The following is a 144179-nucleotide window of genomic DNA, read 5'->3' as shown; positions in this document are numbered from 1 at the left end:
GGTCGTTCACGTGATTGCTTACTGTTGTTAGAGGTCTATCATTCAGAATTTTGTTAACTTCTGTAGAAAAGTTAAGAGTTCCTCCTCGGTTAGCAGTTGATATTGATTTTAGACATCTTGATCGCCCCATCCAAGGTTTGTTTTACACAGGCTTTGTACAATGGCTGTTGCTTTGAGTGTAACTGGTGAAAGTAACACAATGGGTTGAATATAGAACTTACGACAGACAATAGTTCCCGTCTTGTAAATGGCTTATTTAATATTTTCTTTGAATTCGCTTTTTGTTTTTGTTTACATCCAGATAGTTCTTAAAGCTTTGTTTTCAGGTAATGTTTCATCGGGGTTAAGGTTCACAACCGATTAACTGTAATACATTTCTTCTATCGATGATCTGTTTCGTGAGTCGGAAACTCTCCTTTTCATATGTGTTTGTAGATAAGTAGCTAAGTTAATAGATTGGTCTTCGGATGATACTGATTTTAGACAATCGTTTACGTAGATCTTTCCACTTCTTCACTGAAAGACGAACAATTGTCTCTTGCAGCTTTTTTTTCAGGGCATACGTGGTGTAGCTAGGTGATGGTATAGCAATAGTTGTACAGCAGTGTTTTGGCGATTTATCAAAGTCTCCGTCAGGCTACCACAGGAATAGTAGATTGTCTTTATCTTTATTTGTAACACGAACCTGGTAAAACAGAGCTTCAATGTCTGCTGCTATTGCAATCCTTTCCTATCTTATTCGTAGTATGCCACCTACTAAACAATTCTTCAAATCTGCACCCTGTAGTAACTGGCTGTTAAGTGATATTCCTTTGCACCTTGCCGCATAGTAAAACACGACTCGGTTTGTTTGCGTTAACGACTTGGTAGTAAGGTTAGTGCTATACTTTTTTGACCCACAGTCGGATTCAGCCACTTCCTTTGCGTATCCGTTATCAAAGTAATTATTGACAATCTTGGTATACATGGTATGTAGTATGGTGTCACGAGACATTTTATGCTTGAGATGACCTAAACGAGCAAGGGCAACAACTGAGTTATTTGGTAACATTGATTCCATGTCGCGCCAGGAGAGTAGCCGTAGTTTATAATGTCCGTTCTTACGAACTCTTGTCTATTCCATTATTTCAACTGTTTTCTTGTACTCGACAGACGCACTTCTTACATTGTCACGAAGGGTATCTATTAACTCGGTTGTCCACAAATTATCAAGTCGTCTTTCTAATACCGTAGCTGATCATGAGCTTCGGTAGATATTCTTAATGCTGGCCTTTTCTTTTGTAGTTAGTTTTTTGATAGGAACTGCACCACGAACCTTCCGAGGTTTGTATTAAGTCCATATAGTTTACTATTTTCATTACATCAAAGTGGTAATAGAGCACCAGTAGAATCTGTACTGATTAGTAGCATTACATCTTTTGTGTCAATATCACTAGCTAAGTACGGAAATTCCCTTATATCAGGGTTTTGAGCGGCAGACCGGGTTGAGATAGGATGTTGTTTTATTGACTAGATCTGTCTCAATTGTACTGTTACAACTATCGACGTTATTTACTTCCAAATCAACTTCTTTATTGCACCACTGTTTGAAATACAGTAGATAATTGAATCGAAACGGGCTTGCTTACAACTTTCAACTTGTTCAGTAATCGCAAAGAGTTCGTTCCATCGTCTAATAATGTATATGTGTCACACGAGTTACCATTTTCACCTTTTACAACAACGGGAATTATTTCCAGACAATTGAGAAACAAAGGAACAGCTTTAAAAGTACAATGTGTATTGCAAATATGAAAACGATTTAGATTAAACTAAACACATTACATCTTTTTCGATTTACTTAAGATGTACTCTTATAGGGAGGTCATAATCATAATCAAGGATCCAGTTACAAATATATGTTCAATTTTCGTAATTGTTAATTCTTATAGGGTAGGTGTAACCAGAAAAAGTACAAGTCCCTGATCAGAATATTTTGTATGATCACACTTTGATGTCATTATTCGTTTTCATCAGTAAGCGATGAACATGACGATATCAAAACAACGACTTTTCAGGCTATTCTCAACATTACATAGAATAAGTCGTTCTCGGAACTTAGCAACGTTACACGTCATTCCGGAGAACCCACTTATAGATGACAAACTTACAATAACTTTAAATGGACTAAACCCAAACCAGAAAGTCACGATCGCAACATCTGTGTTAGAGAATAGGACATTCTTCGCCTCTTCTGCATACTTCATATCGGATCGAGAAGGAAATGTTTATGTTGACAAGCAACCTTCACTGGGAGGAACATATAAAGGTCCGTATTAATTTATATATTAACCAAATATAAACTTAGTTTGAAGGTTAGTATTGAAGAGAAAATACAGTTAAAATAAGGGATATCGCCTGTCTTCTGTAGAAGAAAAGTCTTCCATTGTTTTGAAAATATCGTTTTATCTGTATATCAAAGAATATCAGTTTACTTTTGTGATGTTTTTGTTAGTCTTCTTGGCAATTTGCGGTTACATTATGTATTTTTATTTTGAGATTAGGGTTTCTATGGCGTTCTCTTTTTGCCTAAAGCTTTAAAAAGTAGTACAACTACCGAAACGTCATGATGTACATGAATTCGAAACGCATGATTTTAAAACGAATATTGCTGTTACAGAGTAAAATCCTTAAAGAACCATTGCTATAGGGCCTTTTCCCCTCGACCATTTGCTGGTAGAATAAATATAAATCTATCCATCCATTGCTTCCATACGTTAAAAATCTTTAGTCGATTTCTAAGAGAAAAAATTGCTTAATAGTAGTCCTCCCACATGTATAGCACATTCAGTATGTCAGAAATATCTCACAAACAAAGAAGTTGGTCTCATACCACTTTTTTAAAATCAAAAATACATCTCGACTAGAATATAAGGTGGATTTTGCGTCCGTTTTTATCACTTTAGAAAGATTTATTATATCCCGTCCATGTCTCAATATTTAACTGGTTACAAAATACATTAACTCAATCGCTTTTAAATAATCAAGGATGTCATCAATATTATTTGGGCGATAAATAAGGATTCACTCTACAAAAATAATACTAAAAAAATGTCGATTTAAATCAAACAGTAACTACATAAATGACTGAAGCACCAAATAACCACTCCAGTAAAGTGACTACAGACAAACGGTTGGATTCTAATATTAATATAGACGTCGTTTAACCTTCTCTTCATAGACAGATTATTGACGGTTAGGATGTTTATCCAGCTGCATTACTTATTCCTAACTTCGAGTGCCCTCAGACGCATACAACTATCACTGATATGATTGAAGTTAACTTCCCAGGGAAACCGACACAAGGCTAGATTGGATTCTTACCATCCAATTATTTATCAAGGCCTTTGGTAAATATAAACAAATAATGTCGAGTGCATATCCGCAAAGACGGATTGAGCTAGCTGCTTATGAGGAAGACATCATGGACATAAGTAACTATAACAGCACTAAACTCTATGACTACCACAAATTATTTTCAGCCATAAATGTGTCATTTCGTCATTTAAAACTGAGAAGTAAAACTTATTCTTAAGCGGACGTCAACGTTAGAAATAATGATCGTAGCTAGGCAGAGTTAAGATGTTTCAAGACGTCAAATAACATTAATAGCAAAAGATGTTGTATAAAACGCACCTGTCCATTCCTAAATATTTCCTTAAAATGTTGTTCGTCAGGGAATGCACATTTCAAATGTAGTAAACGCCCCTCCGCAACCGTTTCAGTAATCAGATAATTAATCCGACAGAAAAAGAACTAAGTAAGTTGCCCCGAAAAAGATGACTACATAACTTCTCCTCACACGCCACAACCCCCGTAAATATTTCATCATGAGGAAGTGAACTGCAAGACCATTTTACTTTTTTTTCTGCTCTGGTTTGCGAACCGGTTTAATATAACACTTATAAAGACCTTTAAATGTAAAAGTAATTTTAATGCACACTGTCGGATCATAGAAAAAGAATAATGTAACGGTTTTGTGTATAAATCTTTCACAAATTAGATTATGATCAGTATAGAGTTAGCCCACTGGATATTCGCAAAAAGGCGATTAATCTTGGACTTGTCAACACCTCCTCATGATAAAAAATTAAGTATCAACGACCTCATGTGGAACTTGCCAAAACAGTAGGTTTTGTGTGGACGCATGCTATTGGTAAAAGAACTACAGCTTTGCATGAAATAAGTTTCACTTGTAAAGTGTCTTTTTTGCATGGTAATTCGAACATAATACATGATTTACCACCTATATTAGAAGACATGTTGATTTACTTTGTAGCACAGTCTTTGTAAGAATCATGCAAATTCTGTAAAATGTGATATACCTTAAATAGGCTAAATATTTTTTTTTAATTTTGTTATAAATTTGCTTTATAAGTCTATATGATGAAATGTATAATTATTTATTTCAATCTGTCTGCTCTTAGGAGATAATTCACATTGAAAATCCAACAGTTTCTTTTGTATTTTAGTGTGATTTACAGAGTTATCTCCCTTAATTTGGAATTAGACAGTCTTTTCTATATAATAATTATCCTAAGGACAAGGCTTATATGAAAAGTCATATGTTACCTACGGTTTACATATGAAAAGAAAAAAAAACCAAAATTTAGTGTACGATGATATTTTGTTCTTTAAAAAATGAATGGTTAAATTTTGGGACAATTAATGGGTCCACAATCCGTATGTCAGCAAGATGTAGTTTTGTGTTGAGATTTTATGACAGCTTTGTGTTATATATTACCCATACACTCAGTGCCAATTGGACTAGTAATATTACTACAAATATTTTGATTACATGATATACAATTAAAAATATAATTTGTGCTACAATTTATTTGATTGAAAATAAGAAACTTCCCTGGTATAACAAACATATCTCTGTAGGACTCTATGTCAGTATTAACTTCTATCTAAATGACCTGGTAACAGTTAGATCTTTGTACTTTAAAAAAATCAAAATGTAAAATCCAATAACCCAGTTAAATACGTCCTATACGACAGCTTCATATGACTGCAGGGTTGAACCTTGAAAAAGTGGGCGCTGCTGCGTGCAAGTACGCACATACTATTCAAGGTCGATACAGCTTTGAAACATGAATTTTACCAGAATTAATGTGGCCTTTTTGGACCTTATTTGGTTAAAATCAATCTGAACTTTTCTTCGCAGAAAAAGAATTTCACCAGAATCAATGTGGCCCTTTTTGGCCGTCATTATATTCAAATCAGTCAGAATTGTCAAATTATTATGTGATTGCTGAAGAAAAAAACACAATTAATCAAATTTTATTTAAATTGGTGGAAAAGATTTGAAGTAAATGTTTGTAGTATGAAAAAAAGTCAGGCCCCTGTCACTTAAAGAAAATATTCTGGTGGACCAAATAAAAGAGTAACCAGATTTCTAGCATTACCAGTTAAGTAATAGAGGCCATTCAGAGCTTTTTTTTGTAGATGCATGTACATAAAGGAAAATAATACATGTACTCTTCAAATGCTGGTATTAAGACCTACAAATCTGGGTCACTCAGTGACTTCTAATATATTGCACACATACATTTATGGGAAATTTCATGTGTAAAATTGACAAAAACAGCAAATATCAAAGCACCCCCTTTTTCTGAGGAAAGAAATTAAAAAAAAAAACACAAAAAAATATTGTAATCTGCTAATCGTTGTATTGAATATGGTATTAAGCTAGTCATGATCTTGGTTTCTTTTATACTTCTCCAAGACCTGTCCTTGATATTGAACCAATATGTAGAGAATCTTTGGTATTTTATGAATGCTGGTTTACAAAATAAATAACGGGGGATCACTTTTGTTAAAATTTGGTAGGAGGGTGCAGCTGTACAAACCATCACAATCATATATTTGTCTACAAGAAGTACATACAAATTCATGTATTCTACTACTGTGTACCAGGGACTTTATATTACACTCCATGTGTGTGTCTGTATCTTTTTGAATAATGAGTCCATTTAGGTCTGTAACAGGTTGCAGATAAGCTATAAGTCATACACTTAAATATTGAAAAAAAATGTAGAAAAAGCACCCATTGATACAGTATAGCTCAGAAATGACATTCAAAATAGAAAACAAATTATGACCAAATCATATATTTCAACTTTAGAAAAAAAAAACAGAACCATTCTTGCGGCACTTCTGTATATACTGGTATTTAGGAAGTGCCCCCCCCCTCCCGTATAAACATATCTACTTGATAGTGCATGCTTATTGTGTTGACGATATAGAAGAATATAAGCGTGAGAGTGAAAACGACATCTATCTAAATACATTTCATGGAAGACTGAAATATGACGTTATACATAGAATTCAAAAATGACGTAACGTAAGAGAGCGGTAACGCGTAAGAGCGCATGCATGAAGCCCGCATAAATTACTGAAGACCTTTCTCCTCGACATTTCTCCGGGGCGCGAAAAGAGAACCTTAACCTTGAAATTACATGCATTCAATAAGAATTGAATAAAACTTTGAACAGAAATAAAAAAAAAAAAAGAAAATCGTCTTCGCAATTGTCTCTTAGAGTAGAAACACTTTTATCAAAGAAATGAACAGTCTCTGAATATTACAGTCTTTGGTTTTGTATTCTAACATCTCCTAGGTATCTTCTCAGTTGCAGTTATCTCCTGTGGATACAACTTCACGATCGGTCGGTTCGCTATCCATGTTTTGTACGCATGTACGTTTAGTATAAACGATGATAACGTTGCACCAAACAAGACAGATTTAAAGCCGTATGTGGCGAAGGAACTCTTCGGATTCGATGGAACGCTTAGCCAGAAAAGGCGTGTAACATCACGGTCTGTTGGGTGCAAGACTACATGAAGAAAAGCCTTCTCGATATCAGTGGTTGCTGCATACTTTTCACTTATCTGTGGTTTCCGGTGAATATGAATGTATACAATCGTTGAGGCTTGGGCTATACTTGTTATGTTTAAAACTACAATCATAGACGATACGAATCGGCGTATTAGTGGAGTAGTAGGTAATAGGAATGTAGTAAATGCGTTTAGATTCATAGCCGTTTCCATGGCTGTTTACCTGTTCTATGAATCCTCTCTTCTCTTGCTCTTTGATTATACCTCCATAAACTTTCAGTAAGTTTTCTTTGCTTAGGTGTGCGACAACTTTTTCTGTTCTTCTTAATGTGATCGCTTCATTTGTTGGCAATTCTGCTGAGTGATCAATCCATGGTAACTTTGCAATGTAATTACCCTCATACATTATAGATGTTGACGCAGACGATTTCATGTTATCATGTTGCTTGTATGTCTTTTTTTTTCAATGATACCAAGTGATTCCAACTTCCAGAATCTCTCCAAGTCTTGATTTTAGTACCTATGATCGCCTATAATGTGCATCATGTGTGAGTTAGAATGTCTTGTGAGCGTTTCTGAGAGTAAGTAGCCTATACATGAGTTCAGATCCCCTTACTATTTCGTCCATGACGATATCCCAGTAGTGATTTGCTCCAATCAACATCGACATATCAGAGAGGTCATTTTCTGTAAAGAATGAGCTTACTTCAAACCTTTGAGATACTTCAAGTTTTGGGTACTGCAACGGCGGTTATCCTGTATTGAGATCGAAATCTTCCTTCCAATTTGATATTTAATTTGTCAGCAAGGTCTTGCGTTATGAAGAATCGCTGGACTCCTTCATCAAATATAATGTTAGCATCATGAAATATAGTGTGCGACCACACTGGGGCTACGGTGGTTTTCAAGTATATAGTAGAATTCTCCTGAATTGCAGACGTATGTTAAATAGGTGCATTGTTTTCACGTGACTCTGTGGTTGACGATGTAGCTTGAGATTCTTTACAAAGGTTGGTGTGGTGTTTTCTCTGGCATTTGCGGCATGTGTTCTTTGACTTGCACTCCGATATCTTGTGACTACACAAGCAGTTGAAACATACTTTTTTCTTCCTTGCGATTTCCCATCCAGCCTTGCTGTCTGTAACCTTTTTACACTCTATTGTAAAGTGTCTGCAAAATATACAGTTCTTGAATGATTCAGTGATCTTGAGTTTGTGAAGTTCCTTGCTTTCTTTGCTACTCCAACATGAAAGCTTGCAGATTCTAATCCTCAGATATATGCCTCGGACTTGTTATAAAAGCTACACATACTCTCAAGATTGTCACTTGGAGCTGGTAGATTAAGTAAAGCTTCATGTACGCATTTACTACTTTGTGTCGCTGCATCTCCTTCTAGTAGCGATAGTAAGTACCTAAACGTCTGTACGCCAGTTAGCGTGTGGTTATGGTGGATTGTTGTCTCAAAAGAGTCCCATCTAGGGTATCACCTGCGAAAGTAGGCAAGGAAAGCTTAGGCAAACGATAATTCTGGCTATATATTGTGATTGATGCGATAGGTATAAATTTATTGAAACTGTTAAAACCTGGTTGTGTAGCGGGAAGATTGTGACAATTTGAGGATGCGGCATTATGCGTAGTCATGGCGTTATATGTACCTTGTAACAATGGTACAGATGCAGAATTAAGGTGGACAGTCTTGAAACGCAGTGTTTCTTACATGGTCTAGAAACTCAGTGTTTCTTACGCTGTTTGGCGAGTTCCTTCAGTTTCTAGAAGGATTTAGGCTTTATTTCCTGCTCGGAAAGTCTTTATCGCTGCCGTTTCCGGCTGATCCGCCTCGCGATAAAGAAGAATATTAGAGTGAGAAGTAAGAAAGACGATTATCGATATACATTTAATGGAAGACTGAAGAATGACAATTTACATAAAATTCAATAATGACGTAACACGAGAGAGCAATAATGCTTTAGAGTGCACGCATGAAGCGCGCATAAATTACTGAAGTCCTTTTCTCCTCGACACTTATATTACATAGAATTATATCCTAGTAATGACTTAACTAACCATTTGTCTAGTGAAACCATGTGAGACGTAAATAAATTTTGAATAATAAAGTAACAGATGATTTTTCTGTAACATCTTTCTCATCTCAGGCAATCGTGACACTAACTTGTTGCGCAATATTTGGTTAGTCTAACATATAGGTGACCGATTCAAACGATTTAAAAAAATAAAGTTTGAAACTTACAATAATTGACAATCTAAACTCATTTGCAGTGTTCGTTGAACATTTTATTTTTAATTTAATCTTTAAATCATTTGTGAAATAATGATAAAAATAAAGAAATGAAACATACATAATCATCAATTTGATTGTAAGAAATGATAAACACCCTTTTAAAATTGTTTTAGACTCATCTATATTGATGCGGAGAAACTACACTCACAGCTAAACGTGTAAAATTGGAATATTCTAATATGCAGGTGTCCGAGGAACTATAGCTAGATTTATATATTTAAATTTATCAAATCTAGTATCTTTAAATCATACATCATACGAAATATAAGAAGATATAATACTAAAATTTTTAAAAAAATATATATTGATATAAATACACAACTTTCTTAAAAGACATTAACACAGAATGGAAATTAAATAACCCCTCCGCAGAATTGTTTTAACCGCTTCCAATTGAGATAAACAAGGATACCATGGGGTTTCAACTTTTCATTGAATAGGAGAAAATGTTGACTAATGTGTTGTAAATAGTACATAGATGTAAAACATTGAAAACTTGTCAACTACTCTTAAAGATATTATTCGCATTGAAGTCATGAATCAACTAAGATATTGAAACGCAATTATAAAAATATGGAAGTCACCTTTTATACCCCTTTTACTTGCAGAAGCTCTCTGCCGAGTATTGCTTTACAACATAGAGTGAGGGTACTGCGACGGTACATACAGTTCATCCATATTTTAATTTGCTACTGTGATCTTTATATCAGATTTCACTTACTTTTAAAAGTGCTGACATGTTTTTCATGAAAACTCGGCGGGTGTTTCTAGAAAAGCAGAGGACGCTTACCCTACCGGTGCACCTGGTCCATGCTCCCAGTTTTTAGTGGAGTCCGAGTTTGCTCATTTGCTTTTGTTGCTTTGTGTGTACTATTTTTGTTACTTTGTGTTTTTTGTTGTGTATGTCTGTTTTCCATGTCTGGTCTTTGTCCCTGGATTGCATTCTTTTGATTACCTTTACATCCTTGGTTCCCTTGATTACCTTTACATCCTTGGTTCCCTTGATTACTCTTTCAACTTAAGTGTTTTTTAAATACTATTTGCTACATTTTGAGACCCAGTTATTGTGTTTTTATACCAGTTCATAAGTTGTGTCCGCATGTTTCCCGCACACAAAATAATTATGTGTTCAAATGTACTCACAAGACAATATTCGTCCATGTCCAAACCTTCATGAAAACAACTAATCATAGGTACAGCAGTTCTGTGTATGAGAAATTAGTAACTTCAAGGGGCGCAGAAATACTACACTAAAATCATTAGAAATGTTCTAATAGATTATACCAGTTTCCGAAACACAGGACAAATAGACAAATTATGCACGTTGTTTTTGTAGCCAAACAAATGGAGAATTAAAAAAAAAACAAAACAAAACAAAGACAAACAAAGACAAACAAACAAACAAACAAACATTCCTGCAACCCCTTAATGAAAGATCAATAATATATTGAAAGTGATATAAAAAGAAAATAGGGGTTAGAAATATCTTGATCAATTTCAATCCAAATTAACATTAAGGGATTATAAATGCTACTTTTCATACCGGGTTTGATGTCTGCGGCGATTGTAAAATTGGTACAAAGTGGGATCTTTTTCTGGTAATACGTTCATTTAACATTGTATCTAATGTTATCATATTATTTTCTTATAAAATATGATTCCCTTTTTCATGTTCTTTTAAATATACTATACGTGATCGTATAATGGACTGTGTATCATGAATTGCTTCACCTGAAATCCGACTGCAACTAATTAAAAACAAGGATAATAACATGGTTCTGTCAGGAAGAGTCTGTAAACATGAGTAATTTTAGAGTATGTCAGATGGAGCACAACCATTGTCTTCCAAATTTTTCAGTAACTCTTTATATCATATCATAATTTTCATATTATATTTTATATTGGTAAATTGAATACAGGATTTGACAGAATGGGATTATTTCATAGCATGGTCCAGGTTCCATGGGACAACAAAAGAATGCGTTATATAAAGACTGACGTTACTACACCACAAACCGTTAAGATATTTGTGTTTAAGGACTATGTTGCATTGGAGAATTGTCATTCATCTAACATGGAACCCCTTATGTCAACAGAAATAAAACGATGGTTCTTGCATAGAAATGTTAGTAGGGTCGAAATCAGACATGACGGAATTCGGGGAACATTGTTTACACCAGAAGGCGAGTAAGCATAATAAAGGACATGGATATAAGTCACTACAACACTAAAAAACTTGAAAGAATGGTTTTTGAGTCATTTTTATGTTTGCTTTTTATCTTTATTATATTTATAAAAATAAAATACATTAATAATATAATACTCCAGATGATCATTCCAGACTTTTAACGATCGGGTTTAACAATTTACAATACGTTACTAAAGGAGAAAAAAATAAAATATTATTCAATTACGCTTTTGCCATAGGTGCGGGTCCGTTTCCAGGTGTCATTGATATGTATGGTGTTCCCGGGAATCTGATCGAATTTCGAGCAGCCATGCTGGCTTCTAGAGGTTTTGTCACGTTTGCTTTACCATACTTTAATTTCGAAGATTTGCCGAAGAAAATGGACGGTATAGATTTTGAATACCTGAAGATAGTGTAAGATTATGAGTTTATATTACTAAGTCCCTTAATTTGAATAATTGAACACATTAAGGTGGATTATTGCAATTGGATTAAAAGAAGGAGTAATCAATTAATTATAGAAAAAATGCATTTTTAAGTTTCAGTACTGATTTCAGTACAAATGATTTGTATAATAGATGTACTCAAATCGTAAACTATCAAGATAGGAAGGTTTTATCATTTGCAATAAAAAAGAATGAAGCCTCAGTGTTTAGGGTACTTTTAAATTTGTAATGCTGCATTTTTTTTTATAAAAATGATACACAAAGTCTGACATTCTTAGGAGTCAGACAGATCTGACAACTCGGCAGATGAATACATTCAAAGATCTTTGGTCTAAAACTATCAAATTATATTTATAAGCTTCACCTTCTTTTTCATTAAATTTTTATTGGTTATAATTGTTGTCTATATTTATGCCATTAAATTGCTTGTCCTAGTCTCATAGTTTATTTAAGAAATATATCTCAGAGTCTACATTCCATCATTGTTTTACTACGAGCTGGTGATTTACGTTGCATTGTTTTACCCCGAACGATACCGAGGGGTTAAATAACGACATTAAAGGGCAGCCCGAGGTAAAATGAAGATAAAATGGAGATTCCGTGCATTTTTTTATTCTTATAGGTCTAGTTTCTTCATAATTTTGAATAGACATAGCCTATATGTTGCACGACATGTTGGTCGTGTGTTTATCACTTTTTTTTACCATGGCTGTGAGCCACACACACACACACACGCACGCACAGAGTTATACTCAACTACTAGACAAACAGAAACAAAAGGTCAGCAATCAAGGTATAATTATATATAATATAGATTTAAGATTCAAATAAAGTTACAAATTTTTATAAACAAGGCAAGTATTTTGCAATTTTAAAAATCAGAGCAGCGTTTTGACTTTATTCCAATGTAGTATTTAAAAAAAACCCATTTTTTTCAAAGAATTCTGTGAAATGGTTTTCTGCTTTGAAAAAAGTGAAGAAGGAAGGTGTTGGAATAATTGGGTCGTCTAAAGGAGGTGAATTGGCTTTAATGCTGGCCATCGAGTGCAAGCAGGTGAAATCATTATCAGATTTTGAAAAGGAAACAAAGTGCTGTGACAATATATGACTATTTTGTCTGTTTTGTCCCCTGGAGTTACAATAACCATAAATACTAGTATCAAAGACGCCGAGAAAAGTGTATTAAAATAGCCATTCGATTACTGAAGTTTTTTTTTTTTAACTAATGTCCTGATGTCCTGTACTATCAATATTTTATTTTGTTCAATTACATATTTCCTTGTGAAAGGCACTGGGTACGCTAAGAACATATCTTCTGTTAAAGGTGAAGTCAGTTGTTAATATAAATGGAGGTCTGGCGAGTTCTATTGCACCAGTCGGCCCTTTCACTGATTATCTTAGGTAAGTGATACCAGTCTTGCATTGCATATCCCTGTACGGGTGTACGTCAAAACATGGAGGGCATAAAAATATTGTGCATTCAAGACTACTTTTCTGTCCGATCTTCGTGAACCCACCGTACTTTTTTGCGGGAAATTATTTTTTCACATGTCTTTTGAAATGTTACATATGGGAAAGTTTTATTGAATCAATTATCATTCTGTTTTTTAAATCCTGAAAATATGCCCTTCATTATACAAGTCTATGGGAATATGAATACAATACTGACATCAAGTGGTTGATAGAACAGTATGTTTATACGAATATTTTTAGAACCACAAGCTTGATGATATTCAGTAGCAAATCATCACTTTGACTTCTATGACCAATAATGCCAGGTTTGTTCCCTCCTTCGATATATTTGTTATTACCCTATACTTATAATGAGCAGTCGCTATTTTTTTTGCAATTATTCAAATCTTTTATTTCCTCGCAGTATTTAAAAAAAAAACTATATGATTGTAAACTGAAATTCAAGTCTGTCAAATATCTTTTCACCTGTAGGAACATTTTCTTTTGAAAAAAAATATGTGCGTAATTTTGCAATATTGCAATCTATTTGTAATGTCTAAATTCCTTAACTATTATATATTTGTTTGATCATTTCTTAACTTATTTTGCAAATTTTAAAACGATATCAGACTGAAAAACACAGACTAAGAGGAATAAACCAAGAAATGACAGGAATCCTACTTATACCGTGGAAGCAGGAATTTCGAAAAGATAAACAGCAGCAGTATAAACGTCATACACTCGGACTCCACTAAAAATTGGGAGTATGGACCAGGTGCACCAGTTGGGGAAGCGTCCTCTGCTTTACTAGAAACACCTACCGATTTGCTCATAAAATGTCAAGTCCGGGGTGACGAAAAAGAAAAGGAGAACTATGACACGTTGAACAAATCAGTTTTCATGGATACACCCTAAGGACCCACGAGTTTATGATGACGACCATAAAACAGTGATGACTTCAATCTTGTAGCAAAATAACCCTGTTACAAAAGCATAATTGTAAGAAAGTCTATCGTGATACAAAAAGTGTGTGTACTTACGGCAATTTGCTACATTTGTATGATTGGTATATATATATTTTTTTTTTTCAATGAAACATATGAATTGATTTTATTTTCATATAAATTATATCAGTTTGGATACTACCAAATACAGATATGAAGGAGACTCAGTTTACTTGCTCGATGCTTTTAGTTTGAATCTGAGACAAGAGCAAGTTCTGAAGGTAATACATGTAAAATGCATTTAATTGAAGCTATTCTGTATCCTAATACTTATGGTAACTGTACAGATGTAGGCCTAAGAACTAAACTAGTGGGTAATTAAATGAATTATGATTGATTTATAAAACATAAAAATCCCTCATCTAATTTAATTTTCAAAACGGCATGATAATTGTTTTCCAATTGAGTTACATGTGAATTCCGGGTGTTTTATTTTCAAGATATTTTGCTAGATCACCACAAAGAATCTAATGTAATCATTGTACTGACGTGTTTTATTTCCGACCTGGGAATCCAAAGCTAAGATTTTATACATTGTCGGTGAAGATGACCAAGCTGTCAATCCAAATTTTTCACAAATTTTACTTAATTACTACCCTCTGCATCTACGCCATAAATTACATATCAAGAAATATCCCGGCGCAGGTCATCTAATAGAGCCATGCTACACACCTGTTTGCAGAACATCATTTGACAATTTTTTGGGTGAGTACATATTTAGCTACCGCTATTAGTTGTAAGCTTGTAGAAAAATAAGAAATGATGCTTGCATGTTTTTTTATTGGTAACAAATAGGAAAAAGACAAAAAAATTATTGTTGTAATCAGTTTTTAGTTCTTCCTTTTTTTATTTAGGCAAAAACCGTGTTAATATATCAGAAATATAGTTGGTTTTAACCAGTTAATTAAGAGTCTCTGGATATAGATCAGTAAGAAATCAACCTTGCACCGCTAAGATTCAATTATTTCGTTCAAGGCGCTACAGTTGTTTGGGGAGGAAATATGGTTGATCACTCTAAAGCCCAGGAGGATTCGTGGCAAGTCTTACAGACTTTCTTCAGATCAACTTTATCCATATCGGACAGTTGACCATCAAATGTGAAGCTGATCTGTATTTGATACAAGATCAATGGATGATCTTAGTTAATTCATTTTTTACACCAGTCTGAGAAAGAAAAAAAATAAAATAAGATGTTATGAATAACGATGTCAGTTTTGAAATGACTATTTCATGCAAATTAAGTTTGCTGTTATGATGGTACCTGTCGATTGTATTGTATTCAAAAGGTCGGTATAACATTCCTTATAGATGAATTTTGGGTTGAAGCTACTTACCTCAGAAATTAATCATCTATGACATTCTTTTGTAAATTGACTAACACTGACAGATTCAAGTTTTATGCAGCTTGCCTCGGCAAGACGCTAATGAGTCTAATCAAAACAGTAAGAATGTTTTTTTTCTATATCAGAAACTAATACAAACAAAAATGTTTACCCAATGTTTTTCAGTTTATCAAAGGAAAAGTAGAAATACCACGGTACCAATAAACATGAGTTTCCAGTTCAAATCATAAAGTGACCAGGTGCTAACTTCAGATTTCTTTTGGTCAACACTGTCACATCTAGAAAGAGTAATCAAGGGAGCCAAGATTCTAGTGGAAATCAAAACAATGTAACCCAGGGACCAAAACCAGACAAGGAAATCAGACAAACACAACAAAGAACACCAAAGTAGCACAAACACGTAATAAAAATGTTTTAGAAACGTTTCCTTAAAAAGACCGAAAACATTTTTTAGAAATGTTTTTAAAACGTAAAAATGTATGGTTGCAGAAAAATTATAATAACGTTTTCGATAACTACTCAATATAATATTATTATAACGTTTCCTTAAAAAGACTGAAAACATTTTTTTTAGAAATGTTATTTTTAAACGTAAAAATGTATGGTTGTAGAAATATTATAATAACGTTTTCAACAACCAATCACTATAACGTTATTATAAAGTTTTTCAAAAAAAAAACCAAAAAACAAAAAACAAAAAATCAAAACAATCCAAATTATGAATATTGTAATGTAAAAATTGCATACACATAAAACAGATTTAACATGAGATAAGACATTTGTAGAGTTCTCTATATTTTGTAGATGTAGCAACAAACTAAACGGATTTTCAAAGATAGGTTTTGTCAGTTCACTTATTCATCTTCATGCATCTCAAGCAGTGTCCATTTCTGTTCTCCGGTTTCCTGAAAAAAAAATGCATATGATTAATGGTATATTCACGATATACATACCTACAGTAGTTATAATTAAATAATTAAAACTAAAGGGAAAATTATACATACTATCAATTACATATTACTTGATTTTTTGTTTGCAACAGATGTATGTGTCAATTATGGAAATACCTTTGTCTGCTAGATTAAAACTTTGCATCAATTTTAATGTGTTTTCTACAATTTATTACATGTAATTGGTTTAGACTTGTTGAAAGATATAAACCTTATCAACGTGTGACCGCACAATCGATCTGCCTTGTCATTCCAGCTTCCCTAAATTCAAGTACATTTAAATTCATAAGGATTAACTAAACCTATGTGGGTAAAACCATGTATGGACAGGGCTGACAAAGGAGGACCGCTTAATTCTAAGGCAGACAGGTAAAATTAAATCACTCTAAGATCAATGAAAATGATATGCCGGTTTCCTGCTACCCCTCCTAACCTAGTCTTTTCGTGCCTACCCAGAATATTTAATGGCCATTTTAGCTAAAGCAATGTTTTAATATATAAAGAGAAAAGATGTGGTGACTATGACAAAGAGACAACAACCCCACCGAAATGAAAAGAAATATCAGCTCAAAGCCACCTATGGGTCATCAATGAACGTAAAGAGGAAACCCTTACGCCACAGGTTAGGTTGAAGCTGGTCCCAGAACAACGAACAGGTACAGAGCAATAGTTGCTCCTATATACTACAGCAACATTAAAGAATACTGAAAGTGAAAACAAAATAATACATACAAAGGCCAAAAATTCCTGACTTAGGACAGGCGTAAAAATGCAGCGGGGTTAGAGTACTTTGGCGTGATTACAACCCTCCCTGTGGCCCCTGTGGAAAAATATAATACAATTAGAACACCTGACAATTAGTTCAAAAATATCTGAATTTTTCTGTCAGCAGAAATAAAGAAAACCCAAGTTTACTGACATACCAGCTCCAGACCAGTTTAAATCTACAAAAATAGTTATGTTCTCATCGTACAAGTGTAAGTTTAGATTGCTTCCCCATTGACTCAATGTAAAACGTTTTGAAACATAAAATAATTTCCCTACCTATCTATATGTACCCTATTTTTTTCTGTCCAGTGGCAGGAAACACGACTTTTTTGGCCTACACACTTCAATAGGCTTAATAAAGTAAAGAATTCGTAAGAGCTTCTTTAAATAAAGAAATACCTTGTTGGCATTACTTATTTTTTTTAAGCGTTAGGAAGATACTTTAGCATAAAGACTTCAATGACATTTTTGAAATCAATAAATGTTTTGTATGTTTGTCGTATCAGCAAACAAAGCCCAAAAAAGAAAGTATCAGAAGTAGACGTAGAAAACAATAGCATTATTAAAACTTGTACTGCTACCACACTAAGCAGTACAAAGAAGAGATAGTCGAAAATCATAAACCTGTGCTATCATGTTTTGGTCTATCTACAAAAGACGATGATTGTTATCTACCATCTATGTACTGGATTCCTAAACTCCACAAGGATCAATACAAACAACACTACATAGCTGGATCTACAACGCGTACCACAAAACCTCTTTCAAAACTTTTAACTTCTATACTCACAGCTGTCAAAGAGGGTCTCCAGTCCTACCATAACACTTGTTACTCCTGAAGTTGTATCATTGTTTCTAAAAAAAAAACAACAAAAACAAAAAAAAACAAAAAAAAACAAAAAAAAAATGCTGGAATTTTGGATAGAAAATATATTTGTCCTGTGTTGTGGACGCGTTTTTCAACAAACGTTCGGCATTCCTATGGGAATAAATGATGCTCCTCTCCTCGCTGGCCTATTCCTTCACTTTTACGAGGCTGACTTGATAGCTGATCTAATCTGAAAGAAAGAATGTCATTTAGCTATCCTTTAATCTCAGTTTCCGCTATATAAATGACGTATTATCGTTAAACAATCCTACTTTCAGGGATTTGATACATCACATCTACCCCAAAGAACTTGAGATAAAGGATACAACAGACGCTGTGAAGTAGCCTCATATTTTTACCAACACTTAGAGATCGATGGTAAAGATCACAACTCATACGTTATGCCAGAGCTTGCCGTAACTACGCAGACTTTTTGTATTGCACTAGACTACTTACAATTAGGCTTCTGGACCAAAGTTTTGTTGCTATAAATTTGAAGTCATCACTACAGAAGTTTTTTAGTCGTCATCATGAACTCGTGGACCTTTATTGTGAATCCATCTGCACCGTGAATATGATTTGTTGGAGTCCGAATTGCTAATTTACTTTTTTACTTTGTATTTATCATTTTAGTTACTTTATGTCTTTCGTTGTGTTTGTCTGTTTCCCATATATGGTCACTGTCCCTGGAATACATCATTCTTTTGATTTCCGCTATAATCTTGGTTCCCTTGATTACTCTTTTTAATCATTTCTATGTTTGAATTTTGATCAATGGCCCTGTGAAAAGAGACGTAAATAGACGTTTCACTTAGTCACAAAAATATTTATTCTCTATCCATTTTAAACACTGTATATTCGTTAATTTATACATTTTAACCCACCACCCACACACGCAACCGGTTGTACTTATGTTTTCTTGAAAAATGATATTGGTTTAAATTTTAAATAGTAGTAATATAAAAAATAACAAAGAAAGCCTCGAAACTTTAAAATAGATTGGAAATAACTCTTGGATTTTGTTCGCACCGAACACTAGTTAAGCCTTTTGGATAGAAAAAGAACTCTTTAGCGTGCAAATGGCAATCAAATGTAACAGGAAGATCCAAAAACATAGTAAACAAATATTTCTATCTGAAAAATCTCATAATAAAAATTGGTGTACATACATTTAACATTGATACTAATGTTATTATATTATTTTCTTAGAAAATATGATTCCCTTTTCCAGGTTCTTTTAAATCATATACTATACTTGATCATATAACGGACTGTTGTATCACGAATTGCTTCATCTGAACTCCGACCGCAACTAAAACAAGGACAATAACATGGTTCTGTCAGGAAGGGTCTGTAAATATAAGTAATTTTAGAATATGCCAGATGGAGCACAACCATTGTCTACCAAATTTATGAGTAACCCTTTATATCATATCATAATGTTCATATTATATCTTATATTGGTAAATTGAATGCAGGATTTGACAGAATGGGATTATTTCACAGCATGGTCCAGGTTCCAAGGGACAACAGAAGAATGCGTTATATAAAGACTGGCGTTACTACACCACAGACCGTTAAGATATCTGTGTTTAAGGACTATGTTGCATTGGAGAATTGTCATTCATCTAACATCGAACCCGTTATATCAACAGAAATAAAAGGATGGTTATTGCATGGAAATTTTAGTAGGGTCAAAATCAGACATGACAGAATCCCGGGAACATTGTTTATACCAGAAGGCGAGTCAAAATGAAGGACATGGAAATTATTCAATACAATTATTTGGGTAAACACAAAACAAAACACGAAAGAATGGTTTTTGAATTATTTTTTTTCTGTTTGTTCTTAATCTTTATTATATTTACAAAATGAATGGCATTGACATCATTATACATCAGATGTTCATTCCAGAATTTTGACGATCGGGTATAAAAATTTGAAATTCGTTACTAAATGAGGAAAATTTTTATTATTCAAATACTATTTTACCATAGGTCCTTTTCCAGGCATTACCCATATGTATGGAGTTCCGGGAATCTGATCGAATTTCGAGCAGCCATGCTGGCCTCTAGAGGTTTTGTTACGTTTGCTTTATCATACTTTAATTTCGACGATTTGCCTAAGAAAATGGATGGTATAGATTTTGAATACCTTAAGGTAATGTAAGCTAATAAACTTACATAATTAGTCCTTTAACTTGAATAATTGAATACATTAAGGTGGATTATGTCAATTGTTAAAAAGAAGGAATAATCAATTAATTACAAAAAAATGTAATACTGCAAATTTTGATAAAAATGATCAATAAAATTTGATATTATTCGGGGTCATACAAATCTGACAACTCGATAGATAAATACCTCAAGAGGTCTTTGGTCTAAAACTACCAAATCATATATTTAAAGAAGCTTTACCTTTTTTAAATTATCATATCATGTCTATATTGATGCCATTCATTTGCTTGTCTAAGTTTCATAGTTTATCTAAGATAATCAATCTCTCGGAGTCTCCATTTTATCGTTGTTTGACCACGGGTTGGCCATTTATGTCACATTGTTTTATCCCGAGCGGTAACGAGGGGTTAAATAATGACATAAATGGAAAGATCTGAAAAATTCCCAACGATGTTAGAACTGTCAAATTTGCGATGCAAATTTTTGGACGTTCCCTCCGCGGGACTCGAAATCGTACCGCTGTGACATCTATGGCATTATCGCCTGCACAAAGTCCAGCGCCCTAGACCACTCGGCCAGCTAGGCTATATAAAAATATAGCTTTCGCTGGCCGAATTATTCATCCTCGTAGAATTAATCTAGGGTTGTGACTTAGTACACGATGTATGGTACTACGGGACAATTCATTTAGTGTTATAATGTAGGATAGAGGATCAAATTAATGATGCATGTCATAACAAATCAATATTATACAAACGTCTCAGAATGTGACGACTCGCTACACTGACAAAGGTGCAGTATCTTCTGCATACAATATAATAAACAACTTCCAAAATAGTTGCACTTTTTCTTTACATAAAACAGATAAATCATTCATCAATCCACGTTATTTCCAGCAAAGAAAACCTCCAAGTCATTAAAAAAAACACTGCAAATAGAAAAAGGTGATACTTTTTCACTCTGTGTAACCCCAGCATGTGAAATAAAAAAATCAGAATAATAGACTTTGTGTATTCATTCAATATTTTATCATTGTCAAAAGCTTTCATATTTTTCAGACTTGAAACTACTTTTCTAACTTCCGAATCTGATATCGGGCTATTAAGATGGATTTCGGCTTCCTCACTTACGTTTTCTTTTACGATATTATTTTGTAAGTCAACATCGTTTTCTATGTCATCAGCTTGATTCAAATTTGTGAAGTGCTCATATAATATTTTAAGTGATATATTAGATTTTTCGTCTTTTTTCGTTTTATTTATATCATTTAAGATTTCCATAGTTCTTTTGGATCTTTTTCTGACGTATTACAAAGATCATCAACCGCTTTTTGTTGAAAATCAGCAAAAGCTTTGTTTAATGTTGCTGTATGTTCTTTACTTGCCTGTAAAATATCTACATTATTTGAGGAAATGCTGCCAGGAAATTCGATTTCAAAACATAAAAATATCATACAGTGAAATCCTGAATACAAAGGTATGAACTCCTAAATATCAAATTCAATTAAAAGTGGAAATAAAGTAGAAGATATAATTAAATAATCAACAACACTAGAATCTCTGCATGTCTTATTACCGACCCGACTCCAGAATTAGCAATACATAAATTGTTCTTTTTACAAATTTCCAAGAGTATTTCCGTAATTTTTTGGAGTACATGTACAGTTTGACACCCTTACTAATGGAACGTTATATTCAGCTAATTTATCAAAGTTATACAAGTCTTCTAGTGTATATTCATCATTATTCAGATTAAAAAAACAGTTTCATCAAGTATTACAAAATCAGATAATGACCCAGTTTTTGCATTGAAATCACCCATTAACGTTAAATAATTTTTTAATGGTGTATCCATCAGCACCATGAAAACTGATTTATTCAAAGGGTCATAGTTTTCCTTCCCTCGTTTGTATACCCCGGACTTGACTTTTTATGAGCAACTCGGCGGGTGTTTCTATAAAAGCAAAGGACGCTTACCCTACCGGTGCACCTGGTCCATGCTCCCAGTTTTTAGTGGAGTCCGAGTTGCTCATTTACTTTTGTTACTTTGTATGTATGATTTTAGTTACTTTATGTTCTTTGTTGTGTATGTCTGTTTTCCATGTCTGGTCTTTGTCCCTGGATTACATTCTTTTGATTACCGCTATAACCTTGGTTTCCTCGATTACTTTTTCAGAACTTGACAAAGTAATCAATTCGTTATCGAGTTCAACGAAAGCCTCAACATTTGAATATTTCGAATTTTCTGGTGGTATATAAACACAACCAAAAATCAGGTCTGATTTAAATGAAGGAATGTTTTTTTCTATATCTGAAATCAAAGAACAAGTTCACTTTCTGTTTTTTTTTTGAAATTTTAGATTCAAGTATTTTTTGAAAATTACAATTGTTTCTTCCGATGCTCTTTTGAATTTCTTTCGATTTTTTGTGTCGTACTCATAACCATCTGGTACGTTTATAACACCCTAATCTGTTAATTTTGTTTCTACAAAAATGCAAATATCATGTTTACAAGTTAAATTATTAAAATCTGGTGATAATAATCTATTCGTAATATCACAAACATTAAAAAACAAGCATTTCAGGTCATTAATAATATAATTATTTACAATCTTATTTTTTGGAAAATATTCATCTGGTTGTCCCTAAGTGCGTCCAGCTCTGCCCCCTGAGTGTTGAGGAGATGGTCCATGTCTATGTTGTTTGCTTGGTGGTGTATCACTAACGGACGTAGCATTTAGAAAAGGTCTGTTGATTTACATGGCTATTGTTCAGTGTGTCAGCTGTTGGTTCGTTAACTGTTTCATTCGGTACATACAATACATTGTCTATAAAGAGCTTGTCACGAACCATGACAACTTGCCTATTGTCTCTTTTGCCTGTTTCATGACCGGATACAGATCTTTTCGTCTTCGTTCAATTTCTTGTGGAAAATGTTCTTTTTATAACATATGGTTAACCTCTAAGTTTGTAGGCGCAAATAAGGACATATTCCAGATCTTTCCGATAGAGGAATATAGTCGCAATGGGAGGTCATCTTCTATCACCATGTGGAGCTCTGAATCGATGTACATTCCCAAATTCAAGATGGTATTTAATACCTTGCTCGTTATAGAGAAAACTACGTATTAAAGACTCAGTGTCCTCGTTTCTCTCGCGGTACAAAGCTGTAAATATCAAGTTGTATTTCATTGATCGACATTTCAGATCAAGTACATCAGCTTTCAGTTTCTTAATTTCTTCAGACTCAGCAGCAGGTTGTATGATTGGCTGGAAGACATGTTTCTTCTCTTTAATTCTAGTAACTTGATGGATCAAGGTACGAGTGTTCGTTTGAATCTGTAAGTCAGCATTTTTATTTGTTTCTCAGTTTTATCAAACAGATTGCTAACCCCTGATAGTTTGACTCACAATCAGAAATTTTCATTCGAAAGTCCGAAATAGTACTTTCTAGTGTTCGTACTCTTGCTGATACCGCTAAAAATTCCTGTATTAAGTACTTAATCTTTTGATCATTCTTGTTCAAACTCGACTCCATAATTGTCATTATACAGTTTTAACGATGTGAATAATTGGTATCTAGAACTCCCATTTCTTAAACAAAATCCAGTATAGAAAGTAAATAAATATAGTTATATTCCCGTATGAGAAAAATTAGTCCATAAATCACTTTATAACTATCCAAAATCCATAGTTTTTCAGAGAGCACACTTTCCAGTAATGTCACGTGACAATTTTTATGTGACTATAGATTTTATTATAATAAATACGTTACCATCATAAATTCTGAGTAAGTCTATCTGCGGAATACCCTATCTAAAAATATCATCCAATAGGATGACCTTATAGTGGCCATCTACCCTTTATTCATCCATTTAATTTCCGCCTGCTCAAAAAGACACATATGGTAAATTATATTGTGAATAATATTGAAATTTTGTAATATTAGAAATCCCTTTTATTGAGGAATTTTCTTTTATATATTTATTATTATTGTATATTGATACTTTATTATGGAGTTTAATGTTAAAAACCCATTTCAAGCCATTACTGGCAATGATGTTTTTGGGTGGGTCGTTACCTTACGATAGTCAGATGGTTACTCCAAATGTGTCCAGTCAATCAACCAACGTTTTAACTTCGGTGACTAACACTACTATTCCACAGACCCCGGTTGTAGGTTCTGTGCATAGTAATAGAGTAATCCCTACTATAGGCCTACTCTTACAGTATATAGGCCAGTAGACACCACGGATTCAGTTTCCTGTACCCCTAGTGTATCTATGGGTCTACATTTACCAGGTTCGAGGCCTTCAGTGTCTTACTGTGGTGTTACTTTGCCCTTCTCGGCTAATAACCCCATTTCTTGGTCAAGACATCCCTGGCCTCAGACATACCCTTATCCAAGTATTCCTGGTCAGGTTTTTCCAGGTTTCTGGCCTTCTGGTAACAACTTTGGGCTTATTGATCCTCAAAGTTTCATTCCTAGTTTGTCAACCCCTGCTCCTTCTGAAGCATTGCCTTCTAGTGGTGTTACTATACCTGCAACTGCACCTACCTCTTCTGTTAGGTGTCAGTCTAATCAGGTTACCAACTCTTCCCCTCATTAGATGGTTGTAAGAGTATCTTAGATGACTTTCGTCAATCCATACCTTCTGGGTTTGTTGCTTTCTCCAATCGCCCCAAAGCTTAGGAGAAAAATATCAACCAACCCGCACCAAGCTCCTCTATGACTCCACTTCCTACAGTTCACAACTCTGAAAGAGAACATGAGGATAGGGATGATGAGGAACGCTTTTCAGTGGCCCCAGGTAGTCAGGAAGGTAATCTTTCCTCTGGTGAAGAAGGTGAAATTAGGGATCAGGTTCTTCAGAATGGTTCTGTTTGTAATACTGCTCATTCTGTTATTGGTCGGTGTCCTACCAATTCCAACAAGGCTGCTAAAAGTGAGGATACTCCTTCTACTTTGAAGGATTTTAGAGATTCAGTTTACTCTATTATGAGAGACATCAATAAGGTGCCATTTCAGTGACCTCCCAAACCTAAGAGACTCACTTCAACTTTTGAAGTTTCTTGTGGTATGTCTAATGACCTACCTAAGTCTCATACTAATTTCCCAGAATCCAATCACATGTCCACTTCTCTTCAAATTATTAATGAATATATCATAGAGTCTCATTTTTCCAAGGTAAGTGGTTTTGATATCTTCCTTTAATGATCATTTCCGATCTAGGGATTATGATATTTTCCATTCCACGTTGGGTAAGTTGGTTCCTTCTTATGATAAAGCTTTTTCTTCTTCAATTAATTCAAGGCCTGTGGACGGACTGTGTCTTTCTCAGTCTGTCTGGTCTTAAACGGAGAATCTTCTTAGAAATGCTTCTCATGTATTAGGTACAACAGAACATTATTTGTCTGTTGTAGCCCCCTTATTGAAAGATATTGCTCTTCCTTCTGAAGTAAAACCATTTTTACTTCAGGTTGATAAAGCTCTAGGCTGTTCTCAGCTCTTACTTATGGGAAGTACTTATGGCAAATTTTACCTTATCCAAAAGATCCGAGATTCTGGATACAGCAAGAGTTTCAGACAGCCTGAAGGATTCTTTATTGAAATCTCCTTTGGACGACAAACCTTTTGTTCTTCCTATTGACGAGATTCAGAAAAAGCTTAGTCATACTCCAGCACCAGTAAAGGTGGACGTTTCTCTCTCGGGAAATAATTCTAAGAGAGGTGGTTCTTCTACTGGTTGTTCTTCCTTTCCTCCCACAGAAAAGAGAAGGAAGGTTTTCATTGAGGGCGGTACGAAAGGTGGTTCTAAGAAAACGGTTACTAAACGCCAAACAGGTAATTTTAAAGGCGGTAAGAGGTCTAATCGTTCCACCTTGGAAGTTGCGCTCCCGTACATTACTGATAAAACTCAATCATCCAGAGGTTTTTTTTTTTTTTTTTTACAAAACTCCTCTTTCTCAAATCCTAGTAGGGGGAGGTTAACTCATTTAATGTCAAATTGGAAAGACATTACATCAGAATGTTGGGTATTGTCAGTAATTCGGGGGGGGGGTACTCTAAAATTCATATATCTTCTGTCAGCAGAGATATAATGTCTTTTGAAAGCAATAGAGGAAGTTCCTGTATCATCTATAGATCCAGTGAATACAGAATTGGAACTTCTCCAGTCAGTATTTCAAGCAATAACTCTTCATTGGGGGTCTCCTCATGTAGACCTGTTTGCAACAAGTCTCAACTTCAAACTTCAGGTGTTCGTGTCTCCTGTCCCGGACCCAGAAGCTTATGCAGTAGACGCCATGAGTTTTCCTTGGGAAGGAATGTTCGGATATGCGTTCCCTCCATTCAGATTTCTGTCAGCAGTTCTTCTGAAAATTGCTTCGGAACAATGTCTGATCATTCTTATTCCTCCAGCTTGGCCCAAGCAAGCTTGGTATCCAAATCTTCTTCAACTGTCTTGCCCACTCTTACTACCGGTAAGACACAATCTTCCTTCCCAGATCAAGGGCAAGATTCAAATCCAGAGAATCTACATCTTTTCTTGTGGCTTCTCTCAGGGATAGTTTCAAAGAGAGCAGCCAGACATCTCTCCCGAGCAGTCAGAGACTCTACCAACATCGTATACGATGCTAAGTGGACAATATTTAGTAGTTGGTGTAGTGAGAAGGAAATTGATCCTCTCAAAAATACTGTTCAGCAGTTAGCGGAATTTCTTATCTACCTTTTTGAAGATAAAAAATTGTCTCCTTCCACTATTTCCAGAACTATCCACTTGTCTGGTGGCCCTGACTTTGGTAGTAATGAGTACATTTCTATTTTAGTTATGAACTTTACTCTTGAACATCCTAGACAGAAGGTTTTATCATCTTTAAAAACCTTTCCGTTTGAACCAGCTGAAGAAGAAGATGTCAAATTTTTGTCATATAAATGTTGTTTTCTACTGGCATTAGCTTCAGGTAGGAGAAGGAGTGAAATACGTGCTCTTTCTATTTCTGATTCATGTCTACGGTTCAATAGAGATAAATCTTCAGTCACTCTTTTAACTGATCCAGCTTTTTTAGCCAGAAATCAGATTCCTAGTAGAGGTTCAGAGCCAATAGTTATACCTTCATTGCGTATTGATACTACATGTAAACTACTTTGTCCTATCAGAATTTTACTCATTTATTTACAAAGAACATGTAATAATAGAGCTAAGGCTAATACTAGGCTATTTATTCCTGTTAAGAAAAATGTTAAAGATTTATCAGCAAAAACGTTATCTACCTGGATTTGTAAGACCATTCAGTTAGCTTAAATTCTTTTAGAGAAGAACATCTGCCTAGTCTGAACATTAAAGCCCACGATGTTAGAGCTATGTATACATCTTGGGCACTGTTTAATGATACTTCTTTATAGGAAGTTTTATCAGCATGTTTCTGGAGAACTGAAAATTTCTTCATTTCTCATTACCTAAAATCATTATCTTCCCAAGCTGAGGGCTTATTTTCATTGGGACTTTTGATAACGGCACAAAAATTGTTTTACCTCCTGCATCTTCTGATTCAGGGGATTCAGCTTTACGTTAGATTCTGTGTTTTTTTTTTATTAATTTTAAAATTTACTCAGAATTTATGATGGTAACGTATTTATTGTAATACAATTAAACATTTTTAAAGTAAAATGAGATATTATAAAATAAATACTTACCATCATCAATGAAAGGTCCCTCCAAGCCACCCCTTCATCCCCTGTTATTTTTTGTATAGCTTCTTGCTTACTTTTGAAAATTAAATGAATGAATAAAGGGTAGATGGCTACTATAAGGTCATCCCATTGGAAGATATTTTTAGATAGGAGATTCCGCCTGCTTGACTTGCGCAGATGGACTTACTCAGAATTTATGATGGTAAGTATTTATTTTATAAAATCCCATTTTTCTTCAAAAATATTAAATTTTCTCTTTTGATCTTTTGTTGTTATAGCAATTAATTGCCTAGTGCATATACACATGTACTCTCAGTTATCGTACAATTATTCACCTACATTTTATCTGTAATTAACAAATATAGGATAGGTGGTATTTTTTTTTATAAAATTAAGTCTAAAATAATATATTCTACGATTAGATGTCGATTTCGATATAATGTATAGTCACTGCTGTGAACATGCTGTCAAGTACATTGTACACGGATACACTAACTTTGAACGGCGTCAATGTCTCTTCACATGGATCCATTGTTGGTTTTAGTATCCGTAGAAATCGCCTTAGTTTTCTACTTTGTGATTTATTTTTGCGTTGACTGTGGTACAAAATTGAGAGGCTTCAAATAAGCAATAAGGATCTTCCAATTGATTTTATGGAGAGGGGGAGGGGGTGGTGGAGCTATGACCATAATTAAAATAAAAGGGTAGAATTGTAATTTTCAAGAAATAAAAAGGCAGGACAGCTGCTACGAAAAGAATATTTAATATTTTTCTTTGTCCTAATATTTTTTTTGTTATTATTATTTTTTTTCTATATTTAGGTAGTAGACCTGGGGTAAAGGAGATAATCCAAATTGAAAGGATTTTAGTCACTATTTTGAACGACTTCTAATATGCAAGCTTCAAGTGATACTGATGCTAAAGGGAAATAATTCCAAGAAAGGGTTCAACTTCTAGAACAAATATGCCAGCCCCAGTAATTCTGCTCTTTTGAAGTATTGACTAAATATTTCAAATGGGTACATTGAGGAATACATTTTTATACAATGGGAAAACGTTTGAAATGATACCTTCTACTGCAAACCAATATTTATTTAGATAAAATATTAAAACTGAAATATGAAATAATCTCTGTCATGACGACATGAAACAGTACGGCTAACCAATAACCTTCCCAGTTTTATAACTTCTTAACCTATTAGAGTTAAAAAAGTATACTTTTTTATAATTCCATGTAAGACTTCCAGCTTTCTGTTTTCACTTTGTTGCTTTGTTCTGCATATGATTCTATCCAATAGTGAACTATGTTTAGCATATAAGCCTGTCCCTGCAGAAAAATGAATATTCGTGTGACAATAATTTGCAACAGTAGTTGACTCAAACTGTGCCCGGCAATGCTATTTCATCAATATAAGTCATCATCCATTGACATATGATATAGCCGTATACCCTCCAGCTCTAGGCCCATTAAACTCGAAAACTAAAACACTTTTTGATACCTGTCCGAAGCACGAAATACGATCCGGCATGGTTGGAAACATTGTTTTAATATCAAGCGCAAAGTAAAGCTTGTAACTCTCCCGATCCTTATTTTAAATGTCAGAAAATCAAAAACTATTTTCTTTGTTTGCCTGGTATAAAAATCAATGTTCTGGGTTTTTTTTTAATGAAATGAATAAGAACCGTCCTATATATCTTACAACTGCCTTCTCTATCCAGAAAAATATGTAGAATGTATGTACATGTACAATGTACACATGTCAAACATGTACCTACGTTTATTCCATTTTGCAAAGTTTATATGCAAGATATAGCCTTCCTGTAATTAAAGTATTTGTCATGACAGTTGTAGTCTAACATTGGTACCAAGCAGGAGTCTGTATGTATGTCTGTCTGTCTGTCTGTCTGTCTGTCTGTCTTTCTGTCTGTCTATAATTAAACACAAGAAACGCCAGATATAGTCACTAATGCAGTGCTACCGTTGTATTTGAGGAAACAACGGTAAAACAATATAATTGTTTCATCTCTGTGGATTCCGTTTTCAGCGGAACACAATCTTGGCGACACCGAATTTTATATAAGTATGTTTTTAATTTTGTAAATACACTATTTTACGGAACGGCAGACCAAAATGATTTGTCGCTTTAAGCTTTTAATGCGTAGATGTAAAGGTACAAAAGCAAACATTCTTTACAGGAATAAGTACGTGACTTTACTAATGCGTGAATTCCCAACGATTTTTTCCTCACATTTACGTCAGGCTGTTAAAAGTAAACTTTATATCTTAATACCTCCTAAATTCGAAGCTTTAATGCTAAATTATATGCAGTCATTTATGCTACATATACATTTCTCTTACTCAATCCAAAATGATAAAATACATGCAATATTTTAACATTGTGAAAAGGTCATGAAAATCATATCACCTATATAATATTGTGTTTTCTATAACCTAATCATCAAACATACCAATGAAAAAACACAATAGATCCACACTAAAGAAACGAGAGAAAAAAATATCATACTTAAAATCCGCCACTGACCAGGTCTCGCCACTTATTATATATGTCTAACGAATAGCGTAAAACATTACACTAAGGTGTAGTTGTTTTTCTTTTTTAATTTTTTTTCAACATAAACAGATTGAACACGCATACAGCTTTGTTTATTTCTTTTACGCACGAAAATTAATTTTATTTTTAAATTTCGTTAAAAACAAAGACGAAAACATTTGTTTTAATATTAAAAGTGGAAACGTTTAAGTTTACTGAAGGGAGATAATTTTATTTCTTCTAGTAGGCGCTACAGAGCCTTATGTACCATCATCCTTTGAATGCCTTAAAGTTTAATACAAGCCACTTACGTTCCCTTCTCAGCCAGGCGTCTATTCTTTACTACAAAAGATCCAAAATCCTCAAATTTTATACATCAATTTGTAAAATGTCCTTCCTTTTCCAGAAAAATTTAGTTGTCTCCAATATTCCGATTTAGAAAAATTCATATATCCCATATAATTTTCAAACATGATAGAGAAAACGGTACAGATTGTCGGGTCAACTTGAATATACCACACCTATTTGCCTGACCTAGTGACTAGTTGTGTATAATTATGACGTCATTTTGTTTCAATTTTAACACCTGGTTTAACACCTAATAGATTCCTTTGGTGCTTGCACTGATCCTTTTATGCGATTGTTTTTGTGGATAAATTACTTATAAACTGACATTCGTATGTGTATATAGTTGTAATATTTGTAACAGTCATTTTCTAAAGTTAATGCGCCTACATATTTCAGATGTGTCATCATTACACTATTTATTGTACATGAATTTGTTCAGTATTCCAAATCTTATCGCCAACTCAACTATGCTAAGTTTTGTTTGGATAGATAATGCGTAATGATTTAGCGCAAGCTAGATTGCATATTAACAATTTCAAATGATGCCAAGATAATCTGTATTACAGAAAGCCATCTCGATGAAAATGTAAAAACACTGATTTGAAAATCCCTGGGTTCCATTCAGAAATTTTTAGAAACTGTTTCGGGGGAGGTTTTGCAGTTTTCATCAGTGATTCCTTGCATGCTAAGCGTAGGTCTGATCTAGAATTTCCAAACACTGAAATGATTTGGTTTGAAGTAATATTTTCCAATTTCAAAATATTAATTTGCACAATATATAGATTATCTGGCTCCTTACAGCAATATTGGGACAGTATCGAAGGGTCGTTTGAACGGGCATTTGATAAAAAAAAAACTCGCGAATCGTCATTAATGGGAATCTGAACGAAACCCTTTTAACTGCGTCGCCAAATTCTAGACTGATTAGAATCGCAAACAATTGTAACTTGACAAACGTTGTCACAGAGTCAACAAGAAACAACGCCTTACTCGACGAGTTTCGGTTTCAGATGAAGCGACCTGCATATTTTCCGAAGTAATTAATATTGACAGTTCGATAAGTGATCATGAGGCTACATGAATTACTATTACAATCCCATTTAAATTATTTTTTTCATTTCCGAGAGAAATGTGGCTTTATAAACAAGCTGACTTCCACGGATTTAACGATGCTATTGAGAATTACGACTGGGATACGTTCTTTTTAGACAAAGACGTAAATGAGTTGACCGAAAGTGTCACTAAAATGTACATTGGATTGGGAAAACGATACATTCTTAATAAAACAGACAAATAAAGCAGATACGACAAAAAGATAAACACTGGTATAACTCTCAGCTACGTAAAGAAATGCGGAAACGTGATCAATTACATAAACGATCAAGAAATAACATAACATTTTATCAAAGATATAATACACAAAGAAATAAGGTAAATAACATGGTTAAACATGATAAAGAGCATTTCTTTATAAATGCAAATGAATTGCTAAATACTGAAAATCAAAATCTAAAACGTATTAGAAATTAGTCATGATACTAATGGGCAAAGAAAATTTATCGTCAAATACCCCGCCTTTAATTAGCCTTGAAACAAACCAAATTGAATGTTACGACAAAGAAAAAAGCGAATATACTAAACAATTTCTTCTGTTCTATAAGAAGATATATTTACAAACGAACAGATCAAAATCTTGATGGAAATCTTCTAACTTATGCTAACTTATGAAGAAGTTAAAAATATTCTGGAAACATTACAAATCGGCAAGGCAGTGAGTTTTGATTTATTAGTCATCGTATGCTTGAATATACAGCAAATACTGTATGCAAACCCTTACGTACCATTTTTAATAGTCCACTACAAAAATCTGTTTATCCAACCACTTGGAAGTCGGCCATTAACATCGCGTTATATAAAAAAGGAGATAATCCAAATCCTTCTAATTATAGACCCATCTCACTTCTTAGTTGTGTTGGGAAAGTGTTTGAAAGTGTTATTTTTAAACAGATTCATAATCATCTATATGACAACCGACTGATTTACAAATACCAATTTGGATTCTTTCCTGATCATTCTACTGTTCCTCAGCTTTTAGAGATTTTTCCTAAAATATGTTTAGCTTTAGAAAACCGAGAAACGATGTGCGCATTTTTTTTTTGGTTGGGGGGGGACATTTCCAAGACATTTGATAAAGTTTGGCATTGAGGTTTACTTAAAAAAATTTCAAGCTTATGGCATTTCAGAAAAATTGTATAAATTGTTAAAAAATTATATCACAAATCGAAGACGAAGGGTAATGATAAAAAATGTCGTTTCTGATGGAGGTGTTATCAAAAGGGCGGGGTACCGCAAGGGTCTGTGTTGGGACCTTTATTATTCTTAATATACATAAACGATTAAATTGACGAACCGTAATAAACAGGGATCTTAACCGTGTTTTAGACTGATTAGACTGGTCTAAAAATTGGTTAGTTGATTTGAATCGTACAAAAACAGAAAGTATACTATTTACTACAAGAACTAATGTAAACAAACCCGAACTGAAATTTCATAATGTAAATATAAACTATGTTGATAATCACCGACATCGTGGCGTTTTTCTGTCTAGTAATTGTAAATGGAATTTTCATATTGAATCAATTATATACATGGTAATCAAAAAACTGTCTGTTTAAATTTACGTTAAATAAAGAACAATCTTGAAAAGATATATTTTTCGTATGTAAGACCAGTTTTAGAATATGGGTGTAAACTTTAGGATTGCTGTGGGCAAATGAATAAGTCAAAATTGGAACAAGTTAAAATTAATGCCACTAGGATAGCCACTTGATTGGCTAAATTTTGTAGTATTGAATCATTGTATTTTGAAATGGCTGGGAATCTTTGCAAGAGAGACGCAGAAATAGAAAACTTATAGCCTTCTATATAAAATTCGTAAAGGGGAGTCTCCTGCCTACTTAATAGATTGTCTTTATTTCGATCAAGTTGAAAATAACTACAACTTCAGAAATCAAAATGAATATAGGATACCGAATTCAAGGTTACAACTTTATTCAAACTCCTTTTTTTCTTCTACCATTAACTTATGAAATGGAACTCCAGTTCATATTTTCAAAAGGAATATCAAAATCACAGGAATATTATGGTTTGGGAAATAGATTCTTGATGTTGTATATACCCGTTTAAGACACAGGTGTAGTAATCTTAATGCAGATTTTTTCGGGTTCATTTGACCAATGATCCAAAATGCTTATGCTGATGAGTAATTGAGGATTCTATTCACCTTTGTTTTGGAATGCCTACTCTATAATCGTTTAAGACTTAATTAAAAAGAGAGTTTGTCTTTCCTTGAAAATAGAAACTCTTTTATTTGGTGACGATAACCTTGGAAAAGAATACAATAAACAAATTTTCAAATCTATACAATAATTAATAATGCAAACAAACTAGGCGTTTTTAATGAACTATTATAGCCAGCTGACATTGACTGGAATTTTCAGCCGGAAAAGGCACCTAACTGATGGATTTAACCAAAAGACTTGATTGAAAGTGTACCGGTCTCTATGAAATAGAACTGCAAGATTTCATAACATAAAAAGGAAGATTTTGTTGGAGCAAAAGAGTTATGGCCCTTGCATTTAAAGAATAAGAGGCCGAAAGAGAATGATAAATATACATTAACTTGAACTTTGTATCGATTTCTTTCATTTAAAATTATTATACTGTATCAAATATTAAATCACATTCCAAAGAGTTGCTTCCACATTGTTCAAATTTGAATATTTAAAACACTTGTCCTAACTGTTTAAGACTCTACATTGTATTTCAAGTTGCACTCTGTAAAGTACTACATTTTACTTTGTATCTATATAATACAAGCAGGGACTATTGAAAGGCTATCTACCTACATAGGTTTGCAAAATCACTTTAAGGAGGGAGGGTTTGTTAGACTTATTTGAATACTTGTAGGATTAAAGCCATATCATATACCTGACTGTGGTTTGGTAATGCAAGATGGAATTCACGATTTTTCTTCAGGTGCACTAAATTTTATATAACTTGCATTTATCCATGACGGCGAAATAAATATTGAACACATTCATTTTGATAACCATTTATTAACTCCTAGTCAAATCGTTACGGTACATCAATTGTTTATATTTTTGTATTTATCAGTTCTGTTAACCTGTTTTCAATTTAATCTGCTATTTCATGTCAATGTTGCCTTAAGAAAATTTTGAATCATATGCCAAGAATCTTCCTGCGCTGCTACATGCTCCTCCATTTTACCTCCCCAAACAATCATTTTCCCTGAAAAAAAGTTTTGTTGATTTAAATTATTAATATAGAAAATAACATCTATTTATATTATGAGGGTAAAAGACTATCTTCGGAAATTTTTTTTTTTGTTTTTTATTTGTTTCATTCACATGCAGCTATCAACCAATTATTCGGAATGTTAACGGTATTTATAGTAAGCATTATATGTATGTGATAGAAGGTTTTGTTTTATTAGTCCATTTTCCTGTTGACGGGGTGGAATAACCATATGATCATACGCCCGAAGGACGTAAATATTTAACGAATGTGCGAAATTTGTTCCATGTTCAAACGCTAAAAAACTTACAGAGCTAAACTTTAAAAAAAGATGAAGAAACGAGTTAGGTGAAAGCAAATTTATTGTAGGGCAGTTTAAAAGACTTGCTTCGGGGCAAGTACGTTGAACAACACACGCTTGACTGACAAAGTTTCGATTGAAATATGTGACCCGACCAGATCGATAAGGAATGATCAGTGTATCAAATGACAAAAGAAGTCTTAAGCAAAGATCAAAAGACATTCAATGAATGAATGAAACAAACCAAAGAGATTATGATATGAAGCACTGCAGAATGACGTATAACATGGTTCGATAAGATGACCTGTATTTGGATAACTTTTTACAATCAGTTTGTGTCGCTCGTTCTCTGGGTACAAATTATACAAAATCTTGGAAAACTTTGGATCAACGAACTGATCGTCCTCCCCGACAATGTATAGGACTTTCGCCGTAGTTTCCCATATCTGGAAGCAAGCACATAATATAGTTACACACACTTCATATCTTTTTAAATTTAATTGAAAGTATATATATAATTTTGTTAAATTTCACCTTAGTTGTATGAATAAAAATTACGAGAAAACAAATTTCAATGATAAAAAAGAAAGTTGAGGCAGGGTCCCCTGTTTTTATTTTCGTGCAGGCATCGACTGCAACGTAAGATCTTGGAATTAAAAAAAATAACAAAATGCAGTACAATGAGTTCTGTCATATTTAAATAATACATGCAAAGCATGTTGTCTCACTGAATGGGCTGACCTCAAACTGAGAGTATTTGTTATAAAGAAATTTGATCTGAAACAAGCTTTCCGATACGGAGGTTCTCTTTGACGAAATTAAAAAAAAAATCGCCCAAAGAGAATCTTTTATTGCCTAGTTTGGTGCTGTGACGTTACTAGCGCATTTAAATAATCCCAAATAAAATACTGCTTTAATTAAGAATCAATTCTGAGTCAATTCTGAGTCCTCTATATATTGAATCATAAGTAATATTTCTAATATTATAAACTTGTTATACGTTATAACCTAGTTTCGGTCAGTTTTTCTGTAAAATCGCAAACCAAGTTACTTCGTATAACCTGTATTCAACTCTCAATCATACCACATTTTGATATCACAATGTCAGCTTAACAGTAGTATTGAAATTGAATATTTTGCAAAAACAGCATGATAAAGTTATGCATTTTTACCTTCAAAACATGCTCTGGTTTGAATCTTTTTATAAATGCTGGAGAAACGTACATCCCACTCTCATCATATTTGTAATCAGTGGTATCCACCCTAAAAAAGTAGTTTGAAAATTTAACTTTTGTTTAAAAAGTTGGAATAGAAGAATTTGACTGGTCTCGAAACCCTTACTTCTACAATAAAATCATTCTAATTAAAATTAGACCTATCAATTGTTTCATTCAGTCACTGCATGTATGATCTAACAACACTCCATTGTACTTTCTGTTCAGATGACCTTTTCGGAATCCTGTTTTTTCCTTTGAATAACGCCGTCAAAATCATGACAGATGAATTTTGATTGGCTGATCAGGAAGGTCATCTGAGCAGAAATTAGAATGGAATGTTGTTAAAACTGAATGGAAAAACTGAGAGGTTTAATTTTAATTAGATTGACAATGGAAGTTGAACAAAATAAAAAAAAATTCTCGGGTAATTGGTCCTTTTATTATCAGCGCACAACAAATATTTATGTCAAATTATGAGAAACAAAATTAAAGTAAGTAAATCCCATCGAAAATTCAACTGTACCGTGCAGGTCCGGATGTCAAAAGAATAGGCCTGTAGCAGCGGTAAGCTTGTCGTGAAAGGCAACTAAATAGTGCTCAAGAACATAGCCGGGGGCTAGGCGTTCTGCCCCCAGAGCAACTGGGATGTGTGCCCAGGTGGTGGAAGGGGGTACCCCTGTCTGGGGTTGGCAGACTATGATACGGAAAACCTGACTGCAAACCATAGTGCACCGTGTTGTGAAAGATGCCACGTTCCTCGCACGTTAAAGAACCCTGCTGTGGTATTCGATAGGAGTAGGGACCTTTGCGCTCCGCCACAGGAGGCTAAATTGCCCGACCTTACCCATTCCTCCCTTTTTCTAGTGGCAATCAAAATTTGTCGACCCTATTACCCTTGTGTCCCTTCCCATTTTTCATTTCATCATTATTTTATGTTCATTTTATCATCCATTTCATGTTCATCGTCTAAATATAGTTGAAATATTGCTGCTCGGACGTTAAACTCCAACAATCAATCAATCAATCATAGAAATTCAACTTACAAAAAAGAATTAAGAAAGGCGATGGGATATACGGAAGAAACCATTTGATCGTGTATATAATGTATAAAAGTTGCAGAATAAAACAACTAAAGCTATCAATGGGGATCACGAATTTTACACTTTAAAAAAGGTTTATTGTGTAGAAATCCAGTAAATATTGTGTTAAAACGGAAATCAACATCGGCCAAATCGTTTGGAATTTAGCCGTTCTAGCAGCTTCATGGGTGTCCCAGATTATAAGGTAATTCCTAATCACTGTTGACAAACAAATTCAAACGGTTATTGAATAAAATACGAGATGCATTAACATATTTTAAGAAAGAGACATAAGCTCACGTTCACCGCCATGGTCATGCTATTAAAATCTCAAACAACTAAAAGACAATTTGAAAGTAAAAACGCCAGTGTTAGCGAGTATTTTTAGGTGGAGTATAGTCCATTTTTGAGTTTTATAAATCTTCGAAAAGATTCTTATAAAGTCATCTTTGGAAATAATTTAATTTTTCAACTGCATTTGGTTTTCTATAGTCCGTACGAATTCTGACAAATGTTTTCAAAATGTTTTTCGACAGACCTAAGAAATTCCCATTAGGCTTAATGCAATTTTGATTTTAAATATAAATATAGTTTTTTTTCTGCTTGAGTGTTGGAACAACTATTTGAATATTTGATGTAAATAAAAAAAAACAAAAAGCGATGTCGCCAGGCTTCATAACAAAGCTAGGTCCTGTAAGTAATTTGAATATCTATAGATATCAATGCAGGATTAAAAAGGATGTTTATGACGGTCAAATGTCACCTTTAGATATTCATATGAGTTGATGTCAATCTGAATATTCAAATAGCTCTTCCAATACTAGAGCATACAAAAATTATAAAAATGTATTAAAAACAATAAATTAACATTAAGCTTAATATGAAAATTTTTTGTTTGTCTGAAAACAGTTTCCAGGGTTCGCACGTACTATTGAAAATGATGTGCAGTAAAAACAAAAGTTAAAATATTTTGAAATTTTAAAGAAATTTTTTCGAAGATTCATAACTCAAAGGACTTTAAGAGCTCTTTTTTGTATGATGTATGATGGATTTAAATGGAATTCTAATTTTCATTCAATTGGTCTTAGTTTGATAAATTCATATGCCTAAATAAAGTATTTGTCTCAAAGGTAATATAAACATGTCTGGTCGAATGTATCTCTGTAAATGTGCGGCCTAGTGAGTAGAATCTTGTTTGGTAAATGCCACGTTTCAAGTCAAATTAATTGGTTTAGATTTTAACTAATCACAATCACATATTTATTAGAAATATCTGGATTTACATTGTATATGACTATATTTTAAATTCAATATTGTGACAATAAATGCATTTTCTACTTCTTCGTTAATGGCTCATTTTATTACTGTTTATTTTTTAAATTATTTTTGCTTGATTTTGATCACAATAGAAAATCACAATTCATTTGTTGGTGGTAAACATATTGTTCATAAATGCACACGTCCTTTAAGAACAATATGTATATAACTGCGAAAAAAAACCAGGCTTACCTAAGAAAATTTGTAAATGGTCCAAGTGGAGAGTAGGAACAGACAGGAGCTCCATTGATGGTTACCACTGACTTGATCTTTTAGAATACAAAAAATACCAATCATACAAATATTACAAATTTCGATATGCTATAAACCGTTTTCAAGGATAGATCTTTCATCAGCTGCATTAGACCAAATAGTTCAATATGATTTCAAGGAGTCACCTTTCATAAGCAGCAATATAAGTAAACACTTAGGAAATATTTATATGAAATAAAATTGTTATGACATAATGTCATTCTCTATAGAATAACCTTGCACAACTTGTGCTTTATTAGTCTTACTTTTGTGTTTTTCAGTTTGTAAGTTCAAATATTCCTAAACAATTTTTCATAGGAATATTTGTTTGTTGTGGGAACTAAATAAACTCAATTAATGATAATTTAGTTAGATGGTTCCAAAAGCAGAACCCTGACTGAAAATGACATTATAGTTAAGTTGATTAATCCTTATTACCATGCAATACTGCACAACATTTATGCATATAACTGTCGACATTTCATGAATGAATTTTGTCATAGTGATAAATATCAGACAACCGAGTGTATGGTAATTATTGCTTGTTGATGACTGCATGACTATTCCAGATAAATATTTTCGTTAGATGATGTATTTAGGTAATGTTTTGGTTAGATTTCAATCCAAATGTGTTAAGCGTTTGAAGTAATTAAAGTTTATGTACTAGGAGCTTTTTTCAAGTAGAATGTAAACAATATGACTTAGAATTTATGTTTTTCCATCGAAAACAAATGCTCTGACCAGCCTTTTTGTTATAGTGATATTTGATTAAACATCCAAAGAACTAATACCTGTGGACATTCGCAAGCCAGCATAAATGCTATTTCACCTCCTTTAGACACACCAACCATACCTATGCCAGTTTTATCCACCTTTTTAAGTCCACAAAACCATTTGACAGATTCCTAAATCAGATCTTAACATACATGAATAGTAAAGAGTAGCGATACTATATTACCATTTCCAAGGAAAATTTGGCATGTGCTAGTTTTGTAATTTGATGTTATCGTCAGACAAAGAAGATAATTATGATCGTTGCCAATATCTCCTTTACAGAACCCGACTTCATTGCGCCCATTATAAATGATTGTATTGAGTATAGGGAAATTACAGTAAGCTCAATTTGCTGCAAAGAAATATTTAGTACATGCATTTTCCCAAGGATCATATTGCATGGAGAAGAATGAATATACAGGCACAAACGAGTGGGTCTGAGCAAGTAAACAACCACTTGATTATGAAATGGAGGTAAATATATATATTGGTCAAGCCAGCATTGAAACATTTTTGAGTTTTATAAATCTTCGAAAAGATTCTTATAAAGTCATCTTTGGAAATAATTTAATTTTTCAACTGCATTTGGTTTTCTATAGTCCGTACGAATTCTGACAAATGTTTTCAAAATGTTTTTCGACAGACCTAAGAAATTCCCATTAGGCTTAATGCAATTTTGATTTTAAATATAAATATAGTTTTTTTTCTGCTTGAGTGTTGGAACAACTATTTGAATATTTGATGTAAATAAAAAAAAACAAAAAGCGATGTCGCCAGGCTTCATAACAAAGCTAGGTCCTGTAAGTAATTTGAATATCTATAGATATCAATGCAGGATTAAAAAGGATGTTTATGACGGTCAAATGTCACCTTTAGATATTCATATGAGTTGATGTCAATCTGAATATTCAAATAGCTCTTCCAATACTAGAGCATACAAAAATTATAAAAAATGTATTAAAAACAATAAATTAACATTAAGCTTAATATGAAAATTTTTTGTTTGTCTGAAAACAGTTTCCAGGGTTCGCACGTACTATTGAAAATGATGTGCAGTAAAAACAAAAGTTAAAATATTTTGAAATTTTAAAGAAATTTTTTCGAAGATTCATAACTCAAAGGACTTTAAGAGCTCTTTTTTGTATGATGTATGATGGATTTAAATGGAATTCTAATTTTCATTCAATTGGTCTTAGTTTGATAAATTCATATGCCTAAATAAAGTATTTGTCTCAAAGGTAATATAAACATGTCTGGTCGAATGTATCTCTGTAAATGTGCGGCCTAGTGAGTAGAATCTTGTTTGGTAAATGCCACGTTTCAAGTCAAATTAATTGGTTTAGATTTTAACTAATCACAATCACATATTTATTAGAAATATCTGGATTTACATTGTATATGACTATATTTTAAATTCAATATTGTGACAATAAATGCATTTTCTACTTCTTCGTTAATGGCTCATTTTATTACTGTTTATTTTTTAAATTATTTTTGCTTGATTTTGATCACAATAGAAAATCACAATTCATTTGTTGGTGGTAAACATATTGTTCATAAATGCACACGTCCTTTAAGAACAATATGTATATAACTGCGAAAAAAAACCAGGCTTACCTAAGAAAATTTGTAAATGGTCCAAGTGGAGAGTAGGAACAGACAGGAGCTCCATTGATGGTTACCACTGACTTGATCTTTTAGAATACAAAAAATACCAATCATACAAATATTACAAATTTCGATATGCTATAAACCGTTTTCAAGGATAGATCTTTCATCAGCTGCATTAGACCAAATAGTTCAATATGATTTCAAGGAGTCACCTTTCATAAGCAGCAATATAAGTAAACACTTAGGAAATATTTATATGAAATAAAATTGTTATGACATAATGTCATTCTCTATAGAATAACCTTGCACAACTTGTGCTTTATTAGTCTTACTTTTGTGTTTTTCAGTTTGTAAGTTCAAATATTCCTAAACAATTTTTCATAGGAATATTTGTTTGTTGTGGGAACTAAATAAACTCAATTAATGATAATTTAGTTAGATGGTTCCAAAAGCAGAACCCTGACTGAAAATGACATTATAGTTAAGTTGATTAATCCTTATTACCATGCAATACTGCACAACATTTATGCATATAACTGTCGACATTTCATGAATGAATTTTGTCATAGTGATAAATATCAGACAACCGAGTGTATGGTAATTATTGCTTGTTGATGACTGCATGACTATTCCAGATAAATATTTTCGTTAGATGATGTATTTAGGTAATGTTTTGGTTAGATTTCAATCCAAATGTGTTAAGCGTTTGAAGTAATTAAAGTTTATGTACTAGGAGCTTTTTTCAAGTAGAATGTAAACAATATGACTTAGAATTTATGTTTTTCCATCGAAAACAAATGCTCTGACCAGCCTTTTTGTTATAGTGATATTTGATTAAACATCCAAAGAACTAATACCTGTGGACATTCGCAAGCCAGCATAAATGCTATTTCACCTCCTTTAGACACACCAACCATACCTATGCCAGTTTTATCCACCTTTTTAAGTCCACAAAACCATTTGACAGATTCCTAAATCAGATCTTAACATACATGAATAGTAAAGAGTAGCGATACTATATTACCATTTCCAAGGAAAATTTGGCATGTGCTAGTTTTGTAATTTGATGTTATCGTCAGACAAAGAAGATAATTATGATCGTTGCCAATATCTCCTTTACAGAACCCGACTTCATTGCGCCCATTATAAATGATTGTATTGAGTATAGGGAAATTACAGTAAGCTCAATTTGCTGCAAAGAAATATTTAGTACATGCATTTTCCCAAGGATCATATTGCATGGAGAAGAATGAATATACAGGCACAAACGAGTGGGTCTGAGCAAGTAAACAACCACTTGATTATGAAATGGAGGTAAATATATATATTGGTCAAGCCAGCATTGAAAATGAAAAATAAAAACTTCTTGCTCCTCAGTTAATGAAATACGAAAATACAAATCAATATAAAACTTTGTATACAAACTTTCATTAGCATCATTTAAAAACTACAAAGGAAGATCGACATCCAAATAGAAATAGTCTACAAGAAGTACGTATAACCCAACAAATTATAATTGGAACGTAAATCCAGCACAAAGAAGGTTAACCATATTCAATACAAGAAGTAAAGCCTAGGTGTTTCAGAGGTTTTGATAATAATTATACTGTAATTTTCGATAAACAATCCATGATAAAATTCAAGTCAGAAAAGTCTGACGAAAGGGTCGGTGGATAACCTCTTTTTCCTTCTTCCTTGAAGCAAAATGCATGTATGAATAAAGATACGTTTCAACCGTCTAAAAACAATGTTTAAGAAAAAAAACGGGAGCCTGGAGTTCAAGCAATTAATATCAATTTTGTAAGTATTTGTATGAACCATTAAATAATTAAAATCTATATCTTTCAATTCTTTTGGCAAATCTTCCATGTTCAAATATGGGAGAGCATAAGTCACGAATCCTCTGGAAGCTAACATTGCTGCACGGAATTCTATCAGACTTCCAGCAGTACCAAACAAATCTATTACTCCTGGGAACGGCCCTGGTCCTACAGAGAAAGAAAAAAATGTTGCAACAAAATGAACTGGACAGTCAACATTCAGCTAAAATTCAGACAATAGTAATTCTCCTATTGTCGAACATTGGGAATATGACAATTTTGTTCACTTAATTTGAATCAATTTAGAAATTCAATCAAAATACATCTGCACCTGTTCAAAAATAAACTTACACTTGGCCCCGACTAAGTGCAAACTAATATAACGTTTTCTCAAGGGGAAACATATACCTGTTTGCTAATTTGCATACTAGTATTCATATTTGTATTTTAGCAAATTTGCACGTGTAAGCAAAGAGAAAGTGTTTTTAAGTCGCTAATATTGTTAGCAACCTCTTGCACTTGTAATTTAAGTACTTAATATTCGCATATGATTTACATAAATATGTCGTTATACGCCACGTAATGCTGCAGATACCCGCCATATTTACCGTCATAGTGTCATAGTTATAGCTTCATACGAGATAAAAGTATCATACACGTGTGTTCTACGTGTGTTTCTTACTTGAACGAGAACGGGAAGTTCACATGAAATGATCGGTTAGCTTTGAACATTACCCAGTTTCCGATTCAGGCACTGAGGCTCGTTACATGACTAAATAAGGTCATATACATTAGCCTGCCCTGATATTTATGAATAGTCATTGCCAGCTGCTTATTCTGGTTTCTAAACTGGTTCCCTGGTCAATATCATAGGCGACCAAAAGATCACTATAACGTACCTTTTTTTAAACATATCATAACATGTCCATGCGTGTTTTTGTTTGCATTAGGACGGGAAGTTTACATTAAAAGATAAAATGATCGATTTGCATTTAATTGATGTAATAATACCCAGTTTCCGATTCAAACACAGGCGTTCGTTACAATTGATTATATCAAGGTCATATATATTATAAGGACACCGATATCTATATACGGCCATTGCCAATTGTTTAAACTTGTTTTGGATGATTGAAAACATTCGGGTCATAACGGTAACGAAAGAGAACACCATAATAACAAGGGAACCAAAATTTTAGCGGAAGTCACCCGATTTCAAAGAATATCGCATTTATACCACTTCGACTATTTACAGTAAGCCAAAATCAGTGACATTGAATATTTGACGATTAACGACTTTGAAAACTTCAGCCTTTAATTTTTTTATGCATCTTTGAACTGGAATTTACTGAGTAGTTGTTTCATTTTTTACCGACCGGTGCGCCTGGTCCATGCTCCCAGTTTTTGATGGAGTTCGGGTTACTCATTTGCTTATGTTTCTTTGTGTTTGATATTTTGGTTATTTCATGTCCATTGTTGCGTGTATCTGTTCTCCCTGTCTGGTCTTTGTCCTTGAAGTGTATTATTTTAATTACCGTTTAAATCTTGGTTCCCTTGATTACCCATTAATGTTATTATATATCTCCTGACTAAATCATCTATGTTAACATGTATACATCGTTTATATATTAACTTCACACAAAAATAATCACTGTTTGTAATTCAGTCTTTTCATACATTAAAACCTGATATATTCTGGTCAGGTGGTGATGTAAGACGTGTCCTACATCCTGAATTTTTACAAACAAATACAAAATGTATTAACATGTTTTAACTTTTTTTACTTTTTTATCTAACTATAGCAAAATAATATATCTAAACTATTGTTCATGAGTTTTGGCTATATGACAAACATTTATTCATTATATCATTACTTGCCTACAGGGGTAAACATTGTTCCTCTCAGTTTTCCGTAGCGAATTTCTTCCCTTTGAACAGTTTTATCTAGGAACCATCGTTTTTTTTCAGCACACACAATTATTTTTGAGGTGGCATGATGACATTCATCCCATGTTATATGTCCATTAAAGACAGTAAAATTAACAATTTGTGGAGATGTTACGTCAAGCTTTATATACCTTTGTCCTCTACGATGCCCTGGATTCTGTATCATGGTAGTAAACAATCCCATACAGTTAACTCCTGCAATACCAAGTACTGTAAAGGCACGATTTTTTAAAAAGATTTACCAATTGACAAAATTAATTCAATGGATATGTTTAGTACAGTCAATAAAGTTACCCACTGGGTACATTTACAGTCTGGAATTGTAAGCATGCCCTGTCCCGTCAACAGCACCTTCCACATTGAAAGTGAGAAAAGTCCAGTCAGTGTCAGATTCAGTGATTTGTTAATCCAATATGACGTGAAATCTAACTGAAGATACCTTGTCTCATCTGTAAAATGGGAACTTCATATCGGCCAATCAAATTGTAACAAGAAAAGATTTTAGTAGCGGTGATATTAACAAAGGCTGAACATACCCCCTTAGAAGCTATATTGATAGTTTACCCTCTCTCTTCAAAGAAAGTTCATGAACACATCATAGGCACGACATTAACGGACCAACTGTGAAATGCATACTCTATAGGTTGTAGATGTTGGTATATTGTCACTAAGAAAGGGAAAGTTTACAATTCGATAGTCATAATTATCACGTTTGTCATGAAGTTTCGATTTCAAACGTCTTGTACTATCTTAGTATAATTTAAAATCTAAATATGAAGCAGAAACATGTTGTTAGTTGTCTAATCATTTCAAGTTCATTTGGGTAGATAAGATAAAAGTAATCATTGAACTCAATATTATTCAAAGATTATGTATTATCTATATATCTTTCTCTCAATGTATAGTCCAGATGACATCATTCCTAACCTCTCAAAAAACTGTCGTGGAACTGTCTGAAGAACAGATCTATTCTAGAGCCAGCTCTTCTGACAGTCTGACAGTTCTAGCAGAGCCGGCTCTTCTAGAGCGGGCTTTAGTGGTAGAATTATTTTGATAGAGCTGACTCAAGTAGTAGATAGTTATCGTAGAACAAGCTTTTCTGTCATCGTAGAGCAGGTTCTAAAAGAGCTGCATTTGTACTAGATTTGCAAAAGGGATAGAATTTAATTACATTAAATATTATTTTCAAAGGTTGTAACAATTTAGTTTCAATTTGATCACGTCGATAGCGGTGACATTTAAAAACGATTAAATACAATTATTTCATCCCGAGTGATCTAAATGAGTTTTTCAGTTTTCTGGACAAGATTTTTCTTTAAAAAAAATACCGCTTCAGATGTCGTCCGAGGAATACCCTCGTAAATATTTAGCGTTTCTTAACCAACATTGTATCAATCTCAAATTCTTTTAAAAAAATCAAAATACATGAGTGCATTTTATGCTTAGAAAACTTAAAGTTAATATATTCATATCTTCTATTTAGAAAAAAAAGTATAAAGAAGTGTCACAGTTTTAGCACAAATTTTTGATTTTTGGGTCAAAAGTATGCTACCGAACTAATACCTAGGGGAACTAAAACAGTAATAATTTACTTTTTATTCCCATATTTGACGGTTTCGAACAATCGGTCTTTAAAAATGCATTCATTTTATAGCATTTCATTAAGTATTGAGATTATCACAGAAAAGTCGTTTGCTCCAAGTCATCAATAATACAAAGAGTTGCTACATTTCTCTTTATCTGATACATAGTTTTTGAACATTTTATGATTAAAATTTACAAATATAGATCTTCTTACTTGGAAATTTTAAGCTGTTTCACAGTTTTAGCACTTATTATAGCTTTATATGTCAAACGTATTCTAACAAACTGAAACATAAAAGACAAACAAATAAACAAACAAGCAAAAAAACAAAAACCAAAAAAATTGAGGTTTTTTTTTAAAAAAAGGTAAGAGTTATAGCACTAGCAAATAGTAACAAAATAGATCTAAATGCACATTAATGTTACAGCCTTTCATCCGATTTTGAGGCTTTTGCAGGAAAGTAAAGTGCTCGCACTCATCAATGATACTCATAATTGCTATTATTTGAACATTTTATTGGTAATTTTCCATGTTTACATATTTAATCAGCGAAAAAAGAAATTTACATTTTTAGCACTTATTTCTTATTTTTGTGTCAAAAGTATGTTTAAAAGCTGATATACATGTAAAATGATAAAAAAAGAAGCGAACATTTACTTTTTTTCTCCATATTTGAAGTTTTTAAACTATGTTAGAGTTATCACATTAGCAAAAAGTAGCAAAAAATGTCTAAATGCATTCCTTTCTTAGTTAGAGGTTTAAATAAAAATAAGTGCTTGCAATCATTAACGATACTGAGAATTCCTATACTTCTCTTTGTTTGACATATTTTTCAAATATTTTATTGGTAATTTACCATTTTTACATATTTAACCAGCAAAAATTGAAGATATTTACAACTTTCAGCACTTATTTTTGCTTTTTATGTTAAAAATATCTTAACAAACTGAGCAAAGCAAAGAAACAGCGAAAATGGACTTTTTATCTCAATTATTTAAACAAATTTTGAGTTTCCACACAAGCAAAAGTAACAAAATAGGTCCAAATACAGGTCAAAACAATTTATCTAATTTTGAGGTTTTCGACGAAAATGTTTTGGTTGTCACATTGATCTAATTTGTACATAAGGTATGTCAGATTTAGTATAGACTATTATGAGTTCTTTTTATGCATCTTCGCTGTTAGAGGGACAGGCTTTTAGACCAAGGTTATAAGAAATACGTCTCCTCTGCCTTAAACAGATTGTTTAAAATAGTATGTTCCTGACTAACAGATTAGAGATGATGGGTTTTCACAATGTCACAAATTAATTGTCCGTAGCTTTTAATTATATATTATTATTTACATCTTGAACTTGACGCAACTACCCTAACAATGTTCAAGACATATTTTGAAGGTTGTGTTTTGGAATTACTTGATATTAATTTTAAGACTACCTGTATTACTGATTTTGATCGGTGACAATTTTATGCTGCCCGTTTGTGTTGAAATACACGAGAAATAATGAACCGTAATTTAGCGTTATAAAACCTGGTAATACCATCTTCCATATCAGGAATGTCTTTAAGACCATTGCAGGTGTTTAGGGTTTAAAGCGTCATATTGCCATTTGTAATACGAACGACTTTCCTTGCGACATTTATCAACATTTTTATCATATTGGTAATTTTGTTATTATCGTACATCTAGATCTATTAGTCTTTAATTTTTCATCAAATTAATAAAAAAAAATATGCCGGCTATAATAACGTTTTCCATCAATACATAGTGAAGGTTATTTCTTTCTAATGTAGAAGGCATTGCGATACATTTAGTGCCTTGGGAATTGATATTGCTTTCAACATTGATAATGTCATTGCCATCAGCTCAGGGCATTATCAAGGTTTTATGCGATATCTCTCCCGTGGGCTGTCAATTTATTATGATAATGCCTTTTAGATAAACTAAAGAATTTTAATGGTTTTATTATTCACGATTTATCTGATTTACTACTCCTTAATGGCACTTTTCTATTTACTGAAGCTGAAGATGATGTCATATAGTCATTTTTAGGTTCGATTTTATCATATAACAGTTGTGATAATATAAACTATTATATCAATCCATAAACTAAATCAAGTCATACCTTTATACGTTCCTCCGAATGACGGATATCTGTCGACTTTCACCAAACCGGCTCTATCTGCTATGAAGCAAGCCGATGAGGAAAACGAGTTTTTGCCTTCTGTCACAGATGCCATAACTGTAACTTTTTGTGTTTGACTCAAACCACTTATCGTTATTTTAAGTTTATCATCCACAAGTGGATATTCAAGATCGACATGAATCTTCGTTACATTGCGGCAAATGATGTAGTTTGTGTTGAACAGTTTAGAGTGATATGTAGGTTTAAAAAGTACTCTCATCATAATGAAACCTGACATATATAAAGAACAGAACTGTTCATATAAGTTATAAAAAACAAATGACATAACTATCCCAAATAGCTGATTTCATAATGAGGTCGTTACGTCAAGAACATAGAAAGGAAACTAATGTTTTCACGAAGCTTTAGTATGTTTTAAACAATTACATTAAAAAGTAAAATTCACTATTTTCATTTTTTTTACTTCACGATCTTAACAATTGTTGAGATTCAGTGGATGTTTTTGTATGTTTTGGGATAAGAATGTGGAAAAATCCAACAAGCTTTCTAGGAATAAGATATCAACATTACTTTCCTTTTCATTTCTCTCAAATAGTTGTCTATCCCCTTGTTACTAATTATTTAAACGACATATGTTTATCCTTTAAACGAAGCCCAAGCTTAAAGAAAGGAATTTCACAGATGGTATGTGTGACATTCTGAACGGACGGTCAGACGCATTTTTTGTTTTGTTTTGTTTTGTTTTTTGTTGTTTTGTTTTGTTTGTTTTGTTTGTTTTTTTTAACGCCGATTGCTTACATCCTTTGTATAAATAATGTGATTCATACTGGTATAATTTAGTTAGGGTATGGTTAAAAGTTAAGGGTCGAATAAGGGATTATATTGAACATAGACTTCTTTAAAGCTATACAAGTTTCAGTTAAATAGAACCTTGGCACCAAAATCATTCTTCATCATATCAGGGGCATCCGGTCATATAAAGCGACTGTGTCCCGATATGATAATAACTTATATTTTCGAACATTCAGTTCAGATTAAATCTATTATCATATCTTGCTTCTGATTCCATTTTTATGACTCATTTAAATGTTTAGCTTTTTTACTGTTTACAAAGAGACATTGTAGTTGTGCCATCGAACATTCTTGTTAGAGCTAATACATATAACAATATTAGCTGGATCATTTGCGTTATATAGCAGCAAATCCCTTCCTTTGGAATACATAATCAAATTTTTTACTAGTTTATCTTTTTTCCATATATTTGTTACAAAATATGGAAAAGAAATGGCATTAACCTGCTCATTTTTCTCTTTTGATAAATAATTAATGTCCTGATCTAGCCACAAGTTCAAATTTCAGCATTAATTTTCCCTTTTGAGGTAAGAAACTTAAAAATTCTTCATATATTCAGGAAAAGTATACAAATGTAGTTCAATTATTTGTTTGGTGCAAATTTAAAAAAAAAAGTCTAACCTTAATATAAACTAACGTGGTCTTCCGCAGCGAAATCAAGTCACATATTTATATCTGTTTTATCTAGATATTACAAATGACCTTATGACATATTTATCTGCTGATGCATAGGGGTGATAAGATATGCCAGACATTGCACATGTGTATGTATTTAAAATCGCCAGCGTCATCTTGCATTCGACTTATTACCAAAGACAGTTTTCCCATACAAGGTTTAAAGTATTTTAAAATAGTTTACATCATTATGAGAGCTATTACATACATCTATATGATTGTGTAAGATGACAGAAAACAATAGTATGTGTAATATGTTCGATCTGCTTTATGTACGTTATAATAATAAAATCCGTTTAAATGTAAATAAACGCAAGTTTATACTAAAGATGTTTCCTCGATAGTTGGTCAATAAAAAGAAATACTTTCATTTTGAAATAAAATAATAATAATAATAATAAAAACGTTGAAATTCCATTAAAAGATGTGGTTTATTTTTTCGTTTAAAAATGTGAGTTTTTTAATGAATACATTACTTGTTGATTGATTACAAATGTTTACTTGGTTTTTGGTGGTGGTATTATGCCAGAAACTTTACTATTTTATCAAGATAGAGAAAATAAAGTGACCTTCTAATCTTAATACCAACCTTTAAGAAACGAAAAACAAAGTTGACAGAAGAAAACAAGCGTAAACTGTGATGAACCGAAGATAAATGATTTTTTTTTAAATGCATTTTTTTTATTTTGCCGACCAATGCTATAAAAATTCCTCACAGTGTACAAGGTAATCCAACATTCCTTGCAGAAAATAAAACTATTTCTTGGCCGACGGGCAGTATAAAAGAGCAAATCGTCTTTTCCTACACGCTAGACAAATCTTACCTCTTGGTCGAGTTGGAAATAAGGAGAATGATTTTGTGAAATAGTATCAATCAGTCATGTCATCCGTTATTTAGTCATTATGGTAAAAACAAAAAGCTACGATGTTAAATCATTTTCATGTTTTTTTTAGAATTAGCTAGTTTGGTATGGAATCTAAGGTAAAGATTACTTTTGCAGAATGCTCACCGTCAAAAGCATTATTCAGTATTGATTTTTGGGAAATTTGTTATATTTTTTACAACTAATTATACAACAAAAAGCTTAACCGATAATAATTAACTGCCCAGCGCAATATTTGCAGCAACATATTCTGACACCCTCTTTCAGTTCCCAGAAGTGTGCTAAAAATAGTAACTGATCAAATGTACTGCCTTTATATAACAGATTATATATATGACAGAAATGCCAAATTAAAAGAATAATCGGAGTTAAAATTCTTAAATAAAAATCTACATCGTTTAGAAGTTAAGGACACACTCTCTGTGTGGATGAAAATTAGAGTGTTTTTTTTTAATTAGAAATCAATACTGAATCTACTGCCATTCTTATCTACACAGGTAATAAGTTAATATTAACATCGAGACTACAAGAATAAGGGAAACTCTGCAGAGAGGAATTGTAGACATTTAGAGCCTTCACTTGGTGAATTTCGCCTATCGTTTACCCCGATGGAGAACTTTTTGTCATAGATTTATTATGTATCCAAAAACCTTATTTCATGGTGTGTTTTATCATAAAACATTAATTTTTGTGAATAAATTCGACTTTAGATAATTTGTTCCAATGAATGCAATATTTATTCAAGAAAAACTAGGGTTTTCGAAACACTTCATGTGACAGTCTTGACTACTTGAAATTTGAAGTTAGCACTTGGCCTGGGTTTCATAAAATATCTAAACTAGAGGATTTCCTCAAGTCCTGTGTTTTTCCTCAAATTTTCAATTTTCAATTTAAAGTTATCTGATTGGTCAAAGTTTGAGTTGATGAAAGATTTGAGGATTTTTCATGAAACCGGACCATGGGCACTCTTTGACTATACAAGCTAGGAACCCCTCTTAATAGATACCGTGGTATTTCTAATTTTTCCTTATATAAATTATTACGAGGGATCGTTGTATAAAAAAATTTGTTTGTATTAGTTTCTCATATAGAAAAAAAAATTCTGTTTGAATTTGACTCATTAATGTCATGCCAAGGTAAGATAAGCTGCATAAAACTTGAGTCTGGCAGTGTTAATTTAATTCATAAGAGAATGTCATGGTGGTTATTTTCTTGGGTAATCTTAGCTTCAAACAAAATTCATCTATAGGGAATACTTTACCCACCTATCGATTAAATCACTCAATTGATTGATACCATCATACTCAGCAAACTTAATTTGCATGAAATAGTCATTTCAATACTGACATCGTGAAAAACAGTCATAACATTTTTTTTTATTTTTCGTTTTCTCAGGCTGGTGTAAAAAATACATTATGTAATATAAAGACCATCCCTTGATTTCGTATCAAATAGAGTAATGGTCAACTTCCCAATATGGATAATGTTGATCTGAAAAAAAGTCTGTATGAGTTGTCATGAGTCCTCCTGGGCTTTAGATAGTCAACCATATTTCCTCCCAAAGCAACTGTAGTGTATTGAACAAAACAATTGAATTTTAGCGGTGCCAAGTTGATTTATTAATGATCTTTATCCAGAGACTCTTATTTCATCGATAAAAACAATGTTTTTTTTCTGGTGTATTAACACGGTGTTTGGTTAACCTTGGTTCCCTTGATTACTCTTTTGCCTAAATAAATAAGCAAGAACTAACATCTGATTACCATAATCTCTGTCTCTTTCCTGTTTTGTGGTGATCTAGCAAAATATTTTGATAAAATACACCCCCGATGAATTAATACACATCGCTCTTGGTATACATAGGGGAAAGGAAAATTATGACACGTTGAACAAATCAGTTTTCATAGTGCAGATGGATACATTGTAACGATCCACGAGGTTATGATGACGATCATAAAACTTCTGTAGTGATGACTTCAATCTTGTAGCAACATAACCCTATTCCAAAGCCTAATTGTAAGAGTCTAGCTTGATATAAAAAGTCTGCGTAGTTACGGCAAGCTCTCTCATAACGTATGAGTTGTGATATGAAAACTCCATGCGCAGGCGCTGAAGGAATGCTACAACAGATGATAGGAAAGTTGACAATACTGAATGAAAAGTCATCATGTTTGACGTATAGTTTGGAAATAGTTTCCCATTACATTCGATCTTTAAGTGTAGGTTAAGATATGAGGCTGACGTCACAGTGTCTGTATATCCTTTTTCTCAAGTTCTTTGGGGTAGATACGATGTATCAAATTCCCGAAGCCAGGATTATTTAACAATAATACGTCATCTTTATAGCGGAAACTGAGATAAATGGATCTAGCTAAACGAAGTTCTGTTTTCGGATCACCTATGAAGTCAGCCTCATAAGAGTTATGGAATAGGTCAGGAGGAACAGGAGCACAATTTGTTCCAATTGGAATGCCGACCTGTTGTTGAAAATCGAGACCACCATACTGGATAAATATGCTGTCGATAAAAAATTCCTGCATTTTGAAAACATCTATCTAATGTTATGAATCGGGATTTTGACTGAGTATGGGGAATAAAAGTATAAAGAGTTGAAAAATCATAGGTTTTAAGTCCATTGTGTTCTGATAATAATCTTGAATTGAGGGTTTCTAGAAGACCTTTCGAATATTTCAGGATCCTCATTGAATTAATACCACTACGAGAGTAACAAGTGATGTGGTAGGCCTGGAGACCCTCTTTGACATCTGTGAGTATAGAAGTGAAAAATGTTAAAAAGTAGTTTTAATTTCAGATTTTGTACGGGATTGTTAAGGTACAAAGAAATGTATGTTGATAAATTACAGCAATGTAGCCCGAGATGTCCATTCACTGATTTATACGTAAAATACACCAATGCAATTATACTTCAGATATGGAATCGGACGTGTTCACTTAGGAAGAAAAGCATGGTTGCAAGATCGCGGACGGTTTCCTTGGCAGGTAAAAGGATGATCCATTCTTCGAACTTTTGAATTTACATTCAGGGTGAACGTATTAATTTTACCGATCGTATTGCTGGTATTTGTATTTGATAATTTATAAAATACTGTTAGTCCCCTTTTGAAAATAGTTTAAATTCTTTGTTTTACCTTATTACTTATCAATAAGGATACCAAGCGGAATGACAATTTTATTTTAAGAATCGCGTCTTATAAGATACTTTGTACAATCAACCAAAACAAAAATTCTGAAAAAAAAGTCTCTCTGAAAATTATATGAGAGTCGAATTTGAATTATTTAAATTTTCGTCCGAATAAATCGTAGCAGATATTGGTAGTATAAATAAATAATATAACACATTTTTATAGTTAAAAAGAAAAAAATGATCCTGAACTGAGTAACTGTACAAGACATGAGTTAACACCTGGCCACCGTTCTAATTACACCGAAACAAGTGGAGTAGATATATTGATTTAATAGTTTTAATACCATAAAATTCATTTTGCACTTTTATTTATTGATTTTGTACAATTTACATTTCGATTGTGGTGACCTTGATACATGTACACAAGCTGAAAATGCTTCATGGAAAAAGGATTTTGGAAAATTTCACAAATACAACAGCACAACACGCATCAAATCAACAAAGAAATATATTTTTTACATGTATACATGTCACTAGGAGTTTACAATTTAAAAATAAATCAAATGTGTGGTTGTTGTATGCAAAACGGTAAAGGAAAGCACACAATTTATAAATAAAACTTGATTTTTGTTCTGGTTGACCTTTTTTAAATAAATTTAATTATGTCGCCTTTACCTTTTGAATATGGCTACCTTTCACACAATTAAAAACAGACTATAGATTTTCTCCTTTGACCTTTTGTTGTGATAGCAATGAATTGCGTAGTGCATATACTCCCAGTTGTCCTACAAACTTTCAACTATATTTCATCTGTTATCAAACTAGGACAAGTGGGACGGCACCAAAGAATGACCATTTTTTATCAAATAATGTCTAAAACAATCTTTTCTTCGATCAGATGTCGATTTTGATACAATATATAGTTACTACTGGGAACATGCATGCATGTACATTGTTCGCGAATACACTAATTTTGAACCGCGTCACTGTCTTCATTTGAATTGTTGGTTTTAGTATCCGTAGAAATCTCCTTACTTTTCTACTTTGTGATTTATGTTTGTGTTGACCGTGGTACAAAAATGTGAAGCTTCAAAAAAGCTTGTGTAAGCATTAGGGATCTACCATTTGATTTTATGGGGAGCTATGATCATATCTAAAAGGGCAGAATTGAAATTTTCCAGAAATAATAAGGCAGAACAGCTGCTAAGAAAAAATATTTCATATTTTTCATTGTCCTAATGTTTCTTGTTATTATTTTTTTTTATCTATATTAAATAAGAAATTGCAAAAATTAAAAGGCATGATAGAAAATTTGATCCTATCCCCCTAAAAATCTAACGACTGGTCCCTTAGTGTATAGAAACAAATAGCATGCTATATAAAGATACTTTTGTTTGCAATAATTGTCGCATCGCCTTTTATTCCCTAATGCTATCCGGCTAAGTTGGAAATATTGTTTTAATATCAAGCGCAAATAAAGCTTGTGACTCTCTCCCGATCCTTATTTTAAATGTGGGAAAATCAAAAACTATTTTCTTTGTTTGCCTGGTATAAAAATCAAGGCTCTGGGTATTTTTCTAATGAAATGATTAAGAACAGTCCTATATATCTTACAATTATCATTCAAGACTGTCTTCTCTATCCAGAAAAAAATATGTATAATGCATGTGAATGTACAATGTACATATATAAAACATGTCCCTACGTTTATTCGACTTTGCAAAGTTTATATGCAAAATTTATGTTAAACCTTACGCATTTTTCCAAAATTTCGTTCGTATTTATTGTCACCTTTCTGAACATACGCGGAGAAAATTGTATACTCTGACCCTTAGTTACAAGATAAATTACTTCGCCGGTGCGCACGGTTCATGAGATACAAGGATGTACATTAAATTTTCAACGGTCATGTGTCAATAACTGTGCTCAATAGCCTTCTTGTAGTTTAAGTATTTGTCATGACAGTTCTAATCTAACATTGGTGCAAAGCAGGAGTCTGTCTGTCTGTCTGTCTGTCTGTCTGTCTGTGTTAAACACAAGAAACGCAAGTAATCTTGAAGATATAGTCACTCATGCAGTGCTACCATCTAGTTGGGGAAGTAACGATTAAAAATTATTTTATAATTGTCTCATCTCTGTAGATTCCGTTTTCAGCGGAACATACTCTTGACAAATCCGAATTTTATGTAAGTGTGCTTTTAATTTGTCAGTACTTGTTGAAAAAGCTTTTCAATGCGTAGGTAAAGGTACAAAAGCAAACATTCTTTACAGGAATAGGTACGTGACTTTACCAATGCGTGAATACCCTACGATTCTTTTTTCTTACATTTACGTCAGGCTGTTAAATGTAAACTTTATATCTTAATACCTCCTCAATTTGAAGCTTCAATGCTTAATTATACGCAGTCATTTATGCTACATAAAACATTTTTATGGCTCTATCCAAAATGATAAAAAAAAAAACATGCAATACTTTAACACTGTTATGTGGTAATGAAAATCATATGAACTATATACATGTAATATTGTGTTTTCTATAACCTAATCATCTAACATACCAATGAAAAAATAGATCCACACTAAAAAGAAGAGAAAAAATATCATACTTTATATCCGTCCCTAACCAGTTATCGCCACTTAATCTTATCATGTATGTCTAACGAATAGTGTAAAACATTTCACTAAGATGCAGCTGGTTTTTTTTAACATAAACAGGTTGAGTACGCATACAGCTTTTTTGATTTACTATTTTACCTATTTTACCACTTCAGAACAAAAAAAACCCAAAATGTTATATAGCTTTATTATTATTTTTATTATTTAAGAATTTCACATATCGATATATTGAAATAAACTATTAATAACCCTTAATTTTGAGAATGACTTCCATTTATTTATCCTGACCATTAAAATAAAGAGACTACGGACAAAGCTTCTTCGGTATCGTTTTCAGACCTTTAACTTGAAATTGCCGACAGTAATCATTTTAGTATAAGAATATATGTCATGTGGGACGATATAGATGTTAAAAGTATAGTGCAGTTGTATACCAGCTTGCCATGCATTATGGTTTTATATTTCTGATATGCTGCCTATGAGTTTTTTTCCCGATATCCAGATCTTATTGAAAAATATTTTATTTCTTACAAACATATTAAAGATCATGGATTTTCATAATATCAACAAAGTGATTTTCCGTACTTTCTGTTTAAATATTATTATTTTCATCTTTCACTTGACCAGTCTTCCACAATAAGTTCAAGACTTATTTTGAAGTTTGTGTCTTGGGTATACTTCATTCTTATTGTATTCAAATTATTTCACTTTTTATCGTTCATTGTGACAAAGTTGAAAAATAAAACAATGAGACACAATAACACAAAACACTTTACAAGATTCAGATTTGTGTCAATTTTACACCTTGACACATGTGTTACATCTTACGGAAATGTGCTATATTTGTATGATTGGTATATTTTTAATGAAACATATCAGTTGATTTTATTTTCATATGTATCAGTTTTGATACCACCAAATACAGATATGAAGAAGACTCAGTTTACTTGGCTGATGCTTTAAGTTTGAATCTGAGACAAGAGCAAGTTCTGAAGGTAATACATCTAAAATGATTTAATTGGTTACTCTTTACCGTAATGCTTATGGGGGTTGTGCAGATGTGGGTCTTAGAACTACAATGGTGACTAGAAAAATGTATTACGATTGATTTAAAACCTTTATCTACTTTAGCTGTTTTCAAAAGACATGATAACTGTATAGCAATAGCGATGCGTATTAATTCATCTGGGGTGTATTTTATCAAAATATTTTGCTAGATCACCACAAAGCAGCTCATGTAATCATTGTATTGGCGTGTTTTATTTCATACCTGGAAATCCAAAGCTAAGATTCTATACATTGTCGGTTAAGATGACCTAACTGTCAATCCAAAGCTTTCAAAAATCTTGCTTAATTACTATCCCCTACACCTACGTCAAAGATTACCGGCGCAGGTCATCTAATAGAGCCATGCTACACACCTGTTTGCAGAACATCATTTGACAATTTGTTGGGTGGGTACATATTTAAGCAGCCATTTTGTATGTAGACTTGTAGAAAATTAAGAAATAATGCGTGTATATTATTTATTGTTGACAAAAGGAAAGAGAGACAGACATAGATTATTGTAATCAGATGTTAGTTCTTGCTTACTTATTTAGGCAAAAACCGTGTTAATACATCAGAAAAAACATTGTTTTTATCGATGAAATAAGAGTATCTAGATATAGATCATTAAGAAATCAACTTGGCACCGCTTAGATTCAATTATTACGTTCAATGCACTATATGTGCTTGGGGAGGAAATATGGTAGACCATCTAAAGCCCAGGAGGATTCATGACAACTCATACAGACTTTCTTTAGATCAACATTATCCATATCGGGCAGTTGACCATCACTCTTGTAGATACGGGATCAAGGAATAATCTTTATGTTAGTTAATTCATTGTTTAACACCAGCCTGAGAAGGAACAATAAAAAATGCTATGACTATATTTGACGATGTCAGTTTTAAAATGACTATTTCATGCAAATTAAGTTTGCTGTGTATGATGGTATCAGTCACTTGTGTGATGTAATCGAAAGGTCGGTATAGTATTCCCTAAAGATCAATTTTGGTTAAGATTACCTCAGAAAATAATCACCTAGACAAAAAGTTCTCCATCGGCAGACCCAAATGATAAGCAAAATTCACCAACTGAAGGGTCATAATTTCTACAATTCCTCTCTGCAGAGTTTTCCTTGTAGTCTCGATGTTAACATTACCTGTGTAGATAAGGATGGTAGTAGATTCAATATTGTTTTCTTATTTAAAAAAAACACTGTAAATTTCATAAACACACAGAGAGTGTGTTCTTAACTTCTAAACGATGTAGATTTTAATTTTAAGAATTTTTACGAATTTTAACTGTTATATATAGGATGTACATTTTATCATTCATTATTTGTAGCACATTTCCGGGATCTAAAGGAGGGTGTGAGAATGTGTTGCTGCTAATAATGCGCCAGGTAAAGATGCTCTACTGAATGATGCTTTGACGGTGAGCATTCTGCATAAGTAATCTTTACTTTAGATTTCATACCAAACTAGCTAATTCTAAACTGCGCAAAAGCATAAAAATGATTTAACATCGCAGATTTTCGTTTTTACCATAATGACTAAATAACGGATGACATGATTGATTGTTACTATTTCGAAAAATGTCCTTATTTCCAACTCGACGAAAAGGTAAGATTTGCCTAGCGTGTAGAAATAGATGATTGTCTTTATTATACTGCCAATCGACCAAAATTAGTTACATTTTCTGCAAGGAATGATGAATTACCTTGTACACTGTGAGAAATTTTGTTAGCTTTGGTCGGAAAAATAAAAAAAAAAAAACATTTTAAAAAAATCATTTATCTTCGGTTCATCACAGTTTACGCCTGTTTTGTTTTGTCAACTTTGTTTTTCGTTTCTCAAAGGCTAGTATCAATATTAGATGGTCATTTCTATATCTTGATAAAAAAGAAAAGTCTCTGGTATAATACCACCACTTAATAATCAATCAACAAGTAATGTATTTATTTAACAAATCACATTTTTAAACGAACAAATAAACCACATCTTTAATGGAATTTCAACTTTTTTTTATTATCATTATTTCAAAAAGGAAGTAGGAGTGGGTATATCATACCATCAATAAAAAAACGAAAAAGAATGGGGTAAAAACAATAATTTTTTTAAATCACATTATAATTTACATTATAAGGCTATTTTTGTATTGACCAAATATCGAGGAAACATCTTTAGTATAAACTTGCGTTTATTTACATTTAAACGGATTTTATTAATATAACGTACATAGAGCAGATCAAGCATATTAAACAGACCATTATTTTTTCTGTCTCGTACACAATCATATAGATGTATGTAATAGCACTCATAATGATGTATAATATTTTATATTAAAATACTTTAAAACTTGTATGGGGAAACTGTCTTTGGTAATAAGTCGAATGCAAGATGACGCTGGCGATTTTAAATACATACACATGTGCAATGTCTAGCATATCTTACAACCCCTATTCATCAGCAGATAAGTAGGTCATAAGGTCATTTGTTATATCTCGATAAAACAAATGAATATGTGACCTATTTTCGCTACGGAAGACCACGCAAGTTTACTTTAAGGTTAGACTTTTTTAAAAGAGTAATCAAGGGAACCAAGGCTATAGCGGTAATCAAAAGAATGCAATCCAGGGACAAAGACCAGATATGGAAAACAGACATACGCAACAAAGAACACAAAGTAACTAAAATTATACACACAAAGCGACAAAAGTAAATGAGCAACTCGGAATCCACTAAAACTGGGAGCATGGACCAGGTGCACCGTTAGGGTAAGCGTCCACCTGCCGAGTTGCTCATAAAAAGTCAAGTCCGGGGTAGACGAAAGAGGAAAGGAAAATTATTACACGTTGAACAAATCAGTCTTCATGGTATTTGGTCCTATTATCATTAGTTATTAACATACTGGGACACAGTCGCTTTATATGACGGGATGCCCCTGATATGATGAAGACTGATTTTGGTACCATGGCTCTGTTTAATTGAAACTTGTATAGCTTTAAAGTAGTCTATTTTCAATAGGGAACGAAATAATGTTCAGGACGCTCTAGATATAAAGTCCAAAGTTCAATACTATCATAGAAATTGGCGACGAGTTGTGGCTCGATTTATTGGCAAAATCGAAAATTTCTATGATCGTATTGAACATTGGACTTCATATGTTGAACGTCTTGAACAATACAATCACTTATTCGATCTTTACCTTTTTTAACCATACCCTAATAAATTTTAACCGGTATGTGTCAAATAATTTATCCAAAGGATGTGAGCAATCGACAGGAAAACAGAAAAAAAAACGTGTGTCTTACCATCCGCTCAGAACGTCACACAAACCATCTTTGAAATTCCTTTCTATAAGCTTGAGCTTTGTTTCAAAGAATGAAAATATGTCGTTAAAATTAGTAACAAGAAGGGGATAGACAACTATTTGAGAGAAATAAAAGATAAGGTAATATTGATATCTTATTTCCAGAAAGCTTGTTGGATTTTTTCCACATTCCTATGCCAAAACATACAAAAACATCCATTGAATCTCAAAATTTGTAAGGATCGTGAATTAAAAAATTGAAGATAGTGAATTTCACTTTTTTAATGTATCATTGTTTAAAACTGTTCAGATAACGACATCATGGTACAATGGGTGAAATATCACGGAAAATATACTTAAGCTTGGTGAAAACATTTCTTTTTTTTTCTCATTAGCCCCTTTCTCTGTTCTTGGCGTAACGTCTCATTATCAATTAATTTGGGACAATTATGTCATTTTGTTTTTTTATAAGTTATATGAACAATTATGTTCTTTATGTATGTCAGGTTTCATCATTAAACCTACATATCACAGTAAACTGTTCAACACAAATACAGCGAAACGGCGAGGACATATTATTGCCGTATTGTAGATTGTCTGTTACAAGGGAATCCTTCATTCCAGCTACAATTAAGGGATGAAACAATTTCGACATTACAATAAGAAAAAATGATTCAGTATCTAAATTTAAGACGGTTTTAACTAGAAATATGGACAGATCCGTTGTACCAAATATTTTTCATAAGGGCCTAGAAAGCTAAATATACTGCTGACCAAACTAAGATGTTCTGTATCTTTTCTGAATTATGATCTGCATTGAGTAAATATCATTAAAGAAATTGAAGAGGGCATTATCGGAAGATAATGACCCAGGCAATATCACATGATAATGCCCTACTGACCTTGTAACGCACTATATTAAATACAACATGGCCATGTTTTAACCAATTATAATAGCTTATTTTTCTCTGATGTGAAATAATCCACAATAATAATCATAGTCATGTGTAATTCCCTTGTAACAGAAGTAATTTCTTCCGACTCTTACATGCATTATAACTGAAAAGAAAGAAATAACTTTCATTATGTATTGATGGAAAACGTTAGTATAGCCGGCATATTTTTTATTGATATGATGAAAAATTGAAGACAATCTAATAGATCTAGATACAGTATAATAACAAAATTAACAATATGATAAAAATGTAGACAAGGAAAGTCCGTATTACAAATGGCAATATCAAGCTTTAAACCCGAAAGTAGGAAACCACCGCAATGGTCTTAAAGACCATTATGAAAGGTGGCATAACCAGGTTTTATAGCGCTAAATTACGGTTCATTATTTCTGGTATATCTCAACACAAAACGGGCAGCATCAGAAAAACAGTTAGTCTTATAATTAAAATCAAGTAATTCCAAAACACAACCTTCAAAATAAGTCTTGAACTTTGTTAGGATAGTTGCGTCAAGTTCAAGATGTAAACAATAATATACAAGTAAAAGCTATAGACGATTAATTTGTTGACATTGTGAAAACCCATCATCTCTAATCTGTTAGTCAGGAACATACTATTTCTCAAAAGGTCTAGATATCGGAAATAAATCTGTTTAAGGCAGAGTATGAGACGTATTTCTTATAACCTTGGTCTAAAAGCCTGTCCCTCAGACAATAAAGATGCACAAAGAACTCATAATAGTCTATACTAGCTCTGACACACCTTAAATACAAATGAAATCAGTATTAAAAATAATATGTCTAACATAGAAATGTAGCTATTTTTAGTATCTTTGAATACTGCGAAAAGTTCTAAATTGGAGAAAAAGCTATAAAATGAAAATGCATTTATACCCATTTTGTTACTTCTTTCTGGTGCGATAACTCTTACAATATTTGAAAACCTCAATTATGGGAATAAAAAGTCAATATACATGTTTTTTTTTATTGTTTTTTTTTTTTTTTGTTCATGAAAATAGGGGCTTAAAGCTGTGAAAATCTTGAAATTTTGCGAGGAGAAAATTTAAGTCCTAAATAATAATATGTTTGAAAAATATATCAGAAAACAATTCTGAGAATCATTAATGAGTGGGAGTACTTTACTTTCCTGTAAAAACCTCAAAAGTGAATGGAAAGTTATACAATTAATGCATTTAGGCCTATTTTGTTACTATTTGCTAATGCTATAACTCTAGCCTTTTTTGAAAACCTCAAATATGGGGAAAAAAAGTAAATATTCACAAATTTTCTTTTCTTTTGTTTGTTTGTTTGTTTTTTATGTTTCAGTTTGTAGGAACAAAACTATAATAAGTGCTAACCTGTGAAACAGCTTAAAATTTCCAAGTTAGAAGGAGTAATCAAGGGAACCAAGGTTATAGCAGTATTCAAAAGAATGTAATCTAGGGACAAAGACCATACATGAAAAACAGACATACACAACAAAGAACATAAAGTAAAACAATTCATACATAACAAGTAACAAAATCAAATCAAATGAGCAACTCGGACTCCACTAAAAACTGGGAGCATGGACCAGGTACAACGGTAGGGTAAGCGTCCTCTGCTTTTCTAGAAACACCGGCCGAGTTGCTCATAAAAAGTCAAGTCCAGGGTAGACAGACGAGGAAAAGAAAACTATAATACGTTGAACAGATCAGTTTTCATGTCACAGATGGATACACCATAACGATCCAAGAGTTCATGATGACGACCATAAAACTTCTGTAGTGATGACTTCTATCTTGTAGCATCATAATCCTGTTCCAGAAGCCTATTTGTTAGAGTTCTAGCGCGATACAAAAAGTCTGCGTAGTTTCTGCGAACTCTAGCATAACGTATGAGTTGTGATATGAACACTCAATACGCAGGTGCTGAAGGGATGTTGCCAGAGATAAAAGGAAAGTTGACAATTCTGAATAAAGCAATCCAGTTTGGCCAATAGTTTTCCTTTACCATCGATTTCTAAGTGTAGGTAAAGATATGAGGCTAACTTCACAATGTCTGTAGTATCCTCTATCTCAAGTTTTTGAGGTAGATGCGATGTATCAAATCCCCCAAATTAGGTTTGTTTAAAGATAATACGTCATCTATATAGCGGAAATGTTGATTAAATGGGGAAGAAATTCCACTATGGATTGTCATAAGACAAATCATATATTGCATGGATGTGTTGAACTTGCTATGTCATGTAAACGATTGGCCATTACACTTTATATAGCTTGATAAAACGCTAGACCCTCAGTTTTTTTTTGTTTTTTTGTTTTTTGTTTTTGTTTTTGTTTTTTTTTTGTTTTTTTTTATTTTTTAGATTTTACAGAAACCGACAGTGTGGTATCTGTCAGTTACATGGATGGCCTTTAGTTCAAAATGGTAGGGGTCATAAACTTAAAATCAAATAATAGCATTTTGTTAGTAATTAGTAATATCATATCAAATTTCATAACAATTTTCAAATATTATAAATATTTTCAAAGACCCCGATGTAGCAAAAACATTGTCTATTATACATGACAAATATGTTGTCGTACCAGCAGACAAAGCCCAAAACAACGCTGTTTTTGTCTGCAAAACCATTTACATTCAATGTTTATTATCAGAGGTAGACGTAGAAAATAATAACATTGATAAGACCTATACTGCTTCCACACTCTCCAAAGAAGAAAACCATAAATCTGTGCTGTCCTCTTTTGCTCTCTCTACCAAGGACGTCTATGTACTGGATTCCTAAATGATTGATTGATTGATTGATTGATTGTTGGGGTTTAACGCCTGAGCAGCAATATTTCAGCTATATGCAGGCGATGAACATGAAATGGATGATAAAATGAAACAAAGGAAGGGACACAAGGACAATAGGGTCGACAAATTTTGGTTGCCAATAGAAAAAGCGGGGTTGGGTAGGGTCGGGCAATTTAGCCTCCTGTGGCGGAGCGCAAATGTTCCTATTCCTATCGAATACCACAGCAGGGTCCTTTAACGTGCGAGGAACGTGGCATCTTTCCCAACACGGTGCACCACTATGGTTTGCGGTCAGGTTTTCCGTATTATAGCCTGACAACCCCAGCGTGTAACACGCCAGGGGTACCCCATTCCACCACCTGGGGCACACATCCCAGTTGCTCTGTGGTCAGAGCGCCTAGCCCCCAGCTAGGTTTCTGAGCACTATTTAGTCGCCTTTTACGACATGCTTAACGCTGCTGCAGGCCTATTTTTTAGACACCCGGACCTGCACTGGGCCTGGATTCCTAAACTTCACACGAATCCATACAAACAACGTTTTATAGCTGGATCTGCAAAATGTACCATCAAACCTCTTCCAAAAAAATTTAAACTTCTATACACACAACTGTCAAAGAGGGTCTACAGTCCTACTACTATACTTGTTACTCCCGTAGTGGTATTAATTCAATGTGGATCCTAAACAATTCGAAAGATCTTTTGGAGACAATCACTTCAAGAGTGTTATCCGAATATAATAGCATTAAAACCTATGATTTTTCAAAACTGTATACTTCTATTCCCTAAACTCAGTTAAAATCCCAACTTAAAAACATTATACATCGTTGTTTTTCCAAAAAAGATGGTACACCGAGATACAAATATATAGTTCTTGGCAGAGATTCCTCATACTTTGTGAGAAATAATTCCATCTTATATATATCTTATACCTCAAATATACTTAGGAAGATGTTTACAAAATGCTGGAATTTTTAATCGACAACATATTTGTTCAGTGTGGTGGACGTGTTTTTCAACAAACATTCGGCATTCCAATGGTAACAAATTGTGCTCATTTACTTGCTAACCTTTTCCTTCACGCTTACGAGGCTGACTTTATAGCTGATCTGGTCCGAAAGAAAGAATATCGTTTAGTCAGATCCTTTAATCTCAGTTTCCACTATATAGATGACGTATTATCTTCGAACAATCCTAATTACGGGGATTTGATACATAGCATCTATCCCAAAGAACTTGAGATAAAGGATGCTACAGACACTGTGAGGTCGGCCTCATATCTTGACCTACACTTAGAAATCGATGGTAAAGGAAAACTACTGACCAAACTTTACGACAAACGTGATGACTTTTCATTCAAAATTGTCAACTTTCCTTTCATCTGTGGCAATATTCCTTCAGCACCTGTGAATGGAGTGTTCATATCACAACTCATACGTTATGCCAGAGCTTGCCGAAACTACGCAGACTTTTTGTATCGAACTAGAACTCTAACAAATAGGCTTCTGGAGGAGGGTTATGTTGCTACAAGATTGAAATCATCACTACAGAAGTTTTATGGTCGTCTTCATGAACTCTCGAATCGTTATGGTGTATCCATCTGCACCATGAAAACTGATTTATTCAACGAGTCATAGTTTTCTTTTCCTCGTTTGTCTACCCCTGACTTGACTATTTATGAGCAACTCGTCGGGTGTTTCTAGAAAAGCAGAGGATGCTTACCCTACCGGTGCACCTGGTCCATGCTCCCAGTTTTTAGTGGAGTCCGAGTTGCTCATTTGCTTTTGTTGCTTTGTATGTATGATTTTAGTTACTATACGTTCTTTGTTGTGTGTGTCTGTTTTCCGTGTGTGGTCTTTGTCCCTGGATTACATTTTTTTGATTACCGATATAACCTTGGTTCCCTTGATTACTCCTCTATATCTCAACCCAAGTCAGAAAATACCTTGCCAGACAACCTCTAGCACAGCTGGAGTAATAAATAGACTTTCCCTTTAGGCCTAAAATATGTTCCCGTTCACATACCGAACCTTCTTTAGACTACCTACCCAAATGTTTTTATTTGTGATATTGAAAAAAATTACGATAAAAAAGTCTGCCGATTGTCTTTCAGAAAAAAAGAAGAAAATAAAGCCAAAGATGTTTTTTTTTATACTAGACGGAAAAATAAAGAGTTAGAAGTACTGGTTGTATATAATTAGAATCGATTGTAAACAAACATAACGTGAGTGTGCTCTTGGTCGTGGATAATCACTTTTGGGATTCGGCACTTGAGATATTTTTTGTTTTGACCATCGCCATCAAAGCGAAAAATATCTCAAGCCCCGAATCCCAAAAGAGATTTGGCCATGGACTAAGCCTAAAATTATTGGATGTTTAGTCTTTGCATATTCGGTTTTCATTATATTCTGACTTTGGTGTGACTATGATGACTTATTTCACTTAAAAGGTTTTAAATAAAAATAAATCTGTACCTACCGACCCTACAAAATTTCAGAATGGTGATCGGAAACATAACTTTATTTTTTTTTTGCCTTGGAGATTTCTCATCAATTGACTGGCATGCACCAATAAATTGACTTACCTATCTGTCTTACATGCACTTGAAAGTGTTGATTTTATCCCGAAGAGTATTTTGCTGGGTCAAAGATTCAGCAAATGCTATATTGGATCAATAGGTCACGGATCGACATTAAATCACCTGGTAATGCAGTTAATGAATTGAATGAATGAACGTGGTCACATGACTACTATAATTTCCCCGAATACACTATGACCCACACTCATGGGTATGACTATGCCCGGGGACTGTTGAAACGCTTCGATGCTTTACAGCGTCCGTGATAGCCAAGGGCGTTAAGAAACCCCTCATTCCGTCATGAATTACAAATACCACATATGAGTGCAATGGGTCTGACAGTATTGAGTATATATGTTAGCACGAAAACAAAAATTAAACCAAGTATAGGAATAGTCAGATGATAGTATCCGTCTTTCATATAGTGCACATGATTGGCTAAAACTGTGAAAGATTTTAGGGAATTTTAGTGGTTCATATCCACAAAGACAGTCGAATTATCAATAATCTGCTAGAAACAACGATGTCCTAGCTTTATAATGCATGAAATGAAGGGTGCAACGGATATAGGGAAAGTGCTATCGTTTTCAACTTCATTGTTATAATGTAATTTAATCAGGATTTAGGACACCCCGTACATCACCACCAGAATATACCAGATTTTAATGTATAAAAACAACAAAGGGTATGAAATAACTAAAATATCACGCACAATGAAACATAAGCCAGTGAGTTTATGAGTTATGATTTTGGCTTGCTGTCAACAGCCAAAATGGTACACATGCGATATGCTTTAAAATTGGGTGACTTCCGCTAAAATCTTGGTTCCCTTGTTATTATGGCCTTCTCTTTCGTAACCGTTATGACCCGAATATCATCCAGAACAAGATTGAACAACTGGCAATGGCTATATACAGACATCGATATCCTGATAATATATGTGACCTTTACATAATCAATTGCAACGAACGCCTGTGTTTGAATCGGAAACTGGCTAATATTACATAAATTCAATGCTAACCGACCATTTTATCTTTTAATGTAAACTTCCCCTTCTAATACAAGCAAAGAGTAATCAATGGAACCAAGGTTATAGCGGTAATCAAAATCATGCAGGTTACACGAAAGAGGAAAGGAAAACTATGACCCGTTGAACAAATCAGTTTTAATGGCATAGATGGATACACCGTAACGATCCAAGAGTTCATGATGACGACCATAAAACTTCTGTAGTGATGACTTCAATCTCGTAGCATCATAACCCTCTTCCAGAAGCCTATTTGTTAGAGTTCTAGCGCGATACAAAAAGTCTGCGTAGTTTCGGCAAGCTCTGGTATAACGTATGAGTTGTGATATGAACATTCAATACGCAGGTGCTGAAGGGATGTTGCCACAGATGAAAGAAAAGTTGACAAGTCTAAATGAAAGGTCATCACGTTTGCCGTTAAGTTTGGTCAATAGTTTTCCTTTACCATCGATTTCTAAGTGTAGGTAAAGATATGAGGCTGACTTCACAATGTCTGTAATATCATTCATCTAAAGTTCTTAGGGATAGATGCGATGTATCAAATCCCCAAAATTGGGATTGTTTAAAGGTAATACGTCATCTATATAGCTTATGATATTGACCAGGGAACCAGTTTAGGAACCAGATTAAGCCGCTGGCAATGAATATTCATAAATATCAGAGCGTGCTAATGTATATGACATATTTAGTCTTGTAACGAGCCTCGGTCACTGAATCGGAAACTGGGTAACGTTCAAAGCTAACCGATCATTTCATTTAGACTTCCCGTTCTCGAACAAGCAAGAAACACACGTGTATTATACTTTAGAGGTACTTTTTTAAATCTCGTTTGAAGCTAGAACTATGGCGCTATGGCGGTAAATGCGGCGAGGATCTGCAGCATTACGTCGCGTATAACTACATATTTATACAAATCATATGCAAATATTCAGTACTTAAATTACAAGTGCAACAAGTCGCTAACAATATTAGCGATTTAAAAACACTTTCTCTTTGTTTAGACGTGCATTTTGTAAAAACATAAATATGAATACTAGTATGCAGTTTATCAAACGCTTGCACATTTTCCCTTGTGAACACATCTTATTTTAGTTTGTATTTAATCGGGGCCAAGTGTAAGTTTATTTTTGAACATGTGCAGATGTATTTTGGTTGAATTCGTAAATCGATTCAAATTAAGTGAACAGAATTGACATATTCCTAATGTTCGACAATGGAAAATTACAGCAACATTTGAGCCTATAGTCCAAAATTGTAGCTGTTGTGCATTGATTATGCAAAATGCAGCTGAAGAAAAAAAGAACACTTCTTAAAACTTTTGGTTTTTTTTACTATTATTTTTCTTTATGAAATGACGATGACAATGAAGCAACTCCACGTAACTATTTCACCTTTGTTTTAAATCAAGAAACCAAAATAAGTGTCATTCTGGTTTTCTCATACCTACCTTCAGTATTGAGACTTTTTCTTTAGATTCAGATATGTTGAGTGTCTAGTTCAGTTTTTTGCAATATGTTTTCTTTCTCTGTAGGACCAGGGCCATTCCCAGGAGTAGTAAAATTGTTTGGTACTGCTGGAAGTCTGATAGAATTCCGCGCAGCAATGTCAGTTTCCAGAGGATTGGCGACTTATGCTCCCCCATACATGAACATGGAAGACTTGCCAAAAGAATTGAAAGATATAGACTTCAATTATTTAATGATTCATATACATACTTACAAAATTGATATTAGTTGCTTGAACTCCAGGCTCCCGTATTTTTTTCTAGACTGTTCAAATGTATTTTTATTCATACATGCATTTTGCTTAACGGAAGAAGGAAAAAGAGATTGTCAGACTTTTCTGACGTGAATTTTAATATAGATTGTTTACCGAAAAATTACAGTATGATTATTATCAAAACCTCTGAAACACCAAGGCTTTCCTTCTTGCATTGAATATTGTTAACCTTCTTTGTGCTGGATTCAGCTTTCAATTCTAATTTGTTGGGTTATAAATACTTCTTGTAGACTATTAATGTTTGGATTTCGATCTTCCTTTGTATTTGTTTTTAAATGATGCTAATGAAAGTTTACGCCCTGAAAAGTTTGAATACACAATTTTATGTAGATTGGTATTTTTGTATTTCATTAACTGATGAACAAGAACTTTTTATTTTTCATTTTCAATGCTGCCTTGACCAAAATATATTTTTACCTCCACTTCAGAATCAAGTGGTTGTTTACTTGCTCAGACCCACTCGTTTGTGCCTGTATATTCCTTCTTTTCCATGCTATATGATCTTTGGGAAAATGCATGTACCAGATCTTTCTTTGCAGAAAAATGAGCTTACTGTAATATCCCTATACTCAATACTAACATTTATAAGAAGTGCAATGAAGTCGGATTCTGTAAAGGAGAAATTGACAACGATCATAATTATCTTCTTTGTCTGACGAGAACATCAAAATACATGGTAATATAGTATCGCTACTCTTTACTATTCATTAGTCTAACCCCGTCCTCCTTAAAGGGATTTTAGAGACCTATATAGGTTGATAGTTATTTACATTAGAAACATTTATCCGCCTGTTTGCCAGGTTTATCAAAAAAAAAGTGCAGTGTTGCCACTAAAACCGTGGTCTAAAATTATGATTCGAAGACATTTATGAGTATTCGGTTTGAAATAATTTGCTTCCATCCAAATAAAACAAATACTTCTTGTATATTAGAATGATACCATAAATTGTCTCGTGTTTGTTTGTATTTATAAACAATATTCGATTTTTAAATGTCCCAATACAATAAACCCTTTTCATATTTCAAGGAAATCACTGATACGCTTCTTCTAAAGAAACATAACGGAACTTAACTACAAAGAATGAATAGAACAAATCTGAAAATTCCTGTTATTCCCTCTTTTATCCCGAAGTTACCTATTGTAATGAAATATTTCTTTAGTTCACCTTGTAATTGTAATTTCATAACATATGCATCCCTTTGTGCTGATTGCAATACAGCCATGGAATTTTTAAGGACTTGTTATTAGTAGAAGAAAATTAAGAGTCAAGTTTCATAAGTTTCAATCCTATGTATTTCTAGCGTAATTATTCTATTCTTTATTTTACCAAATGCTATACAGCATATAGGTCAATTGACTTGACAGAAATAATATAGCAGACATGATTTTTTAACACATAAAAAATTGATTATGTACATATAAATGCGACATAATAAACTATCAAGTAGTGTAATTTATTAACAGTAGTACACAAGTAACAAATAACTCCTTTTTAAAGAAAGTCACTCCGAATTTTAAAAGCTCTATAAATAAGTTTTTCAAGTTTGCACAATTGTCTGACATTATATAAATTAAATAGCTGCAGTAATTTGTAAACAGACGGGTTTTTTTCCCAAAAAATACGGTTTAATAAACTCCTTTCTTAAATCTTCATAAAAAGGACATACAAATATAAAATGGAATTCGTCTTCAATATCATTAAAACAACATTGACAAATACTCAGGCTTCTATTGACATTGGTATATCTACCCCTTTCAATTGCAAGATTATGGGAAGATAATCTCATCTTGGTTAAGAACTTTTTATACATACATTGTAAAGGTTTACATAGATATGGTTGAAGACAAAAAGTAAAAGTCATATATTTATACAATGAACACTTGCTACCAGCTTTTCAGTCTGTTTTAAATTCTTGTAAACAAACATCAAATAATCTTTGCTTTATAATATGTATAAAATTAACACCACCTTGATTATTCACCTATATATCATTGCAGTGACTTTCCTACAACCATGACACTCTTTTGTTACCAATCTGCTGAACAATAGTTCAAATGTAACAAATTATATTTTGTTTTGTATTTTGTTGACAAGGTCGAAAACCATGATTTAGAATAGTATATTAAAGTACTTTTTTCATCTTAACTACATTGCACAAAAGTCTTAAATATTATTATAAAAATGAGACCTCAATCAGTATTTATTCCCTCCTTCATAAAACTGGAATAGGCCTACCAATGTTCCCTTTTAATGGAAAGTATATGATTCGTACTATAGTTAAGGAACAAGTGTTATACAAAATGCAGACAGTTTGAGTTTCACGTGAATAACATTTTTTTTAAATACACAGCTAAAATTATTTCATGTGATTTTTACGTGAATTTCACATGATTTTTACCTGAATTGAGCAAATAAACTAAGTGACAGAGTTCACGTGAAATTCGGGTGAATGGAGCCTTCACGTGAAATTCACACGAAATGTTCACATGAAATTCGTGTTTAGTGAATTTCTCATGAAAATCATGTTAATTTCATGTGAATTTCATGTGCAGCTCGATTAAAATGAATTTTACATGAAAAATATTTGTCTGTGTAGTGCTATGAGTTTATTTTATTCAATTTTGAGTATGAGTAAGCTTAAAAGTGAATTAAGTGCTTTATTAATTATGGAGATTTCCATTGGAATTATGATGTTCCGGATTAACTGCACTGGTTTTCATAGTTTGGGATTAAGTTTCATGTTAATAATAATTTTCATTTGTGTTATAGTTTGGGATTTAGTGCATTGAGTTTGACTGAAATATAATTTCGGATTATAAGTGCAATAATTTTCAATGAAATTTAAGATTTGGAATAAGTGTTATTTACGTTGAAACTTCTTTGGTTTAAGTGCAGTTCATTGAATGTATAGCTTTGGCTTTAAATTCTGTTTTTCTTGAAACTATTGTGGATTATTGAAGTGCAATGATTTTCATTACCGTAAAATGTAGTTTGGGATCTAGTGCAATGGTTATTTTTAAATTAAAGATTTGGATTAATTGGTTTTTTTTATTGGAAGTACAGCTTGAGATTACGTGCAATGATATACATGCTACTGGAATTATACGGAGAATACATCTTTCATTTTATCATTATCATTTTCATTCTGGATAAAGTGCTATGATTTACAGCTCTGATTTGAGTGTTTTATGTGAAAATAATTTTTTTGGAATTATACTTATGGCCGAAGTGCATTAAATTTCATCAGAACTATATATACATTTTGTACATGTATATTTTAAATAATATAAAAATGTGTGCAAGAAATTTATAAGAATCCAAACTATTGTTAAAGTAGATACTTTGAAAGAGTATATTTCAACGCATATATGTAAAAAACAGTATTCAATGGATTCAGCTTTGAGATGGGACAAATAAATAAATAGTAGCATAACATTGTAACTTCAAGTTATTATTCATTCCATGAAAGTGTTACTATTTTACTTTAATATTCCATTTCATATTTGCTATCCACTTGGAGACCTGTGGCTTTTTTTTGTTGGAAAAATACAAACAATATTCACAACCAATAGTTTTCCATATTAGTACTTTTCCTGTGTTAACAAGTACAAAAAAATACAAATTATGGAAAAACACATTAAATTCCCTCCAAACACATTGTGAGTAATATTCACAAGCTGAGAAAATTCCATATGATGAGAAACATAGCCACTACTGGCTGCCTTATACCTGACCAGGTAAATTTTCATGGGTGAGTGGCTACCTATTCATCAATTCTTACAATAGCAACTGGTCAGTTTAAATGTCCCAATAGCTTTGTCAATTCTTTGTATTGTTCAGCAGATTGGTAACAAAAGAGTGTCATGGTTGTAGGAAAGTCACTATAAGACACATAGCTCATTTCGTACTGAACACACCCATTGTTCTTATTAGGACACTTAAGCGCCTGTTCAAATCAATATTTATAGCAATTAGACAGAATACAATTGTTTGAGTTTAACAACTTCAATCAGTAATTTAAAGTACGCGCTTTTCTATACACGGATAATTGATATCTACCCAGCTCACAATAAACCACAACATTAGATGTCGTTGACTTTACATTCAAAATTTTTTTACAAAACTCTAAATGAATTTTTTCGACATCCTGTGTTTTGTGAAAATTCCATATGTCAGATCCATAGCACAATATACTATTCACATACGTATCAAACAATGATAACAGAGTTTTATGATTGAAGGAAAATTTATCAACATTTCTTAAAAGAGCAAACATACTTTGCCTACCTTGTTCAGCGGCATGTTCTTGAGCAATATAAAACTTTCCATTGTAATTAAGTATAACACCTTCCGCGCCGTTATAACACCATTTTTCATGATCTTAGGTTTTACCATCATTTCTAAAAACTACAATTTTCGTTTTGCTAACATTTACAGATATACATTCCATTTTCTGATATACTCATAAAAAACATTCAACATATTTTGCAAACCTTCTACACTTTCTGAAGAAATAAGCATATCGTCAGCATAAGTAAAAACAGATTCAACATGGTCATATTTTGGCAAAAATTCTGATTCACAGTCGTTTACATATATACCAAATAGGATAGGAGACAGAACTTCTCCTTTCATTAAACCAATATCATTGTCGAAAAAATCTGTATAAAAACCATTAACTAAAATACTTGTTTTAACATTTGCTTACATTGAGTTAATGACATTTAATAATTTACATTTGATTTCTATTTTTGACAATTTTAACCACAAATTCATTCTGTCCACCTTGTCAAAGGCTTTTGTATAATCGAAAAAACAACAATAAAGTATCTTCTTTCTTAGAAAGGGGTTTTGTAATCAAAGTTTGTAAGGCAAAAATACCATCAACACTTGATAGACTTTTTTCGGAATCCAAACTGCGCATCAGTTATAGTGTCATCATTACATGACCAACCGATTAGTCTATCATTAATAACATTAGTAAACAGTTTGGCTAAGCAAATCAGGAGACTGATGCATCGAAAGTTATTACAACCACTAGGATAACCTTCTTGTGAACAGGTACAAGAATGGCCAAGGACCAGTCTTTAGGGGAGAGTCCTGAAACAAAGATTCCATTGAACATTTTGCATAAGATTGGTACAAGCACATCTTTACATTCAATTAGGTATTTATTTAAGATACCATGACTTCTTTCACGTTTTAAATCAGCTATAGATTTTGCTTTCAGAATACAATTCTTCGTAAACAGGAATTTCACTGGATCCGGCATTAAGAACATCTTCATCACTAATGTATTCATCACTACATTCTGTTCCGTAATTCTGTAAGTGATTACAGAATAAGCCACTATGTAATTTTGGGTTTACTCTACTCTTTTTGCTGAAATTACGAAAACAAATTTCGGGTTTGTTCGTTTAAGAAATTCTAACGTGTTGCCTTCTTGGTTTTTATATGCTCGTTTAAGCCGCCGTTCTAAAATCTTATAGTTCCACTTTTCACAGACTAGTTGGTCGAGCTCTGGTTTTTGTCACGATTAAAGCAATTCAACGACGAAATGTACTTTCTATAAAGCGCCTTGCACTCACTGTTGAACCACGGTTTGTCGTCGTTATAATCGTAGAGCTGATTTTCGGTATTTATTTTGTCATCAACTGTTATAGTAGATTGCTGTTTGAGTCAAAGCAACGGCGCCCACTTGTTGCAAAGGAATTCGCTAAAAGTCCTGACAGATTCGTCCAAACTTTGTTGGCTTTCGAATCCGAAACAGCTGTTGATACATGTAGCATACAACTCACCGTAATGCACATATAATAAGTCCTTGCATCAAATCGATATTTCATTATACCAACGGTATATACATGAACCTCTGAAAGCAGCATAAAAATTTTATTCAATGACACTTAATCAAATTTGGTACATACGAAATCCTGAAAATGTATTGGGTGCCGCTGGCAAAGCACGACATGTTTACCATTACGGAGCACCTGCTATTTCACGGTTTTGTTTGTTTGTTTTTTGTTTGTTTGTTTGTTTGTATGTTTTTTTTTTTGTTTGTGTTTTTTTTTTTTTTTTTGGTTGCAGGAGTTCACATTGCAAGTGCTACATATTTTGTGTGTGGTGTTTTGTTTTCCTTATCCTCATGCAGTTTGATATGTAATTGGATTTTATTATGTTAACTACATATTGTGTATATAGATCGTCCCGGTTTTCTGTTTTCTCATTTTGGCCATGTACATGTACATGCATGGGATGTTTGTATAAATTTCTGATATACATATTCTGTCCTGCACTTTTCTATAGTATGTATTTATGAAAATGTCGCAGTGGAAAATAATAGGATTGGGTCTCGTAAATAAATATGGCCACTGCTAAAGATTGACCCGTAAAATGATATATAATTTTATTCTGAAAGTACATATTATGGTACTATATTTACAGTACTGAAATGCAAATAAATTCGAGCAAAGTTAATAAATTCTCAAACATAATAGATGTTAGTAACAATTCGTAACCTGGGATATTCAATAACATGTAATGCGCGTAACATGAATAATCAATATAAATTTTTTCCCGCAAAGTAAACTAACTCGGTAATTATGAATTAAGCAAATGTTCGAATTACAGTTCAATTCAATTTCCAAAGTTTAGAGCTTTCTATCCATCTAGGATAGAAAAAAAAACATCTTTGGCTTTATTTTCTTCTTGCTCTGAAAGACAATCGGCAGACTTTTCAGTGGCGGATCCAGAGATTTAGGTAAGGGGGAGGCAAAAAAGATTTCTCGGCAGGATTTTCTAGGGGGTTTTGGTGGCATGACCCCCAAGACAATTTTGAAATAAAACCCGGTATTCTTAGGGTATCTTGAACAATTTTTCAACAATTTTTAAAATTACAATTTTCTAAGGGGGTCCGGGCCCCCGTCCCCACCCTGGATCCACAACTGCTTTTTAATTATTATTTTTTCAATATCAAAAATAAAAAACTTTTGGGTAGGGGGTCTGAGGAAGGGTCGGTATGTGACCGGGAACATGTTTTAGGGCTAAATGGAGGTTGTCTGGCAAGCTATTTTCTTACTTGGGTTGGGGTATGGAGGAACAGAATTCCAACCTCTTACATTGTAGTAGTAGTATTCTATATATGTACAGATAATATGAGGTTTGGGTTTTATGTTTTCAAAAGCGGTTATGAAAGCGATTTTTTTTTATCAAATTGTTAAAAATTTTTCCAATGGAAAAATGCTCATAAAGCAGTTCAGGAGGTAGGTATAAATTCTTCAAATTGCATTTTTATTAAAAACACAAGTTGAATATGATCCATATTTCTTCACACTTTGCAAGAGAAAAAAACTTGGGTACCAAAGTTAAACAGGACCTTCCTTTTCCATAGCTTTTAACAGTTCATGTTCCATACACGCACGTGTATATCATGTATATGAACTTTTCGACGTTTTGTTGCAAAACACATGGCATTGAGGAATCTGTTAAGTTGGGGTAGTCCAATTAGCTGCCCATTACTGTAACATGAAGTTTCGGGATCTCTACATTATACATACAGAGGTTATGCGCACATTAAAGTACTGTGTACATGTAAGTACATTCCCGAGGAGCTAGCTCCAACGCTTTTTAGTTTTGCTATATAGGTATATGTCAGACTGTCTGTACAAACAACTATTAATATGATTTTTAATTTAACCATTTTTTGTTTATGACTTCGTGCAAATCAAGTTAAGTTGGTACATAAAAATATAATTTTAATCACCCTCACACTTAAACATTGTACGTGTAAATATTACCCTTTTTAAAGATGTTTGCCATATAAAATCTTTTTTAATTCTTAAAGTTTACTTATCATTTTTTGTTAAATTTCCGATTTATAGAAAATCGTAACATTATGACTTTATGTACATTTTATTGTGTGTAAATAAATTATGAACTGTGCAAGTACGATAGGTCCGTCAAGTCTACATTTGTTAAATCAAGTATGTTTTATACATGTACAAAAGTACATTAAGGGTAACCCGGTTAACTGGCTTTTGAAATCAAAACACTTGTATAAACATGAACAAAATCTTAACTTGATAAACTTTGTTCAAGTTTCTGTATATATATGTGCATGTATTTGCATCTCCCTCAGTATTATTTCTCCATTGCAATTGAGAATTGTAAAATTTGGTTTTCAACATTTGAGCTTTAGCATAATAAGCTGAGAAATAGTTTAGGAAATTGAAATGAGGCTGTAATTATAACCTCCTTTTCTGAGCTACTTTTATTATGATATTGTACACATAAGTGCATGCAAGTTAAAATACATTGCACATGCAATGTTATTAAAAAAATATTTTACAGTCATAGTGATGTCAGATGATGTTTTAGAATATTCAATAGACATTGATTTTGAATTACACAGTTAGATTTACTGTATATGATTATAGATGTAGAGTAACACCATACACTCAATCAAAAAAATGCAGGCATTGATATACAACTACGTGTATGTTAAAAAAGACATTTTTATTATTTTTGTAAAGTATTAAAGGATGAGGATTTTGTTTAGTGTCAAGACAATCATTATACTACACACGTAAAAATAACTAAATTTTATTAAATTGTGAAGATTTACAGGATTTAATAAATGAGAGATTCTTGAGAAGTCAATTACAGTGTTTTGAAATGCTGAATGTATATACACGTTACGTTGGTTCTGACACCAAACGATACTGGCAGTGCCTCTGGATATATTTTATACAGCTGCAAAACAAGTACTGTAGTATACAGTTTTTGTCCAAGGAAACATTTTCAGGCTACAAATGTATATAACTATTTAGAAGTTGATTAAAATTGTTTGATACAATATTTAGTTGATATATTGATTTTGAAGTGGTATCTGTGAGCCAGTATCTATGGATTTAGCCTTAAAGTCCTTCATATACCGGTGTTGTAATTTTGTTTCATAAGAATTTCGAATGTTATCTGTTGAGTACATGACTCATCATCATAATCATCATCATCATCATCATCACACTTTAGTTCCTCTTTTACAGAGATAAACATTCAACAATTATAAAGCAAAATACACTACATGACAAAATTAAACAGTTATGGAAAATAGAGAAGAAAAAATAAACATGAAAACGTTTGAAGCATTACTTGTTAGTTAAATCGGCTCAAAAAAGTTTTTTGAAACATTACTGATAAAATTTGCATAAAGGTTAGAGAATTCTTTTAAGGATTGTTCAATTTCTGGACATTTTTCAAGTATACCAGTAGTACGTGCCATCATAATATGGAAAAGTTCATCAGGAGTTTTGTTGTACAGTCCATCAAGAAAGAGGAAGGCCTGAATTCCATAATTGTTAAGTATTGTCGTCCAAAAGTGATCCCGTAATTCTAAATTGCATTCACAGAAAAGCGTAAAGTGTTCTATGGTGGCCTTGTATTCAGAGTTGCATTTTTCACAAATTTTTGAGTCCGTTTGTGGTATACGTGTCACAATTTTGGCTAAGAGGAAAGCGTTATGTAGCTCTGAGACACTTTTTGCCATCTTCCAGCCTCGGAAGCATGTCTGTTCTGGCTCACACACCTCGACAAAACGTTTAAAGTCATGACTGTTTTTCATTCGTATTGTTCGTTCGCCGGTGGCATAGTTCCAAACACTGTTCCGCACTTTTCTCTTCCATTCATGTTTATTTCGAAAAACTTTGAGACTAACATAGTTAACAAAGTATTCATCTAGTTCATATTTCATGAAAATCGCATGAATATCCGGTATATAACCATTCGTAGTCTTAATGTTACTGAGGAAAGTATATAGTCTATGCAAAAAGAAACAAGTTTTTGGAAAAATATCAGTTTCTTTATATTGATTTCGTGAGATATGTCAATGACTACAAGTAGTGTTTACACCATATCCAATCTGGTGTTTTGGCGGAGATGCTGTATGCGTTTCAGAGAGTAGTGTTGCATACCTTGCAACTTCTGCTCATCACGGGCTGTTAAAGAGGTCCATTGTTCACATCCATATAGAACTGACGTTAACACTACTGTTTTGTAAAGATGGAGGCTCGCTAATGGGTTAGTATCCATTTGTAAACCACATATTCCAAAGAGTCCGTGAAAAGCTTTACGTCTTTTCTCACACGCTACACCAATAGCTTCATTAGGCTTCAGCTGTGACGTCAGAGTTACACCTAAATGTGTCTTCACTGTAGTAATATCAATTTTGTGGTCACCCAGATTCCACTGAAACGGAAAGTCATTAAGCATGCGCCCCTGTTTGAAAATTACAACATCAGTTTTTATACTACTGGATTCAAACTTCCACTGTTTTGAATAGTCAACACATATATCAAGAAGGGACTGAAGAGCAACTGGACTTAGCGCTAGGAGTGCAAGATCGTCCGCAAAAGGTGGGTTTCCACAATCAATCTTATCAACAGCGACCGCATACTTAGATGATTCCAAATCACAGAGCAGCTGGTCAATGTACAGTTTATATAGAAAAGTCGACAACACTCCTCCTTGACGGACACCACGGGATACTTGAAGCCACTTAGAAAGTTCACTGTTTAAAAAAACGGCGCTATACATATCCGTACAGCTAACGTTGATAATCCTTAACATGTGTCTTTGTATACCAAGTTCCTGTAATTTAGTCATAAGTCCCACATGCTATACTGTGTCAAACGCGCGTTTAATGTACAAAAACGCTGAGAAAACAATACTTTTGTATTCTACCATCGACAAGATCGCTTCCGTGCAAGAGAATGATGTAGTCAGACAGCTTAATTTTTTTGGAAAACCCCTGCTGCTGTCGATTTGGAAATGGCACATCATATAAGTCAATCCAAGTTTGAATTCTGTTTGAAATTGTGAGTTCGAATAGTTTGTATAAAGCAGATAACAAGGCAATTAGTCTGTACGATTCATATGTATATGTTGGTTTATTACCTCCTTTGTGGATCGAGATTATCATAGCCTTTTTCCACACTGTAGGAATATATCCAACGGATAGCACCGCGTTAAACCGACGAGTGATAACAATAATACATTGTTGCCCAGTATATCTTAAGTGTTCGTTTTGTAAGTTGCCTATACCCGGGGCTTTTCCTAGTTTCATTGTCTTAATAGCTGAACTGATTTCTTCAAACATAAATTTGCCTTTTAAGATGCGAAGTACATTAACTCCTTTGCTCTCAATAAAGTGAGCGATACCGGACTGTGTTGACCGTTCGTCGATATTACCGATGTAATAACTAGCTGGTCGTTTCTGTTTGACCTCTCCGAAAAAAAAATGTCACTGTTACCGTTCGCCGTTTGAAGCTCCGATGTTACTCGGTCAATACAAACTGGTATTTTATAGTTCACAATATCTGGTGATTGTTCATTATCGTCTGAATTGACATGCTTACTGGTTTGAGTAGGTACCGACGGTAATTTATCGGGTTCTGAAATTGCGCGGTCAGTATTAATAGCCTCGCGCAGATGTGTATTGCGATCACTATTTGAAGTATCGCTTGGCTGGTCATCACTCTGTTTTGATTGAACACATTTTTTATTAATTAAATCACATCGTCGTCTACCGTCTAGACGGGTCGTTACACCTGATCCAGCAAATGAGTTATTCTCGGTTTGGTGTGTTAAGTCACCTGTAATTACTGACGCACCGTTACTTGGAGGTTCACTACAGGGTCTATCTTTTATAACATTCCTGCGAGACGAATGAGGGGATTTTTGAGCTTAGATTCTATTGCCGATATACGTTTTTCGTTTACGTCATTGTCAAATTCTCCGTCAGCCCTAAGCTTACCGTCTAACGTTTTCTTATGAGCTATAAGATTGGTTATTTTCGAACTTGTCTCACTAATGTACTGTTGTAACTGGTTTGACAATTCATCGATTGTAGAGTTTGCGTTCTTAAGGTCACAGGAAAGACGAAAAATTGTCCTTTTTTGGTCTTAAACTTTGTTTTCTAGAACCAATACTCGATCTATAACAGAATGAAGAAAAGCATACACGTCGCCATTCATAACAAAATCGGTAATCCCTTCGGGGACCCCGCTTGTGGACTGTGTGCACGTTTTACTGAATACTTCGTGTATTTCGGACGGGTCGCCTAATATGAACTGGTTAATAATAAGCAATCTCTAGCATACTTGTAGCTATAAGTACTCGCTTTGGTAGTTTTTCTTGGTCCTGTACCATGTCAACAAATTATCATCGGCATCTGTAAGGTCTAGTAAAGTTTCTATATAAGATTCTTTGGGCTTGTTTTGCAATTCAGTGTCAAGTTTTTTGGATAAAAGACTGGTTAGGGATCTGCGAGAGTTGCGTGTTAGGGCTGTGGTCACCTAAGTGTATTGTTTGTTGTCGTTGGGATGGGGTGTCGGACATTGTTCTACCTTGATCTGATCTTCCCGCTAGGGGGGTTTTCCTGTCTCGAGCACTTTCATTGTCTATAGAACTATGGAACAATTCCTGATCAACAGATCCAAACGAAATATCACTGAGTTGGTTATCATTTCCATTCATTATCACACGTCCACATGAGTGTGCCGCCATTTCTTTTTTTAGGCTACAAATGTATATAACTATTTAGAAGTTGATTAAAATTGTTTGATACAATATTTAGTTGAAATACTGATTTTGAACTGGTATCTGTGAGCCAGTATCGATGAATTTAGCCTTAAAGTCCTTCATTTACCGGTATTGTAATTTTGTTTCATAAGAATTTCGAATGTTATCAGTTGAGTACGTAAGTGGGAATTTTTTTCCATTATGCCGTTTTATTCTCTTTTCCTAGAGAACAGTTTAACTAGGACTAATGTAAAAACAGACCTTATAGACGTAAATTCTTATCAAATCACACACTACTAAGTTGGTCCTAAGGAAGAGTAATTGACAAGCTTTTTAGGGAATTGAAAATGGAGCATTCCCAAACCCCGAGTTTGCCTATATATATATGTGTGTGTGTGTGTGTGTGTGTGTGTGTGTGTGTGTTTAATATAATAGTGTCACCGCAAAACATTGTATATTGGTTTGGTGCTGACAGCAACATCACCGTCGGCGGCGTCCGTGTCGTCGTCCATATTCACTTAAATTGGTTTTCGTGCGATTACTTTATAGTTATGGTTGATCAATTGTTATGAAATTTTGATATGATTTTACTAACTCCTAAAGAAATGTTCTTATTTGATTTTGAGTTTATGGCCCCTACAATTTTAAAATAAAGGCCAGCCATGTAACTGACAGATACCATACTGTAGGTTTCTGTTAATCTATAAAAAAAACTGAGAGTCCAGAATTTTATCAAGCTAACCTATATAAAGTGAAATGGCCAATCCTTAACATGACATAGCAAATTCAACACATCCATGCAAGTACACCTTCAAGGAAGAAGCATTGTAATATGTAATCATGGTCAGAAAAGTGTTTGTAATTGCTTATTTTATTGGATATTTGCCCGGCATGCATAATCCGGAATAAGATTTAATAACACGTTAATTAATATTCAATGTTAATATTTTGTTCATTTTTTTTTATATCAAGAAATGATTTATGAACATGTTACTATAATTCTTCTATTTTCCTTTCGTCTGTGGCAACATCCCTTACCCTACCGGTGCACCTGGTCCATACTCCCAGTTTTTAGTGGAGTCCGAGTTGCTCATTTACTTTTGTTACTTTATAGGTATGACTTTAGTTACTTTATGTTCTTTGTTGTGAATGTCGGTTTTTCCATGTCTGGTCTTTGTCCCTGGATTACATTCTTTTGATTACCGCTATAACCTTGGTTCCCTTGATTACCCCTTCAGCACCTGCGTATTGAGTGTTCATATCACAACTCACACGGTATGCCAGAGCTTGCCGAAACTACGCAGACTTTTTGTATCGCACTAGAACTCTAACAAATAGGCTTCTGGAACAGGGTTATGTTGTTACAATAAGTCATCACTACAGAAGTTTTATGGTCATCATGAACTCGTGGATCGTTATGATGTATCCATCAGCACCATGAAAACTGATTTATTCAACGGGTCATAGTTTGCCTTTTCTCGTTTGTCTACCCCGGACTTGACTTTTTATGAGCAACTCGGCGGGTGTTTCTAGAAAAGCAGAGGATGCTTACCCTACCGGTGCACCTGGTCCATGCTCCCAGTTTTTAGTGGAGTCCGAGTTGCTCATTTACTTTTGTTACTTTGTATGTATGATTTTAGTTACTTTATGTCCTTTGTTGTGTGTGTCTGTTTTCCATGTCTGGTCTTTGTCACTGGATTACATTCTTTTGATTACCGCTATAATCGCGGCTCACTTGATTACTCTTTTATATCAATAAATCAATTGTGCACATGTTGATAATTATTTAATAACATGTTATTAAATATTTATTAGCATGTTGATAAATATTCATTAACATGTTATTATATATTTATTAATATCAATAAATGGGGAATAAATTCCACAACGGCTTGCCATGGAAAGGTTTTCTATACAATGCAAATACGTTCAAGACAAAACGTATGTCTGTTCAGATTTGCTCTTCGAGCAGTACCAGTCTGCGTCCATACTTACCCCTCGGGCATTACCAGTCTGTGTCCTCACTTGTACTATAAATAAGAATTCTCGCCAAATAGCATAATGAGCGGTCGTGCGAGATCCGCAAGGATAGTCAAGACCGTATAAACCGCCAATAGGTATAGCATAAATCCGGAGGTTTTGTCAATGCCCTACCATTACGGTCCTATTGTTACTTTTCTGGGGTCAAAGGTAATGAAATGTAAACAGATATGATTTTTCATAAGGCAGAAGCAGGCAATCATGTAGATCTACATTTTCTACTGGATTTTAAATTGCTTCATATATTTAAATAGCAGTTTATTATTATGTTTTGCACTTATTTTTAATCTTCAATTGCTTAGATTCTTAATATATTGAAGTTTAACATAATGTTATTTCAACGTGAGATTTTAACTGGCAGCGTAACTTGTGATGAACTGGATGTCTGTATACCCGTTTCTTGTTTTTTTTTCTTTCACTACCAAACATCTCTGCATGGATTTATATATAGCATAGTTAAGCTTTTTTGTTTCATTATGTTCATATCTGACTTTCTACACAAAAATGTAGTACTTGCAACTACCTGAAGACCATTCAAATTTCCTCTGATCCTGCAACTCTCCTCTTTTTTAATTAGTTATGAGTATGTTGAGTTGGGATATCCAAATAAAAAGAGGGTTGCAGTTTCAGAGGAAATTTGATCTAAGTTAAAGATTAATATTATTTTCAGAAAAAAAAACAGCCATATCTCTTTGCATTTTATAAAAACTATCAGTAATACATATACGTACTACCTCATATGAATGTATGGTTGATTCTTACAACTGAATACCAGTGTGGTTCTGTTGACTACATGTAAGTCCTAGATGAGGACATAAATTCCAAATTATACTCTTTGGTCTCAATAAAAGATATCTACATGTATTCACAGGTCTGAGTCCAAATTATCTCAAATATTTATACAACCCCAAAAATTGTTCACTCGCATATTGGTTTGGATTTGTTGTGGTCATCTGGAGACACTTGTGAAAATTTGAGTATTGCAAACTACAACAGTAAGGTTGGTATAGATTTTGGGGGTTAGAATAAGGGGCATAAATGGGTCCTAAAAGAAGAAATTCATTAAATTAACAATACAACTCTAATAAAAGTATAGCAATATATATGATATTGCTTCACAATACCACTGGGCCGGAATGACTTTGGGCCGGAACGACTTGGGCCAGAACAACTTTTGCCGGAACGACTTTGGGCCAGACAGGTTAGGGGCCGGAACGACTTGCATCCATCTCATTCGCATACGACCAAATCTTGCTTGCGTCACTCAAAGTTGGAAATCGAAAGTAAATGGCTGCTGACCCTGGGTTAAGGCTTTCAAACTTCTTTTTACCGAGATTTGATGACAAAAAGCTGATAAAACTTATATCAGCATAAAGAAAAATGAATCCCGAATCGAACTAGGTATGCATCACCTACACGACTTCAACATGAAAGTCGTAAGAAGCGCGTGAAGGGCGATATTCTGCGGTACCGCTGAATCTCAAACTTTTTGTATGGCACATCGTTCTGACTCCAACCCGACATATCAATATCCAAATAAAAAAGAGGAGGGTTGCAGGGTCAGATGAAATTCAGACTACAAAGCGCAATGCTGTCAATGGCTACAGCATAGATACACAAATAAATAACTCATTATACAGTATATACAGCGCTGGAGATATTTTTTGTTTTCAAAATGAAGAATATCTCCTGCGCCGAATCCCAAAAGGGAATAATCCAACTGGTGGTAAAAATATTAGGACTCCACTAAAAATTCAAAACAACAATTGATGGACATGTTTTGGTTTTATATGTACAAAATGTAGCCTGGATATTCTTCTAAATGGAGTAGGCACTGCCTATATCAGCAAGCACCGTGAGCTTGACCATATGTGTACCGTCTCTGCAAGTTTCATAATATTAATAAGGCAGAAACCATTTGATTTTTTTGGGCAGGGGGATAAGGGGACTATGGATTTTTTTCCTGAAACAAACATTTTTTTCCTTGAGCAAAAATAATTTTTTTCAGGGCCAATCAAAAACAAATATTTTTTTCACCATCTATTGTAAACAATCTTTTTGTCATCTCACTACTGCATCTCTCACGTAGCATGATTTATTTTATTGTCATTTTTTTTTTATCAAACTTTTTTTTTTCTCTCCAGTGATAAGTCAAATTATTTTTTTCCACATTTTCCAGAAACAAACTTTTTATCCGAAAAAAACTCAATGGTTTCAACCTCCAGCCCTGAAAAAAAATAATGTTTGCTGCCTAAAGGACATTACATAGGGTTGGGGTCGGATGAGGAATTTTGTTTCACAAGTGAGATATTTTTATTTATATTTCAAAATCTGCCTTGTTAAATAATGAATGAGTAAAAATATGTTTTTTTTTTCAAAATCCCAGCCCCATACCCCTTTCCCCCTCGCCTTCAAAATGGTCGATAACTTTGCAGCACTTCACCATACTTTACAATTTTTAACCCTTAAGGGCATATATAGCAACATCCTTTTCCATTTAGCGGGTCAAATTAATTTGTACAGATACCCAGAATATAATAGTTCTCCACAGATGGTGGGAATGTTTTACACATACTTGTACATGTATCATGTGATGAAAACAAAATTTAAAAAAAAACATTGCATGCCTTTCCTATTTTCGAAAAGATATGTTATAATTTGGTTAATACAATTGGAGTTATATTTTTTTAGGCTGGTTTTGGTTCTTGACAACAGCAACAGTGGAATAGTGATATACCTACATACATACGCATTTTTCCCAAACTTTTTAAAAACACATCATATTTACTTCTTTTAACAAGTAAAAAAAATTAAAAAGACTAAAAAACTCAGAAATCAGGAAATTATTTTTACTGTAACGCAAAATTAACCTACATATTTTTATTTCTTTGATTTAAGGAAGCAGTGAATTTTCTCTATAAGAACAGTCACTTTTTGTTACTGCTGGGACATGACTTTTTTTCATTAGTATATTGGGGAACCTTAAGGGAAATTTAGATAGTACATGTAATAACCATAGAAACCAGCCCCACACAAACTTCTTTGTTATGAAAAATAAAAAATAATAATAAAAAGTATTTAAAAAATATTATGATTGTGACCTACTTAAGGAGTGGATGAAGAGGGTCGATGGCAACCATTTATTGTTTGTTTAACCTTGTTCCGATGCAAGGTGAAATTCTTGGTTTCGAGTTTAATTATTATCATCTTATTCTCCTACGTAGCTGACCATTACTCAGTTCTGTTTATTTTAGTGTAGATTAAAAATCAAAAATTTAAATATACATTGTAATATAACTCTAATTTTGAATGCGAATGCAAACACAGATTTTAGGGTGAACAGTAACTAATTATGAAAAGAATAATATTTGTGAAACATTGAGCTGATTTGAACATGTAAGTAAACAGCTCTTGAGCTGACCTTGATGAGGTATGATTTACACTCGCAGGCCCCAGTTCTTCATTACAAAAAAAGAATCTAAATTTGTGTTTGCACTGGAGTTAAACTTTAATGAAGTCTCTGATTTAGGTTATCAAGAAAATGTCAAATTATTTTTAAAAGGCAGTACTGTAGTTCTCGCTGGCAAGTAATTCTCACCTCAGGCAATGTTTTTGTTTCTCGAGAATCAGTACATTAACTCGAGTTTTTATTAGATGGTGGTATTAGGCTCTCCTTTGTAATACTTTAAATGAATGGGCCCAGAAACTGACGAAAAATTATATTTTTTATCAAATTAACGAATCCGACAGAAATGTTGGTTCTTGAGAAAAAAGGGGGTGGTCGAATTTTTTCGTCTCGCCTGTCAAACAAGTTCAAACTTTAATATAACATGTCTAACAGATTGCTCTTCAATTGTCTTTATTAAATATGAGCTTTTGATACATCATTTTCCTTGAGTCAGTTGAGAAATAAAATTGTGGTTAGCGAACCTGACCTGTTTTTGTTTCAGTGGGTTGTTTACCTATGTGTAACAGTAATTAATTTTGGCCCTGTAATACGATTTGACCTACTTAAAAGTGAGGGAAAATAGCTGGAGAGTTAAATTATTTTTAAAATGTTAAAAACAAAAACACCTTTTAAACCTGGTTGATTCTATCTATAATAGTAGCTCTTTCCAATTTTAAACCCTTAAACGTTTTTACAGCCTGTATATTGTTTCCTTGTGTTAAATGTTTAGTATGGATAACTCATTGGTAAAAGATGTTTTGTTATTATTTGACTGGAAAAAAAAATCAGCAAAAATAATTGAGTCCTCCAAACTAGACTTTGTCAAAAATGTTTTGTATGAAAGGTAATATACTGTCCTAATCTAAAAATAATAGTATTGAGCAGCAATTTGTTAAATTCACCCATTTTTTAATGATTGGTATGGGTAGATTTATCTATACATAGAAAAAAAAAGATAAAAATTGTCCATTCTGTAATGAGAGGCAAATTGAAAATAAAGAACATTTTTATAGTCCTTAAATACCATGACAGTCTAAAATTAAATGTTCTATATCATACAAGCATAATTAGTTCAACTTGTTAATAGAAATGGAAAACATTTTGTGATGGACTGTACAGCTGTCATATGACAGACACCTAACATCCTTTACCTCTATTATTTTAAAATCAATCAAAACTATAAATATGTATATTTTAGTATAATGTGTTTTGATTTAGAAAAAGATAATTAAGAATTGGCTATGATAAAAATTTTGTCTATTGAAAAATTACATAAATTTTCCATGTGCATTTTGTTTATTGTGCAAAGTGCAATAAACAAAATATGCACATGGAAAATTTATGCTATTTTTCAATAGACAAAATTTTTATCGTAGCAAATTCTTATAAATTAATTTTAAAACATATTTTTATCTTTAAACATGAGAAAAGTAGCTCTGAATTTAACTGAATAAGGGTGTGTCTATATTTTTTTATCCATGGAGATATAACAAAATTATTTTAACCAATCAGATATCATTATTTATCTCAAATTAATTTATTTGAATGTGGATATGAAGGGAATATATACTAAAAAATACCTGTATTTGATGGAGAACTGCTATTCTGATAGGACTATACAGTGCAGTGGACGGCTAAGGATTTTTAGGACTTAAATTGGCCAAGAGGGTATACAGCTATGGAAAGATAAACAAATGTAGTTTTTGAATATCATTCTATTCTAATTGAAAAGTTGTAAAGTTTTCTGCTATTTTGTATTTATTAGAGGAGGGGTCAAAGATCAATTGACTCCAATACACTTTGATAAGTAATGAATGAAATCAAGTGTGTTGTAGGTATCAGAACTCAGTGACATGTAATGATCGCATGTATAGAATTTCAAAAGTGTACTACTTAGTCACTGAACTAAATTGCCTCTTAAGATGGTTGCATTTTAGTGCATTTTCAGTGAATAAGAGATAGTAAGACCCCAAAAAATATTATAATATATATTACAATGTATATCTTATGCCACATGTGCTAGTAATACAAAATTTTATTATTTCTTTTGTGAATCAGACATATTATTGACAGTAGCTTCATTTATTTGCAAAGTAAAAGCTACATTGAGGTTGCTGTTTTAATGTTGAATTACTCTTTAAAGGACATTGTCCTTTGTTCACTTTTTTCATGATTTATTTTTAAGGTTTTTTAGTGTAAATGGCATGCAATGTTCAAATCCTTCTCGACACCCAAACTTTTTTTAAAAGTGTAAGACTGTGTAGAGTAAAACTCACACGGAGTATAATGGAAATCAAGGTGTACTCTGAAGACCCTTTGATAGATGAAAAACTTGAGATAATTATAACTGGACTAATTCCCAACCAGGAAGTAAGCATCAAGGCTACTGTCACAGAGGTCAAGTCTTCATTTTCATCGACAGGATGGTTTATATCTGACAGTGGTGGAAATGTTCATGTTGACAAACAGTCTTCGTTAGGAGGCACTTATAAAGGTACAGGTATTTTTTTCTAAAGTAAATGAAAATATTTTTCTTAAAGACTTTTATGTCCAACTGCTCTCCTTTAGGCAATTACTGATGATATTTTCTTTTATATTTTACACATGTATCCATCAAATGTCCATAATAAAAAGAACGGATGTAGTGAAATGTGACAAACACATCAGCGAATAATCTAAATACAAAATAGTTAATATGTCAGAATCAGTCTAGTCCTATAGTAGCAGTTATTAGTCAAATACATAAAAAGATATGGAGATTTCTTTTGATAATTAAAAGATGTTCTATACACCTAAAAATGTGCATATCAACTTTATACTGCAGATCAAATGTAGTGAAGAAAAATAAAAATTATTTTAATAATGGTTGAAATGTATAGCACGCTACATTCATATTTATTCCAATTTGTTGATATCTTCTACTTTTTATAATATATCTAATATAATATACAGTTTAAAAGACATCTTATAAATTTTGTAAGATTTCTCATAAACTTAATGAGATATCTTATACGTTTAATAAACTTTAACAGTACATTATGAAAGATATCTCACATCCCAGCTGCTCATGGACATTCCTAATTTTGTAATGTCGTTGCACATTCACAGTCTTGTCAGAAAAGATGATATTGATTTAAAGAGATTTTAAGAGTAATTTTAGAATGAACTTATCATATATTATGTACAATGTATTATGTTTAGCTTATAACAGAATATAAGAATTTTTATTTTGTGTTTACTTTTGTTCTTTATTTGGATTTTGAAAACATACATTTTCAGATTAAAAATGATCAGTATAAAAAAATGAAAACACAGTGTTTGCTCCAGCTAATCGTTTCTACTTTTTTTTAATGAACACGAGAAGTTAAGGTTTGATGTATAATCTGTCACAATAAATAATTCAAAAACAAAACCTTTTGTTACCAAAAACTTGTTAAAGCCAAATGTAAAACTGTCCTCCTTCTTATGTGCACTCATAGATTCAAAATGCTTTTTAATATTTACATGTGCTTTTGAAGGTACAGATAGTATGGGTTTATTTTGGAGTATGATACCTGATCCTGGACAACAGAAAGGCCGGTACTATAAACATAGTGTTTCTTCTCCACAGTCTGTTAATCTGTCAGTCTAATATGGCCATATATCATCAGATGATTATCCTAATACCAGTAGTGCTGTGATAATTTCTAAAGACCTCCAAAGAAGGTTTTTACATGAAACTGTCAATAGAGAAGAAATTAGAGAGGGGAACCTTAGAGGCACACTATTTACTCCACCAGGCAAGTGTTTTATGTGTCATCATTTTTAATTGTATATTAAACTTTTCATTGTCACGAAGAGAAATAAATCTGAATTTGTAAATCTCATTTTTAAGATCGACAGTTGTTCATTTTACATTTAACAGACATAGTTAACCGATTTTTTTTTCAAATGATGTGTATCACTGCTGCACAACATACATGACTTCATGTAGCACGTCGCCAAAAAATAGTCCCGAAAAGAAATTTTGCAGCACTTATAAAACTTACATATTTAAGTCAGGAAAATTGAAAATAAAAAAACTAATACCTTACAATTCAGCAAAACAGCAATAAACAAATTATTAAATATTTTTTCAACTCGCTGGAGTTTCTCATGCTCATCTTTTCTCACGACAAAGCCGCTCTACGAGATCAGCACGAGAAACTCCCTCTCACTGAAAAAATATTAAATAATCTAATAATCTCATCAAATTGCTGATATTACATTTAAAATTTCTTTCTATAAAAATTTATCAGAATGACACACTGTTTTGCTAAGTTAGGCATGAACTTGAGTTTTTCATTGTCATAAAGTATTTAGAAAATAGTGGTCAGTGATTGCTTTCTATTCTGACAATATCTAGTGACCACTTTCCTTTTATGACATTGAGAAAAGTTTCCTTACTGAGTTCAGCATAGTAATGTCCCTTTCTGTATAGCATTTTATAACAATGATGGTTTGTCAAGATATAGCATTTATTGCTATTGAAATACTTAATTTTACAAAATATATTGTTATTGAAAGGTGCAAATGAAAAGCTGTGATTTGGAAGTAACTCTTTAGTGGTAGTTCTCTTGGTATAATTAAGTACGAGTCCATATAAAATTCAGACACCACCTATGGTAAGGTGTTTCATGGTGTATAAAAACCCATGGATCAGACAATGTTTTTTTTGGTCTACATATGTTTTTTTTTTTTTTTTTTTAGATGACAATAGTCCTTTCTGTATTTAGATCTGTACTTTGAGAAAACTACACTTCCATCTCCCACTAAAGTCAACCAGATCAAACCAAATCAATACCGATAACTCTTCCAAAGTGCTAATTTCATGTACAATCTATATCAATTTTATGTCAAAAACGCAAACCCCAGATAACAAACTATGGCTGTTTATGTGATTTAAAATGGTTTCTGAACGAGAAATAAAACTGAATTCTGTGGGTTTTGGAGATGCATCTATAAAAGGAATATACATTTGAAATCAAAATTTGTATGTCCATTACAGGCATATTTTGTCAAATGTTAGAATTGGTTGATTAAGAATTTGCCTTATGTTTATTAAAGGAAATGCTTAAAGTGAAGTCTGCTCAAAGAAGAGTATGATGTCATGATTACATGTACATCACATGGTCTAATAATTAAAGAAGATTTTATTTTGTTGACAACTACTATCTTCTGTTGAGGAAAATATATTATTTTTTTATTTATAATCATCTAGGATTATTTTGATCTGTTTTATTTCGTCAATTTAAGTGACTTATATGAGCTATTTCAGGTGTTAATATCACTGGCAGGATTAACTATTTGATTTCAGTCGGGAACACAATAAACTAATTCCAACACATAATATATGATAAGTACTTTCAAATGTTATTTTACACACTACTTGTGTATCAGTGAAAAAAATATAAAACTTCAAATTTTGTTACAGGACCAGGGCCATTTCCAGGTGTAATTGATATGTTTGGGACTGCTGGTGGTAATGTAGAGTACCGTGCTGCTATGTTAGCATCTAGAGGATTCATCACATATACTTTACCGTATTTCAACTACGAAGACTTGCCAAAGAATTTGACTGAAATTAGTTATGAATATCTTAAGGTGAAATTTTTTAATGGTTTTTCCATTCGTTTGTTTTAATAGACTACAAAAATTATATAGTATATAAACGCTATAAGGCGACATTGTGGTTGACAATCATTAGCCTATAAGTGTACAAATTAATATATATGATGTACTTAAATATTCAAAATTGGAAGTGTTTTTAGTGGTAATGGCTTTTACCTGAGTTAAACATGTATTATATAGGTTTTGGGTAGTGTTTTGAGTAAACAAACAACTGTACAAGATATTTTTTTTACAAAAAGAAGATTTGGATTTTAAGAATAATGGCTCAAACCTCTGATGCATTTGGGGCAAAGTATAGGCATTTTCTGAATCTTTGTAATATCAAAGGAATTCATTAAGAATAAATTAATGCCTTATTTGGGCACTTTGATTGTCCTAATAAGTTTAGATTTAGAATTTAACTTTGATATTATAAAAAAAATATCAACTTTTAGGTTTTTTATCCTTCAAGATAAAAAAATCATATGTTACCTCACCGTGTATTGCCGATTCATCGTAGAATAGACTTCCCTACTATTTCTTAACACTGCACACAATATAGTCCAAAACTAATTCCTTCTGTTACATTCAAAACCTTCTTAAACCAGCAAATGAAATTTCAGTCAATTATTCAGCTTGCTTACGTTCTACTATTGCTGTAAATGAAATGAAGATCTACATGTAGTCCTCAAATCAAATGAAGATTTTAGTGACTCCTATTTGGCCTTACAATCTGTTTAGTAATAAATTTGCATTTAGGAAACTTAGTTTTTTTTTGCAGAATGTGTCAAGAAATATTAAATGTGTTAAGCATGTTCCATTAAATACACTTATTTGTCAAAATCCATATTAACAGGAAGGGAAGGGCAGTTAACCAAGTAAAATTTGCTGGAAAATTCTAATTGAAAAAGACTGTCTATTTTTGGAAAATTTTATGCACACTTGGAAAATTTGTTACATTCGAGCATAGATACAATGTAGGAATAAATGTTCTGCTGAAACAGTGTATAAATGTAATTACAAATTAATTTCTGGACAGGTTTAAAAAAAATTGAAAAAGGAGAAAAGAAACAAAATTTGTACATGTGTATGAAGTTGGAGGCTGTTTAACTATTGATCTGCATTATATATATATATATATATATACATGTATATCTAAATTCAGTATTTACCTGAGGATCAATGTTCCTTGGTTCAAACAAACAACATACTGGTGACACAATAACTGTTTTAAATTAACCAAAGTACCTGTTGTGTACAATAATGGTGAAAGCCACAATCTTGGCTGGAAGGGTGCCTTGTCAGAGCATTGCCATGGCAAAATTTTGACTTTGATCTCAATTTTCACAAATTTATAAAAGCCCCGGTCAATAATTGTTTACATATTCTGAAAGACACTTATATTAGACCTTTCTGAGTTGTTGTGTCCATAATGACACTTACAGTTTGCCTATGTTAAGTATGTCAAAATCTAATATTGTGTCCACACCTCAAGTGAAGAGAGTTTAACTGGCTGTGGTTGTATCGTGCTGCGTTTGATGAATGCTTTTTATTCCCAGATTGTGGAGTTTGAATCTCATGCAGTTTCTTTATGTATGCATGTACCTCCACAGTCAGGCGATATTTGCTTAATGAGTGTTATATCACCTCACTACTTAAACAGTTAAGTTGATTTAAATATTCAGAACTTAGAATTTTTGGTAATCTCTGTAAGTATTTACTAATTTTATAAAAGTTATATGATGGTGCATTTGTTGCGTTTCACCATATCTGTTCTATGGATTTGTTAAATCGTTAAATTTGTACTTATTATAGCAAATTTTTGAAAATTAAAAGGAAAACAAATATTTTGTGCATTAATTCTACCCATATCTGTCTGTATAAGGTGACCTTGCTCCACCATAGATAAATGTTAACTTTCATTTTCGGTTTTCAGATAAAGTCAGTTGTTAATATCAATGGAGCACCCTTTCCATCATATGCACCTATTGGTCCTTTTACTGATTTTGTAGAGTAAGTTAAATATATCAATATTAACAAACATTGTTAGATGTTCATGTTAAATGTACTTTAATTTTACATGCATTGAAGTGGAACAATATACCCCAATAACATTGGAAATAAAAGTCTCACATGAATTAAAAGTCATTTAATATGCTTAGTCTATCTTTGTATGTTGATCTTCGAAAATATCATTATGCGTAAATGTTCATTTTTATTATTTAAGTTCTATGGAAACCTTAACCAATCCTATGTCAGTATGTATAAAGTTTGAATGTATTTTCAGTAACCAACTGATCAGGGTTCAATCTCAGTGGCGTTTCAAGCTGCCCCCACTGAGCATTTGAAGTCCTCTTAACTACATGTTTATTCTGTAGAAATTGAACTTTTCACATTAGAAATTTCAATCTGCAGAATATGGGACAGCTCTTACCACAGCCATGTCGTCCGAAGTCTACTAGGACTGATGATGACACTCTATTTATTATTATTATAAGATAAGTGACATATCAATGGATTAGGCATCTCTAGATTGTAATTTCGTCCTCTCACATGTTACACCTGCCTTATCTTATTTCGTAAGCCAGTGAATTCTTGTGAATTTCTGCTAGCAATTATTCATTAAACTTTCAGAGCAGATACTTCTAAGTATAGATTTGAAGAAGATGGGGTGTGTATATATGAGGCTTTAAACGTTGATCTTAAAACAGAACATATTTTCAAGGTAAATTCAGTAGTTTATATATATATATACAACGTCTCAGAATGTGATGATTCTATTCGCTACACTGCTCCATCGGATCAAATTGATACAGGGAAGATATGTAAACGTATAGAAAGGTCTGAAAAATTCCCAACGATGTTAGAGTCGTCACATTCTGAGACGTTGTATATTATTGATTTGTTGTGACATGCATCATTAATTTGATCCTCTATACTACATAATAACGTCTAAATGAACTGTCCCGTACTACCATACATCGTGTACCAAGTTACAGCCCTAGATTAATCCTACAAGGAGGAATGACCCGGCCAGCGAAAGCTATATTTTTATATAGCCTAGCTGGCTGAGTGGTCTAGGGCGCTGGACTTTGTGCAAGTGGTGTTGCCATAGATGTCACAGCGGTATGAGTTCGAGTCCCGTGGAGGGACTTTTTCAGACCTTTCTATATATATATTTCTCCTATATTCTCTGTTTCAAATATTGTTGAATTCAGATCTCATGCAGTGTCTTTATATGTACCTGTACCTCCACAGTCAGGCAATATTTGCTTAATGTGTCTTAAGTTTATATCACTTCACTATTAAAATAACTAGAAGTTAGTTAACTGACTGGGTGTGGTGTTAGTTCTTTTAAAGTTCAATTATAAATCTGAAAACTATTTATTAAAATGTCTGCTTTAATTTAAAATCAAATCAAGCTGACTAAAGACAATTGTATATTCTCGAAATTTTTTGTGTGTAAAATATTAAAAGTTATATTCTTCTTTGTGTATGTTATGAGAATAGTAGGCAACTAAATATCAGATATCTCTTAACAAGTTTAAAATGGATGACGAAATATTTTCTCCCCTCTATCCCAAGAACTGCAAGATGTCACAAAGGTGCAGTATTTTAATTAAGGAATTAAATATGGTCTATATACTTATTTTTTAAGAATGTTAGAATAAATCCATAAAAAACAAGGATTTTAGTTTTTATACATCCAGGATTTTAGGATGAGTAACCTAAAATTTGCAAAACGTAACATAACCTTTGAAAGGTTGAAATTGAAATACTAAAGTATCTAGGGTTCCGGTGCTGGTGAACCGACCTATTCATGGTCGCCTCAACTCTAATGTGACAACTAATGAAATTACATCAATGAATTTCCCTTTTTGCACTAACATCTGTTCTGGTTCACAGTTATTTAACAGAAATCTTCATTTTATTTTAGACATGGGAGTCAAATGCTCAGATCATGTACATAGCTGGCGATGATGACAATGCTGTTGACCCTAAGTATTCTCAGATGTTATATGATCTGTACCCAAAAAACCAGCAACACAAACTCATTGTTAAGAGATATCCGAAAACCGGTCATCTTATCGAACCATGTTATACTCCTTTCTGTAGAGCTTCATACCATAAAGTATTTGGTAGGTACCTTGTGGTTTCTTGTACTCATTCTACTGAAATGATTCTGTACACATGATAATCCAAGTTTGTCGCCTTCTACTTGTGTTTTAAATGTATTATTTGAGTAAGAATTTCATATGTACATGGCTACTTTTGCTTAGATGTTGAGTTGTTCAAATCCGGTTACAGTACAGACATTAAAAAAAATTGTATCCCATTATTTACATTGACAAATTGGCTTGGATTTTGTAAACAAAGCCATCTCTAGTTACCTGTGTCTAATGATTTGACTGATTATTGTTGCTACCAAGATTTGTTTAATTTTGGAAATTCACATGTAAGTACAGAACTAAAAAGAAAAAATAGGATTATATATAAATTTGTCAACAATGTATTGATTAAGAATTACTATGGGAATCATAAAATTAATTGCTACACAGCCAAATAGCATCATGGAGCTGATGTCAATTTATAGTAATTGTTTAAACATATCATGTGAGAATTGTTTCATATTAACCAAGTAACAAACTGTTTAAATAAAACTTCCTCACATGTGTAATGTACCAATTCTCCACATTTTGGATGTTATTTTTTTGCAAGAAGATGAACTTTCGAAGATCTTGTTGATTGAAATGTTGTTAAACTGTCAGGAATTTATTGGTGTTAGTGTGGCACAGTCCTCTCCTTATATTTTTAAGTTAAAACATTGAAAAATCCACAGAATGTAAAATAGTTCAATAAATAATCATGCAAATTAGTTATTAAGCGACGTATTATTAGTACAATTGAATATGACGATTATTTTTCATTTTTTTCTCGAAAATAAAAATGGAGCCCTGGTTTTTACATACCTTGCTTCCCTTGATTACTTTTTCACATTTTTCTTTAGAAAAAAAGCGAGCCTTGGTTTTGAGCGTATATTTTTCATATCTTTCTTGACAAAAAAATTTCGAGCCTTGGTTTTGGCTCCCCTTTGAAAATATTTAGATTTACCTCTGTTCACCAATTTATTCACTTGATACTTTTACGGATTCTCTCATTTTTTTTAGGAATAAATTTTGTATGGGGAGGAGAAATGAAAGCACATGCAAAAGCTCAGGAAGATTCATGGCACTCTATTAAGGAATTCCTTAAATCAACTTTAGTACCAGATCGTTATAAACAGTTTAGAACAATGTGTATATCAAGTCAATTGTAGCTATTATTTCATGAAATTATTGTATTATTAACTCACCTGACTGGCGATGTGAGCTTGAGCAATTGCCATCACTTTGTGTCCGTCGTCGTCGTCATCCGTCATCATCATTAACAATTTTTCCAAACTCTTCTCCTCTGACACTACTTGACCAAATGGAAGCAAACTTAGTATGAATGTTTTTTTGGGGTATCCTGCATAGGACTGATGTGGGGATTTTTGATCTGTTGAAAAACATGGCCACTGTTGCAAAAATTGAACATAGGGGTCAGACAGTAGTTTTTCGCATATATCTCCAAAATTGTAAGGTTTAGCCAAATTCTGACACAAGTATAAGTGTTCAGCATGATAAGATCTATCTGGTCAAATTTTCGTTTTATTCCATTAAGCCATGTTGGAGGTATTACTTTTTCTCGATGTTTTTTTTTGTTATTGTAATTATACTTCTTTCAAAAATTTTCTCCTCTGACACTACTTGACCTTATAGAACCAAACTTGGTATGAATGTTCCTTGAGGTATCCTGGATAGAACTGATTTTGGGATTTTTGATCTGTCAAAAAACATGGCAGCTGTTATCAAAAATAGGGGTCAGACAGTAATATTTTGCATATATCTCCAAAACCTTTGTTTAAGCCAATATCTGACAGGGTAAAAGTGTTCAGCATGATTAGATCAATCTGTGGTCAAATTTTCATTTTAATCCATTAAGGTCTCACGAACCACTTCCGGGTCAAATTGCCCACCCCCTATGTAGTACCAAAAACACACTGAACCTTGACATATGCATTGTAAGTGCATTATTTGTGTGTATTATGATTAAAAGTAGCCAAAATAAAGCTGAGAATGTGTACTTTAAAATCATATATGTAATTAACTACAAAAGTGTATGAATATTGTTTACATGTGTGATTAATTTGCCTCCATGTTGTCAGTTAGCAGAACAGGTAAAAATGTGGATTTTCAGTATTATTTATTCAAGTAAATATTTTGTGAAGAATTTCTACTATCATCGTACCATTAGCATAATGAGTTTGGAAGCCGTACTTTCCATGCTTCGCAACGGTATGCAACTTTAAGATGTCATTTGTCCTGGGAATTCACAGTGAGACTTTAAAATTACTTTTTTAACATGTAAAGTAATGGAAACGTTAGAAGTGGTTAGTAAGACCTAACCTAAGGTCTCACTAACCACTTCCGGGTCAAATGGCCACCCCCCTATGTAGTACCAAAAACACACTGAACCTTGACATATGCATTGTCAGTGCATTATTTGTGTGTATTATGATTAAAAGTAGTCAAAATAAAGCTAAGAATGTGTACTTTAAAATCATATATGTAATTAATTACAAAAGTGTATGAATATTGTTTACATGTGTGAGTAATTTGCCTCCATGCTGTCAGTTAGCAGAACAGATAAAAATGTGGATTTTCAGTATTATTTATTCAAGTAAATTTTGTGAAGAATTTCTACTATCATCGTACCATTAGCATAATGATTTTGGAAGCCTTACTTTCCAAGCTTCGCAATGGTATGCAACTTTAAGATGTCATTTGTCCTGGGAATTCACAGTGAAACTTTGAAAATTACTTTTTTAACATGTAAAGTAATGGAAACGTTAGAAGTGGTTAGTGAGACCTAAGCCATGTTGGAGTTATTGCCTTTTTTTTATGTTTTTTTGCTATTTTTAATGTTATTTCATTCAAAAATCTTCTCCTCTGAAACTGCATGACCAATTGGAACCAAACTTTGAATGAATGTTCCTTGGGGTATCCTGCATATATTTGATGGGATTTTTTATCCATTGAAACTATGGGCACCGTTACTGAAAATAGAACATATGGGTCAGACAGTAGTTTTTCGCATAAATCTCCAAAACATTAGGTTTAGCCAAATTAGGCCTACAAAAGTCTTCAGAGCAAAAAGTTGTCAGATGACTCTTTGTAAGAGTTATTGCCCTAGAAAGGAGAAAATGTTGTTTTTTTTCAGCCAATATCTTGAAAACCATGATAGATATGAAGAAAATTGCAATTAGTGAAGTGATCCTTATGATAAGTCCTACCAAAGTCTTCTTGGGTCAAAATTATTGGACTACTTCTTGTAAAATGTTTTGCCCTTGAAAGGCAAAATTAAACCAGGTGAGCGATTCAGGTTCCTGGGAAGCTCTTCTTTTGATATTATTTTCATGTTGCCTTTGGTTTAAAAGCTGAAATCTGATTTGTAATTGTAATAGAAAATTCAGCTTCACTTCAAAGTCGCAGAAAGAGCTATAATTGTCTATATACAATAAACAAAAGAATAAGTTAAGAAAGTTAAGATGTTCTAGTATTCGATGCAGGCTGCCGTGTAAGTCATTACAGCTAACACTGCTCTGAAGAAACAAATCATTTCAATTTTGAATTAATGTTCAGACATGCCAAAGAAAACATAAGTGTTCTTTAAGGGACTATGTGTTTTATGTCCTTTTAATGAAAATCGTAAGTGTAAAATTAGCTACGTCATCGTAGTAGACCAAAGTGTTGTGATATCATAACTTATGACTTATTTTACTCTTATGATTTTTTTGTGAAAAGGACCACTGAGTTATTGTCAGTTTTATGGTATTCCAATGTCTGTCTGTTGGTCCAATTGACGTTTAGATCTGATTTGATATTTCAGGCATCCCAATATATGTCTGTCGGGTCAAACTTGGTATATATCTGACTTTTTGGCATTCCAATGGGAACAACTTGTGCTCCTCTACTTGCTGACCTATACCTTTACTCTTATGAGGATGACTTTAAAGCTGATCTGATCCGAAAGAAAGAACTTCGTTTATCTAGATTCTTTAATCTCAGTTTCCGCTTATAGATGACATATTATCGTTAAACAATCCTAGTTTCAGGGATTTGATACATCACATCTACTCCAAAGAATTTGAGATAAAGGATACTACAGACACTGTGAAGTCAGCCTCATATCTTGCCTTGGTAAAGGAAAACTATTCACCAAACATTACGACAAAAATGATGACATTTTATTCAGAATTGCCAACTTTCCTTTCATCTGTAGCAACATCCCTTTAGCACCAGTATGTGGAGTTTTCATATCACAACTCCAACGTTTTGCCAGAGCTTGCTGTAACTACGCAGACTTTCTGTATCGTGCTAGACTTCTTACAATTAGGCTTCTGGAACAGGGTTATGTTGCTACAAGGTTGGTCATCACTACAGAAGCTTTATGGTCGTCGTCATGACCATTTGGATCGTTACGGTGTATCCATCTGCACCATGAAAACTGATTTGTTCAACGTGTCATAGTTTTCCTGTCCTCTTTCGTCTACCCCGGACTTAACTTTTTATGGGCAACTAGGCGGATGTTACTAGAAAAGATACTTACCCTACCGGTGCACCTGGTCCATTCCTCTAGTTTTCAGTGGAGTCCGACTGGCTCATTTACTTTTGTTACCTATTCATGGTCGCCTCAACTCTAATGTGACAACTAATGAAATCACATCAATGAATTTCCCTTTTTGCACTAACATCTGTTCTGGTTCACAGTTATTTAACAGAAATCTTCATTTTATTTTAGACATGGGAGTCAAATGCTCAGATCATGTACATAGCTGGCGATGACTGGCTCATTTACTTTTGTTACTTCGTAGGTATTATATTAGTTACTTTATTTTCTTTGTTGTGTTTGTTTGTTTTCCATATCTGGTATTTATCCCTGGATTACATTGTTTTGATTTCCGCTAAAATCTTGGTTCCCTTGATTACTCTTACTACCATTGCTGCAAATTTATTAAAGATTTAGTCTTTAAATCAAATGAAGATTTTAGGAACTTCCTTTTGGCCTTATTGTGTTAATAATAAATTTTGTATATAGATATTGAAAAATGTGTCAAGAAGCATTAAATGTGTCAAGCATGTTCTATTTAACATATGTACAGTCGTCAGTCAACATTTTCATCCTTTCACCAATATTTTAAACTTGATAAATCTGAAGAGTAATTTTAACCAAGTAAAATGGCGGAAAAAACTCAAATTTATAAAAAAAACATCTGTTTTATTTTTAAATCTTATGTGCTTCTAGGAAATTATTTACTTAAGCAGAGTCATTGAATAGAGTTGCAAAATAATTTTTTTGGGTTTATAAAAAATTGTTAAATGGGTGAAATGAAATTGATCTACAGATCATACCTGTTAATCTTTCCACAGAATCGATGAAAAATTTAGAATTTTTCACATTTAAATGTAAGATTTGTGGGATATCATTCAATGTCTCATTAGTTGCCATATTTTTTATTGTCGTTGCTATACATAGCGTTACTTAATATAAAATAGAAAATCTTAAGGACACAGAACTTTGTATAAGCTTATTTAGCTTGTTTCCTAATGTGTTTTTTGACTGTTACATGTCATACTTGTAATATGTGTAAATTTATATGAATACTTATGTTCAAACTAAATAGAAAATTTAGGATCTCATCAATAAAATGAAAAAATCAACAAGAATTTCCATTTCAATTACTGAAAATGATACATCTTTGATTTCGAATAGCAACCCCTTATTTAGGTGAATACACAAACAAATGTCAAGCTGTGTTTAATTAGAAATGTTTTTAAAGGATCTAGTCGCGGCTTCTCTATGTCATATAGTTCTTGATGTTTAGTTATTTTGCAGCTAGCACAAAAACGTTATAAAAATGTTTTAGAAACGTTTCCTGAAAAACACTGATCACATTTTTAGAAATGTTTTTTAAACGTAAAAATGTATGGTTGCAGAAATGTTATGATAACGTTTTTAATAATCATTCACTATAAAGTTATTATAACGTTTCCTTAAAAAGACTGAAAACATTTTTTGAACAGAGTTATGTTGCTACAAGATTTAAGTAATCACTACATAAGTTTTATGGTCGTCATCATGAACTCGTGGATCGTTATGGTGTATCCATCAGCACCATGAAAACTGATGTATTCAACGGGTCATAGTTTTCCTTTCCTCGTTTGTCTTCCCCGGACTTGACTTTTTAATCAAAAGAATGTAATCCAGGGACAAAGACCAGACATGGAAAACAGACACACAAAACAAAGAACATAAAGTAACTAAAATCATACATACAAAGTAACAAAAGTAAATGAGCAACTCGGACTCCACTAAAAACTGAAGAATGTGTATTAAAGATCAAAGGACTATTGATGGTAATTGATTATTTGTATTGTTTTCGTAAATTACCTATCAACAAAGTCTGATAATTTCCCCCTACGTTGTTTTCGCTTGGGTACATGTCACATTAATTGACAGTTAGAAGATCGTAAAGATCGTACTATTAAATGACCCCGGTTGTCTGACGTGGGTACACACCAATTAACAGCCAACCAGTGACCAAATGTAATGTCTGGATTAATTTTGTTGTTTGAAGTATTGTCCTCTTCAATTATCATCTGTCCACTGATGAAATGCAAACCGGACAGTGAATGTTTTATTAATTACGTAATATTACGTAATCATTTACAGTTTTGTTGGCACATTTATTACAGGTGAACAAAAACTGGGCGGCCGGAATTGAGAGAGGTTGTTTTTATTTGAAATATGTAACTAAAACTGTGAAAAACCGGCCGATGTACGGTGTTAAGGGGTGGCTGGTCTATTTAAGGCAAAACACAGGTTTTATGGTATATCGGCCGGGACTTTTGAAAACGGCCGGTTTGAAGGGAAGACGACTGGTTTTCTGAGGGTCCGGTTTGGAGAAGTTGCACTGTACAGACAATCTAAATCACGAATATTTTAATGCAAAAATCGCATACACATACAACAGGTTTAACATGGGATAAGAAATTAGCCGAGTTCTCTATATTTTGTAGATGTAGCAACCAACTAAACGAAATTTCAAAGATTGGCTTTGCTAGTTTAAATATTCATCTTCGGGCATCTCCAGCAGCGTCCATTTCCGTTCTTCGGTTACCTGGAAAAAAATGTACAGGATTAATGGTATAGTCACGCTATACATACCTACAGTAGAATTTAAATACTGCGGGAAAAAATTATACATACTATCAATTACATATAACTTATTTTTTTGCAAAACAAAATGTGTCAATCATTGAAATATTATTGTCTGCTAGATTAAAACATGATGTTTTGTATCAAGAATTTATTTGCACTTTGAAAAACCATGAATGGGGTTTTTAAGCTGAAATTGTGGTGGGCAGAGCTATGTACACCTTTAAAATGTATGTCCTCTTTAAACAGCAAGTGGATATCCATGGAACCAAACTTCATACATGTGTTCTATAATTAAAACTTTATTGAAGTTCAGCAAAAACACAGGTGGGTCCAAGAGGGGCGCAGGGTCCCCCTCATAATTAAAAAAAAAATAATTCGATTCTATAGAAATTAATGATACCACCAATAGTGAGTCCCCTCAAAGGCGATATTCCCCCACCTTTTGGAGTTTCTGGATCCGCTACTGATTTATGCAAAACAGTTATTGCATATTTCGGTCAAATGAATGAACAGACACACGAAAAGACTAACAAACGCCATGATCACTTGTCTTGGTCCAATCAAATTCTCCTCACTATATAAGACTTGCCTTGAAAAAAAAATAATCATCGTGGTTTATTGGGAACATTAAATCATTAGTTATGAGCTTCTTTTGTAATCCTTAGTCCCTGCAAAAGAGAGACCATGTGTATTTCTTATAAAGAAATAAATTAAGAATGACAAGCATTATATAATCAACACTGTGAACTTTATTATCTCGATCCAAACACCGGTAGAGGGTAAAAACCTACAATAAACAAAAAACCCAATTTTACAAACATGAATATGCAAAACAAGTAACAGAAAATATTCAATATTTTGAACCGAGTTTTAACAATATGTGTAGCGTAAATGTTTTAAAGTTTCTGTCAATTTGTTTTTCCATACATGTACATGCAGTACATGGAGTAATGTTCCAAATTCTGAAAATAGCTTGCAAAGTTTGAAAATAAATGTTCTTGTCAGATTCAATGCAAAATATCAGCTTACGTATTCATAAACATAATCACAATATTTATACAACTATCATGACACTGAAAAATGGTTTAAACATACATCTATAATGCAAAAGTTTTGGAAAATACACACTTCAAAATGTTCGTAAATTGTTGACAACAAACGTTTATATTCATTCAGAAGACAGTTGTTCTCCTTAATACATACCTTAAAAGTACCAAGTTTGGTCAGGAATTAGTGTTAAGTTTGAATGTAAATATTGGCGAAACTAGTGACCGGGTTAATATCTAGGACGTTTTTGATACACGTCAAGATTCACCTATGTACACAAAGTTCGGCAATATAAACATATCAATTCACTGAGACACTTATCTATCATAAGAAAATAAAAGCTAAAAACTTACTCTGTGCGGGGTCAACACCTAATTGTTTGATATAAACTTTGACATGTTAACTTTTTCATTGTGTTCCGGACATGCAACTGAATCAGTATTATACACAGCCGGAAACGGAGAAACACGTAATTTTTCCGAAGCATTACAAAAAAAAATTTTAAAAATAAAAACAAAATCAGATATCACTTGACTGGTTTTTTTCACAGCGTGATGTTGTCTAGTTACTGGGAAATTGTAAAATGACTAATTGACCAGCTATGTTAAAATAAAACAAGGTCACACAGACTTGTGTATTAATTCAAAAGTACTTTGGAAAGCAGTTTTTAACTATTTAATTACAATGAATTGTACTTACATCTTGTTGGACAGATCCAGTTCTTTAAATCGTCTTTAAAATAGTGTGTGCTCCTTGCATACGTGTGTAAGATAATACGCACACTGATTAAGATTTGCTTTGACCTATTTTAATATCAGCACGTGACACACCATTTACACTATTATCTTATTATTTCTATGGAGATGCCATCATCTATATGTCATCGATGTGGGTTAATTGAAAGAAAGAACCAGTAAACTGGGATGAATCAGTTGTAAATCAAATATGCATAACAAATTAAGAAGACTAGTATTACATGTACATGTATAATGCATATGTATAATATTCTTGTTCGGTCATTTTTTTTAATTCTATAAATAATGATGTAATTATATAGAGCATTGATTTATCGTTACCTTCATCATATTCATTAACATATACATATTTTAATCATGTAAATGTGGAAAATACGCACAAAATCATCGATGCAATGTCCTCTGTAGGGGGGGGCATATCAATCAGTATCTCTACCTTAGTAAACTGTTTCCATAACATTTTCAGCTTAAGCATGATATATTTTGCAGAAATATTTTCAAATGATTGTCTCATATGTAATTTAAAATAGTTTAGAAACATTTTCTAAATTCGTTTTAAAAAGTTTAAAAAAATATATATATTAAAATATTTTTTCTTACAGTTCTACAACTATTTATTGCACATTTCAGAAAACTTTATTAAAACCATAATTATCTGGAAATGTTTTAACCTGTTTCAAAGGAATGTAATAAAAACATTATCAGAAAATATTTTTTCGCAACATATAAGAAACATTTTATAACATTTCCAAATAATGTTTTAAAAACAGATCCAACATGTTATTTAAACATTTCAAAAATATTTCAATAAACACCTCTGAAAACCTTTTTCAAACTTTTCAAAAGTTTCGAAAACGTTATCAAAGCATTTTGAAAAAAAAATCAAAATGTTTTAAAAACGTGTTTAAAATGTTCTGCTGAAAATGTTTTAGCAAACTACCAATGAACTCTACTAAATAAAATGTTTTGAAAAAGGTTCGTGCTACCTGGGGATCATTACTTCTCTTTCATGTTTAATCACATATGATAATACGTCATAACCATTTATTGTAAATGTGTTTCAACGAATTACTTTTTGTATTTATAATGTACACTGATCATTTTGCAATGATAACGCTGCAATGCGATACAGGCACTTAGAATGGATACGTCCGTCCCTCCACCTCCTTGATAGTGGTGACTCAATTTTGTAGCAACATATCCCTGTTCCAGAAGCCTATAGCTAATTGTAAAAAGTTTAACGCGGTACAAAAAAAGGTTCGCTTAGTTTCGGCAAGTTCTGTCACAACTTATGAGTTGTGATATGAAAAGTGCTAAAGGGATGGACAATATATGTTGTCGACTAAAAATTCCGGCATTTAGACAAAATTTTCTTCGGAATGTTTAGAAGATGATTTGGAATCTTTTTTTGTTTTTGTTTTTGTTTTTGTTTTGTTTTGTTTTGTTTTGTTTTAAGCAAAGATAATACACTGTGTCAAAGAGATTGCTTAAAGGGACCGAGGGAACGGATGTGGTGAGGAACATGTAAAAATGCTGTATTTTTTTCATCGATGACATCTTGTGGGGCTGATTTTATGGACTGGTTATTTGTAAAGGTAATTGGAGGAGGGAAAAGATGGGGTCTTGTAATATTTATGTACCACAAGAGGGAGCCTCGAAAAAAAATAGATGTTTAAAGGAATGAATTGAAATTTGTTTCTGATTTGCAGAAAAAAAAAAATAATAATCAAATCTAATCTCTGCAGTGTCTAATCCCATATCTTAGACTGTAGTTGACTGCAACATTTTTATCATTCAAAATATTTTGTTTCATTCAAAACAAATTCCATTCACTCGCGAAGTTTTGATATATAAATAGTACTGGTAATCTTGTTAAGATTTTTCTAGGCGTTTGACAATGTATAAAAGCTGGTGTTTCAGGGCCTCTATTAGCTCTCCTCGCCGAAGGCCATGTGAGCTATTGCCATCCCTTGACGTCTGTCGTCGTCCGTCGTCGTTAACAATTTTTCAAAACTCTTCTCCCTGACACTACTTGACCAAATTAGAACCAAACTTGGTATGAATGTTTCTTGGGGTATCCTGCATAGAACTGATGTGGGATTTTTTGACTCGCTGACAAAAATATGGCCGCCGTTACTAAAAATAGAACATAGGGTCAGACAGTATTTATATATGAGAGTAAAACAACAATTTGATTTTCACATCGCCGAAGACAATTACTTTTTTCTAAAAAACTGGAAACATACTTTTTTCTTTAAAAAAATAAAAAAAAAGATCCATAGCCTCCACCAGAAAATCAAATGGTTGCTGCCTTAACACTGTCATATTCTCAGTATATGCTGGTTTTTTTTTTTTTGTTGTTGTTGTTGTTGTTGTTGTTTTTTTTTTTTTTTTTATGTTTGTTTGTTTTGTTTTGTTTTGTTTTTGTTTTTTGTTTTTGTTTTTATTAATATTATTATGGAAAGGGGTGATTCCAGGCTACTTTTTGCTAATTTTTTGTCTCAAATTAACAAAATTTTCTAAAAAGAGGGCTACTCTTGGAGTTCCGCTGTTTAGTGAGGATGTGAACACTTGCACATAATCCGTGTTTCTGTAACGCTTACGAATTGAAAGCATTAATTTAGCAAATTATAGTTAAAGTTTTGTTTTAGGAGATAATTTTGTCGTTGAAATTGAAAACTGAAAGTAGAAGGCAGGAAACCACAATTAATTTTCCCACTGTCTTCTTTATAGCCTTTCTGTAATTTAAAAAAATTCCACCGGCGCAATTCAATTCAGATTTTCAGGGACGTTAATTTGAACCTTCCAACAACTTATATAAAAAATATAAAAAAATTTACCATTATTTTTTCAAATTTTATGCATAAACACAGAGATACCCTAAAAAATGACCCAAAATGGCTTCTGGATGTCACAAACTTGACCTTTTTTGACCTCACCAAATCACAACCTAAATGTCAAATTTCTCATTTCAACACATCTACTAAAATAATTTCATTATTCCTCTTCCATTTGAGCACAAAAAGTATGAGAAATTCTGAAAGGAAGTGTTTCTAAAAAATTTTTGAAAAATCCCTTATTATTATAGGAACTATATTCAACGAAAAGCTAAGGGCAGATAATTGTGGTCTCGTACCAGAATTTCTATTTTTCTTTTAACAATTTTGGAATTTGTTCTAACGAAACCATAAATGATGAGTTTGTATGGTTCCCAAGGTATGATTTTATTAAATTTCGACGCATTTTATGCTACATACTGTCGATAAATCGCTGCACTAACGAAATCTAGATAAAAAATTCTCATACATAGGAAAGAGAGTTCAAGACAGGAGCACTTGTTGCCAATCTGCGCACCAAAATTGTATTCCATAATGATAGTCGTTGTATGACAGCTCATTTTTAGAGCAAAATATCAGCAATCTGTTAGACGTTTTGTCTTAAACTTCGGGCATAAACTTGTTTCACAGGAGAGGAAGAAAACTCGGTTGCCGAGAATTTCTTGCTAGCAAGAACTTCTCCTTCAGTCCTTGACCAGTATGTCTGTGTTTTATCTAAATTATCTAATACACAATGTATATGAATATAACGTCTTTAGTTACCAGTTAAACCCACTTCAAGACTTTTAAGGAAAGTTCTTCCTAAAATCAGGCAAGGGGTGATTCATCATATCTCAAGATAATCTGTGAAATTAAGTACATTTGTTCCATCCTAAAAACAACTCTTCCTATGTTTACTTCCTTGGATCTGCGATGAAATATTTTTTGACTGGTTATAGTGTAAACATTCTGGCGGGAAGTTTTCTTGTACTTTTTCTGAAACAGAACATAACAAAAATCTACATGTATATATAACTGTTAATATTTCCAAAGGGCAACTTTCACTTTCACTTTTATTTTTTAAATACAGTTTCTATGAGGTCTACTGAAGGATTCTTAATCAAAATATATTTGCGATCTCCTATATATCTTGAAATATTTTTTGACTGGTTATTGTGTAAAAATTCCTGCAGGAAATTTTCCCATACTTTTTTCTGTAGTAGAACATAACCAGATTTTAAGTTTTAATATCTATAGTGAACTACTTTTATTTGAACTTTAATTTTCTAATACTGTTTCTATTGGGCCTACAGATGTATTTACAATAAAAAAATATTTGGGATTAAGAAATGTGTGAATCTCCCATTATAAACCTCTGCCTGGTTTTTAGGCAGAACTGTACTTAAATATCATCAAAAATACTTGAAAATGTGATAATGTCATTAAGAAATAGATTCAAAATGTGAAACAGTTCATTTTTAAAACAATGCAGCATCAGCAGATGAAATATATCGGATGCATTACAGATTCCAAAAAGCATGTAATAATAGTGAAATAGGACTAGTATTAATGCAGTTTTCTTAATATCATTGTCACTCATGGCAATTTGGTTGTATCAGGAAGTTAAATCCATTGCGAAAAGTAGCTAAGTTCCATTGGTATTACATGTATGTTGTTTTACATGTTTTTAGTCAATTTTAAAAGCTCAACAGAGCTTATGTTTGTATATGTTTTATATGTATCAACTTTAAATCTTTTGACTTTGACATTTTTGGGAGGCTATACTATTTCCAATAATTATTTTGTATTTCTTTATCTAGATCTGTCAGATTCTGATAGTGATGAAGACAAACTTCAAGTATGCAGTGGTGGAGATGGTGATGCTGGATATGGGGAACCTGCAGCACGAAAAACAAGGATTAACAGTAAAATGGATGGCTACATAGATTTTGCCAGAAGAATGATGGTAATTATAATAATACTAGTGATAGATATAGATTAAACTATATACATGTATATATATATCGGTATATATTTATAAAGATTCATACTAGCAAGTATGCTCCTAATGTTTAAATAGTGGCTTATAAATTAAAGAAAAGATAACAAAAAGTTTTATTTTTATAAATGTTTCTTTGACTTTATTAGGCAAAGATGGGTCACACAGAAGGTACAGGATTAGGAAAACATGGCCAAGGTATAGTGGATATCATAGAAGCATCAAAACAGAGAGGAAGAAGAGGGTTAGGGTTGACACTGAAGGGATTGGAGCCAGCTGATATAGACTGGGATTTTGAGCAGGAAAAGGTAATATATGCACCCAACTGATGGTTTTCCACAAAAACTTCAGTGAAAAGTGGTTGGATCTACTGTATGAAATAGTACTGCAAGATTTCATAACATAGTTAGGAAGATTTTGTTGGATTCAAAGAGTTATGGTCCTAATATTTAAGAAAAAGTTGCCAAAAAGGAATCGGAAATATACGTTAACCTGAACTTTGTATCAATATCTTATTTCTTTTATTTAAAGTTCTTTCACCAATTCATTTTCATCAAATTATCATACTGTATCAAATATATGAAATCACATTCCAAACTAAAAGTTGCTTCAAGTTTGAATGTTTTAACACTTAACCTAACTGTTTAAGGTTCTACATCGTAGTTTCAAGTTGCACTCTGCAAAGTACTACTTTTTACCTAGATAATACAAGCAGAGACTATTGAATGGCTACCTACCTGTATGGAGACAAAGCCTGTTATAGAAACTCTCAGACCTTGGAAAGTTAAAGGACAGGTAGAATTGATTACAAACTCTAGTATGCTTGAACGGATTATATTTTTTACAGAAAAGAGGGCATACATATATAACTTGTCATTTTTGTTACAAAATATGAAATCAAACAAATGAGAAGTGATTTATTGTGTTTACTGTATATTCTTAATTTTCATAAAAATGAATATCATACAAAAGATAAATTGCAGAGTGTTTTCCATATATTTTTTAAAACACATGAGAAACACATGTTTAGGACCTCATTGAAAAATATGAAAATATATGTTTAGGACTATGAATTGATTAATAAATGATAGGAATGTAAATAAAAATTAAATGGTTATTATATGTTTACCATAAAACTTCATATATATGAAAAGAGTATGATTTTCATATGATTTTGTGTCTGTATGCAAACAACAATTTTACTATTTTTGTTGTAAACATGTGTTTTCTTGTGTGTTAAAACATATGACATTGTTTTGTAATTTTTCCTGTGTAATAATTGTCTTTAGTAGCCTTCAGTAAATCAGCTTGATGGTAACTAACCCATATATTTACCTCATTAAAAGTCATTAGAGTTCACCATGTCTAGCTACTTGTGAATGGATGATGTTTCATACCGTAAAATGTTACTCATTGCATTTTCTAAAAAAATGGTTTATTAATGATAAAATATGCATTACTCCATATCCTTTGCAAATAGTAATCATCCTTTATTTGTTTGTAAAAGTTGCACTTTTGCTAAAGTTGTCAAAAAGGTTACAAAGGTTTTGTTCACAATCCTTAACATCATCTGCTCACATTTAAGCTGCATTATTTAATATCCATTACTGATCTATTCACGATCATTTCTTCCACTCGATCCAGTGACAAGAATGATAGCTGGAATCTGGATATTTATAGTATCAGCATCCAAACCCATACTTTTTGTTGAAATGGTGGGTTGGGTATTTATTATTTTCTATTTTATCAGAAAAAAAGAACTATAGATGATGAAAATAAATTCTGTGATGACAAAATTCTTCAAATGGTTCTGTCAAGCAAGGTATGTAGACATTTAGTCATTTTCAGGGTATAGAACTAGAGGTTCTTCAGTTTGTCTATGATATTTGCTGAAATTATTGTACATTTGGTTACAACTTTTAAGTTTTCATGTTGTTATATTGTTTTTAATCATTCATGTAAGCAGTGAGCAATTTGGAAATACCTGGTAATATAAAATGTAATTTGTACAAATATATTATTAATATGGAGATATAGCTTGCATTGCTCTTATGAAAATTGTTATTTGGGTAATAACTGGTGAAATATTGTTCTTTTCATTTTTAGTTGTAGATTATTAAGATGTAAAACATGTTACTTCCTTGGTGGGATAGAATGCAAAGGGTTCATCCCTGGCCATACCAAAGACTTTAAAATTGGCACTCACTGCTTTTCCACCAAGCATGTTGCATATAGGAAATAAAGTGATGATTGGTTGGTGCAGTCTCTCAACAATGTCTCTGAATAGAGTAACAGGCCTACCTGCAGGCTGTTATATCTTATAATCTGTGAGCTAGCACATTAAAGATCCAGCTTATTATATTCATAAAGCAGGGTCTGTTTAATTGGCCAAAAGTTTTCATCTTGAAATGCATGCATTATCTGCCATAAGTTGTTAAACCACAACAAGTCAATCAATGTTATTGTTTTTTTATGATACACAGAGTATTTTTGATCATTTGGAACCAGAGGAAATGAGAAGAGCTAGAACTAGGTCCAACCCATATGAAACAATCAGAGGAGGTTTTTTCTTAAACCAGTATGTTATTTCTGTATATCTTATATTTTGACTATTGGTCAACCAACACTATTCAGTTGTGATGGAAGAGGAGAAATATGTCCATAGGACACAATGCCGTCACCATCCCTAAAATATAGAGGAATATTGAACAGGAATGAAGCACTCAGTCAATAGATTACAAACTATACAACTTCAAAACAATGTTAAAAGCTTTCCTTTTCAATTCAAAATTCAAATTTAAAAATGTACCAATGAAGGGTTGCAGAGATTTTCTTGACTAAATTTTACAAAATTGTAATTGTTTCGGTAAACTAGAAGTTGATTGAGCTGAAAAGCTTTCACACTGTGTAACTAATTATTTACACTAGAATTCAAATAATTCCATTTAAGGATTGCTGAAATTTTTTGCAAAGAAAAATGACAAAACCAGAAAAAAACATAGCAACAAAACCATTCTACCAAGCATGAATTAAATGAATGTTTAGCTGGAAAGTTTGCACATGGCAAAACTTATTAACAAGAAGCTGCACACAGATTTACAAATTAACCCCATGAAGGTTACATGAAGGTTAGTTTCTTGACTCAAAATTTCTAAAATCCATAAAGAGCAACAAAGCCCAGCAGACAAGTAGTTGATGTGTTACCCAAACAACACACTCACCTAACAACTTATCAATGTTAAGCTGAATACCCAATTTCAGTTTTTTTCCTTGAAGGGTTTCTAAGATTTTTTGACAAAAAATTATGGGACAGAGAATACATGCTTATGGACACAATAAAACTTACTGCACCTGACACCTTAAGGTGGTGACACTAGAGGACATGCAGCTTACACTTGTCATGTTTACAGTATATTATGCTCTGCCAGCAAAACATATAGAATACTGTGCAAGTACTACCGGTATTCGTGGGGTACCAATGTTCGTGGTTTTCATGGGTGGGCCCAACCACAAAATTTGGTTCCAAATGAAAAGGAGAACCTGATTGATGTGTATACTGAAAACCTCAAAACCACGAATTCAAGTTCCAATGAACTTGTGTTTCTTTCCTTATCCATGGAAACTGGTATCCACAAATTAAAGAACTTCCACATTAGTTAATTTTCATTTTGATTCTGACAATATCATGTGAAATATCTTGACAAGTCTCGATGTTCCATATGATATTGTCAGTTACAAAGTCAATAGTATTCAATACTCTGTTTTTTTTTTGGTAATCTTATAATTGTATTTTTAATCATTTTAATGTACTGTAAGTTTTTTGGACAACTTTTGTTGCACAAAAATTCTAGTTAGTTTGTGTGGGACATCATTTTCATTCCTTACTCTTAAGAAGAATCACACTCATTACAAAAGTTTTGACAGATATTGTACAAGAGATAGAAATATATCATTCAATAAGATCAAAGAGAAAAAGTATAGATTACCTACAAAAGATTGGACTTCTACATTTTTTTTTTTGTGTCTATCTGTGTGTTACTAATTTGGTAACCTTTTGTTACAGTTTCAGGTAAAACTTTATTTTATCAATCGAGGATCAGATTATTATGAAGATATTCTATTTCAAACTACCAGTTCACTTACATTTGTATCAGATTAGTTACTTTACTACAAAAGCCATTTAAAAATCTTTCAGTGCAGCTATGAAAATGGCTAACATGGACGCCATTTTAGATTTCATGTTTACCAAACCATTAGATGTTGAGGGGGTAAGTATTCATTTATTTTCCTTTTTAGTGTAGGTATATTGTTGAAGTAAATGTGAGCCATGTATTAATAATTTATCTTATGTTTCTTGACTTCATTTATTGTAATGTTATAAATTAAAGCAGTCCTACAGTCATACTTTTTTTGTTCAAGAAATAGACAAAAACAAATTCTGGTTTCCTCAGGAACTATGATAAATATCCAACAGAAATTTAGAAATAGTTAAAGATATACAAAAAAAACATCCCCTAAACCATAGAATATGAAGAAATTTGAAAAATATTTTCATACAATTTAAACATGTTGAACTAAACCATTTTTTAACCCCAAAAATTGATACTAGAAAATATATTCACTTGACAGAGTCATCGAAAATTAGCAACCACAAAAATTAATACATTTGTAGTATTGTCAACTTGATAGTATTTTTTTTTCTTGAACTTTGAAATTGAAACTTTATAAGAGAACTTAGCAGTTTTTTTTTCTGAGATGGCCTTTTTGTTTGTGCACATCAACTATGATAACTAGCTTTCCTCATTTAGATTCTATCTTCTTTATGATTACATCCATTTTCTTTATATCAATTAACAGGTCAATATATTTTTCTGTAATTTATTTATCATAGACAATGAGTGAGCAGTTTTGATCAAATATTTACAATGGATGATTTCAATGAAGTTGAATCATACTTATACTGGATGGATTTATATGGTCTAATTTGAAAACATTTTGTGGACATATGTATAAAAGAAATCACAGTTTTCTCATCATGTTAATTAACCTTTACTGAAAAGTCATGAGAATTACACAATACAACCTGAAAAAAAGTTACAGTCTTGTTCAGATTGGTTCAGTTACTGTACACAAAACACTAAAAATCACAAAAAAATGAAATTTAAAATGTACAACTTAAAATGTAAAAAAAAAAGGAGAAGGGGCAATAAAGGCTCTCATTGGCCTGAAATACAACTTAAAATGTATCTGGACTGTTTAAATTTGGAAAAGACCAAATAAAATTAGAAATCACAAAGAGAACAACCCCTGCTTCAAATAGACTGAAAATGTAAAATCTTCAATTTGGATTTTTAGTCATCTAATAGTAATTACATTCCTTCACACGCATCTACATATGATTCCCAACCTTCCTATAAATAACATGAAAATTCCTCGAGTGGTTTTAGAGGAGTTTCGCTTACAAGGTTTTAAACATGTGAAGCTATTAATATGGGAAATCTCCCTTTGGAGTACTCTGACAGTAATTGTGTTCATGCACATCTACGTATGACATTCAACCTTCCTATAAAATTAATAAAATTCCTTGAGCCGTTCAGGAGTAGTTGCACTTACAGACAGGCAGACAGACAGACAGACAGGTTATTCCTATATACCCCCCCAAACTTTGTTGGTGGGGGTATAATTAATTAAAAGATTCTTGTCCCCTTCCCATAAAAAATTGACAAAATAAAAAAAAATTGGGTCTGGAATTTCAAGATCGGGATTTTTTTGTGTCAGTTTCTCGTATTGAGCTTCTATAACACACAAATCCTTCATTTCTTGGTGACTTAAACAATGTTTTTTCTCTGAAACTGATGTGGCAATGGATTTAGAACATATCTATATTTCAAATAGCTAAAATTAGGCTAGCAAATATCTGGTAAGAAATAAAAAATAATAAATAAAATCCTTCCACGCGCCCGATATTTTTTGTGAAGGTTGAATGAGAATCTACCATTTAAGTGTTACTTGGCCGTTGTATATTCCTGTGTTTATTTTGAAAACATTAGCTAACATTATCTGAATGTTTAACTTTTAAAAATTGTAAACAAATGTCATTTTTAGAGACCATTAACTCATCGTGGTGAGCTGTTATTCTTTGCTGATATATGTGCAGGACCTGGAGGCTTCAGTGAATATGTTCTGTGGAGATCTAAAGCTGAAGCCAAGGGCTTTGGAATGACTTTGAAAGGACCTTGTGATTTTAAGCTAGAGGACTTCTTTGCTGGTCCTGCTGAAATGTTTGAACCTCATTATGGTAAATAAAGTGTGTTAAATTACAGGTACAAATCACATTTTTTTCCCTAAATTTTATAGCATTGCTTTTGAAAAGAAGAAGAAATTATTGCACACATCTGGGAAGGAAGGGTAAGTTTATCTATTAAACCCTTGTTAGTCTATCCATCCATCTGCCCTTCACACTTTTTGTAGCATTTTTCTCTGCATATGGTTGTCTGAACCACTTGTTATTTGGACACTTATAAGTTATATATAGATGTATCATGTCAAGGGATTTGAGTTTTGGCTCGGGTTTGACCACTTGGTTTATTTACATAAGTTGGGATAGTTGATAGATTTCTTGATTTTTGTTTGCTTTTCTATAAGAACCAACAAGACTACAATAGCAATATTAGCTGTTTGTAAGTCAAACTTGCTATTTGATACAAAACATATTTGTTGTTTTTTCAGGTGTAGGAGGAGCAGAGGGTGATGGAGATATATTTAATCCTGATAATCAGGCAGCTTTTATACAGTTTGTTAAAGATAGTACAGAGGGCAGGGGTGTTCATTTTGTTATGGCTGATGGGGTAAGATTAGAGTGCAGTACAAATGTCCACTTTGGTGTCTTTGGTGTATGATTTACAGAAATCAGTAGTTTCCATAACTCCTTTTTTAGCTCACCTGGCCATCACTTGTTGTCCGTAGTCGTTGTCCGTCGTCATCCGTTATCAATTTTTCAAAAATCTTTTCCTCTGATACTGCTGAGAGGTATTATATGAAACTTTGCACAGATGTTCCTTTTAGGGTATCTTGCACGAAAGTTCCGTTAAGATTTTTGATCCGTCAAAAAACATGGCCGCTGTTACTAAAAATAGAACATAGTGGTCAGACTGTAGTTTTTTGCATATATCTCCAAAACTGTTAGGTTAAGCCAAATTTTGACTCGGGTGAAAGTGTTCAGCATGATGAGATCTGTCCGTGTTCAAATTTTCATTTTAATCTGTCAAGCCATTTATGAGTTATTGCTTTTTTTCGACGTTTTGTTAATTTTTATTTTTATTGTTTTTTGTTTCAAAAATCTTCTCTGACATTATTTGACTAAGTGGAACCAAACTTTGTATGAATGTCTCTCGGGTATCTTGCACAAAAGTTATGTTTAGATTTTTGATCCGTCAAAAACATGGCTGCCATTACTAAAAATAGAACATAGGGGTCAGACTGTAGATTTTCGATTAATATCTCCAAAACTGATAGGATTAGCCAAATTCTGACTTAGGGGAAAAAATGTTCAGGATGATGAGATGTATCTGTGGTCAGATTTTCATTTTTATCTGTTAAGCCATGTATTGATCCTTATAAGTCCTACCAAAGTCTTCTTGGATCAAAATTAATAGTAAACTTCTCGTTAAATTTATTGCCATTGAAAGACAAAATGTAACCAGGTGAGCGATTCAGGCTCCTGGGAGCCTCTTGTTGTTCAGTACATAGTTTGTATAACAAAACAAAATCATACAAGTAAAACATTTATTGAACAAAAAATAAGATTGGCCTTTTTACTCATGATGTAGATTACCTTGAGTTAATCCAGGAAAAACAGTGACAGACCAGTAGTAGCTTGCTGTGTTATAATTAACTTGCATCAAAAGTCCATAACATTATGTTTTGGTTCCCTGAATCAAAATGAAATATGGTTGTAGCTTTATTTCTTTTATCAGTGATAATACTCATTTTTGTGGGGCATATCCCACCCAAATAGGTAATATAGAAAATATACAGCAGCAATTGTTTTTCCATGGCAATAGGTAAACAAATTTCTTGTCAGATAGCACCTGTTTGTTTTTTCTTTGTTTCTAATCTTTGAACTCATAACTGTTAGCTTATGGACAGAAACTGTACACATATAAATATTTCATAGCAAGTCCTACAATCATTTCAGTATGACAAAAACTGTGAAATTACCTAGTTTTCACATATTGCTTACCTATGTCATTTTATGCCAACATAAGGAAGTCTATTGTCTATTCAGGCTACTAACTTATGTTGACAATTATCAGGAGAATAGAAAATACAGGAGACTGATAGTTTTATTTCTCTTTTTGCAGTCTCTCCCATTTCAACTGAGTAATCTATGCATACATTGATGTTTAGGTTAAACTTCCTGAAATCACTATCTGTTATGAAGGTGTATAAATGACATATATGACCAAGATGTACCTTAACAACAATAGTTCTGTTTCAGGGGTTTTCTGTTGAGGGTCAAGAAAACATCCAGGAGATTTTATCAAAACAGTTGTACTTATGTCAGTTTTTGGTAGCTATTTCTATTTTGAGGGAAGGTAAGTTTTTATATTTTGATAATATTAGAATAACAGTAGATTCAGACAGTTTGTATGTGTAATTAAAATCACAAGCAAGTCTTTCTTTTTTTTTACTAATTCCTCTTTAAACAGTTCAGGCTCCTGCACCAGAAAACACGAAAAACTTACTTACGTCTGAGAAAATTTTTAACTGATTGTGATGTCATCAATTTCAAAGACTTTGATTGGAGTTACCATGGAAGTTAAGATTATTCTCATACTCAAGTATATTTTAACTTTTGTGCCAGATAGGCTTATATCAAACTCACAAACCTGTTGATTTCAATTATGTACAAGTGCTTCAAGCTGGTATTGCTATTTAATGTTACCAAACTTTTAAAAGTTTTGATTAGTAAACTTTTGCAGCACCAATTCCATATTTAATCTTGGTGTAACAATGCAATATTCCCTGACTTTCCATTGTAAACAAGTTTTTATGTTTTTCTTTTATTAAGTATTACCTGATACTGATGAGTTACCAGAAATTATCATATTGAGTTATATGTCTAGTTTTAAAATGTCTACATTGAAATTGGTTATATGTATTAGCAAAATCTTGTTTTCTTTTTTTCATGCAGGAGGTCATTTTGTGTGTAAACTGTTTGACCTGTTCACTCCGTTCAGTATTGGTCTCATCTATCTGATGTACAGAATATTTCATAAAGTCTCAATCATCAAACCAGTTACAAGTCGACCTGAAAACTCAGAAAGGTATTTCATCATTTTACTGAATTTTTAAGTAGAGCTTCTCTGTCAACAATACTTTTGAAGGCTTTGAACTTATGTCATGTCTGAGTTTAACAGAATAAAAAAGTTCTTATAGAAGTTCTTATTGAAGATTTTCCCATGAAAGTGAGATATACCTTTCTCTTCATAAGCGTCACAAGTAAAAGATGCTGCATTTCTTTCACAAGTATAAGGGAATCAATGTTACAGACATTTTATGAAAGTTCATATCATCAACTTTGTAATATGGCCTCAGTATCCCAATACAAACTGAAAAAAGCAAAAAAGTATATTGTGAAAATATTTATCAATTTTAAATACTAATTTTCATGTTTTTTTTTTTAGTTCGTCAAAGCATAATTTTATTTGTCCTATGAAATTTCCCCTGAAAATGTATATAATAAAAAAGGGCAAAAGATATTGAATGAACATCTAAACCAATTTTTGCAATACCAGAAAAACTGATAACAACAAATAAAAGTACTCTAAAAAAAATTCTAGTCTGAAAAAGTTGTGCAATAAATGACTGTATTGTAGATCCCTAAAACATCTGCTTTGGATTTTTGCTTAATGTTTCAGATATATAGTGTGTAGAAATTTATCAGATGATATTGAAGGAGTGCGGAAATACTTCCATGAAATTAATGTAGATCTGAATAAACTTTTATCATCCACATCAACAGAAGATATTAATGAAATAGTGCCATATGATGTACTAGAGGATGATGCTGAATTCTTTACTTACATGTTTAATTCTAATAATATGTAAGATTATAATGATATGTACTTTTTGTATGTAAAGAAAATCTTCATTGGAATATTATCATAGTGAGAATAGTTGGCATTAGTAGGATTCATGTATTGACCTGCTAGATGTATGTGTATACTGTTCATTCAGGAAATAAGTTGTGTCATTAAAGAATTCATAATATGTTTTTTTGACAATATTACATACATTTTGGCTGTGATTATAGTTTTTAGACAAAAGATTTAATAATTGTAATAACAACCAATATTTTATTGAAACTGTTTCTGGGTGTACAGTTACTTTTTGTCTTTTACAGCTTAAATGAAAATGTTGTTAGGAGAGAGTTGGTTTTTATCTTGATTAAATAACAATTACCCAATGCAATCTTTACAATTGAGAAAGAGATTTAACTTTTTAATTCTAATTGATGCAATTTAATATCTGCACATTTGTTTGTAATATAATTTCTGATTTTACAGTCATTCTTTATGTAATTAAAACTATAGAATATATATAAATACAATAGAAATTTCAAATCTACTTCTGGATTGTCCACTACATAATACAGTTCATCAGATGACTTTTATTTAATCAAGAGAGGACTAACTCTATCCTCTGAACTTGCATTGTAAAGGGTTTCTTTAAATAAGACAGATCAAAACTGCAGAATTGAAATAAAAAAATAGTTCAGTGCCTAAGAGACAGCATCGTAACAACCCAAAATGTGGAGATGAATGACAAGAGAATGTCTTTTTTTTTTAAATGAGATGGAGAAAAGTTGTTATATAAACCCTTGTGTACAACAATGATATATGAGTATTTAACAATGTATTAATTAAAGCTTAATATCTTTGCAGACTAGGGAAAATGCAGATAGCTGGGCTGAAGAAAATTCAAGCATTTACACAAAATACGTAAGCATCTTAAGGTGGTACACTACATCAAGGGAAATAACTCTGTCAATAATCAGCAAAACATTTTATTTTGTGAAGTTCTGATATCAAACATCAAAACATCTTAGTGATCAAAAGTTTTGTTGATGAAGCTACTATATGCTCATTAAATTTATTCTCAGAATCTTTTTAGATATTGCATTTGTAGTAAACTACATCAGTCTAGTTGTTACCAATAGAAATTTGCCTTGTTCAGTGTACATCCATAAATATTTGGTTTACATTGCTGTCCAGTTGATTTTGTTTCACAGATTGCAAATTACTTATTTTGACCTGTTATGATGTCCCTTTATACAATATGAAAAAAAATGTGGTCCCATAATGTAATAGCATCATTTTCATTTGATTTCCAGACAGTAACTTGAGTATAAGTGTATGAATACTTATGACATTGTTCCAGACCACAAATGGAAGGTTGGGATTAGTTTTGAGGGTTATGGCCTTAACTGTTGAGGAGTATCACTAGGTGATATCACACACATCTGTAGTTTCAACAATAAAAAATAATTCTTTGGAATGTATGATATGCTGAATCTAACAATCATGATTGTGATTTGACCACTAAAAAAATTATGGTCATGTAATCGTACCATGTTGTCATCTGTTGTAGTGGCATTGTTGTTGTCTTGATCTGTAGACATGTTGTGATTGGACAGTATCTTGAGTTTATTTGTATAGATCTTTATAGCATTATATCACAAGGTACCACAAAAGAAAGGTGTGCATTTTATGGGTTTTGGGACATGAACTGTTTAGGAATAAGGGGTCAGAAACAGGAGTTTTCATTTTGTCTGGACAATATCTTGAGTATAAGTGTATTGATTTTTCTGAAATTGTACTGCAAAGTGCCATTCCACAAAAGGAATTCTTGGATGGATTTTGGGGTTGTTAATTGGACATTTATCAATAAAGGGTCAAAAAGGGACAGAAACAAGAATTTTCATGTTGTCAGGATAATAACTTAACTACAAGTGAATGGATCTTCTTTAGATTGTTGCCATACCCCAAAAGGGAAGCTGTGGTTGATTTTAAGGGTTTGACTTGAATCACTTAGAAATGAGGGGTAAAAAAATGGCCATAAACATGCATTCACTTGTTGTGTGAATTTCTTGGTACCACAGTGAAGGTTTGGATTGATTTAGGGGGTTGTGACCAGAATCTTGAATGAATGAAGGACCAAGAAATATCCACTATTATTAATGTCAAATTCTAAAGCAGTGTCTATTATTTACCAGTACCGGTAATTGCAATCAAAATTCAGAGATGTATCAAGCTTAAATGATGTGTCCATGTCCCTACTGTTCAGGGACCTATCAAGCTTTGCCTAACGCAACATTTTATAGGGAAAAGACTACTCAAACTTTCCAATTTTGTACAAAATCTTTAAAAAAATATATGGTTGTAGGTATTATTGACCTGATTGTACTCAGTTATTGCATAACAATTTTATATGCTAGAATCAGATGGCGTTTTAGCATTGAAATTTTTTAATAGAAAATTTCAATAAGTATAAAGTTAAAATTACCACAAAATAACTGACCTGAAACTACGGTAGGTTAATGAAGCTACTGCTTTGCAATGCACTCCTAAAATAGAGTCTGTATAACATGTTTGATCTATCTTTCATGAATAATGTGATGTATGACCTTTAATTTCAGAGTAGAGTGAATTGTGAATAAATTATAATTTTTATGCCTCTGTCAGAATGGTTTATATTTTCTGACTGCATCTGTCCACTATTTTGGGACAATCTATTAAGGAATCTTATTTGCCATGATGACTATTAAATTATCAAACTGATAATGTTGCCTAACATTGTATTCTATTTATTTGTAGTGAGCTGTATGAAGCTAGACAGTCAGATATAAGAAGGGAATGCCTAGAAAAATGGCAGGTGAATTGTAAAATTTTATTAGTCATTATTTATTATCTTCTCCTCCGGATCCATTGGTTAATTTTCCTCTCTGAATCTATTGAGATTCAATAAGTATTTACAGTTCCCTTGTCAAATACAAAATATCAATGATATGCCATCTTTCAACAACAACATGCAAGTGCAAGTCAATTTAAAAGTTGTATTTCTTTTCCGTCTTAATTCACGTCAGAAAGTTATTTTCCTGAACACTTATCTAATTTGTATCAAAATGTACTATGAAAAGCAATTCCCCAATGATGTTGATTAGTCGTAAAGATTTGAGCTGCATCATTGAAAAATGACGAAATAAATGGAGAATTTTATTTTACTAAATTACAAACAAATCACATTTATGTAGTGTTTCATATCACTATCTGTCTGTTGATTAATGACATACAGTGTGCTATCATGAAATAGTAAGTCTGTGTTGTAATCAATAAAATAACACTTATTATTTTATTAACTTAACAGGTACCAGATGAGGTGAGAACAGCACCATCCAAACAACCACCTGCCAATGTCTTTTCTGATATTATTGGGGTAAGTTGCTTATGACTTCATAAAAATGTCTCCCCTGATATCATCATGCTGAGTCACAAACAACTTCCTGCCAATGTTCTTTATTATATCATTGTGGAATGTCTTCTTTGAAATCATTGGGGTTAGTCACAATTAACTTCCTACCAATGACTACTGAAATATCATTGGGGTTAGTCACAATTAACTTCCTAACAATTTCTTCTCTGATATCATTGGGGTTAGTCATAAACGACTTCCTAATTTTGTCTTCTCTGATATCATCATGGTAAGTCACAAACAACTTCCTACCAATGTTTTCTATTATATCATTGGAGATAGTCAGAATTAACTTCCTACTAATGTCTTCTTTGAAATCGTTGGGGTTAGTCACAAACAACTTCCTAATTTTGTCTTCTCTGATATCATCATGGTAAGTCACAAGCAACTTCCTACCATTGTTTTCTATGATGTCATTGGGCTGAGTCACATATCATTGGGGTTAATCGCAAGTAATTTCCGACCAATGTCTTCTTTGATATCATTGGGGTAAGTAAGTCACAAATAACTTCCTACTAATGTCTTCTTTAATATAATTGGGGTTAGTCACAAACAACTTCCTACTAATGTCTTCTTTAATATAATTGGGGTTAGTCACAAACAACTTCCTTACAATGTCTTCTTTGATATCATCATGGTAAGTCACAGACAACCAATTCCCAATGTCTTCTCTTCAGGGTAAGTTACACTTAACCATCAGCCAATGGCCTCACATTGGGGTAAGTCACAACTTCCTACTAATGTTTTCACTGATATCATTGGGGTATTTACCCAAATACAACAGAACTCAGTGTAGTGTTTGACAATTGAATACTACTTTAAATCTTCAATGTGTATTCTACAGAGTTTCGGAGTTCATTACAGTTACTATAGACTGTGATCTGAAACCAGAGTACAGCCTTGGTTACATTGCCCTAAATACTACCATGGTCCCCTTGAATTCACTTTCATAATAAATCAACTTTTTGATTCATTTTAAAAAAAAAAATTTTGTGTCATTTCATTTCTCCTTGGTTTTGAAGTATTTGTTTCTTTACTTAGCGTATGAAGTAACATAACAACAATTTTTACTCTGATTGCCATCTTTCAATTTCACTTTAATGATAAATCTATTTTCTTTTTCTAAAAATTTACACCTATTTTTTAACATATTTTTTAATATAAAAACAAAAGGGAAAAACATGACTTGTCACACCTAATCACTGGTATGCTTTTTAAAAGGGTAAATCTATAATAAGTTGCAGTCTGAATTTTTGGTATTGACCAATTACTTTTAACACCATAGATTCTCACACATCAACTGATCCGCAAGTAACCAATAGAATGTTAGGATTTATTACTGATATGCAATACTAATGGGTATTTAAAATTCCAAAATAGATCAACTAAAAAATTAAGTAATTTCTCTATTTTTACTAAAAGATCAATTTACGGTAAATCTATGTAGTCACCTTCAGCCTTCAAAAAGAACTGAGTTATTTTTTTTTTCGTAGAAGGAAGATCTAGATTATATTACCCATGACCTAGAGCAATTGACACCTTCAGGACTGCAAAATATACCTAGTCCGTTTGACTACAGATGTTATGTTATGGGAAATCCTGAAAGAAAAAGATGGTATTTATTAGGCTGTGGGGTAGGTATATATTATGCTTACGCCTGTTTCAGTTTGCAAACATTTTGATTTGTTTCTGTTGAAAATATTTGAAACAAAATGATTTAAAGCATAGCAATATTAGTTGCCATTGTTCACTTAACGAGATAGAGAGGGGGGTGTGGCTATGGAATGTAAAATTTTTCAAATGCTATATTTTCATACTCCCTCAAACGAAGTTTGGAGATAAATAGGAATTTGGATTTTGATGAAATTTTATAGGGAGGTTAGGCATAAGTATAGATGTGCATAAAAGATGTTAACTATTGTCTGAGTGCTCGAAAGAGGAATAATCCAACCTAAAGGATTTTACATTTAACTTTCAAGTCTGTTTTGAGCCAGTTCTAGTTTGAAAACATTGAAAAATACTCTATAAAGTAATATAGTTCTATAAACAATCAAGCAAGTTTTTTGTTAAGCATTGTGCCCCATGCTGGTCCGGGTGTTAAAAGAATAGGCCTGCAGCAGCGCTAAGCTTGTCGTAAAAGGCGACTAAATAGTGCTCAGAACCCTAGCCGGGGGCTAGGGCACTCTGCCCACAGAGCAACTGGGATGTGTGCCCCAGGTGGTGGAATGGGGTACCCCTGGCGTGTTACATGCTGGGGTTGTCAGGCTATAATACGGATAACCTGACGGCAAACCATAGTGGTGCACCGTGTTGGGAAAGATGCCACGTTCCTCGCACGTTAAAGAACCCTACTGTGGTATTCTCCCTGAGTAGGAACCATAGGGCTCCGCCACAGGAGGCTAAATTGCCCGACCCTACCCACCTCTCCCTATTTCCATAGGCAATCAAAATTTGTCAACCCCCATTGTCCTTTTGTCCCATCCCTTTTTTATTTCATCATCTTTTCATATTCATTTTATCATCAATTTCATGTTCATCGTCTGAATATAGCTGAAATATTGCTGCTCGGACGTTAAACTCCAACCAACAATGTTAAGCATTGTAGTATAAACTCATGTGAATATGATGCAAATTTTTTTACAAATTTCTTGAGCTAAATTTTGGGGTTCTTTTGTAAATCTCTGCATTCCTTACTAGTTAGTATCATTTTATAATTCTTGACAAACATAAGAATCTCCTGTCAGGAATGTTGAATCTCCTGTATTTTCAGATGTTTGAAATGCATGTTTTAAAAATATATATTGTAAGAGAATAAAATACCAGTGAATGATTGTTATTCAGTGTTAGCATTTGACATTACACAACCCAGGTAAATTATACTGTACTTTAAAGCTAATTAACATGTAAACTGTTTTTATGCAACCATTTGACTTGTGATGGGTTTACATCACTCACTTTTAATCATAAGGATGATTAAATATTCAGAAAGTCAAATGTCCCTATCAAAACTCTATTTATGACCTTTTGATTAAAGGCCTCCAGTTGTGAGGTGTAAACTCCTGCCAAAATTTTGAAATCTCATAATCTGTATTGACCTGCTTGACCATGTATGTTTGTATTACAGAGATCACATGTCTTTAAATGGGATGGTCGGAGTAAATGGAGAAAGTTAGATGAAGATATTATCCATGTTGAATTACCTGCCAAAACATTATTAGAAGTTGAGTTCGTTCAAGAGCTGAAGGGAGAGGTAGTTCTATTATAATGGTTCAGGAGTTAATTCTTTGATATTTTTTAAATTTGCGTGAAAGAGTAATCAAGGGAACCAAGATTATAGCGGAAATCAAAAGAATGTAATCCAGGGACAAAGACCAGACATGGAAAATAGACAAACACAACAAAGAACATAATGTAACTAAAATAATAAAAAAAGTAACAAAAGTAAATGAGCAACTCCACTAAAAACTTGAACATTGACCTGGTGCATAAGTAGGGTAAGCCTCCTCTGTTTTTCTAGAAACACCTGCAGAGTTGCTCATAAAAAGTCAAGTTAGTGGTAGACAAAAGAGGAAAGGAAAACTATGATGTACAAATCAGTTTTCATGGTGCAGGTGGATACACCATAAACAGTCCACGTGTTCAAGATGACAAACATAAAACCTCTGTAATGATGACTTCAATCTTGTAGCAACATAAACCTGTTCCAGAAGCCTAATTGTAAGATGTGTAGTGCAATTCAAAAAGTATGCATAGTAACGACAAGCTCTGGCATAACATATGAGTTGTGATGTGAAAACTCCATATGCAGGTGCTGAAGGGATGTTGCTACTAGGAGAATTTACTTATTGGGGAACATTTGATGTGCATTTTTGTTTCTGTTTTATTTATGGAGATGAACACCATATACATTATTAGATTTAAGCTGGTCTAAGTGTTTCTTAACCTTTTAATACTGTTAATGACAAATGTTACAAAACAGTTGACAGTACAAAGGATTCACTTCTAAAGCAACTGATTTTGAATTTACACATTTTAACATTTTGTAGGTGACTTATAGAATCACTGCAGTGGTATCAAGCTTTGTCCTGCCAAGCATTTTGCCATCACATGGCATTGTCATCATTGTTGTTAACAATTTTTCGAAAAGTCTTTTCCTTTGAAACTACTTGACCAATTAGAACCAAACTTGGTATGAATGTTCCTTAGGGTATTTTGCATAGAACTGGTGTGGGTATATTTGATCTGTCAAAAAAACATTCCTGCCATTACTAAAAAAAGAACTTGGGGATCAGAAAAATGTTTTTCCCATATATCTCCAAACTTTTTAGGTTTAGCCATAATCTGACATGGGTAAACGTGTTCAGACTGATGAGATCTACCTGTTGACAAATTATCATGTAAATTCATTAAGCCCAGTTGGAGTTATTGCCCCTTTTCTATGTTTTTCGGCTGTTTTCAACATTATTACTATAAAAAATCTTTCCCCTGAAACTACTTTACCAATTTGAACCAAACTTGGTATGAATTCTCCTGAGGGTATTCTGCATAGAACTGATGTGGAGATTTTTGATCCATTGAGAAACTAAAAATAGAACATTAGTGTGAGACAGAAATTTTTCTCATATATCTCCAAAACTGTAAGCTTAAGCAAAATATTGATATTGTTGAATGTGTTCAGATGGATGAGATCTGTCTGAGGACAAATTTTTCAATATTTTGTCTTATTTTTAGCGTTCTTACTTTCAAAAATCTTCTCTGAAACTACTTGACCAAATTAACCAAACTTAATGAATGTTTCTTAGGGTATTCTGCATAGAACTGATTTGAAGATTTTTTAACTGCTGTTACTAAAAGAAGAACAAAGGGGTCAGTCAGAAGTTTTTTCTCATGTATCTCCAAAACTGTTAGGTTAAACCAAATTCTTTCATTGCCAAAATAACCCTTTTTATAAGTCCTACAAAAGTCTGCATTGGATTACAGTTGTCAGATGACTCCTTGTTAGAGTTATTGCTGTTGAAAGGTGAAAAATGATGTTTTTTTTTTTCACAGTTTTTACCCAATATCTTGAAAATTATGATAGATAGGAAGAAACTTTCATTTGCTGTAATGATCGTAATGATGAAGCCTACAAAAGTGTGGTGGGATCGAAGATTTTGGTCTACTCCTTGTTAGAGTTATTGCCCTTGAAAGGAAAGAAATTAAATAGGCGAGAAATTCAGGCTCCTGAAGCCTCTTGTTTCTTATTCTTTAAATATGTTTATGTTTATGTTATACACCATGATATGTACAGGATATGTACAGGATAAAATTAATGAATAGTATTGTAAATGGTATTTATTATTTAGGGAACAGGCCAGAAAAGACTAATGACAGTACATGCACTGGATGCTTTGTTCCTTTATGGCAATGATGTTCGGGAACTACCTTTCACTGAAAGGTTTGACTTATTAGATATTCAATGTTTTTGTATAAAAAAAAGCATTAGATAACAATTGCTTATAATATTCATCAACAGCATATACGTTGCATAATATCTTACTGGCTGTTATTCTCTTTCTAGGACTCTTGGATACTGACCATATCAAATGTTTATATGACATCATCATTTAAAAGGAAATCATTGGTTTTGAATTATGCATGTCCGGTCAGAATGTATCTGTAACAACAATTTCATCCTATTTTACTCATAACTAAACTGATGGTTCTTTCTGTGATTGACATATTTATATGGCACATTAGTAATTTTCAGTGTGGCTTAAAATATTTGATATTTGGTTTCTTTTGTAGGTGTTGACTGTTGGTTTTATTGAAAATTGTTACAAAATTTTATGATATATTTAAGAATTTACTGAAGGAAAACAATTTGTGATAAAAATAATGTATATCAAGTCTAAAGATAGACAGATATATTGAAACTCTAGAATTGGTGTGACACTGCAAGTTTGCTTCCCTCAGTTAGTTTTAACCCCTTCTCTGCTCTGACATTTGTGTCAACATGGCCTCAACTGAGTCCAGTGCAGTAGACCATTTTGAAAAATAGGCTGTATAATATGTAGCTTTCATTAACCTGTGTTACTTCCCAAATCTTGAATGTGAGCTAATGCACACTTACGTAAATGTTGCACATTTACCATTAAGGTTTTAACAAATATATGTATTTATTTTAAGGATGGACAAGCTAAGAAGATTTGTGAAATCCATCACCAAACCAACAAAACCTACTGTAACTCCTATTATAGTTCCACATGTCTATAGATTTGAACAGATTGGACAGATATTTGATAGGTAAGTATACATGCTCAGTGGTTCATAGTTAGAAGAACAATTTGCTAACCAACTCATTAAATGAAAGATTTAAATTTGGTAATAATAGTTAAACAAATTAGCTGTTCAACTTTATTTTTCTTTTTTCATGTATTATAAGATAATCATTGTTTCTTTTAAATATCTTATAGATTACACTTCAGAAGAGTGAAAGGATCTGGAACTCCCAGGTTATGTTACTTCCCACCAGAGAGAACAGATGAAAGATGTTACCTGCCCTCTGGTGTCTGTATCATCAAAACTGTCAAAGGTTAGTCAATAGGGCTAGTCTGAATTTCCTCTGACCCTACAACCCTCCTCTTTTTTTTTTTTTGGATATCTGGGGTCGGAACAATGTGCTATAAAAAAGGTTTGGTTTTGCAGTACTGTGGATTATCTCATTTCAAAGAGGGTATAAATTTAAGGTATTTCAAGTCCCATGTTAACTTCTCCGAGCTGTAAACCATAAAATACTTTTCTTACTAAGTTCGAAGCAATAGTTCCAACATTTGAATATGGCACAGTAGCTAAGCACATTCTTTTTAATATAGGATGATGTGTGTCAACAATACAGAGGTTATAATGTAAAAATGATGGAATCTTCAATTGAAATAAAATTTGAGCAACAAAACTGATATATTCATATGAAATAAATCAGAAAATGTATTAGATATGCTTGGTATGCATGATTTCAACTGGACAGTTTGAAGGAAGTGTTTGTATTGGGGTACTTTTTGTATGGCACATTCTTCTGACCAAAACCCAACATATCAATATCCAAATATAAGAAATTGCAGGATCTGAGGAAATTTGTACAATAATACCATCAGCATCAATCACAAAGTAGATATATTGCCTGACAGAACTGATGGACCTCATGTCTTGTGTCTGTATCATCAAAACCGCAGCTTACATCCCAAATTCTAATGTATCATCAAAAATGCTAAAAGGTCAGTGAATACCCCATCTCCCATCCACAATACTAATGTTAGTATCATAAAAAAGTCAGTAAATAAGTCAGCTAATACTCCAGAATCTACTGTCTGTGTCATGAAAAATGAATATTCCAAACTGTCATCCCTAATCCAGTTGAATACCCCCAGTTCCCATTCACAATACTGATGTTAGTATCATCAAAACTTTAAATAGTCAGTAAGAAACCCTACCTCACATCCAGAATTCTAATGTCAGCTAGGTGCATCATCAAAACTGTCGAAGATCAGTTAATACCCCCAGCTCCCAACCCCTATCAAAATGCCCGTATTAATTTTATTGTCAAAGGTCAATTAATATCCCCAGCATCCATCCCCAATCAAAATGCCTTTATCAATTTAACTGTCAAAGATAAAGTACTGTGAAAGTACTATTATTCGTAGGATACCAATTTTCGTGGTTTTTGTGGGTATGCTAAACCACGAAATTTGGTTCCCCACAAAAAAGGTTTTCATTGATGTGAATACTGAAAACCTCAAAACCAAGAATTCAAGAATCCACGAACTTGAGTTTCTTTCCTAATCTATGAAAATTTTTATCCACAAATTAAAGTACTTTCACAGTAATACCCCAACCATCCACCCCCAATCAAAATACCTGTATCAGTTTAACTGTCAAGGGTCAGTCAGTACCCCAGCTCCCATCCCCAACCTATCATCAAAACCTTAAAAGTCAGTAAATAACTCGAGTTTTAATCCTAAATTCTAATGTCTCTATCATGAAAATTGTCAATAAAAATGAATATTCTAAACTGTCATCCTGTTATCTGTATTATCAAAACTGTCAAATGTCAGTAAATACCCTTAGCTTCCATTCACAAACCTAACATCTGTAGCATCAAAACTGTCAAAGGTCAGTAAATACTCCCAGCCCTAAACCTGATATCTGTAACGTCAAAGCTGTCAAAGGTCAGTATATATCCCAAGCTCCCATCCACAATCCAGGATTGTATCATGAAAACTGAAGATTGATGAATATTCCAAGCTGTCATCCCAATTTAACACTCATTTTCCTTTGGTGTCTGTTTTATCCAGACTGCAGATGGTTTGTTCAAATCCCCAGGTCATTCCTCTTAAGACAGAACTGATTGGAGGTTCTACTTCACACTTAAGTGTCTATCAACTTCTGAAGATACATAACTGGATCAGCTCCCTTCCAAACCTGTACACAGGGGGAGAGAGTGTGAGGTGCAATCACACCCCCTTTGAAAACAAACAAGCAATTTTAATTTGTCATTTTGATTCAGCTGTGACATTTTATTTAAACTGTGATTATCAGAGAGGAGAATTTACATCATTCACTATTCTAAATGTCTATATACATTATGAATTTATCCCATGTGCCCTCTCATCTACAATCAATCTGAGGCTTGAAATTCATTTTCTTCCTTGGAGCTTTGCCCCAATGGGCCCCCTACCAAGGCACTGCCTGTACCTTGCTGGTGACCTAGTTGGCTTTGCACCCCAACCTTTTAAGTAAGCACCTCTTTCAAAATCCTGTGTATGATCCTGCTTCATCAGATCACTCCACATTACCTAACCGATAATGATCTTTAACCTAGACCGAATCCTCTGTCATTATATTATTTACCCTTAATTATACGCTTCTGTCAAACCTCCATCCATTTGAGTTCACAGCTTTGCATCAACATGTTGTGTTCCCAATAATTGTTAGTATTAATAAACACTAAATAACAGAAATAAAACTTTAAAGAGGCTGAAAATTGCAAGAAAGCACATTTAGTGTACTTGATTGTCAATTATTTCAAAATATGATCTTTTCTTACATTTGTCAAGTTAACAACTGCCAAGACTAATGGCAATTGGTTCTCTATTTTAGGACCATGGACAATAGCACTCAGCAAGTCAACCAATAGAAAATATTTTTACAATCTGAAGTTAAAATCATCAACATTTGAGGCTCCAACAGATAGTGTAGCTTCTGTGAGGTAAGTGTATCATATTATAGTAATTAGAGCATTTGAGGCTCCAACAGAAAGAAGAGTAAGAACCAAATTACCGATAAAATGGCATCAAAAAGGATAGTCTGTATAACAAATGGCAATATCGGGGTAAAAACTGGAAAGTTGGAAACCACCACCACAATGTTCCTGACTTGGTACAGGCATGTCAGATACAGAATTATGGGTGTGAAAAATCTGAATATTACAGTAATTACTGCCAGAAGACATATTTTGTTTAGCTGTATTTATAATTACTTAATTTTAATTTTTCATGTAGAGAGTGCAAGTTACATAGTTACAGGTGGGACTTTGAGGTAGGTGTGAAAATCCATCCAAATCAGACTTTTGAATCTTCAAGTGATAAGATCTCAAAGGAGGACTTGATGAATCACATAAAGAAGATAACACCACATTGAAAAGAGGTTAGACTGAAGTAAGGATGAGAGTTGAAAGGGTCAGCTAAAGCAGACTTGAGCTTTCAGTTATCATCTTAAACAGAAGAATAGTAAAAGGAAGGAAAGGATATGTACACCTGTCACTGGATGGAATTATTCATCAATGATTTAGAGTATATTTCTGTGCAAGAAATGTTTTCATCAAATTTGCTTTTAAGTTACACATTGATTTTTATTGAGACAGTTTTATTTCATATACGAATATTGTTAATTTGTTATTGTCTTACTTATAATAACTGGATATGTTATTTAATTTCATTAGTTACTACAACACTTACATTTTCAGTAGTGGTGACAATCAGATGTAAATATATATTGAACCAAGCAAATTCGCTAAGGTCAAATGTAGCTTCATGGGTATTTTGTGCACCAAAATGAATTTACCTGAATGCAAGGTTGAAAATTGGCAGCCCGTCTTATTTTTTATTTAGAAACTGATTTACTTAAAAAAGAACATTTATATTCCATTAAAATGTTTATGCTATCAGATGGTACCTTCAACACTTCGAATGTCCCGAATTGCTAAAAAGAGAAAAAAGTTTACATTTTTCTTATTGCCATGTGATATTTGGCAGGAAAATCGGTCCAAAAAAGTACACATGGTTACGAAATATATATGACATGTGGTAAAGAAAATTACTGTAATTACTAAAAAGACTGACAATTTCTGAATACATAAGTACTTTTGTCCTGATACCAAGGAGGAGGTGAGAATTTTTGTTTAAATAGTTAATGACGACCAAGACGAACACCAAGTGGAAATTAATACTTAAGACAGCCGACTATGGAGGTATAAATCTATTGGATACAAATCTTCCCCTGTCACATCTGAATAAAAGTTGTTTTGGTCGCGGAAAAGTGACAAAAAGTTGGAAATCCTGGCTAAAACCCTGCACATTGTTCTTCATGATAAATGAGGGTTTTTTTTATTTTTGGGATGTTTGATACTTGTTTATGTGACCATCATCTTATAAAATACTAGTAATTTAAAAGATTTCAAAGTACTTAAGAAGGTTAAATTCGTGCATTTCTAAGCTATATATTTCGCTATATAGCTACATTATAGCAAATATAAATACGCAATACCGAACACTAGGCACTCCATTTCTTGTGTGCGAAATTTTCAATACTTTGTTTGCAGAGAGAAGTGACATCACCCTACTTAGTAGAAAAAAGTGACTTCTCCCTATTAGTTTTAGTTTAGTAAACTTAGTTCGTGGCGAAAGACAAGAAATCCAGAACTAGATACTACATGTGTCAGTTCCTTGGGCTACCATGAAGTACAACTAAAACTAAAAATAATCGAAATAAACAAAGTTGCCTTTGATTTTGCAAAAGCAACCAAAAGAGAGAAAAAAACACTTCCGGCTGCCACCACTTTTATAACCTCTCAAACACTGGAATAGCTGGGGTTCCTAATGCATAAGTAGATGTGATTCAGTAGCATTTGACTGCAGTCACTTGGTCGTAACTGAAATGCAATTATTTTTGAAGGCATTTAAATTGTTTTAAGTTATGTATTCGGTTTGCTACACTGTTCTGTCGGATCATGTTTGATACTAGGAATATAATGTAAGCATATAGGTGTAGCATATAGATTTTAAACTGGTAGTCACAACGTATAGAAGTTGACTGAACATAGAATCTACAATTTAAATGACAATTTTACAGGTATTTGGCTGGTATGTCCTTGTACAGACCTTGACCAAACTGTTATCTCCAAGGACAATACTTTAATGTGATTTAAAGCGGACATATGACCCATCTTTTAGCCACTTGGCCGAATTTAACGGATATGAATTTTTATGAACCTGAAGTAGGCAATTAATTGACATTCATTAACCATAGCAACTGGCTGATTGACGACGTATAGTGATAAAATATTTTCTTCTCTGGCTAAAGTAATAAAAAAAAACATTTTAAGCGTTTCTTGCAGTTTTTAGGCGGTTTCTTTTTTTGTTGAGTTGTAAATTTATTTTCTAATCTAAACCGACTAACTCAATAAGGGCCTATTTATTTTTATGGGACCAGGGCTAGGATAAATTGAATAATGAAAAACGCACGCCCAGTTATTTAGCGAAAGAAGTATAGGACATTAATCACCTCTGCAAATTACAAATAAAGATAACTTGATCTTGCCTATCGCAAATGACAGAGTTCTGCGTCTGAGGTAGAATTTTTTTAGACCCTTCTCTCTATATATATAAAGGTCTGAAAAATTCCCAACGATGTTAGAACTGTCAAATTTGCCATACAAATTTTTGGTCATTCCCTCCGCGGGACTCGAACTCGTACCGCTGTGACATCTATTGCAACACCGTCTGCACAAAGTCCAGCGCCCTAGACCACTCGGCCAGCTAGGCTATATTAAAATCTAGCTTTCGCTGGCCAGGTCATTCCTCATATATATATATATATATATAGAAGGGTCTGAAAAATTCCCAACGATGTTAGAACTGTCAAATTTGCGAAGTAAATTTTTGTCGTTCCCTCCGCGGGACTCGAACTCGTACCGCTGTGACATCTATGGCAACAACGCCTGCACTAAGTCCAGCGCCCTAGACCACTCGGCCAGCTAGGCTATATGAAAAATAATGCTTTCGCTGGCCGGGTGATTCCTCCTCGTAGGATTAATCTAGGGCTGTAACTTAGTACACGATGTATGGTAGTACGGGACAGTTCATCTAGGTGTTATTATGTAGTATAGAGGATCAAATTAATGATGCATGTCACAACAAATCAATATTATACAACGTCTCAGAATGTGACGACTCTATTCTCTATACTGCTCCATCGGATCAAATTGATACAGGGAAGATAACGTAAACTTATAGAAGGGTCTGAAAAATTCCCAACGATGTTAGAACTGTCAAATTTGCGAAGTAAATTTTTGTCGTTCCCTCCGCGGGACTCGAACTCGTACCGCTGTGACATCTATGGCAACAACGCCTGCACTGTCCCGTACTAACATACATCGTGTACTAAGTTACAGCCCTAGATTAATCCTACGAGGAGGAATCACCCGGCCAGCGAAAGCTATATTTTTTATATAGCCTAGCTGGCCGAGTGGTCTAGGGCGCTGAACATAGTGCAGGCGGTGTTGCCATAGATATCACAGCGGTACGAGTTCGAGTCCCGTGTAGGGAACGACAAAAATTTGCTTCGCAAATTTGACAGTTCTAACATCGTTGGGAATTTTTCAGACCCTTCTATAAGTTTACGTTATCTTCCCTGTATCAATTTGATCCGATGGAGCAGTGTAGAGAATAGAGTCGTCACATTCTGAGACGTTGTATATATATATATATATATATGTATATAACACGTAAGTATTATAAATAAATAGAAATAACAAAACTGTCAAACTGATATACTGTGGGCAATAGGCAAAAAAGGAAAGTCCGTAAAATAAATGACAATAACAAGGCAAAAGCCGGAAAGTTGGAAACAACCGCAATGGTCCTGACCTGGTATTGGCATTTGCGATTAAACGTTGGCTTAAACCAGATTTTATAGCGCGCTGAACCTCCCGCTTCCATTACGGTTCATTGTTATCCGTATAAAATTATTGCCTGGCAAAGTTATAAAACTAGTATTCAAAGCAGTACAGAAGACATATTGATGATACAGCTCTTTAATGGTATAAACTTCCCACTTGTACCATGTATCATCCCCTATTCCTCTGGTATACCTTAACAACTGAAAAAAAATGTAAAGAAGCTAGTATATTACTAACCATGAAAAGGTAATTTATGACTTTAAATCAAAATCATCTCTTTTGTCATATTTTTGTGCTGAGATTACTAATGTCTTCCATTTCGAGGTAAAAGTCTAAAAATGACGCGGATGAAGATGAGACTCAGTATTTTACTTATTATATTTAGGCCTTTTACCATTCATGGGACATAGGCCGCCAACAAGCTGTCCCATGCAACTATTTCATGTGCGATTCTTTCTGACACATTCCAGCTCTTTCCATTTTTTATGTCTGCCCCAAAAACTTTTCTCCATGTTTTGCAAGGTCTAGATATTTTCCTTTTTCCTGGGGATTGTATGATACGACCCGCCGTGTTATATTTCTTGGTGGTTTTCCATCTCCAACGTCTTTGCAAAAAATCCTGGTCGTGTATTTGTTTTGTAACCTCGCACTCCTTATGGTAGTTGCCCAATAGATTTGTCGAATACGTCTTTAACAGGAATTATGAAAGTCCATACCCTATTTACGGCTGCCACTGTAGTCATCCATGTCTCCATACAGCAGGACTGCATTGACATTCCTGTTACATATTCTTATCTTCGTTTGCGTTTCCCAGATCTTTGGTGTTCCAGATGTTTCTGGGCTATATGAAAGCTGCTCTTGCTTTTTATATTAATTTAGCTTTTACATACTAATCAGTCTCTCCTTTTTGATCAACTATGCTTCCTAGATATGCAAAGTTTTTAATGTCTTCTAGGGTTTCTCCTTCAAGCTATATTGTTTAATATAGTGGGTGTTAGTTTGGAGAACTGGTCTTGTGGTTTACCTTCAATTCTGATTTTGCTTATATTTCATTGGTATTTTCTTGATGCTAGTTTGCACTTGTTGTGTGTGATAGGAGAGCTAAACAATTAAAAAATCTAGATCTTCAAGCTCTTCAATGTGTCCACTAGTTATCGTTTTTTATTGGATCATTGTTATTTTCATTATCCAGTCAATTATCAAATTATCAAAAGGAAAAAAAATTGCGTTATCGTGCTCCGGTTATGTAAAAAAAACTCTGTCGTTGCCATCCCCTCCCCCCGTGTTTAGTTCTACAGTCCTTTATAGTATATCTTTATAATATTTCCGATTTTACTAGAAACTCCATAGTGTCTGAGTAGCTTCCATATGGTGTCATTACCAATACTATTCTTCCTCATACTCGAAAAAAAGTTATATGGAGAGAAGAGTTCCATTCGGTAGATTATTCTGAAGTAATCCGTTGTATTGAGATTTGATCAGTGCATGATCATCCTTTGCGGAATCCAGCCCGTTGGTTAGTAAGATTTAGGTCTTCATTTTCTCCATCCTGTTCAGTGAGATCCAACTGGAAACCTTTTTTGGGACTGATAACTGCATTATTTCTCTGTAGTTACTACGATTACTAAGGATTTCCTTTTTGGCCGTTTGTTGTGATATCCTTCTTTCTAGTCTAGAGTTATTAGTTCCTCATTCCTTATTTGTATGATGAGCGAGAGAAGCATATCTACTGTTGTCTCAATGTCTGTTTGAAAGACTCCACTGTTATGTTGTCTGGTGAGGCGTTACCATTTTAAGCTGTTGTTTAGCTTGTCTGATCTCTTTTACATGGTGGAATACATTGTATATCGAAATCAGTTTCTGCTGGTATAATAATAGGAGGCTAAGCTGGTGCTGGTCGGTTAAGCAGATCTCCTAGGTGTTCTAACTATTTTCCGCGTTCATTTTCTCCGCATACAATCTGTTTCGCAGTCTTGTCTAAGCGTTCTGGTTAGTTATATTTCCAAAAAGCTTTGTGATCTTTCACAAGATTCACATGAATAAAAAAAACATACCGGCTCGGATAAGGGCACCATGAGTGCCCATTTAAATACTGGGAAAAAATGACAAATATTTCTGTAAAGGAGTAACTCTATTATACTTATTGTTTGGTAAAAGAGCTTTGTCGTTTGTACTTTTTAGGTTACCGACCACCAATTCAACCAATGAGCATTTGGAACGTACGCAAAAATAGTCCTGCGTAGAAATTACCCCCTGTTCCTCATAGTGCTGTGAAAAAAGTTTATTTAAAAAATTTGAAGTCTGAAAACATTTCTGTACATTTTATAGGTGCATTTTGCTTCTTGTGGTGTGAAGCCTAATCTTCATAATGATTTCTAAACATACCCCTATCTTGTGAAAACACTGGGATTTCTCATGCTATTTGTAGACCCTTAACTTCCGGTGACCAATACTGCACTGCAAGTCCGCTAACCCCACATGCCATTCTGAAGATTCTCAATTTTAATAATGGTCAGATCACCAGTGATGTAAAAAATGTTACGGGCAGTGGTGTTGTAACTTAATGAGACAATAGGAACAGATAAAATTTTATATGCCCGTCTTTAATACGGGTATGTATTATGGTATGCTGGGGTCCACCCCACGTACACACTTCGCACAATAATTCATAAAATGCTGCCACCAACTTTTGTGAAACTTTGGTGAATTGTTCCTCTTAATTGATGTGACCTCTTTTTTGATTTTCATCAATTTCCAATTTTCTTTTTGAAGTTACAGGTACTTTGTTCGTTAAAAAAATTTGGGTTTTTTTGTCTGTGTCCAGACTTTAATTCAAAAACTCCCGTAGCAATGTCTACAGAACTTTGGTAATTTGTTTCTTTATATTGAGTTAAGCTCTCTTTCAATTTTTTTGAAAAATGTGTTATTTTACGATTTAGAGAGTAATTAAGGGAACCAAGATTCTAGCGGAAATCAAAAGAATGTAATCCAGGGACAAAGACCAGACATCGAAAAAGGACACAGACATCAAAGAACATAAAATAACCAAAATAACATATACAAAGTATCAAAAGTAAATGAACAGCTCGGACTCTACTAAAAACTGGGAGCATGGACCATTTCATTTGATAATTGAGAGCTCCCTTTGTTTTTATAAATTTTAATTGTTGACTGAATTCACAAAAAGATGCCATTCCCATATTTTCCATTAACCTGAAAATTTTAGAAGCATTTTTATTGAAACATTAATAGATTATTTCTATAAGTGTAAGCTCCTTTTGATTTTATATATTTTTGAGTTATGAGACTTAATTCATACGTTTCCACTTTCTGTTAACCTTATTTTGCTTGAGTATATGGAAGCAACTATATAGCTGTACCCGTGTTTTAAAAAAGAATTGTAAGCTAAAAGTTTAGATGGTTTTAGCCGATGAATTTTGAATAACTTCTTTAATAAATCGATTGATTGATTGTTGGTCTTTAACCTCTGAGCAGCTATATTCAGGCGATGAACATGAGATGGATGATAAAATGAACATGAAATAATGATGATGACAGGATGGGATACAAGGATAATAGGGTCGACAACTATAATCGATAGGAGGTGCTTGAATGACTATTGGCTCTCAACCCCGAAGAAGAAACCTGATTGTTAGATAAAAAGGATCTGTTATGAGAGTAACCGAATAATTATCTCTGTTAAAAGAAGCCATACGTCAGAAATGAAAAAAAAACATGAAATTAACTTCTCTTACCGGAAAATAAAACCATTAGAAAACAACACTTGTGTTAAAGATATTTGATATCTATTTGTTCAGCTGGTTCAAAGGGTTTGGTTTAAAAGAGAATAAAATCAAACTTAAATTCCAAGAAGGAATTTAAACTGTCTATCTTAGGCCTTCATTTTCTTCATTTTTGTAGTAAAAGAGAAATATTAATTCGTCATTGCTAAAATCAGGACCTCTGGACCAGTGGATAGTTCTGGAAATAGCAGAACGATAGCCTGTAATTGTGGAATGAGACCAACTTTTCTCTTCAAATAGATGGATAAGGTAACTGCTGAACAGTGATTTTGTGACGATCAATTTCTTTCTCACAACACTAACTACAGAGGATTGTCCAGTCAGCATCACAGGCGATGTTGGTAGACTCTCTTACTGCTCATGAAATATGTCTAGCTGCAAACTCAGAAAAGTTACTCTCCTTGAAATATCCCTGAGAAAAGCCACGCGAATAGATGTAGATTCTCTGGTCTGGGATGATAAATCTTGCTCTTAAACTGAGAAAGAAGATTATGTCTTACTGGTAGAACCAGTGGACGAAAATAAGACAGTAGAAGAATACATGGGAATCAAGCTTGTTTTGGCCAAGCTGTAGCAATAAGAATGATCAGACATTGCTCCGAAGCAATTTCCCGAAGAACTAATCTGAATGCAGAGAATGCATAAGCGAACATTCCTTCCCATGGAAACTCATGGCGTATTCCGCATAGGCTTTTGGGTCTGGAACAGGAGACAGGAAAACTTGAGGCTTGCAGCAAACAGGTCTATATGGGGAGACCCCCCACATAAGGTTTATTCCTTGAAAAAGTGACAAGTTCCCATTCTGTATTGACAGGGGCCAGCGTTCTTGATAGAGAACCTGATATGACGAATGGCAGAGCTCTGAACTGGTAAACCTTGTTTTACCAAACAGAACAAAGAAATTTTCGGAATAAAAAACACATTGGAACATGAAAATAACCGTCCGTAAAATCCAGAGAAGTTGTCTACATGTCTTGTAGGATAGAAGCCTTCATGAACGATTGGTCTCCATCTTGAAGTGGGAAACAACCAGATTA

At 33.1% G+C, this 144179-nt stretch overlaps 4 protein-coding genes and 1 pseudogene across 10 annotated transcripts in view; 3 read left to right on the top strand and 2 right to left on the bottom strand.

Annotated features, from left to right (window-relative positions):
* The window catches only part of LOC148597713 (bile acid-CoA:amino acid N-acyltransferase-like), a 19655-nt gene extending 2958 nt beyond the window's left edge, over nucleotides 1-16697 (top strand). The window contains exons 2-9 of one of the 5 annotated variants that reach the window (XM_088561347.1): nucleotides 1932-2308; nucleotides 11098-11361; nucleotides 11606-12866; nucleotides 13137-13213; nucleotides 14399-14489; nucleotides 14709-14973; nucleotides 15244-15554; nucleotides 16416-16697. In XM_088561347.1, the coding sequence (XP_088417473.1) occupies nucleotides 2023-2308; nucleotides 11098-11361; nucleotides 11606-11784 (729 nt within the window). In that variant the 5' untranslated portion in view covers nucleotides 1932-2022 and the 3' untranslated portion in view covers nucleotides 11785-12866; nucleotides 13137-13213; nucleotides 14399-14489; ... (1 more) ...; nucleotides 15244-15554; nucleotides 16416-16697. Of the gene's footprint in view, nucleotides 1-1198; nucleotides 1324-1931; nucleotides 2309-11097; nucleotides 11362-11605; nucleotides 13214-14398; nucleotides 14490-14708; nucleotides 14974-15243; nucleotides 15555-16415 lie in introns of those variants that run through there. The other 4 variants (XM_088561346.1, XM_088561345.1, XM_088561348.1 and 1 more) reach the window with 4 other exon arrangements.
* Nucleotides 16698-35083: 18386 nt separating this feature from the next.
* LOC148597712 (acyl-coenzyme A amino acid N-acyltransferase 1-like) lies at nucleotides 35084-50888 on the bottom strand. Its single transcript, XM_088561454.1, has 9 exons — nucleotides 50806-50888; nucleotides 49312-49602; nucleotides 45533-45796; nucleotides 43653-43822; nucleotides 42692-42805; nucleotides 41841-41917; nucleotides 36757-36847; nucleotides 35829-36030; nucleotides 35084-35277 (listed from the first exon to the last, which is right to left on the bottom strand). Exons 2-9 carry the CDS (start codon nucleotides 49592-49594, stop codon nucleotides 35177-35179), a joined length of 1302 nt encoding a protein of 433 aa, XP_088417580.1. The 5' UTR covers nucleotides 49595-49602; nucleotides 50806-50888; the 3' UTR covers nucleotides 35084-35176.
* Nucleotides 50889-80877: 29989 nt separating this feature from the next.
* On the bottom strand, nucleotides 80878-81636 carry LOC148597711 (uncharacterized). Its single transcript, XM_088562058.1, has one exon. It carries the CDS (start codon nucleotides 81634-81636, stop codon nucleotides 80878-80880), a length of 759 nt encoding a protein of 252 aa, XP_088418184.1.
* Nucleotides 81637-90324: 8688 nt separating this feature from the next.
* Nucleotides 90325-100379, top strand: LOC148597710 (bile acid-CoA:amino acid N-acyltransferase-like; annotated as a pseudogene). Its single transcript, XR_015918698.1, has 8 exons — nucleotides 90325-90709; nucleotides 91227-91535; nucleotides 92560-92820; nucleotides 94494-94663; nucleotides 96606-96682; nucleotides 97304-97394; nucleotides 98607-98808; nucleotides 99838-100379. The product of XR_015918698.1 is annotated as a bile acid-CoA:amino acid N-acyltransferase-like (transcript).
* Nucleotides 100380-110440: 10061 nt separating this feature from the next.
* LOC148597709 (cap-specific mRNA (nucleoside-2'-O-)-methyltransferase 1-like) lies at nucleotides 110441-136636 on the top strand. Of its 2 annotated transcripts, none has more exons than XM_088561243.1 (22): nucleotides 110441-110991; nucleotides 112412-112557; nucleotides 112740-112898; nucleotides 113293-113385; nucleotides 114341-114412; nucleotides 115074-115168; nucleotides 116786-116858; nucleotides 118696-118888; nucleotides 119320-119438; nucleotides 121091-121187; nucleotides 121787-121919; nucleotides 122514-122699; nucleotides 123540-123596; nucleotides 125472-125529; nucleotides 126022-126090; nucleotides 127620-127760; nucleotides 129251-129376; nucleotides 131472-131563; nucleotides 132295-132411; nucleotides 132582-132700; nucleotides 135262-135370; nucleotides 135663-136636. In XM_088561243.1, exons 1-22 carry the CDS (start codon nucleotides 110967-110969, stop codon nucleotides 135799-135801), a joined length of 2418 nt encoding a protein of 805 aa, XP_088417369.1. In that variant the 5' UTR covers nucleotides 110441-110966; the 3' UTR covers nucleotides 135802-136636. The 2 variants fall into 2 exon arrangements, with proteins under 2 accessions (XP_088417369.1, XP_088417370.1); XM_088561244.1 differs by lacking the exon at nucleotides 110441-110991 and adding an exon at nucleotides 111073-111309.
* Nucleotides 136637-144179: the final 7543 nt, after the last annotated feature.

This window comes from Perna viridis, chromosome 14 (genome assembly GCF_037379345.1).
Source record: "Perna viridis isolate PV_CMFRI_1.1 ecotype Kerala chromosome 14, ASM3737934v1, whole genome shotgun sequence".
NCBI classification, from domain to species: domain Eukaryota; kingdom Metazoa; phylum Mollusca; class Bivalvia; order Mytilida; family Mytilidae; genus Perna; species Perna viridis.
The sequence above is the reverse complement of the archived record's forward strand: the minus strand, read 5'-3'. Positions and strand labels throughout refer to the sequence as shown.

Bases quoted from the DNA above. Each gene is read 5' to 3' on its own strand.
- LOC148597712 (XM_088561454.1), bottom strand. From the start codon at position 49,594: ATGATGAGAGTACTTTTTAAACCTACATATCACTCTAAACTGTTCAAC. The intron at 45,797-49,311 runs GTATGACTTGAT...TTGGTATTGCAG, and splicing joins ATTCGGAGGAACGTATAAAG to GAGTTAACTGTATGGGATTG. The intron at 43,823-45,532 runs GCAAGTAATGAT...CTTTCTCTGTAG, and splicing joins AACAATGTTTACCCCTGTAG to GACCAGGGCCGTTCCCAGGA.
- LOC148597711 (XM_088562058.1), bottom strand. From the start codon at position 81,636: ATGACTAAATTACAGGAACTTGGTATACAAAGACACATGTTAAGGATT.
- LOC148597709 (XM_088561243.1), top strand. From the start codon at position 110,967: ATGATGAGTTTGTATGGTTCCCAAG. The intron at 119,439-121,090 runs GTAAGATTAGAG...GTTCTGTTTCAG, and splicing joins ATTTTGTTATGGCTGATGGG to GGGTTTTCTGTTGAGGGTCA. The intron at 131,564-132,294 runs GTTTGACTTATT...ATTTATTTTAAG, and splicing joins GAACTACCTTTCACTGAAAG to GATGGACAAGCTAAGAAGAT.